The following is a 144,179-nucleotide window of genomic DNA, read 5'->3' on the forward strand; positions in this document are numbered from 1 at the left end:
AGGACTCAGAGATCAGTAACTCAAACTTTTTGCATGATGAACCCAAGATCCTTTCACGAACAAATTACGGCCCAGATCATGCCTCTAGGCACAGCCCTGAGACAGCAGCAGGTGATGAAGGCAAGCCACCCCGGAAGCAGCCCCCAGAGGCAGAGTCACTCAGGGACAGCCCCCAGGCACACAATCCCCCTCCTGTCCCTTGCTTGCGTGGAGGCACTGAGCCCTGTCTCCTGTCGGCCTCGTCCGGCAGCAGCTCACAGTCGGACCTGTGGCAGCTTGGCCAAGTCCTCCTGCCCCACCTGTGGGAGCAGGGAGCTGAGGAGGAGCTCCACCCTGAGCGCTGCACACCTGGGCACTGGCAGTTGCAGAATTACTCCTCTTACTCCTCTGCACGGACACATAAATCTGCCCCAACAGGTTTCTCTCCCCAGCTGCAGAATGACTGAAATATTCTGCAGATGATAGGTCTCTGAGCAAGATGAATGAACAAGCAGGGCCACATCCTCAGCTGGTGAGATTTAGTGCTGCACTGATTTGATCCTTTTTTCTTTTTCTGTATTGCCTTGCAAAGCAAAGCTGTTGCCCAGCATATTCTTCTTGCAGAAAACTTAGAGTAGAGATGGTGCTATTACTTTGGTCATCCATCATTTCCATTCCCCTCTTTTTGTGCATTTTAACCTGATTTAAAAAAAAAAAAAAAGAGCAGTGCTTACATAACTTCCAGTGTGCCATCTCAACTGGTGAAAAAGCCAGGGAATTCAGAGTAATACCCATCTAAATAACGGTGCCACAAATGAAGAAATAGTAGCACTTTTGCAAAAGGCTGCCAAGAGAGGCTGAGAGAGAGATGCTAGATAAAGAACAGGGTTGTATGTGAGGAAGGAAGAAAACTGCAAGAGATAAAAAGGAAGATGTAGAGATTTAAACTCAAGAAATGAGGCAGATTTTTGTAAATCAGGACAAGGCTATAAAAACAAAGATGAGAGAGGAGACTAGAAAAAACAATATTGAATTTATCAAGACAATACTGAACAAACAAAACAAAACTTGAAAGTACAGTAGTAGGAAAAGAAAGCACAAGAGAGGAAAATATCATTTTACTGCACTGCCAGGCAAAAGACAGAACTCAGTAAGTGACAGGGCAAAAATCATTAAAAGGCCTGGAGTATTCTACAGAGAGTTAGAGCCCTGCGTTTAGAGCAACTAGCCAAGAAAAGAGTCTTTGCCTTCAAAAAGCACCTCTGAAATCACAAATGAATAAAATGCATGGCCTGACCAAAGCATACAGTGGGTCAAGGCAGTGGCAGACGGTTGCCTTTGATAATCTATGAAACAGCCTGTCAGATAGCAGTGCGCCCTTTCTGATGTCTGTTTGGCGTCCTGTATGAAAAGAGCTGTTGGTTCTCATTGCAGGAGGTGTTTGTCTCCCCCTACCCTCTCCCCTCCCCCCCCAAAAAAAAGGCAGTTGGTACAATTGATTCTCTAAGCAGAGATGCTGCAAACTGACTAGATATAGAGAAATTTTTTTTTTGCATAACATGGGCCATATAGACAGAGATATTCTGCATGAACAAACACAGCATTACAGTTGGGGCCATAAAAGGAGATGGCTTCAATTCCTAGGGCCTTCAAAGAAGGCTTCAGAAAATTTTAGGAAGGTGCCGCAGAGGGAATACAGCGGCCTAGAATACAAGCCATACCAACTTAAGTGTCAGGCCCCATGCATGACCATGAGAGTATTGTTTGGGGTCAGAAGAAAGGTCTGCCTCTTCTTTCTCCAGCAGTCAGGCCAAAATCAGGTGTATATGAAAGAGTTTAAGATCAAAGCAACATGTACAATATTTCTCTGAATGGTCTTCCAATCTCCAGCCATTTGTGGCTCAGGGACTTCCTAGGCCAGAGATGGTTTCTGTGCACTCAGGAATCCTCAGGGATTTCTCTTCTGCAAGCTTACAAAGCCTCCCCTTTAAGACATGTAAACTTTTAGACACATGCAGCAAGGAGTTGCACAGTTTACCTGCATGCTGAGTGAAGAACAACTTCTGACCTTCCTTTGCTAGCACTATTTAATTTGTTTGCATGCATCCACAAGATTTTACAAACTTCGGTTGATCTCTTTTCCAGCCTGAAGAGACTTAGTTTTCTAAAGAGGATACTCTTTTCAGTCCTCGGATCTTCCCCGGGGTCCTTCTCTAAATAGGAACCATGCTGAACTATTTGAAAAAGCAAGTACTGCCAGCGGTCATTGATAGTAGATCTATGAATTGATAGAAGGTAGTTTCATATCAGACTTAATGTTTGTTTTCTAGGACAGAAGGTAGAAGAATGGAAAGTATTGTTTCTGAAAGAAGAAGAGGTCAGGGGAGAGTAATAATACACATATTTCTTTTTTGAGCTATATTTTACCTGATGCATGCAAAGAAGTGCAAGGTAGGCCTAACAGCGCTTGAGGAACAGAGGTGGCCTATACAGCCAGAAGGGCCAAAAAAAAACCCAACACCCTCCCAAAACCCTTTTAAGGCATCACATAGCTCCAAAGTAGCACAAAAGAACGAGTAGAAGTGCCAGTCCACCAATTAGTCCTTTCTCCCTATTATCTTACTGAACTGGGCCAGGCCACCACAAGCTGAAGCCCCTTAAGGACTGCAGCAAAATACGCTTCCCTCTTAATGAGCAGTAGGGGCATTTCTGAGCTACCCTGGGCAGCTTCAGTCTGCCCCTTACTCTAATCTAACCCTAAATTATTCTCAAAGGAGCTGATTTTGCACTGCCCTTCTCTTAACCTCCATTAAATCATTTTTATCTCTACAATGCCCCTTAATTTCAGTGAGATCAACCACAGAGTAAGACACTATTCAGTGCAGGAGTGACCCTACCCTCCAATTTTCCTCTAAGCATCAAAGCCCAGGGAAAATATTTCACAGCTAATACCTGTTACCTTCCCCTCCCAGATATTTAAGAGACCAATCTATTTATTTATAGTACTCATTTGTCCTAGCCTAAGCAACCAAGTGCTATCCTTCTGCCTGGGGAGCACAGCAACGTTGGCAGAGCACTAACGGACAAACACTTACAGAGAAAACCAAGAGAAAAACAAAACAAACTGCTTGTAAATTCTTAAACCTTCTTTCAACATCACCTACCACCCTCTCCTGCAAACATCATGGTAATTGCTAACACTGTGGATATGGGCTCCAGTTAGGCAATCTGCAAAGGGTAAACACTTGGGCCAAATCTTGGAGCTTCTGCTGATTTTTAGCAGCTGCAGATCTGGCCTGCGATCTGCTGTTTACCATAGACAAAGGCAAGAAAGTATGTATTTCTTACACTTCCTGTTAGCATTTGAGCAAACATCGTGTTTAATATTAGAAAGCAGTATGCATGTGGTTGCTTAGGAATGAATAACATTCCTTCGATATGCCCTCTGATACGCACCAGGTTGCTGTGGGATGTTTTTGTGCATTCTACTTGAGCAGTTACTAGGGTCTGGAGTCCACGGGAACATGACATTGTAATCTTGGTCATGTTTTATTTATAGGGAGTAGTGCAGCAGATAGGGTGTGTTAACAAACAAAGATGATTGCTTCAGGGGCACTCTCTCGTCCTGAGGTAATTAAGACAAAGTAGTTTCACTGGTCGGGGGATTCATGCTGCAGACAACCTTTCCCTTGCTAAAATGATCTGCAGCAACCAGGCCAAAAAGGCTAAATCAGAAGCAACATGGGTAGTGTTTTATCTTTGGTTAAAGGTGTATCCTTAAATGGCGCTGGCATAAATTATACTTCTTAAAAATCCATATAACATTAAAAACTACTGAGAAGAAAATGTCAGGCTTAGAGATGTGCAGATTTTCAGCTGGAGAAATATCCAAAGAACTGCTGCTGCTGCTGCCTAGCTTCTCTTTCGTGGCCTGAACTGGAAACATTGACTGTCACCAAGGCCACCTTAACCACAAACCCTGAGAGATGCTGGCCTGACAAAACATGTAAACTCGGAGTCAAGCTCAGCTGTCACAGAATCTCAACATCACAGGGGAAATCTATTCCACCATCAAAGGTCACAACTCAGACTTATGGCTGCTCACATTTGTTGGTTATTTGCAAACTATACGGCTGTGATCACAGCCATGTGGTACTCGTTCTGGTGGAATTTACAGAAATACACACAAAGCACGGTACAGGTTTCACCAGAAAATATACTAAGATGATCTTCCTTGTCCATCATTCTGTCCACATCTCTTCTCCCTTCTTTAGTCTCCCCTCCAAATCCATCCCTTCCGCTGCTGCAAGTTCCAGTACAAAAGCTCCCCCAAGACCCTACAGCTCCTTCTCACTCTCTTTTGCAGTGATGGCAGGAGTGCTGGCTGAAGGAGGTCAGGTTGACCTCTTGAACTCGAACACCCTTGTGTTGTGCTGTGCTTCACCTGAAGGTGGAGGAAAGCCCTGCTCCTTCCTCAGGCCCTGCCCCTTCCCTGGGCAAGGGCAGCCGGTACAGCACAGACAGGCAGGTTTCTCCTCCCGCTTCCTCCTCATCGCTGTTGTGTGACACCTGAATGCCAGCACAGGCAGCCAGCAGAGGGTATTGCACTTAGGGTGCAATCAGGCTGAAATACGTATACAATATTTCTTTCCAACCCTGCTGAAGTTGGGGCGGTTATCCAGCTCAAGGAAAAATCTAGCAATATTTGCCAGTCACTCTCCCTGGAGATTCAGTGTTCATTTCTGTCGAGAGTCATACTACATCACTTACATTTCATCATGTTCATTCAAGATGGGCCAGTACCTTTACTACCCTACACAGCATGGAGAACATTGCAGAAATCTAGAATTTGCACACTCTTCTCTTCTTTCAACCAAACAGGGTCCCAATGACCTTGGCCAAAATTAGTGTAAAATCTGTGTGAGTACATGTGCATCTGCATGTGTGTGCCTGCAGGTATCTGAGAGTCTGCTGGAGACTAAGAAAGAACAAATGTGATTGCAAGCATTATGAAGATCTATTAGACTACACCAGTTTGTCAGTCAATGCAGAATATAGTTTTCCCATAGAGGTTGTTTTAGGTATGAGCAGAGGATTGGCCAGCAGGTAAAATAATAAATTTAGAAAGAAGGACCTTCTATACAGAACCTGTATGTGTAGAACCCATGGGACTGTACTTGCTGATATTGGAGTTTTCCCTGCCTTTTACTGCCAGGAAACGGCAGGTTCTCCAGCCCTTCTTTTTCTTCGTCATCAACACAGTCACTGCCATCTCGCTTACTAATATTTTTATTCCACCTTTCTCCAATTAAACAGCTGGGTTATATACTACACAGAAGCTACCTATTCATTGTTTGAGCATTCATAGTTGCAACCATATCACTAATGGATTTCAAAGCATCTTGGGCTTGTCACCCTTTGTGACAGAAAAATCTCTGCTTGTACTCTTTTTATTCTGATTGACTGGTTAGCAAACATTGACCTATTTGGAGTTCTTTTATTTTTTAGTTTAGTGATTTATTCTCCTCAGGTGGAAGGGTTTTAGAGGGGGGATGTTTGACTGGATAGAGATAGTCATTCTTAGTTACAAGGAAATGGTATTCTTTCTACAGGGAAAGAAGCCATTTGGAAGAGGGAGGTTTGTGGTCTTTCTTCTAAAGGGTTAGCATCTGGATTTCACCTGTCTCCCCTGGAAAGAGGCCAAAATTTCATCCTTAATCAATGTTTTTGTCCCCAGCTCTCATGAACCTTGCCCTGAGCCCTATGATGTGAGGGAGCACAGCCAACACAGTGGTTTACAGCACAAGTTTTGGTCTTGGATGTCACTAGAGGTTGCTTCATTTGACACTTTGAAGATCAGGCCCCGCTCCTTAAATTGGCGTATGAATCTATCTGGGATCCAGGAGAAGGACTTGAGCGTGGGCTTGAAAGGCGCACTGTAGCCTAGACCCTACAGGCAGCTTCATTTGGTAGCAGCTAGAGTAAATGCCCTGCCTTCACATTCAGCTCCACATTACAGTAATCCAGCCTGGAGGTGACACGTTCATCCAAATGGGCCAAGGCCAGGGGGAAGGGATGAGGTTTCCTATTGAAATTGTCTATAATCTGTCCTTATGCAATGGAATTTTCCTTCTTTTCTTTATTCAGGGAATCTCCGCTCTTGGGAAGGAGTCACACTCCAAAGTGTAGTCCCTTCTCTGAACTGTTGGCCAGACGTGCTATATGTTAGTACCAACACATTATTTTCCCTTACAATATTTTCTGCTCTTTGGCTCAAACTGTGTGGATCTGTACGGATCAGGAGGGCTCTCGAGCTGCACTCCTGGCCCAATAAAGGTGAGCACTCATGAACCTGAAAGCACAAACTGCCATGCAAGGTCACATTCAGGCTAGTGGACAACAGGTCAGACAATCTAATAGCAGCCCCTTTCATTAGTTAATGTGATAGTCATTTTGTTACTGCTCTCTGGCTACAGATGGGCCATGAGGTGAAAAGACAGCATTTCAGCTCAGTTATGAGACGTCTGTGCAGCTTTTAGCAGGGCCATAGAAACCAACAGGAGATTTTCCACCAACTCTGACAGGCTCTGACCCAGACCTATATGGAAAAACATCTTTTCTTACACCTTCAGATGTCATTTGCCATAACAACTCATCCACCAAAGGACAGATGTTCTTTTAGTATTAATGGAACAGGATCAAAAATTACAGGATTTGGATTCAGGAGATCTATATGAAGCTGTACGAAATGTGTCTACTTCACACATTTTTTGTACGATCTTTAGCAAGTCACTTAAGCTTCAGATCCCAGTTCATAAAGCTGCAATATTAATGCTTTTTCTTTTCTACCCTTCATTTCTGCTGCCTAAAAATGTTAAATTTTGGGGACAGACACTGTCTTTAAGAAGAAATCCTCACAAAGCCAGAGGCAGTAAACTCCAGTGTTGCTTTTCCAAGAGAGTTTCAGATATACAGGATACTTCCAAAACATCAACAATAACATTTATTTATCAAGATTTCCCATCTTTAGCTAATAGGCTACATTTGCTGTGTAGGATGCTTACAGCAGTGCTGCTGCCTTCTGTCACCATTAACGCAGAAGAGTGGTCTGCTCAAATGAGAGACAATTTGAAAGGAAAGAATAAATACATTTAATGAAACCTGACAGATACCTTTCACACCTTTCCAGGGAAAGACATTAATTGCCCCCTTTGCTTTTAACTGTCCTACGTTGATATTTTAAGATAGATCAATATAGTATAAAACCAGTATCTTGATTGCTTGAACTATATGTTCTAATTAGGCTAATTTGCATTTTTCTCTGAGTTAAATTAAGGGCTAAATTCAGGTCTAGTGGAAGAATTCTTTCAAAGGTTATGTTGCACTAACTTACACCAGATCTGAATTTGGTCCATAGGTCTCTACTTATTCCTGATAAATCCTGGATTCTTCACTTCATGTGAAGGCAAGTGTTGCCATTGAACTCCCTGCTTTAGTACATATTTAAATTAAATCTTTAAACTTTTAAGATGCCAATCAAGGGAATTATGATGGCGGGTTTGCAAGAAAAGCCTGACCTCCAGCTGCAAAAAGACTAATTTAGAGCTGCATAAGCTGAAGCTCCCTATGAAGGTATGGAAGCACGTATGCTTCCTTTTCTGTGTACCAAGGAGCAGTACGTAGAAGCCATAGAGGGGGAAAATATCTTTATAACAAGTTTCTGCTTACTTGGCAACAGTTATTTTGTCGTCATCTGTGCCTCCCTGACCTTCACTTTGTTTCCTTCTTCCCTTTATTTGGATAAGCAATCTAAATGCTTTCAATTTAGATTCCTCTCTAGACTTCTGATAATTTTCTTTACTTTCTTCAAGACTACCCTCCAACTGGCCTCCGTTTGTCTTGATTTATAAGAACTGAACCCACGACTGGAGGCGGAAGGGTTTTACCAATGTTGAGTAGAGTGGATAGAGTACATTACACCATTTGCTGGCTACTCTCGTTTATACAGCCCACCATGGTATTTATCTTTTTTGCAACAGCAAAAGTTGTTCTCTCCATGTCACTTGTGATCCATCCTTCAGACTGACCAATGGCACTTTAGTGAATTTAGAGAGATATTAAAATCACTTTGAAATCGATCACCAGTCTTCAGCATGCTTTCAATCTCTCTCAACTTGGTTTGGTGTGCAAATATAATAAGTATTCTCTCTTGGGTCCAAAACCTGAAGTTTTAAGGAAAACGTTGCACAGAACTGCTCCTAGTATCCATCCCCTGAAAACCTGCTTGATCACTGCTCCACTTTGGAGTGGCTCTTCTGAGTGACTTGATTCCCCTCAGGGAGCCTCTCTCTCTTTCTCTCCGTCCCCTAAATTAGATACTAAGCTATCATTAATTCAGGACTTTGAAGAGAACTGAATATGCAGGCCACAATTGAGTTACACCAGATTTACACCTAGTGGTGATAACAACCTATGCTAGAGGTGTGCTTTTTGCCTCCCCAGATATGGAAAGTGTGCTTGGAGACAGACAGTTACTCGAATATTAGAGAATAACGATGACTGTACGGGGCAGAGTTCTACTGTCTACCTGTCGTTGATCCAAAGTGATCCTGTCACTTTTACTGGTGGGTGATATATACTGTGCCATTGCGCACATCACCTTACTTGAAGGAAATGGGGTACCTTTTTTCTCCTTGTCTGAAATCCATATTCAGATATGCACAATCCAAACCACCAGCTCCACTCTGTCTGAGGTATTTGGAAAGTCATGGAGCTGGGAAGCTACGCAGGACAGAAAATCAGGAGCATGTAGGAAGTTAAACAAACTGAAATGCAACGTGTTGCTGGTAGACATGGAGGCAAGCAAAAGACTTTACTTGTAGGGTATGCAAGTCTCTTTTTTCATTCAGAGGATCTGATTTCATTTTTGCCTACCCTCCTTAGGCAGCTAGTGTGTGGGAGAACTGTAGGGCAGCACACCAGTCCTTTGGAGCAGGAGTGTTTCATAGGAATAAAGAAACTTCCCTTGAGGCAAAGTACAGATTAGTTTGCACTGCAATTTAGGGAGAAGGAAAAGTCCAGTCTTGTCTGGCCAGAGGAAAAATGACCAAAATCTCATCTCTGGGAAAACAACATGGAGAAGAAAAATATTCTGACTTTATATTCAGGAATCACTCATCATCAGGATTAAAGTGGTAACACGAAATGAAATCACATCTGGGGACACGGTTAACAAAAGAAACAGTCTCTGAGTGGGGCTAATCATGTGAACTCTGTGGCCAGAGTCCCTGCATATCAAGACAAGTACGTACTTATGGGGAAAATTGCTCGATAGATTACGTCAGACTGTAATGACAAAAAAAGCTACTTAATTTTGCAGGATGATCATTCACATACATCACAGAAGTTCCTACTGACATGCACAGTCTACTTAATTCACCAAGAGCTACTGCTTTCCACTCCTCTGTTTGAGGATTAACCTGCTGGAGAAGCTATCCTTAGCATCAGAAAGCAATCAAGATAATTTGATTTTAAAAAACTTTTGCTTTAAAAAATTTGAAGAATGTCTCAGTCTTTCTGAAAAGTATGTTAGATATTAAAACCATTTACCAAGCTGATGTGGACAGTAAAAAGTTTAAACTCTCAGGTGATTAGTTTAGATCATCGGCCACTTTAAATAAGCATAGCTGCCTTAGCAGATGCTGATTTACACTGGGTAAGAACCTGTTCCAAGATGGTTTGCTCCCATATAAAGTAGAATTAGAAAACCCATTTCCCTAACTTGCTAAAAATTTTTTTTTTATCTTCTTCTTACAAATCTATTTCTGGGAAAAGACTCCATCTTCCTGGACATATCCCCATCTCTTTTGGGGATTATACCTGTTTTATGTACCTCTGCTGCAGGGTGTTGTAGAGTCACAGATGGGCAAGACATTTTACAGCCATGGTCAGCCATCTATTGCAGAAGAAGTTTTGTGCTAACTGAAATTGTACTGCTGAGGTCCTCTCCTCAGATCAACTTAGTCTGCCAGCGGGGACTGTTTAAACTATCCAACTCTACACCAGAGTGGATGAAGAGCACCCACAGGAGCTATATTGCAACGATTTTATAGAGATGATAAACTATAGCAGAGAAGTAAGTGGCAAATTATTTAGATCAAATTCAAAACCAGCAAATACGCATGAAACATTTTCACCAGCTGCCCTTTTCCAGACAGAGACTTGCTTTTTGACCGAAAATATGTTTTCCTCAGCAAGAAGGTTCATATCGCTAGTCATTGGCAGTTTGGGTATTTTAAAAGGCTACAATTCCATACTGTTGCTTCAAGAGTCTTTGCAATGAGCCGGATTATGGGTCTAAATTTAAACTTCCTACAGGTAGGGAGGTTTCCATCAGGGTCTCATTTAGAGAGTTTCTCTGCAGCACAGCTGGAACACTAATGAGTTATATTGATCTAGAAATGACTTTGTAGTCTTTCATATCCAGTGAAATAGATGACTGTCCTGGCCTTTCTTTGTTTACCCCCAATGTTTACTACCTGTTGGATATTATAATAGTTTTCTAGACCTAATATATGGGGAGTTAGGCCTATGCCTCTCTGCAATAAAGATAAGGCTAAGCCACAAATTGAGGCAGGATGAGTCTGACTTTCCAATTTCTCTATGTTCAACAGTGTGTAGAAAATAAAAATAATAACCTGAGCCATTGGAATATGAGAATAATAACTGTGATAGGAGATTTTTTTCTAAAATAACTTTGATCCATAAACTTTATTTTCAAAAGTCATCTGGAAATGCAAAGCTTGTGAAAAATCAGTCAGTCTTAGAGCCTAAGTTACTTCTAAAATGGGATTTAAAATCACATTTCACTTAGGTATTTTGAAATGTCTAACAGGCTTGATTCATCAATGATCCTCCAACATATTCCTTTCATCTGAACATTATTAACATGTGAAACATGATTTTCTACCTTGTTTATATCTCTTAACATCTCCTTCTCTCTTCTAATTTTGTAAATGTATCATTTCATTCTGTCAGTCATTTTGGTGTAGTTTGTAGGAATTATGCTTTTTTGAGTGAAATTGCATTATGTTACATCATTGCTAAGAATTCAAAGTATTCTGTTGTAAGTGCCTGGTTTCTGATTAGATCGCTGCAGCCATGTCCTGAATAGAAACTACCATTGCTATCAATAGCACTTTTCCCTGGTTTTCCTGATGGTTCACACTGGCAATATATCATGTGAAGACATTACTCCTTTGACCTCCTTCTTCACTCCAAAAATTCTTCACACCCCAACACCATGGAAAGTTAAACGATTAGAGTTTGTTCTGCAGTGTTTCCATGTCTGTCTTGGCTTTTGAGCTTCATTGTAGTTTCACTCGTTTCTCCACATCTCACAGCAGTGAAGATCCATGCCCCGTGAAGAGTGAAGCCCCACCTCCCCCAAACACACAGGTAGTTATATTCATATTTTGATGTAAATAAGAAAAACCAGTATGAAGAAGAATTACAAACATACCTCCTGCTGGTACTTTGGTACTGTGGAGACTTCATATGACCTAGATTAGTCAGGCTAGCCACTGAGCTTTGCTTTCTGGTCTACTGGTTTCCAGTAAAAAATCAGCAACTTAAGAGATTTTAAGTTACTACAAGAATGCTATATGGACTTTACAGAAATGCAATGGCTACTCCAACTGAGATTTCTGCTCGGAGCGGGGGTGTCTTCACTTACATTTTAAGTAACTTCACTAAACTCACTGGCAATCTTGAGGACACAGTGCAGTAGACTAAAATCATGCCTCAGTTACACAAATTGTTAATTTTGGGAGAAATTCAAATGAAATAAATATTGTATTCTAGCTTTCCACAAGTGCACCTGAAATTTGAATCCAAAGTTATGTACACAGAAATGTACACATAGAAGCTTTTACACACTCACACATATATATCTTGTTAGTTTTTGGATAGACTTAAAAACATTTCTTTTGTTGCTCAAAAATATTTCTGAAGAGCACCATCTATTTTTGTAAATATTGTAAGTGCTTGCTAGTTTATGGGTGAATATAGGAATCATTAAAACACGATTGTTTTCCTTCTCATTTTCATTGAATTTGATTTTCTCTCCTGATACCTATGACTTTTGCCATAATCGGCAATGGTGTCTGTCAACCCTGCAAGAAAATATGTAAATGGTCTTCACTTGCACAGGAGGTATTTTACAGGTAGCCTGATAGATTAAGAAATAAATAAAAAGATATACATGAAAGCAAACCTATGTCCAGCTTTTGTGCAGAAAAAACAATCTGTTAATCAGTACATTGTCTGTATAATGCAATAGATTTCTCCTGATCAGTATGAGAAGTAGAATACTTAGAACCATATTTTTTGGAACTACATTCACCCTCAAACTATATAGTCCAACTAAACCCTGAAGCATGTGTCCACTTTCAATAAATGTAGTACCATATTGTTATAGTCCATGATTAAACCCATGGGGAAGTGGATAGTGATAAAAATACATTAAGAATCTTTTTTACAGGCCTTTTTTTTTTTAATGGGTAGGTTTAAAATTATATTCGATTCTGTTCTGTGTAATATAGTGTTTAGGAAATGTACTGAAAGAAATAATCTTGCATTGGTAGTGGCTGGGCAAATGGAGTGAATAGGTCTTTTCCATTTCTAACATTTGCGATCCCTTCCTGGAGAGAAGAGTCCGTCATCTGTCAGATAGTGAAATACATGTTGTCATCGAGTAGCTAAAGGTCAGTGTTTAGCTGAGCTAGGAGAATAATTCAGAGCAAATCAACTATTAGGCAAATGTTGCCTTTTTTTTGCTTACAAGTTGTCTGCAAATAGATCACAATTTTCTCAAATGTATTCATTATTCAGAATTATTTCCTGAATGATTTTGGTGTATAATTGTTGGTCTGTTCACAAGCCTTTCATTTTGAGTACTCAGTTTTCAAGCTGTTTTAATTGGACATACAGATCACATGGTATGTTCCTGTCCTTTGATAGGGTAAATGTAACTCTGATTCTACTTTCTGAGGGAAATGGCTCAATTAGGAAGTTCAGTGTCCACTACTACTCCATTATATGTTCTTAACCTTTATGTGAAGTTTTTTTTTTTTTTATGTAAATCCACCGAGCCAGATTAAATCTCAGGTATACTTATGTAAATCTGGAGTAAATCTATTGAATCCAAAAAAATAACATGGTATAGAATTAGGATAAGTGAGCAAAAGGCCCTAGGGAAATAAAATCACCTTTATAAAATGTTCCTTCATTATAAAAAGGCTGACTTAGAGTGTAAAGTACCATTGCATACCAAAGTTTGAACTCCATTGGTTTGATTCAGGTTTCCCAAAGATATTTTTAAACCTTTTCCCTTTACTGATTTCAACAGAATCCTTAAGTTATGCTAGCATGCAGGAAATAAGAGTATCCAGCTTGATGATGCTACGAAAAGACTCGTTTGGATTTAGTGTTTGTTGCCTTGTTTGTGCAACTTCTCACATCTCTTCTGTCAAAAGGGCATAATCCTGCTTTTTCCCTCATATCAGTGCATATGAGGAATGAGGGCTTACAAGTTCCAGCACATCTAACAGTGATGATTTAAGGCATCACCACTTGCAGGCTGTTTATGCTTCTCCTTGCCCAGCAGACATCACCTTCCTTAGCAGAGGCTGTGGATGGACCAATAGTTCCCTTGCACTGCCAAACCCGCCCAACCACAGGCCAAAATGCACAGCAGGAGCAGTCACATCTTAAAACGCCCTGGCAATATCTGCAAGGGCTGTAACTCCATCAAAGCTGACAAGATGGCATAATGGTATAAAGCTCCAGTAGATTAAGTCATGTCTATGGGGTGTCAAAAACACTCTATTCAAATGCAAACCGTTAAGAAATTTAGAAGTAAAATGTAACAGGCTTTACAGAACACTGCAGAACGCATTAAAAATGAACATGGCATTTTAGAATTACAGTGTGAACCATAAACCAATTTAATTGGTCAGAACTGGATTCTGATTTCATTTTCACTACTTTTTCACAAGTGCAACTTTTCAAAGACTCTAACTTTTATACCATATTAAAGCCTTGATCCAGCAAAGCACTTCCTTACATACATACCTAAATTTAGATTGTAGATTCAGAGAGGCTGAGATCAGGAAAGGACCATCTGTAGGCACTCTTCTGTAGCACAAATCACTTAACTTCCCCTCCTGACTACTGAGTCGAGCCAAATACTTTAAAGTCCACGAGCAGTTCCTTTGAAATGAGTTTCAATTACCCACCTGCTTTGAATCACAAGCCAGTTACATGGATTGTTGGACCGGGGCCTCCAGGAAATCAGAATCTGGTCTCCAACATTCCAAATCTTTCCTGAGCTTTTTAATAATGGTTTGAATGCAATTCTCTCATTTAAGATTTCCATGCATTTGCTAACAGATTGACTTGATAGAGAGTATCAGGATAGCAGACTGCCTGTAGCTATCAGCTCTTATCTTCAAACTGCAAATTAAGCACAATTCTACCTTTACATGTGTATGTCTTTGTCCTTAGCCTAGGAGGAGGAGAAGACGGGTAACTGAAGTTACATTTCGGTGCTTCTCACAGCTTCACACAGTCTGTAGCCCAGATTCAGCTCCTGGTTAAATTGGTAAGTGTTTCTCCATATTTATGTTGGCATCAAAGACGCAAAACACATTAACAAACTTAGATGCATACGACTGCTAGCCTGCTTCGTGCTAAGCGTGCAGTTAACTTCATAGGAACGGAAATTTAAGAGCAAAGTTCTTCATATCTTCACAAAACTGTGCTCTAATTGCCTCAAATTTAACATAATTTCATATGGAAAATTTGACAGCTTAAAGCATTAATCTGCCTGCTACTCTCAAGACCCCAACTCAGGAAACTTACTTTACACTAAGGGACTTAAGCGGGATTTGAGCCCATGCTTAGCATTACGCAAGTATTCACATGTCCTCCCTGAACAAGAATTATCTCCCAACTGACTCCCAAGAGATCTGACAGAGAATATTGCATGAACACCAACATCCATAATGAAATTTCAGCTTCTCACTCTCTTCCACTCTTTTCCCCTTCCCACCCTGCAATTTCAAATAATCAGGAAAGACAAGATTTGGAGATCAAGTCAAATGTCCAATTTATTTTTATAACTTGAAACTGGAACAAACGTTGTTTTGAACGAGCGTACAAATGAAATGGTAGACACATGCTGAACTCAACATTGTGACAATAAGGGAAAAAAAAGAGGCCAAAAATCTTGTACAGAGAATAAAAGGAACAATAAATATTTCACTAAGCCATATTGAAATGACCTCCAGCCATCTCAACATTTTATCCATAATAAAAAAAAAAAGTGCTCTCGTTTTTTTAAACAGAGCACAAATACCAAGCAATAATAAATAGTTCCAAACTTGTAGTAAAAGACAAAACCTCCAAGTAAACAACAAAAGCTCATACAATAAGTAATAGAAAAAGGTAATAAAAATATTTTGCCTTGCCGGTACAAATGCAAACAACTTAAATCAACGTTACTTTGCTTTGCAGTTCTAAAATACAAAGAGCACCATAAAAATGAGTTTGCCTGTGATAAACAAAACCTTGGACTGTCTTTTACATAGGACTGGGATGAAATGCTGATTTTTGGACCCTTTCCTTAAAATCAGTATTTTTCTTTCTCGCACAGGTTCTCGGGCCGATCCTGTTGCCATGGGAGTCAATTGGAGTTTTGCTCTGGACTTCAAAGGCAGCAGGACTAGACACAATAAAAGTAATAAATTCCACCTTAATAATAATGATAATAATAAACTATCTAAATTGTGAAGAGAACTATGGCAGCATTCTAGCTATTGTATGTCTGTTACATTGTGCTTATGGCCTAGTAAACTACGGTTCTCCTAAGACAGAAGAGGAAAGGAGGGCTCTATTCCACTATCACTACAGTTTGCAGAAACACAACCCTTGTGCTTTGGGGGTGACTTACTGTTAGTTTCAGTGATTTAAGTCACAAAATTAGACAAGTGCTGGTGTTAGCTATCCTAGATAATTAAAAAAAACCAATAATAATGGGGAGACAGGAGCTCCCAAGCAATTTACGCTAAAATGAAAGGTGAATTCTTTCTTAAATCTATCAACTGCAGACTGAAAACCTGTGGTTAACTTCTGATCTTCATTACGCTGGCATACAACCGAGGCATTCTGCTGAATTCTGTGACCATTACTCAGGATTTATACAAACATCAGAGAGCAAAATTTTCACCAAAAAGTAAAAATGTGCCTTTAAGGGATCACATTCCACCCTCAGCTATGCTGGAGTAATCCAGGCCTAAGAGTGATGAATAATTCCTGATTTATATCAGTTTAATTGAGATCCAGAATTTGTCCAGAAGTCTTAAGGGCACAATGTTCAAGCCAGGAAGACATATCTATCTGTTAGGTAGCTGGACCAAATTCTCCTTGTTGTCACACCCATGCCTCTCCAAATGCTCCAGCAGTTTCGCACCGATGAAAGCAGAGGAAGAATTTGGCACGTTTTTTTTTTTTTTTTGGCTAGGTTTACCGTCATTTCCTGAAACAGTGTTGAGCGTTTTTTTCTCCTTCTCCCCTTCACTAGAGTATCAGCGCCTCTTCTGTCACCTGTCTTCCCCTCAACCCAAAAGGGAGAGAGAGAGAGAGAGAAAGAACAGCAAAGAAGAGAGAAATCAAAAGGCACAGAATTTCATCCCAGTCCCAAACATTCAGAAATTTATGGAATGTACAATTAGGAGTGAAGAGCAGCAAAGCAGATAATAACATGGACTGGCAAGACCTGCACATGGACTAGGTCCTGTTCTGACAGGGAAGAGGAGGGCTGTGCCTGGACCAATTTTACTTCAATCGGTTACAACTGTACCAACAGCAGATCATTCTACCGGTGTCAGAGCGGATGCAACAGCTCTCACTTTTTTTTTTAAAGACTAAAATGACTTTCTTCCAGAGGGCGGTGGTAGGGTGTGGGGGAGAGGGAGCGGGAGGCGGCAGTGAGAGAGGTAAGACGTGTTTGACATCTTGTTTGAAAGGGGGGAAAAAAGCTCCTCTCCCCCTCTCGAATCTGCAGGGAAGCTGTGGGACGTCACCTCAGACACCGTTAAGGAAACTGAATTTCATCTAACACGAACAGGCAATAACCATCCAGCCTGGTTCAACCATACCTGGTAAAACCTTGATGCAAGGGGTCCAGGCAACTTTGAAGTTATTTAGAGCCCTGTGGGAACAGCACTTTTTTGTAGGCCATTTCTGACAAAAAAAATATATATATACAACTAAAATTATTTGTGAACATCAACAACAAAAAATTAAAAATAAAAAAGCACTTAATTATTTTGTTTTGTTTCTTTTACTCAAAGGTCGTCTAACAACCCCCTTTTTTCCTGTACAATAAGGACTTCACATACAAATTTTTTTTTATTTTTGCAATATTTTATCCTGCCAAATTAAAAAAATATATTATGGCAGCCTGTTTGTTTGTTTTTATTTTTATTTCCAAATTCACTAACAAAAAGGTACATTAAATCCCTTTAAAAGGACAAGCGTACAGTTAAAAAATTACAAGCTTCAGTAAAAATACAGCAAGTGCCTACATCATATGAATCAACCAATATCAATATCCATTCCAGAAGGGGAAGGGGTGGGGGAAAGGGAAGAAAAAAAGAGAAAAATAGGTACAGGTCAGAAACGTGATTTTTTTTTCTGCAAAGCAATAACAATATTAAGCACTTTTTTCTACATACTTTTTCTACATGGTGTAGCAATCACCTTTTAATCCCCAAATACAAGTTTCTATACATTTTTTGAAATAAAAATTCAACACCCAAGGCAGAAAAAAATTTACTAAAACTCAAGACTTTACAGTTACAGTGACAAGAACAAATTTATAGACCCACCATTTAAATTTTACTGCAACATTTTCAAGGAAAAAAGAAAAGTTTTTTTTTTTTCTTTCTGGTTTTGTAAAATGCCCAGGCATTCTCCATTATTACAAATACTGGTCCACTTTTACAGTAATCAAGAAATTTTAATATATATAATATATACTAAAACCCCGTCACCAAAAGAAAACAATATACACATGGCCATTATGGCATTTTTTTAATAACCTATTAAGCAAACTTTGAAAAAAAAAAGATTGCTCAAACACACATACACACAATTTTTTTTTACCCTTGTATGTATTCAATACTGTAAACGTATTTTAAGACAGAGTGCACTAAATTTAACTTTTAAAAAAAATTAGCCGTTGTTCCTGAATTGTTTTTTCTCATTCAATGATAACAACTTGTAATTTGTGTCATTTGAGTTTTAATTCAGCAGTAAATCATTTCCATTCCATTTCCTAAGCAGCGTTGTCCTGAAAAAAAAAAAAAGGCTGAGAATAATTCAGCTAATGGATGTCCGAAGTTGTGCTGGGTATACATCTTCATTTGATTGGGTCTTATGGCATTTTCATGTCCACTATCTTCAACCAGTAATTTTTTTAAGTAAATGTGGCTCTTTTTTTTCTAAAGAATGTACTTTTCTTGTTTTACTTTTTTTTTTTTAAAAGTCTTTTCATTTCACAAAAACGTTTTGCATTTGTCTCAAGAGACTCAAATAGGAAGATCAGTTTTCAAGGCACTCACGTCAAATTGAATGGCAGTAGAAAAACTGTCCAATAAATTATTTTTATTTATTTTTCTTTATAGTGCCAGTATTGTGAATGCCATGCTTAGCAACACTGACACTTAATCTCAGCTGTTCCCTTACAGTTTAACCCACCTTTGGGCCAAGTAGAAGAATATGATGTAATTTCTTGTTGAGAAGCCATTTTTCTCTTAACCACAAACAAAAGCTTTAAAGTGCGGGTCAACATAATTAAAATGTCTAACCATAATTGTCCACTGTTTGTTAATATTAGCCTTAACAGGCTTTACAGAATTTAAAATTTGAAAGTAGAGCAGGTGCATTTTTCATTACTTTTTTTGTTGCAACGCTTTTCACATAACATAATTCTGTTCCTAATTCAGTCAATTCAGACTTCAGCAGGAACAGAAACTTGCCAATACAGGTAACTCAACTCATATTTATTTTTTCCCTTCCTTGTAATAACATCATTGTACATCACATAAGATAGCTCTAATATTTCCATTCATAAACCCCATGAGTAAAAGTCGTTCTTTTTTTTTTTTTTTTTTAATCGAGAAATCCCCACTTTCCCATTCTGTTGTAATTATTTTACCTACAGCAAATCTGGACCAAGGAAGAGGCATGTACAGATGTCCTGAACTCAATTAGATTTGTGTTTGTGCGGTTCAGAGAGAGAAAAAGACGACATTTGGTTTCTCCAAGGTTTGAAGAGAATATTGCAGTACCTTAGATGTACTTTTATTGTCAGTGGGAGGAGGGAGGGAAAGACACCCCAATAAGTGACAGAATGGCACCACTATGTCGCCTGAGCTTTAACAACAAGAAGAAACTATCTCAGAATAATGCACAATTAAGAATGTTATGTTTTTTCCGACTGTAGCTGCCTTCTGAAAACACCTGCACCCATGTCTTTTTAGTTGACAAAACTTTAATGATGAAATCTATCTCGGAAAGGCCTCTATCATTAGCGACATTGTCAGTGCTACATATTAGATCCAATTCCAAAAGAAAGTGCTAATTTTAAAGATTGTTATCCGCTGTACAATTTTGTTTTACCTAACGTTCAAGGTTATTTAAAAAGAGGAAAGGGAAAAAAGGAAAAGAAGAAAGATCTGTGTTAAAATGCTGGCTTCTTCACAAGAAATTACACACGCTTAGCTCAAATTTCAACAAAGCAGCGGCCCAAAAATTATAATTTAAAAAGATATGTTTCTCCCCTACAATGCAAGTAATCTCAGGCTATGACTGGGTAAAATTAAAAAGGGATACCCAACAAAATTTTAAAAGAAATTTAAACAGAAAGAATAAAAAAAAAGTACCTGCACATGCCAAAAAATTACAAAAACCCAATAAATACAGAAATTATTGCACAGTTAAAAGGCTCCACAATTTTTACTGCCTTAATCAACCCTCGGGTTTAATAGAACTTTGTAGACACAGGTTATATTTAAGCGCCAAAGTCTGGCACCTACCATAGTTATGCTAAGTTATGTTTACGGAGGCAAGTTAGGTCATCTTTTCTCAGTTGGCAATAGTTAAACTGTACAAATAAAATGTTACCTAGACCCCTGAAATTTAACCTAGTGGGGGGCCTTAGCTTCTTTCTGCCTGCTCAATTTTGACGTCATTTGTCAGCAAATGTTCTCCATGCCACTTTTTCATGTGTTTCTCCAGGGTGCTGTAAACACTGAAGGGCATCTGGCAAATGTCGCAGCGGTAGACCTCCTTCCCTATCTGGCCATGCGTTTTCATATGACGCGTCAGCTTACTGCTCTGGGCACATGCATAGTTGCAGAGCTCGCATTTGTAAGGCCGCTCTCCAGTGTGGCTCCGACGGTGCACCGTTAAATTGCTGCAGTTCTTAAAGACTTTGCCACAGTACTCACATGTATCACTCCTCCGCCCTTCCTTCGAACTGGGTCGCCCGGGGCCAGGACCACTGATGTGGGGAGTGCTGCCTCCGCTCGCCGTACCGCTGCGCCCTGAGAGCCCCCCGTCTAGCATGTCCCCTGGTGGGGTGGAGAAACGCAGGCTCCCGTTCTCCGAAGAGTGCTCGGAAGAAGTTGCGAAGGGGGATTGTCGGGAGTCTGTGAATCCTAGAAACGGATCCTTCATGAAGTGCCTTGATGCTGCGTACCCTACCAGCCACTGGGAGTAAACATTTTCAGAAGGTATTATTGTTGCTGGTGGCAAGTCCAAATCTTTCTCTACCTTTATTCTTTTAGAAGAATTGTTTAAACTGGGGCTTGTGATAGGTGTCGGCTTGCGAGGGAACAAGTTTGGGAAGGGTTCACCTGGGCCAAAGTTTCTTCCATTGACTGTCCCTTCCTCAGTGCGGTCCAGCTCTCCCACCACTGAGTCTTCGTCACCTGTATCTCTCTGACAGAGATCTCGAGGACACAAGTCTCGCTGGTCAGAAGACCTTTTCATGAAGCTACTCCTTTTCTGTTTTTCAGCTAGCATGTCATTATATTGCTGAATGGCACCTAGACTTACATTCTCTATAACTTTTCCCAGGACAAGGGATTTTTCATCTGGTAACGATTTGGAACCATTTTCTCGGTTACGACTCAGCTCTGAGTCCATACTGAAACTTGACTCTGGCCTGCTCTCGTTTTCAAGCTCCTCTTCCTCCTCCTCCTCTTCTTCCTCTTCTTCATTGTCATGGCCCAAGGAAGGATCGCTCTCATTCCTGAAATCTGTCTCACTGGATTTCAGTCCCTCTCCAGTGAGCTCGCTTGTGCCTGGCTCAGGGGAACTAGTGGTGGACAGTCCATCATCTGACCTACCTGTCATGGAGCCAGCTTTATGCATGTGTGTTTTCATATGACGCTTTAGCTTGCTGGCCTGGGAGCAAGCATGGTCACAGAGTTGACACTTGTAGGGCTTTTCTCCTGTGTGACTGCGTCGGTGCACAATAAGATTACTCTGGAACTTGAATGTTTTCCCACAGAATTCACAGGACTTACTCTTGGCCTGAGGCTGGGGAGGCGTAGTGCTGCTGGGGGGCATTGGTGGCAGTGGCGGGGTGCTCAAAAAAGGTGATTTAGGACTTGGCTGGAAAGGATTCAACAGGCGATGCATAGGGTTGGTGCGACTGGGTGAGACTGGAGGAGGGGTGGAACTGTTTCCTGCCAGTTCTCGAAGCCTTCTGGAGAAATCCATCGCTGGGGACTCAATTGCCATGGGGTTTAAACGCATAACTCTGTCAAAGGCACTGGGATGCTGGGCAACTAACCCCATTTCTTCGGCACTAAGGCGATGCGGATCCAGATGATGACGAGGCGGCGGGCTGAAGAGTGGAGGTGTGTTTGGGAGCCGACCCTCACCAAAGCCAGGGTGTTCACGCAAGATGGGTCCTGTCATCCGTAGGAGATTGAAAGGGTTGTTGTCTCCAAGGAAATTCATCAGCGGGGACTGTGCAACAGTCTCTGGTCCCAGAGGAGGAGGGATGGTGATGCGTGGAGTAAGGGAACTGTTTGAAGGGCTTGTTTCCAGGTAGATGCGGAATCCATGTGTGTTCTGGGCATGCTGAAGCAAGAACCAAGCGCTATTAAAAGGCTGCTTGCATGTTGTGCAAATATAGCTTGAAGGCTCATCTTTACCTATAAAAGAAAAACAGAAAGAACACTCAAAAAATAATGCAGTGGAGAACATTTAAATATAGTTGGCATGCACTTTATTTTGCTAACACATTCTCTCCTTAGCATTTCTGAAAGAAGGATTTAATTGCAATGTATTGACTGATATAAATTGTTGAACAGCACATTTACTCACCGTGCTTTTACATTTAACATGTATGACAAATATCACACATACGCACTGGTGCAATATACGTTTATATCCTCTAACTTACATATAAAACCTTCCTTTATGACGCATGAGGATCCAAATCCTTTCACATGTTTATTCACAGAAAGGAATTTGTTTCAAGGGATTTATGACTACATATGGAAATCAATCAAAATGTGGTGTTGTAGGTTTTATGGGGCACCTGGAAGGAGCTTCAGTATCATTTTCACTCTTTCATTTTATATTTTTATATACTTCATGCAGCAGTCCCCCGAGATCTTGCTGTATTTAATTTATACATGCTCCAGTCATACTGGCCTTGCCACTTTTAAAATACTATGTAGGTACTTATCTGCACAAGTCCTATTAAAGCCAACAGCAGCTTGGAAAACGTACCCTTGCATAAACCACTTTGAGATTCTTTTTGCCAAAACACCAAGAAGCCACTCAAACGAAACATCCGGTAATCAAAGCCGACAGCACAGTTGCAATTAACAGTAACAAATGTCGGGCCGTGCTTGAACTGGGTCCCAAGAATTTCTGAGCCTGAGCCTGCCCTCCAAGGCAGAAACGCTCGCCAGAGCCAAAAACATTGTTCTGTTTGCCTTTCTAGCCTCTGTGAACAACTGCACAGAGGTGGAAAGCATTCCTTTAACCTTGATTCAGCTTTACATAAAAGACAGGTGTGGACAAGTCTGCACTACAGTCATAATTTTGCTAGCAAGAAAGTTCCAGTCCTGGGCACAATATAAACTATGTGCTATCTTCAGAAAGCATTTTTCCCCCCTTCTTCAATTCCTCTACAAGGCTCTAACTCTTGACAAATTCACAAGTACGTGTGCAGCTGAAAACCACAGTCGAGGATTTGTTCTTTTTCAAAATGAGGAGGAGGACTCCTGCAAAACAGGAGTTTTTCCTCTCCGTTTTGAGAAACCTAAAATTAACTTCTTGTTTGCTTATTCATTGGTTTGTTTGTTTATGAAAGCATGCATTTTGGCTAGCGATGGTCCCACTGCACCCAAAGGCACTAAACTTCCTCAGCGTTCAAACCCGGAACCAGACTTCCTGCCTGAGCGGTACCTGCCCAGGGCGCCGAGGCCAGCCCCTGCCCCCAGCCCCTCCGCAGGCGGTCGCCTCTGCCGTTGAACTGCACAGCCCGCCGCCAGACGGGCCTATTGCGATGCACAGCACCCTGCTGCTTGAGCTTGAAACTGAACCAGTTTATAAGGTGAATGAAACTGGATTATCAAAACTACCCTTTTTAAAGACTCACGGCAACCAAACGAATTTTTAAATACAGACATATCATGGGAAGAAGGACTGCTGCCGACCGATGAACTCCCCTCTTCTGGCTGCTGCAGGAACGGCTCCTTCTACAAAACCTCAGGCAAGGAGGATAAAGATTATCTACCTCCCTATCAGCCTGTGTCGATCTGATCTTATCACCCAGCGAACACCTATACAAGCATACGGCAAGGAACGTCTACCAGCATGAGGCTTACTTACAAACGTGTGTGACAAACGGGGTGCGGTTCCTTACCCCGCTCCTGATTTAGCAGGACTGTTGCTGTGGATGGCAGCCTCAGACCCCGATTTCAGGGAATCCGGCCCCCCGCAGCCAGCAAAAGCTGTACGCAACACCGCCTGCGTCTCCGTTCGACTGACGGCCTCTACGCCCAGGCCCGTCAGGCGGTGTCGTACGGGGAGCTACTGAGGACTACCGCGCTCACTTGCTTGGATTAATCTCTTAACAACTGTTACTGGAAAAGGAAACACGTTTGGGAACTGCATTCTGCTTGGAAAAAGTGACCATAACTGCCACTGACATTAATGAAAACCGCATAAAAACACTGAAAGGAACTGCTACGTTATCCCTGAAAATCTGCTCAGCGCTGAGGCAGTTAGGGAGTTTTATGTCAGCTCCGCAGCCAAAGCAACAGAAAACTCTCGCATTATTACTTCAAATATTTAAATTTCTGTTTCTTACAGAAATATGATGAAAATGTCTAGACCTTTAACTTTTCTTGCACAGCAACATGTGTAGTATAAAAAGTGACAGAAATCACTGAGGCAGACTAAAGTATATAACATACTCTGTCAAAAGCTTTTTTTAACAATATGTTTTACCTCAGCTCACCCTAGAATAGATTTTAATAAAGCCCCTTCTGAAGTGTGATCTAATAGCAAATGAAGTGCAGCATCATACAAGGTCATATATCTTCAAATTAAAGAGTACTCTGCACCCTTCACCTTCATTTTATCCACTCTAATTAATCAATTTATCACCCACAGCTGTTTCATTCTTTCGATTTTAAAGTCACAGTATGCATTCTTTTCTTTTTTTTTTAATTTTAAAAATAAAGTAGGTGAGAGTGTGTGTGTGTGTGTGTGTGTGTGTGTGTGTGTGTGTGTGTGTGTGTGTGCACGTGTGTGCGTGCGTGTATTCTCCTTACTTAGCTCAAGAGCTGACAGAAGGAAGAAAACAGCTGTGTATTAGATGACAACAACAACAGCAACACGTTTACTTCAGAAAAGGCACATACACGAAAAGAAGAATTCCTGAGCAGGCTGAGGATCAAGGCCAATCTAAAACTGAAATGGCTGATTAAAAAAATTACCCTCAAAATGGCAGCTGGCTGGATGCTTGCTACTACATGTTAAATGGAACTGAGATGTTTTGTTTTGTTCTCCAAAACTTCACCTCTGTGAAATTCAAGCGAGGAAAGTAAACCCCTTCCTTTGCAGTCTTCTTGCAAACAGAGCAAATTAGTGCCATTACTGATACAAGATTTACAGGCTATCAGTCATAAAACAGCCGCCTCTTCCTTTTTGTTTTGTTTAGCTTTTATGCCCCTAAACGCTCCTTTTGAGAAGACCCCACATGACGGCAAAATTGGCTGTAGGCTACCTGACTGCCGAGCTCTGACTGCTTCCTGAGTGTTAGTGTGTGTGTGTGTGCCTCTGTGTGTGTGTGTGTGTATGTATTTTTATATTTTTTTTAAACTTTCACAACCCTCACAGATTCTCCCCAGACTCCCCTTATAAAAAATAAAATAAAATAAAATAAAATAAAATGTTCATTTCCATATTATCACTTCATGGTTATCTTGCCTAGAAGTTGCCCTGAGCAGTGTAGATGCTCACTTTTAAGAACAGAACAATGTCAAAAAGTCTTTGAAGACCCACTCTGAACATTTTTGTATTCAAAAACTTGCTAAATATTTTAAACATGCCCAGAAACAGCCACGTATTGCTCAAGAATGAGCCTTTATATTTAATAATGCAGTGCACCTAGACTATAAAACTCTTTGTTAGAAGGCTACTTTTGATATATGGTTATCTTAATCCCTCGCCACCTGCACTGAAGTCTGTCTAAATACTCACTTTATGACAACTAGCTATATAGGCTTTGCCATATGCAATCTTTATCACTTTAGCATGTGCTTGACTTTGAGCATGTGAGTAATCAACATCAGTGAAACTTAAGCGTACGCTAAAGTGCTTTGTTGGATAGTGATGAAATTATTCATGTGCTTAGAGTTAAGCGTGAGCCAAGACTTCATTAATACAGTTCAATGAATTGCACGTGGATTCAACTTTATAGTCTGTAAATAGGCACGATTTTACGGACTGATGGATCAAGTATATCTTTTTATCTTTACACTGTTTGGTAGGTACCTATGCATATACTGAGATGAGACATCCAGGCCACAAGCTCTGAGCAATGGATGGTGGCTTCAGTGTTGCACTAAATCTAAACAAGTACAGCCACAGGAGTTCAGACTTAAGACAGATTTGTAGGGTTGGATCCTATTGAGATACAGGTTTATATTTAGAAACACTTGATTTTAAGGCTAGAAAGGGCCATAAAATTAAAGAATGAGACGACTGGGATAAACCTCAAGGGTTCCTCTTGTCCAATTCCTGACCCAAGGCAGGTCCATATCTGTGTATCTATGGTCATACCTATGAGAGACGCTCAATTATCCTGCTTGAAAGGCCACTCTAATTAATGGAGATTCCACAGCCTTCCTAAAGTCCATGTCATTGCTGTTCATCTTCACCATCACGAAGTCTGTCCAAATGCCTAATCTAGATTTTTCTTGCCACAGGACGATAACATTTTGTCCTACGTACACAGACATGAATAACATAAGAAGAAATCTAATCTGCACCTTACAGGCCATACAGCTTTCATCTAGTCCAAAGATTTACAGTGGGACCAGTTTATATGTTTTAGAGCCCCCTTCCCCCAACTTGATTTTGAAACTCCAAGTGAGAGGGAGTCTGTGGAAATGGCTGACTACCCTTAGTATTAAAAAACTCTTATTTCCAGTTCAAATTGCTGAGTTCAACTGTCAGCCATTAGATCTTGTTATGTTTTTATCTGGTAGATTAAAAATCTCTCTAGTATCTTCTCCCAAAGTAGGCAATTATAAACTATGAATTTATTGAACACTCTTGCCTTTTCTGCATATAATGACAAAAGACTGTCTTTTCCAGAAATATTAAAATGTGTTCCCTCCATTACTGCATGACAGATTATGTTCCGTTCAAAATGTCAAAGCAATAATGAGCTTTCTTCTGTTTCATGAACGGTACAAAACAAAGCTAAATTCAGATTCTGCCTGCCAAATTCTGCTCTTATGGAGGCCATCGAACAAAGATAGGTAGGTTTGCCCAAGCCTGAACAAGAGTAGCATGAGCCCGTGCACCAGACTGGTGCAGTCTGGTGCAGTCCACTGCACCAGATAGCCTGAATTCCCTGACTTATCTGTCCTCTGCAGTCTGACTTGTATCATTCAATGATGCACAGATTTCCCCTGCCCAGTTGGTATATGACTTTCTATATACCCTGAATGCTGAGCACCATTGCCCTGAAGATAAATTTCCCCTCCAAATATTCTGAGTTTTTCTGGATACTATCAAACAATAATCAGTGTGAGATAAGAACTGTTGAGAATTCATTATTTTCTGCTAGGCTATAGTGACATCCTGTACCTTACGAATCCTCCCCTTAGCATGCCTGAATAATTCCATTAACTGTAACAGAGAATGAACTCCCCCTTTTTTAATCAGCTGCCCATACCCTACCTGCCAGGACTGCAGTGGATACCAAGCCAGGTCCACATAACTATGGCCATTTACCTCTAGCAGTACTTCCCAGCTAATGTTTCTGGTTCCCTTTACAAAGTTACAACAGCAGCAGTAAAAGTGTTAAGGAATTTTAATGCTGCTTTACTGCACCTTTAGAAGTTCAGGAAAAGTAGAAACTTGCAAGCTTTAAAGAAAGGACACCTTTTATTGTAGCACTCAGGAACAGACATGTATCAGGTTCCTACATCTTTCCACCAACATTATTCTCTTCTCCACCACTTGATTTTTAATGAGCATTTAAATAATTACTCCTTCTTATTATGATGGTTACTCTAATAATATCAATAAAGGTAGCGTAGATGTTCCATAAAAAAACACCTTTAATTGAATTATTATTAAATTAAAATGCCATAATTGAAAACAGTAGTTTAACAAGTCTCCTTATAAGACCAGCTGACATTAAAGAGAAGGGCATTAAATACTGAAAAGATTTAGTGTTTCATGGTGAAGAAAATGTATGGTTGTATGGGGTTTGACAGGTCACCTACACAAGGGCCAAATACTTCTCATGTGTCCGACGAGTGAACTATACACCAGCTCGATCTGGTATGCAAAAAATTCTGTAACATAGGTCCAAAATGAAGTCATTACATTTCTGCTGGAAGAAGTTTCATAAGCCATATTACTGCTCAAACTATGCAAAGTAGGCAAGAACATTTACTTACATATTTTTCTGATTGAATGCTACCTTAACTAAACACTCACAATATCAGACGCTTTACCCTCACTGCATTCCCCAGGATGTTTAAAATGCTGCTCTCTCCACTTAGGACTCTACAGAGGAGTCCACAGAGGGACTGAGAGTCCTAATAAAAGAGAGACAGAAGTGTAAAGTAGGGTCCAAGCCTGAGTCGGGATTATCACTGCCAGTCCAACATTCACCACCAGCGTTAAACGTCAGAGGCAATGGGACCATTTCTCTTCATACTTCTCTTCATTTTAATTTTGTGTTGATGGCAACACAAGTTGAAGATGCAAAACCAGCTGAACTCTTCTGTCCATCCACAGAACTAACACAATGCATCCATCCCTACAGTGCTGCCTTGTCTGAAGAAATGGTTCTAGAGAGTCTTGCAGCATTTTCTGCTAAGAGTGATGGGGACTATCACCAACAATTCATAAAGTAAGCAACAAATGGCTACAAAAATTGGCGTTTCATGACTTAGCAAGATGCCTGCAGTGTCATAACCTAAGTGCCTCCAATTTTCCACCCAGACAAGAAGTCACTCTCTCTTGTGAAGCTCAGCCAACCTAAAGGGCATCCTCAGTCCAGGTGAGGAGTTCAAGGTTTCGGTGCCAGAGAACAGGCATGAGGGGCCACAGAGCCTGTCATAATCTGGACAAGGGGAATCTTAGCATGATTTCAGTGAAAGGAAAGAATGTGACAGGGAAACAAAGATGAAATGCTTTTAAAAAGTGGATGGGAAAATAACGGTGGTGTCTCAAGAAAGCAGAAGTAACTGGAAAGCACGCTAAACCCTGTGTTTCAGTCCATATATGGCACTATTCTCTTTTCCTATCTTGTCCCTTGAATAGCCCCTCTCCTCCAGTGCAATCTTCAAAAAGAACAAAAATCACAACTTCAGTCAATATTCTCCTCTCATACACTGCCTGCATGTTTTGCAGCTTTCCCCATCCTGTTTCTACCTTGATTACTGAGACTGCAAGTTCTCCGCAGAGATTACGCAAAAAGCTTTATGCCAAGAGAACCTACAAACCTCACAAGACCCTCTCATTCCCGATAGTGATTTTAATTAGCAGTGAAAAATATTCTTGAGAGCATTTTCTACCTGTTGAAAAAAAAAAAAAAAACTACAATAGCACTGGCTGGGGCCCATATTAAAATATACTAATATTTTTAATAGAGATCCAAATTCTATCTGTGCTAAAGCCAGGTGACAAACTCTGTCCTTGGTGGATTAAAATGTGCCCCACTTTCGAGAGCCTGTTTTGTTTACTAACACAGTTGTGCTATCCATTGGTGTCAGTGGTCAGGGCTGTGTTGATCATAGTTAGGGATTCTTGTAATAATAAATATTATCTTTTTGTTGAATAAACTATTTTATCATATGAGTTGAAAACCAAAAAGATTAATTGCCGATCACACAGCTGAGCAGCCAGACTGTCATGCTATGTATCTATAGCCACCCCTCTCCGAATTCCAAGAACAAAGAACATGAAGCCTTGAAAGTATCAGAGATATCAACCTTACAGTCATACTCTTAGCCAAACTCTGATTTGAATTACCCTGCAATGAATCTGAAGTCACTCCACTGATCACCAGTGTAGACTCTGAGATCTTCCAGATTAAGTTATACCAGGATACAAAAATAAGGATATAACTACGTTTATATGAATATAACAAGTTGTGATTTTTTTCCAGTAAATTTTCCCCAAAAGCATTTTATATGTCATCCATGGCATTTAAACTTGCAAAAAAGGAGACGGCTGCAGGCAGGCCACAGCCATGCATAATGCAAATAAATGCTTCTTAATGGACATAGACAAACTGTGGCTGAAGGTCCAGCTTCTGTTCAATAGCCTCACTTTCTGTTAGGCTTAATCATACCGCAGAATTGTACTGCCAGAATCACATAAATGGGCCAAATGCACAGTTCGGCTTAATTTAGAGTGCATCACAAAATGGCAACATTATATTTTTAAGTATAAAATGTCAACAGTCATTTTGGGCAACTTCCTTCTGGATGTCGAATTTTTCATTCCTAAAAAGAGCTTGTGGCTTACTGGAAGTTAATGTTCAGCCTATAGAAGTATAGGAAGTGCTTTTACTTAGTGCAAAAAAGGAAAAAAAAGGCATAGCAAAAATTGGAACTAACAATGTAGGGATTCTGACCCAGAAGAACTACTAAGATGGAAGATAAAAACATGTTTGTCATCTCTGCACACCTTCTTCTAATTGGTGTTAAACTCTAAAATACAAAGGCAATTTATAAAGCAGAGAAAGGGAGAAGTGTGAAAAGTAAGGAGCAAACAGGAAAATCAATATTAAAAGATCAATAGTGAATGAGTTAACTTTTAAATTAGCCCTTTATGATACAACAGTTTCAACCGACTCCACCTTTAGCATCCAAACAGCTTTGTGTCTTTTAGCTAGTCCCTGTGAATCTAAGGTATCAGTTAGCAGATTGCAAAGATGCTTTACAAATCCACTATACGAAACAGTGAAAAGCATCAGTAAAAATAGGGAAATTAAGGGGTGGGGGGAGGGGGGAATATACCCATTAGTAAGATGAAAAGGCCATATGAATACCCATGGCTCTTAGTTTTATATATAGTATCCCAGTTACAGCATTCATGAAAAACCCTTGTACTGCTCAAGGACACTTTTAGGCCTTTTCTTTGCATAAGGTATTCAGATGCATTTGAAATAATGTCAGTCTTTTTTATAACATATGAAATATGCCAGCAGCTTCCCCTTAAATTGGTTTCCTATAAGTAGTTTTGTTTGAAAACTGGCAAGTGCTGGGGTTTTTTTTCTTCCCCACAGACTTTTCTAAGGTGCCATTTTCTCATCTTACAAGCGGAATTCTGAGTAATCTGAATAGGAACTTAGAGGAGGATACAAAAAGGAAATTGTCCATGCCGTATAATGGAAAAATAGAGTAAATTAGGGAACAATAAGAAAAGCCAAAGGGTGAAAACAAATTTTCCTTTTTTTTTTCTTTTCCCCCGGAGTTCTTCTGTCTGTGTTACTATAACTATTTCTTGAGGGCATTAGGTGCATATTCGTAGTTAGTAAACGAAATAGCATTTTTGTTTTAATTCATTATTTCTTTAACAAATGCTAACTCCCATCTCTGCTTCTTTAAATCCACAAAATCTCCACGTTCACTCCTAAGAAGTATTATAAAGGCTGTAAATCTTGTTTTAATGGAATGTACATTTAGCTATGAGGAGATAATTGACGTTATGGAGGGCCTAGATGCTGAATTATATAGGTTATCTAATACAAAGGGGACTCATTACTGAAGCACTACAAACAAGTAGTAATATATGTATATTGTTCTGAGTGGCGTTATAGCAAAAGTGTTCAGGTCTGCAGGGATTTATAAAACACAGGAAAACAGCAGACATGCACTTGTAAATTTGTCTCATTTGTCTCTGAAGTTAAAGGTTATTCCCTTGATCTGAATTTGTAATAAAAACATGCTAGACTAAGGTTTGTAGAGAATGTTTGAATATGTAAATTGTGTATAATGATAGGCAATTATAGGGTAAAAACTGGACCTTATGAATGTTACAGAATTGCATGGAGCATCAAAGTATTTTCCTTCAGATGAAATATTTATCTTTTATGCATGTTATAAGCACTTTTTCAAAGGTATTCAGCAACCTATTTGAGTGGAGAGTTGACAAAATTCAAACCATTACAACAGACTAAGACTGTGGGCTTATGCACAGGAGAAGCCACAGCTTTTTACAAAATATACATAATAAATCTCTTGAACTAATGGTTCCGGAGATGGATCCTCAAGGACAAGTTCCAGTGATTTTCACTCCCTTAGATGAAAGCTGGTCAGATGTTTCTGGATATTTTAAAGAAGATGTGGGGGTGGAAGTGTAGGGAGGGGGACTGTGGAGAATAACTAGGTAAGAATGTGAATCTCCTTGGACTGATTCAACGAAGCCCCATTCCCCCTCCAGTTAGCTGCCTGCTGTATTCAGGGAGAAAAAAACGGATATCGCATCAAGATAGAAAGGAGTAAAGCCGGGCGACGATACTGTAGTTTATGCTGCTGAAGATAAGGTTTTCTCCTTCTCTGAGCACGACAGTCTGTTCAGGTTAACCAACTGCAGTGTTAGAATAACTCCAGCCGACTTGTCACAGAGTACAAAAGTCATCAGCAACTGAATGTTCTTTTCTGCACCGCAATTAAGACGAATCAATACGACGTGCCACAAATGGTATTTTACTCTCAATAAGAACTCGGGCTGAGTTTATTCAGAATATTTTAGCGCTTCCCCAGGGGATTTTGGTCCGACGCAGATGGCAAATAAAGTACTCAGCCTAGGGCTAGAGCACATTATGCTAATTCTAATGTCAGATGTACTTTAATATACAGCTCTATTTAATCACCCCATTATTTCACATTTCCATATGAAAAACCTGCGGCACTTCTGCAGAGCTTTCACTCTGCGACAATGCCAGCTTCCTTCAACGAGCTCGCTGTGAAACAGAAAAGAAGACTGGTCATTCTCGCCAGTCAAAATGTTACAGTTTCAAAGTTTCAGTATTCCTGAATTTAAAGTGGGTCTTCCAGTGCAATTAGCAAACGGCTCTGCTACAATGCTGATATGCACAAAATGCTAAGGAGGTGTGATTCAAAAAAATAAAAATAACAGCCCTCCCTCTGCACCTTCACTGCTTGCGCACGCAGACTTATACAGACATGCATCTCAAATCCACTTGCAAAACAGCAATAATAAAAATAATAAAAGCATTGTCACAGTGCAATTCAACCAATATTCTTAACACTCGTCACCTAAGCACGACCATTGCCGGCTGCATGCCTTCCGTTACTTAGAACAGACATGGCAGGCACAGCTGCCAACCTACAGATGTCTCTGACTAAAACCTTCCTTGTGTATCAGTAATTTTTGCCTGTAACAAACTACACCTCAAATTAGATTTACAAGCCGCACCCTTTCAGCATGAGCCACTCTCCAAACTCTCTGCAAATTTACCCTGATGCAACATCTCTGGTGACCACAGAACTTGAACCGATGGACTGAAAGGCAAAATGATCCAACTTGGATTTATATCGAAAAGAATGAAGGAAAAACCTACACCAAGGAGCTTTTTTTTTTTTTCCAAAGCCATGTAGCTTCTATATGTGCAGACAGGGAAAGTAGACAGGGGCACCTCTCCTCAGCATCCAAGCTTTACCTTTGAGAGTAATTCTGTGAGAGACTCTTAATTCAGCTTTTGTGCAAGGTCACAAGTGAAATGAGTTTCATGGTCTCAGCAAAATCTTCCTCCAGTTTGGCAGAACTGGGGCTCCGTGACAACTAGTACTGCACATCAGGGGAGCCAGGTCAGGACTGGATTATATTGAGATGCTGTTAGAGGAATGCATGAAGCTTAAATCAGTCGGTTTTCTAATCATTGCATTAAACCTACACTGTATTTCACAAAAAAGACCTATTTAGAAAAAGACCTATTTTTTTTCTCCTTCAACCACCCCAGTCTGCATCCTTTAAAAATTGTTCAGTAATGCATGCAGAAGCCAGCACCTGGGGCCAGACCTCACCTGGTTTCACTGTTATGCGTCAACATTTAAATACACAGAACTCTACTGCAGTGCCTTGACATGGCATATGTCACAAATTCCATGTCCTAATTTGAACACAGCAGATAATATGCCTCACATTCAAGGCAGAAATGCTTACCTTTTCAATCTTTATTTTAGATATGTGCATGTGTGTGTGTGTGTGTGTGTGTGTGTGTGTGTGTGTGTGCGCGCGCGCGTGTGTGTGCGCGCACGTGTGTATGTATACGTATGTGTATACACACACACACACACACACACACACACACATATATATGTTTATATACATACCATATGTAAAGTGGTTTGCTCTGTAAAGATGATTATGAAAGTAGCAATGTCCCCAAACAAGAAAGGGGGCTGAGAAGTATGGATGGATTCTCCTTCCTCAATTATTCCTACTAGTTCTTCAAATACAGGGCTTGATCTCGGAGGAATCTGATCCTACAGTTTCACCCTATTGGAAGTCTTGCCTGAATGGGAAATAAGGCACAAGCTAATTTAGTAAATTAGGGCAATTTTAAGGTTTGTTAAGTATAGAATATCTCATCCTGAATATGAATAGTTAAATTCAAAAGAGTAATGGAAAATGAATGTTTAATATCCTAATACAAAGCCCAAAGTCAGTGTGAATCTTTCCACCAGCTTCAATGGACTCTTGATCAGGGTCTTATTCCACATTGGGATTTGTTAGTCTCCAGACACTGTCTTCAACATAGGTATAAATCTGGTTTGTGGTAGTGTAGTTAAAAGAACAGAACTGAGTTCATAGCAGCCTAAAGAAGTCAGTTGTAAATATATTAGAGGAATAAACAGAGACATACCTACTAAAGTATCTTTTGTATCTTTAGTTTAATGAACTACAGCAGTTGAAGTACGAGAAATGCAGAGACTGATATTAATCCTTGACAATGCTGTTGCTTTTTCTTATGTTGATATTATGTTGGTTTTAGGAAGTAAAAAAGAATAATAATACTCTATAGATCTTTTTATTTTGCTCAGTTTGGATAAATTGACTGCATTCTTAAGCTCTGTTATTAAGACTCCTTTGCAAAAATTGTAGCTGAAACTAGCAGAATATTTTTTTAATAACATATTTGTTCTTGGCAATAAACAAATTTGTGGAATCTCAGTCAATTTCCATCATTATGGAAATTTTTTGAATGCCAGAATGTGTCTGCAGTCACATCTTACACTACAGGGCTGCTACAGGACTTGAAGTCCTGTAAAGGAAAATCCCAGACTGAGTGAACAAAGAGGAGAATGAGCAGAAACATTAAGAATCTAAATATTAAGGGGGGAAGAGAAATCTGTAAAACACTTCAGATGACAAAAGAAAACATCAGTTACAGTAGTAGGGATCTTGGGGGTTGCTCTAGATTAAATAGCTAAAATGCAATCTATGAGTATGAAGTTGCAAAAGATGAATATACTTAATCGTACTTCCTTAAGTACAAAGAGAAAAATACAATTTTTGCTCCTTGAATAGGCGATGTTTTACGCCACTATTACACTGCAAAAAATAATGCCAATGTGGATTAAAAGAAGAACCTAAAAACTTCATATTTTATTTCTATGCAATCCAGATTGATCACCTAAGAGCAGCATAATTAAACAATGCTAAGCATCCCAACTCCTTTGAGAATGTGCTGCCTAAAAATATTTTTAGAACAATCACTGTAGTAATTCTTCTTAGTTGTAGAAACACTCCAAATCAGAAAGTCAATTTTTCCTCTATTTGCAGAAGTGTGCTGGTTTTCACTGGAAAGGCGCCTGTGTTTTGTTTGGCTGCTGTTCATATACTGCCTTGGCAGGATTTCCTTGGATTGCTTACAGTGAACATTGCTCTTGCATACAGTAGCACTCCCATTTTAACCGTCCCAGCCACACGTTTTCTAATAACACACCGAGAGCTGCACAATCCCTATAAGCACAGCTCTTTAAAGCAGCAACAGAAGGGGGTGGGGGCGGAGGGCGGGAGGGGGAGAGGCTCTGCCCGCTCAAAATTGAGCGCTGCAAACGCAGGATAGTCCTTTGAAAAACAACCAATGTGAATTGTGTTTAAGGAGCAGCTTTCCAGGAAAAGAAAAAAAAAAAAAAAAACAGCTCGGAGAAGAGGGCCTGATTCAGCTGATTCACTGAATCTAATCTGCACTGAGGAGGCTCCGAACGTCACTGAATTGGGTCCTAAGTACCAGTTTTTTTCTTTTCTTTTTTTTTCTCTCCTCCTGAAAGTGCAGATAACTTGATAACTCCTGGTGTCACGTCACGTGTTCGAGACCCAGCGCCTGATCCTGTGTTCCCTGTGCATCCACATTTTCCACCCCGTCAGGTGAAGACAGAGGCATCAGAAACACAGAACTCAACTGTTGGAATGAGACGGGCAGACGACGTAAAAGACGAGGACATCTATCTCGCTGAAATAGTCACAGGAAACAAACACAGCATTTCTACCTACGGCTAAGAGAGAAAAAGCCAGTAACAAAACCGTTATTCAGCTCCGTGCCCTTTGCAAATAGCACTGACTTGTTAGTGGACAGCTGCGGCTCAGCCCCCCTCCAAGCCAATCCAACTTGCTGCGTTTGCCACCCTGCTTTTGGAGATCGACAGCAATTTGCATCTCCATGCATCTCATTTCTCGTTAAGTAAGTTGATTAATTTGGGCAAGGGAAGACGTTTCCACAAGCATTATTTCTGCCTTTCAAAATTCCACTACCTCCCCCCTCAGCGGTACAGCCCCCACTTCGCACCTCTCTTTCTCCCTGGCCCTTTCTCTCCCCCCCACTCTCTCGCTCCGCTCTCCCTCTCCCTCTTTCTCGCTGTTGTTTACAAAGGTTTCATTATGTTTTCAACTAATCAGAAAGGCCTACTAATACACAATTAACATGTGACTAAAAAAAAAAAAAAATAGCTTCCAGAAGAAGGAAAAGTAATTAAGCAGAGAATGCTTTTCAGTAAGTGCTCGCTTTAACCCATCGTCAGAGAACAGAGCCTAGGTTAGTCCACAATGGATGGAACAGATGCCAAGGGCGAAATGTTAAAAGCAAATAAAAAAGGACATTATTTTCTTTGGGAATAATAACTATCAACGGCACAAAAACGAACATCAGACTGCAGTTGTTTTTATCTGACCTCCTCCTCTTTCCTCCACTTTTCTAAAGTGCCTTTTCTGTGTGTTTCGTTAAATTAAATATAAAAACATAAAGGTATCATTTATTGCATCTTTGCTTCCAAGGTGACAGGAAACCAAATACTCAGCATCACCATCAAAATGGCACAATTTGGGCTACGAAAATGATTTTACTTTAAAAGATGTTAGGCCTAAACTTACACTTACACTAAGCTCCTAGAAACGTCAGCAGGAATTTTACCCGAGCAATGACAAGGGGGGTTAAACCCTCTGCAACTTGGGCTGTGTTATCTCAACAAAGAGGAACTATAGGAGACAGTTTAAAAGGTTGCAGTGTTTGTAGTGTTTCAGTTGCTAACTTTTATCCAGTTGTTAACTTTGTATCTGCTGTGCCTTGCCTGAGAGTTGCCACACAGATTGGCAGCCTAAGGCCACATATATAAATGGACAGACAGAGAGATAGATTGATTCACAGATAGATAGACAGATATAGTATGTGTATATATGGTTAACTAAAATGGTATCTGAATAGATTCCGCCTTTTTTCTATCCAAGGATTGTCAAAATACATTCAAATGTGCCCCATGTTCTTGATGCATTCAGCCGACCTCCACAGCAAAAATGGTTCCCTTTGGAAAAATATAAATTCCTCTAGATGTTTGTCCTTGGAGTGGAGCATTTGGGATATTTTTATTTCTGTTCCCCCCCCCCCCCCAACCCATTCTAAATCAGACACTTGCTTAGTGGTGTGTTTTGAAAACCAAATTCTGCAAGGAGCTCGGTGTTTTCAGCAAAACACTAAGCACCACTTTGGTCTCACCGAAAGCAAAGTGGAGCTGAGGGGCAATTGTAAAACAGGCCCTCCAAAGACACAAAGGAACACATGCAGTAACAGCTCCTTTTTCTTAAATTACACCCCCTCCATGAATTTATATTCCAAACTATGTATCACATACGGAGTATTTTTTACTACCCAAAATCCCATTAGTTTCATTGGCACTTTAGGTAATAAGATTTCCATGGTAAAAATTCCATTTCTATTAGACTGGGTCCATAGGACTCACCAGCCTGATATGATTGTCAGAGGAAAGGGAGGATCTGTGGGTTTGTTACAATATGAGGATTTGTCCACACAGAAGTTGGCACCAGTTTAATCAAAAGGACTCACTTTAACCAGCACAAACCCCAGTGTAGCCTCTCTTTCTGTCAGCTTAAAACTGGCTATATCAGGAAATTTCTTACTGTAAATTTATATAGGTATACTAAAACAGGTCAGCTAAACTGAAGTCAAATCTATACCCAGAAGCATTCTGGATTATCAATCTGAAAGATCCCTTTAGTTAAACTGGTGTAAAATGGCATTCAGCCCAGACCTAAATGTTGCACTCACTTCCACACGTGAAGTCTGTAAGAGACAGGATGGTACTTCAGATTGAATCCTCAAGTTCTCTGCAAGGACACAGTGAAATCAGTGAGACTTGTACGAGCCAGATCCTGCCGCTCTTGCTCATAAGAACATAAAAACAGTGGGTCAGGCCCATACGATCCAGGACCCTGTTTTCAACCATGGCCACAAGCAGAAGCTTAGGGAAAGAGCTTCTTTCAGCCTTCCCTATCTAGACCTCCCAGCTTCTAGCAGTCAATGGTTTAGGGTCTTTCAAGGCCTTTCTTTGATCTAGACTGGATTAGCATTTCTGTTGACCATACACCTACCTATTTCCCTGCATTTGCCTAATCCTTTCCTGTACCCATGTTTCGTTTAGCCTCTGCAACATCCTGCAGCAGCTTTAAATCCACTGCCTGACTCACAAGGCATCTTGTGAGAACACTTGGGAACACAATGGGAACACTTGCCCTGCTAAGTGCAACCTGAGTGAGTCAGGGCAGCAGAGCATCACAGAATGCTACCTTAATGATACAGGCAACAAAATCAGACTCTCTGCTTTTACCCAATTCTTACTTCAGCCAAATCCTTACAGATTCCATAGGAGACTATATTCTAAGTAGAAGCTCCCAGAAAACTTCAGGATCGAGCACAGGCACTAGGAATGGAAGCTCCTTCCCAAACTACCCTTCCTTTAGGATGTTTGGTCTCTTGATTTTTGATCTACAGCATAGCTTCTTGTTCTGTTCCTATCCTAGGTTTAAATGCCTCCAGCCAAGGAGATTTATGGATCAAATGCTGGGAGATGGGTTTATGAGAGCTTTGCAGAAATAATGCCGAAGCTTGACACTTTTTTCCACCAGTACCTCTTAAGAATACTCCACAACCTGAAAATCACTCATGATCTGGAAGCTTTTCCTAATGCTCATTTCACACTTAGCTCAGTTTACCTATGATTCGTGACTGTAGCTCTCATTCTAGACATGCACAAGCATTGTACTTAGCATCGAGCAAATACTGAAGTCGTATCGACTCCACACACTTCCTAATATAACTCCAAACTTTCCTGAAATGCAGAATTGGGGGTGCTCATGCTACTGAATCACCCCCAGCATTCCTGAAATACTTAAATCATATCCCCAGCCACTTTCTCCTTATTTACTTGCTCATATATTTTTAGTTCTTTTCATCATTCCCTATGAAATGAACCCTCTAGCATTTTAATCACTTTTGCTGTTCTTCTCTGAGTTACCTCCAATTGACAACATCGTCCAATTAGCAAGGTGCACAGGAATATACATAGCATTGGGTTATTATTCTGTGTAAATATAGTTTTCTATTTAAAGTCTTGCTATGGATCAGATTCTGACTTCAAGAACACTCCAGAATGGTATAACTGAGGACTGAATTTGGCCCATAACTAAGGCTGACTGAAGCACGTAAATTCGGAAATAAGAGTATTTTCCACAACTCAGTGTCATTGTCTCTGGATCAAGTAGCGCTCCCTTCCCCAAGACCCCTGAAACAGGCAGGCAGAGCTGAGTGACGGAGGGATTAGTTGACAACCTTCAGTCTGGACTGTCTTGCCTTTATCAATCTCAGGCAGATGCTTAACTCTATAGAGAGGTTATTTTCTAACCAAGACATCATGGCACACCAGATTTACAAAAAATACAATTCAGGGATATGGGATGCAAAACATCAAGAAGGGCCCAGAACATGCATAGAGCACACAGAAATCGGGCTGACACATAGCCAGAGTTTGGAGGGAGAATGAGAATAAGCATCCAGGAGTGTCTGACAGGGGACAGATAGCAAGGATGCCAAGGAATTGTTTCGGGGATTCCACTGAGGTTTAACAAGAAGTAGTGGGATTTAATTAGGTCAGTGACAGTGTAGGCCGGTTATCAGGAAAATGTTTCCTAACTGTGAAGCCCACAAATCCTTAAGAGAAGTCCCAACCCAGTGTTGCCACACAATGAAGAGAAGCACTTCAGAGTACCTGACGGAACACAGCATTGTACTGCCAGAGACTGGGCAGCATTATGTAATAGGCATTTGCTACTTTTTAAATACAGGGGCATGATTCACAAAAATGATTCTGAGTGCTCAGAGTATCCCATTTAGAAACACTGGGCTCAGTGGAGGTACTTACGTACTTCAACAGAGTCGGTGCAGCAAGGCAGCTTCAGTGTATTCTATAAATGAGTGCTATCAATATCGGTCATTAAGAGCTCAGGTCAAAACTGTTAATATCTCATCAGTCTTGCGAGCTGCACATCTCTTTCCCAAAACACACCTTTGGATTTATTATTAGGATGTTTCAGCTCTTGGATTTTTAAATCAAGCTGATTCACATACTTTAATGTTCAGCAGAAAATTAAAAATATATGCCAATAAAGTATTTTTCCCAACTTATTAGGAAATACATATGATATATATTTATATATTATATATTATCATCTTTTTAGACCCAATGATGTGTGCTTTCTCAGATGAGATGACCAGTTACTCAGATGAATAGATTTAATTTCATATCTACAAGCATAAGGTTTTTTTACTTAAGCTTGGTCAAATGTGTCTATTCATAAAAGATGCTTATTGGGTTTTGCTGGGAAGGGAAGGAAGGCTGAACAGTTGAGTCACTATTTATCCCTCTGTCGAGATGGATGAGCAGTGGATAAATCTGGTGTATACTCTTTGTCTACTGGCCTTGGCAATAGCAACTCTGCTGTGCCGACCCATCAAAGTCAACAAATGCACTCCCAACTAACTAACTATACATGCTAGGTACAGGATATACAGAGAAGTCATGCCTGTTTTAGTGGACAATGTGAACTTTCATGATGACAAAAGGAGCAGCACTATCCATTACCCAAGAGGTGAGAGAACTAAAGTTTATTTAAGGGTTGGGAGAAGTAATAAACTAATTTGAGTTAGAGATTCCAAAATGCTAGTTTCTAAAGTCACCTCCTCCACCTTGGAAGATCCCCTACATTTAGCGGCCTTCAATTCTTCCAAATCTAAATGTACACACAATGTTTCTGACTGCACTCTTATATTTGAAAAAAGAAATTGGAGTAATGCATAAACTTTCCCTTCCTGAATAAAATGGGACAGAGGCATGAAAGTTCCCCTAATTCTCTAGCCCTCAAAGCATGAAAGGGACTTGCATCTTTTTATTGTTCAAATCAAAGAGGACTTAAATCAAAGCGGTCACTCCTGCTTCAGTCTATGGGCCTGACCTTCCTTAGAAATTCGGAGCGTTTTGTCACATCTCCTTCACAGTTTCAGGTGCTCTGAAACCACAAAGAATCAGCCAGTGAAGGCGAAGCCTGGAGCCCTATTTCACACGGCTCCACACTGTCAGCTCCCCCCTCCACAGTTCTACCTACTTGTTTGTGTCAGGGTTTGGAGACAGAGGTTGACGGAAAGCAAACAAGAGCTTTTCTGTGACAATCCCTGCTTCCCTTGCAGCCTTGGCCAATTTGTTCAAGGAAAAGCTGTGGCTGTAGGATACAGAACTGCAGCAGAATAGAGGAGAGCCAGGAAGTGGCATGGAGACCACGACAGGTTATCAGAGGTGCTGTCTGCGACACAGCAATCGTACAGTGATTACGGAATCCAAACAGCATTCAGGATGAGATCTGAAAGCTGCCCACAGAAAAGGACAGTGAATCTCCACTGAAGGTTAAGGGAATTAGAAACCCAAATTCCTCCCAGAATCACCAGTTTTAGAGCTGTTTAAATGCACACAGTAGTATCATCTCAATCTACAATAAACAAATTCTTTTTGGGTTTCCTATCTTTTCCTAGCAAATTATAAAGTAAAATGTCCTTCCTTCCTTTGCCAACTACCCCTTTGTTTTACCCATTATCAAGCTCTCCTCTGCTGGCTTCTGTTTAATTTTCCAGTGCTGAAGTCAGAAGCTAAGCAGAGCAAATTTTTCGCCCTACTGTAAACCTACTAAAGGCTTTTACCAAAGATAAATGTAGCCCTGCAGACACAATAGGGTGCAATGGAGTGGCATAAGGAGAAATCTGATTTTCATTACTATAAGGATACAGACAATGCAGTTATGTGGTGATTATTATATAACCCACACTTCTATAACAGACGAACAGGAGTCAAACCTGTGCACTTAAGTAATAAAAGGTTTACAAATGGGCCTCTTCTATTAATGTAAATAGTCTTCTCTATTTTATTAAGATCCATCTATTGTACGGTGCACTGAGCTAACAAGCAATCTTCAGTTGCCACCTCGCGTGTCTGCATTGCATAGTACAATTTCTCCTAGATAAATATCTCCAGAGAAGCAGGAAAACAATTAAAACTAGAAGGTAATAAATGATGAAGAAGCCTATGAACAGCATGCTGGCCCGCTTCCCAGTCTTCATTCATGCATCAAAAAATCCCATAGCTCTGAGTCTTTGAGAGGGCAGCTGGGCAGTAGGGATGTCCACAGTAATAGACATGGGAATTAGATCTGATCGAATGTCCTCATTGCATTTTCAACAGCACATGTAGTCTTTTCCCCCCTTCCCTCCGGTTCCCCCATCTCTCACCCTACTACCAGAACACATGACAAATGATCCCGTAACCAAGCAACCGGACAATTGAAGAGTTTCAAAGTTCTAGTATATGACAAAACTAGCTATGATCATTTCAGTGATCAGGCTCTGGTTGAAAGGCCATACCTGTTTTTTGAGTTAAATACACTTGCTCTTTCGGTCAGTTCATTTTGCCCCGGCAAGGGTTTGCAAGGCTAGGTGGAGGCAGAACTTTGTCCTCTGAGCTTAAAAGCTCTGTCCACTATGTCTGCCGTTCCCTGACCTTCTGCTGTTCCATGACACATACACGAGGATGGCAAACACAAAGGAAACAAAGATGTATCTGCTTGACGGTGACTTGCATGGCATCAGTGGAGTCATTTCAATTGATGCAACCTTGGTGATACTCCACCAACGATACCCCAATGAGGTTTCATCCTCAACTGGTGAATGCTCATAGAGTGTCCACTGGTAGGTACAGAACACTTAGCACAGTTTAATCCACTGCCACTATTCTATTTCTTTGCATAATGCAGTAACATTATTTATATGAATTAAGTCACTGAAAATATTTTAAAATATCTAAATCTTTTTCAAGGGCCTATTCTAACTGCAATAGCCCATTCCACTGGGGAACAGATTGTGAGATAACTGATTTTGATGCCACCATGTATGCCCTTGCTTTAGACTCAGGACACATAACTCACATAGAGGTCAATTATATCATGGTACAGTCCCCAGTGGCAGGGTCTATGGCTTAAAGAGATCCTGTGCTAGAAAAAGTGTACGATTATCACAGGCTGGCATTGGTTTCCAAACAAAAATTTAATGTTAAGATTATGTTTATTGCCTATACACACACATGCATACACACACACAAACATGTTTATGTATGTGTGTGTATAATGTGTATAAAATCTATATTGAATATATAAGGGGTATGTTGACTCCTATTAGTACAGATATGTATGTAACTCTCACTAGTACAATATCTTTGATATATATGTAGAAAAACGTACAGCAAGAATTTTTAACTCTTGTATCACAGACAGTAGAGATGGGCTGACAAACAGATCCTTACTATAGACATTCAGTTCTACCCATTTGAATCAACAAGGGAAGTAAATGTCTTGAAAAGGAATGCAGACTAGAATCTGTTAATTTTTTAAAAGCCTGAGCTATTTTAAGCCTTCTCAAATCCTTGAGTATCCTGGCAATACTGAGTCAGCATTCACATATTATCCATAATGGTTAACTTGCCTCCACAGATGAAAACTGTTAGTAATAAAACTTGACCCTATTAGGTTTGCCCAAGATTAAGTTTTCTGGCTGATCACTGAATGTGGGTGGTCAGACATGCACTTCTACATCTCCATTTAACAATAAGGACCCATAAGAATGTGGTATTACTCTAAAGAGAACTAGTCATAGGTAACTAAACCCCCCACAAAAGACTTGGCAAGGCACCCTGAGATTACGCTGCCAAATTCGAAAGAAGGGTGAATGCTTTCCAATCCCCAGAAAGCATTCAGGTTATACTCTTTGGTGAGGCAGTGGTTAAATCTAGCATCAGGCAGAGAAAATTTGTTGTAAACAGTGGAGTTCTTAACAGGCTGGCATTCTAGACTGTGCAACAAGAGGTAGCTTACAGGCGAAGGGAGAGAGCAGGAAAAGCAGTCAACTGGAAAATATCACATTCCCTTTATCAACCCAGCTCCTTGGTGCCTCTCCACAGGAACATTCCTTCAATCTCAGTTTTTAAGTTACATCCAATTTCTGACCCCAAGTGAATGTTGAAAGTATTCACGCTGTGTGACCTTACCGCTTACACCTCCATCAGTTTTTGACCACCTTAAACCCACAGAATATAACCTCAGCATGAGATCCACCATTCGGATGCCAAGCTTCAAGACAATGTGAGCCACAGTGAGAGATTTGCTTGTGGGACCAGGATGTGCCTCAAAGTGAAGACAGTGAAAGAAATGAGGGAAACTATGCTGGGAATGTGCATCACTGGAATTCTTTAAAGCTAAATGAAGCCTATATTCCATTTCAATGTCAGACAAAATCAGAGAGCTTCAAATAAGAAAACACACTTTGGGAAATTAACAGGTTAGTACAGCTGGAATTTTTCATCACTGCTGCCTAGTACAGGTTTTTGGTCACTTTTAAGTATAGAAAAGAATGTCTAGCAAAGATCATTTAGAGCATGCAGAGCTTCAGATTAGGAACATTAACATCCTGATCAGGGTGTACGATTATAAGTAATAAAATCACCTTCTTCATCCATGTTAGTATTGTGGCCATGGATAGTGCAGATATGCTGGAGGGACTTCAGATGCATATCAACTCTTCCAAGAGCAACCCTCCTCACTGCACTGCACTCATTCAATTTACATCTCATTGCATCAGGCAATAATTAACAAAAACAAAAAGACAAAAAACAAAACAAAACAAAAAAAATCCTCAAAAACAAAAAAGCCCTCAGGATCTTGTGAACTATGGGATTGCAGGAAGCCAGGTCCCTGTAGATTCTGGCTGGTTTAATAACACTGGTGAGAAAACAAGAGTGATAAAAAGAGCGACCGGCGTGTTCAAGAACAATGGATAGAGTATCAATCACAGCACAACTGGCAAAGCTATGCCCATTCTCCTCCTTGCAGAGACGCTAACCCTGACCTATTTGCTGCAGCAAAGGGGCAAGTTTAATGAAACAAAATGGCTGGAAGGGTTGCCATGGTAAGATACCCAGGAGATTATGCTATGTAGCATGCAGGCAACAGTAAAGGGCAATGTGTAGGCTCCCGCCTCTTCATGGGGTGCAGAATCCCGCCCATCTTCTCCAGCTCCCCAGTGAGATGGCAGTCCCCAGCTTAGCATTTCCAAGAGGTGGAGCCACCCATTCCTGTTCCCTCTACCCGTTCTCTTCTGGAGAAACCTTTGTGATGCAGTTTGTGCTCTGCAAAGCTGCGTTTGTACTGGAAATGCTAATGTGAGCTGAAGGAGGAGAGAAACGGAGGACAGCCTACTGCCCTGCACAGCGCTCTTGGGAGAGGCCTCCCTCTAGCCTTACAGAAACAATTTGAAGGCCTCCACAGACACTCACTTTGCTCCACAAAAACAGCTCGCCAATAATGAAGACCTGTTCACAAAACACACTGCCACTTGACAGGAGCCAGGGTGACTGGATTCAGGCTGAGAGGAAATGCTTAGCAGGAGTCACTTGAAACTTCCACTACCTCAGATTTTGTCCCAGACTGTGCCCTCCTAATTTTCCATATAAGCAACTGGCTTGTCCTATGTTTACTGTTACAATTCCTGCTTGATTTACAAAGTGCTCCATCTCCCTAAGCGTGCCACGCAGCCCTGCATGCTGCATACTGAACACCACGGGCCCATCAATTTAGCATGGCACAAATTCTCACAGTGGAATGATGTTTTGCACTGGGCTATTGTCCACAAACCATTATTTGTCAAAAAACAAACAAAAGGAGAATGTTGGATATACTTTTACATGATACTTTCCTGGTTCCTGAAAATGTGAGATAATGAATAAAAATGTTCATTACAGAATTATTCACTTTTCTCCATGATTCACGTCCCGGTAATTACCGTGACCAGCCTAATAAAAACTGCTACAAAACGAAGGTCAACTAGCAGTTAGAAGTGTTCATTTTCATTTCAATGTATTCATCTCTGGCTCCTAATGGCCTCATTTTCTCCTATGCTCTTTAATAAATACCACTGAATTACAGGTTAAATAGCTAAATTAAATTATTGCAATTACAGCGTGCAGAGCACTGAAACTGGTTTACCTTTCCCAGTTCAATTAGAGGGGAAGTTTCAACAGCCTGAGACTCCTGATTGCTGTCAATATTCTGAATCACTAGGAATCTACACTAAAGGCCAGGTTATTTGGTTACAGACTGGGTCATTTCTACACCCCTCTTCCCTCCTGTATCAAGAAGAACGACTCGAGCGCTCTCAGCTGAAACAGAATCAGATAATCAAAGTGTTTTGGGGGGAAGCAACCACAACACATAATTCTTCTCGACTGAAAAGAAGGAAGCCTTGAAGTGACTCAGGCTGAGGGTGAGCATAGGAAATGACAACCTTATTCCTCCAAAGGAGAAGTACATACATTTTAATAAATATGAATGCTTAACCTGCCATCGGCCCACAATTATTTTACATGTACAAATTAAAGATGTTCTTCATTATTTAAATATATTCCAGCATTTGTTGACGTTGCCCCTTCCACAGGCTTAATTATTTAACATCCCTTTATAAGAATGAATATCTTAATAATAAGGACTGCTGGAATAGAAATTTGAAAAAGAAGGTTTTGATTCCAAAAGATCCCAGAGCATGCTATAAAGCTATATTTGTTGTGGAAGAGCTCCCCCTTACTTCTTCACTCTCATGTTTGCAAAAAGCACCAAAAAAAAAAGTCTATCACGAATAGGGGATTCTTTCCTGCAATGACAACAGGACATGAAACACATGCACACTCAAATACAATTAGAACAGCACTGAAACATTTTAACTTCTCAGCGCTATTGCTATTTCTAGCATCAAGGGGAGAGTAAGTCTGTTTGTCTTCCACTGAAATCCAACTCAAAGCCATGTGTTCAGCACTGCACTTAAACGGAGAAATGATATTGTCACAGTGGGAAAAGCGAGAAGGAGCACGCCGCTAACTCACTCCCAGGCTTTGATCATTCCTTCTCAGGACACCTAAGGGGAGCAGGGAGGAAGGGAGTTACTTTGTGCCAAGTTGAAGAGCCACATTAAAATGTCTCCAACACCAAACTAAAAATATATGTACTCATTAAGGTAATTGGGAGTGCATACAAAATGCTGTTCTTTTATTATCTCATCTTTAATAAGGTTTGCCACTACAAGTATATAATTCCTGCTAATGTCAACTGTGCATATGCCAAAACAGAATACGGCCAACACACTGAAACTGAGTAAGAGATCACTATGATTGTTCAAGGAGACACTGATACGGACACGACTATGACTTCAAAATGCCTCCAAAATCCTTGCACATGCCACATCAAGGCAGAGGAACACAAATAAGGTTTTGTCTGCTAGGTTTTGGGTTGCGGGTTTTTGGATGTGGATCCTGCTGCAAAGAGCATACACAAATCAGTATATTGTTTTGGTGTTTGCTCTCAATAGCTTGAGCTGTACTGTATCCCTATCAGATTTTCTACAAGTTATGAACCACACTTCTCATGGACTTGGGTGGAGAGATAGATTCCAAATGTGAATTATCAAGAGAAGATCAAATCTTCAATGATGTAACTTACAGTGTGGGGCAGATCCTGAAGCTACTCTATAATAATGCCAGAGATAATTCATGACAGCACCTAGAGCACAAGAGGACAGGAAAGCACTCTGCAGTGCTTTCTGTAACTCTATCCAAGTTCCACATCAGCAGAGAAATCCAGAAACAAAAGGAGGAAGAGCATTACCAGGATCACTGTGAAGTCCTTAGTAAAAGAACTGAGGAGCTCCATGCACATGTGAGCTGAGGAAGAGGATGAGGAGTTCTGAAGTCTAAATTTATCACTCAGCCCTCTAAGCAAACCTGAAAGGTTTGAATCACCACCCACCCTTCCTCAAACTGAGAGCAGGGTTCAGTTCACACACACCGTCATGAACTGAGCCCTGCAGGGCTTAAACAGTTCTAGCCAAAACTGCGGCAATGGCAATGAAATGAGTGTGTTTTGTGATAACTGACAAATTAGGTTACATCTCTCCGACCGTGAAGTGTGTGCACGCTACAAGGTATGTCCACTGTTTTCCTCCCAGGTCTAAGAGGGCATCCCTAACACCTCAGGGCTGAGTGACCCATGTTCTGGACTTTCAGATCCTATTTGGAATCTAGCTGGAATATGGAAGAGAGAACTGCAAGGCTTTTCTTATGTCCATGACATTAAAAAAAAAGGCTCTTGAAGGATAATTGCACCAGCCAAGCAATATAATCAATGTACAAACCCTATTCCTTCTCATAGGACACGAAAGAGCCTATCTTATAGATTCAACATGGTTAAAGTTAAAAGGAGTTTGAAGACTTTCAACGGTAGCTGTTCAGAACGCTTTAACCAAAGTTTCTTGACAGCTAAGATGAGCTGTATTAAGAGCTGAGTTCCAGCAAAGTCTTCATTAGAAAGACTGTGCAAGAGAAAGACAGTTGTCTAGTGATCAGAGACTTGCCTGGTACTTATAAGAGCTGTACTCAACTCCATCTTCTGTCTGAGAGAGAATGATATGGGAGGAAGATGCTGAAACAACACTGATAATGACCCAGAAGCCAAGAGGTTTGAGCCAAAATGTCATGGTTTTTCCTAAAAAAGCTGAACACAGAATTCCATTTCACAGGAACACCTGAAAATTTAGGTTTCTCTCAAGTATGAAGAAAAACACAATTTGCAATTTTAATAACTGAACATGTGCTATTTATTCTTAAATCTCAGGACTCAAATATATTAAGTGAAACCCAACAGAAGTCACCCTAAAGTTTCTAGTGGGTTGTACAAGTCCCAATTTCATGCCCAGATCATGTATTTTTTCTCAGAAAACCAGTGCTAGCACCCAAAAAAGTGAAGGAAGCTGATTTTTTCTGGGCAATTTCAAAATTTTCTTACACCATAAAGTTTAAGTTCCCTCAGAGGAAAGCCAAGCAGGAAAGAATACTAGTGCATTAGTAGTAAAAAGCAATAAAGGGAAACAAGGTAAAATGTACTTCTAGAAGTCTTTGAACTACAAAAACCAAACAAAGTGCAGACAACCTGGAAACACCAGCCAACACTAACCTCTTTTGGACTGTTTTTGTTCTACTCTGTTAAGCATAGTTTGTCCTTTCTTAGAGTAAAGCATTTATTATCCTCCTTAGGGAAGCTTGCTGAAGTCACTCCTTTCTCTTATGGCTGAATTGCCACTCCCTTTCTCGAGGTGAAGAGAAAGGGTAATATCAGCATACTGCATTATTGAGATCTCAACAATTTCAAGAGACTACAAACTAACCTTTCAGGGCTGGTGGTGAACTGCATTGCCTGAGGGAGAAGTAGCGATGAAGCCTAGAGACCTCTTCAGGGCCGAAAACTGCATCACAGCAGTCAGATGCAATTATGGACTGGAGCAGCTAGCAGGAAAGGGGATTGACAGTGACCAAGACAGTGGAAAGGCCTGGGAGAAGGCAGACCAAACATTAGTAATGCTAAGTCAATACCTAGATTGCTAAATCTATGCGTTACACAAAGGATCTCCTTTGGCAACCGTTATTCAAGATGAGTAACGTTTGCTCACGCTGACTTCAATGAAAATTCAGTGCCTGAGAAACTGCTACCTATGGTGAGGAAGGGTATGTCTACATGGTATCTGGCAGGCTGACAAAGGCTTACCCTGCCTGCGCTCCAACCTCGCCAGACACAAGCCAGCATCAATGCAGAAGACACGTAGCTGTGGTTAGTACAACACCAAACCCAAGCTAACAAGCCCTGCAGAGAAACAGGGCTCAAGCTCAACATCCTCACTCACACAGCTGTATGGCTTCCGGTGCAGGGCTGGCTTATATCCAGTTGGCTTGAAGCATGGGCAGAACAAGCTCATGTCTGCTTGCAAAATACCGTGCACACCTACCTTAACACAGCTCTGACTTTCGCCAAGAGGTTGAAGAAATTAAGAAATCCCACATAAAGCAGCCATTCTGGATTCCTGGCTTCTTCAAAACCTGAAGATTCACATTGTAGAGCCAACCCCGGTTTGCTTTCCTAGCGGGTTCAAGGTATCAAGTACTTAATCTCAAGATAAAATTAGTAGTATTTAAATCTTTTAGATTTCCTCTTTTTAAAAATTTATTTTTCGTGTTCTCAATCACAATAAAATCTAGAAGCTGTTTTCCATGGTTTGATCAGAAATGCTCCAGTATCTCTATGCATATGTTTTAGTCCTCCTAAGTAGGAAATTCATACATACTTTTCTCACATATTTCAACTCCGAATACCTTGGGCCAAAATAGTCTGATCTTCTGCAAGATAATTTGATAAGTGCTAACCTCGTTTACAGGCCTAATCCAAAACCAAATCAAATCGCTTTCAACCGTATATTTATCTTATGCCTGTTGTTCATGTAGCGACGTGACCAGAGCAGATGTCTAGAGGCTGGGAACATACTAACCAAGTCTTTACCCAAACTCTTTTTTCTTCTTGCCTGTAAAATGGTCATACTTATCTGTGAGGGTTGATTAGGAGAAACCACAAAGATGAACTATGCTACAGAATCTCAGGCAAGTAGTAGCATTTTTAAGGATCATCATTCCATTTCTAAGCCACCAAAAAACTACACTTCAGAGAGCAAAAGAAACAGTGCACTCTCCGACCCCTGCGCAGCTTAACTTCTGAGGAATCAACATGTCAACATGATGGACACTACTCATAAATAACAAAGCTGGCCAACGTATCCTGGTGCTTTCCTATCAAATCCAATCGCTACACCCATTGCCAAAAAAAAAATGACTCACAAAATGACTAAGAGGGATGGGTAACTGAAAAGCAGAGGCTACAAAAGGAGTGACACAATACTGTGAAGTATTAATTCTATCAGGGAACCTGGCATCCTTTTGTGTATTTTATGTCCTTCCCTCTTTGGGAACACAATGTCAACCCAGCTTGGTCATTTTATTATTTAGGAGAGGGGAATTCCTCCTTGCATCAGGAACCTCATCACTGCAAAGGAAAAAGTAAAGGCATCCAGAGTAAAAACAAAATGTTAAAACAGGTTTGTGTCTTAGAGCTCAAAGTGGCATTTGGAAAGGCAGCAAATGACAACTGAACCAGAACGCATCCGTTGCTGCTCATGGTACACAGACATAAGAAGAGGAGGAGAAGTGAGCCGGGAGCAGGGGAATGGCAGAAATGGCTGGACTGTGCCAAATTTTCTCTCACTATCCTTGCCAAAACACCCTGTTGTCTCCTGAAGTACAACTTAATGGTAGCCCATGAACAGAAGCCCAGTTTAATGCCCACTGAATCAATAGCAGTTGATTTTTCTGATAACTGCCATGGACTCTGTCTAGATCCTGCCCTGAAAGTGTTCATTCGTTCCCTGGCTGTCACTCAATTATATTTCTTCCTAAAGTAGATCTCAAAGGGTTGAATTCCTCTGAATATATAAGTCTGTTCACAATAATCCTGTTTAAGTTCTTGCACTGCTTTCTTTATCGGCATACCTGTTTGCCTGAGATTAAGCCTCACGTATTATTAGCCTTTACACATCCCCACTACAGAGACACACAGGGGGAAAAGGAGTTGGCCAGGTTCACAGAGGGATTGCGTGATGGTGGCAGCAGCAAGAAACCCCAATTCCACTTGATTCCCAGTTCTGCACCTGAGCTGAAAAACTATCTTGACTGTAAAGACTTCTACTTTATTGCTTACTATTTGCACACTTTTCAAATTAGAAGTGCTCTGGGCTCCTCGCGATGAAAGGTTCTAGCTAAATACGTATTGTTCTCGTTGTTGTTGTTTATCATTAAGATTATTCACAAACAGAAGTGGCAGTGTAGATTCAGAACAAGTTCTGTTGAGGCTCATATATCTTCCAGGCATCTATCTATGCTGTTATATAGCATTAAGGTGTGAACAGGGAAAGCCATGTACCTAGTCAGTGCTGTTTAAGTGGCCTGCCAATTCCAGCTAATCACCAAGTTATTTACTTCCAGTTTATTAGGCCGAAACTGCCACTAGCTGTTGGCAGCCTCTAATATTTACACCTTACTTTCCTGGGGTCTCTTCAAGCACTGCCGTAATAAAAAAGCCATTTCTTCCAGGTTTAGATGCAAGAATTAACACACAGAGCACCAGGCAAGGCCAAGCCAAATCCTGATCTCAGTTACAAATGTGCAACCCCATTGATTTCCAATGGCTTAATTTGCAATGGTCTTGAGCTGCTGTACCTGAAAGCACAATTTGATCCACTGTTTTCACAGAGAGGAGTAACAGTAGTACCTCTTACACACTTGTGAGTATTTTAAAACATTCACAATAACAGTTCAACAAATATCAATCACAATCAATGGCTCTCAGTCTCACTTCCATCATATTCAATAAAGCCCAGGAAGAGTAATTCCTCAAAAATTAACCTAAATTATTCTCAGTCACTTTATACACTTCTATAGCTTTTTATTTTTTAGTATTATTTAGTATTTTCACATATTTATTCTCATAATACTTACATGAGAGAATGAAAAGCTGTAATTCCTTACTGAATTAGTGGGAAATTTCAATGGAGAAATTAAGGGACTTTCCCAAGATCACAAGGGAAATTCTATGCAGAAACAGGGTGGATTTAGATTTCCCAGACTGTAGGGAATAGGACATATGATACGAGAATCCCCTTCTGTGGTTAATACTTTTCACTCGATACTCATAAAAGCATAGAGCAATTTCTCAAATCCACTCATAATACTTCTCAACCTGGATTTTCCTTTTTTAGACAGATACATGGTCCTTTCACCGATACCCCTGACATTCCTGGACAGGAGTGATTTCTTTCTCCCCGCTGTAAAGAAAATCTGTTGTTCATCTAATACTACTGCTTTTCCTAAAGAATGTTCGCTGTGTGTAGTGTTTTCCTTTGACTTTAGTTGCATGATTAAAGCTTACTGCCATGCTCACAGCTGTGTAAGACCAAGAGAGTATCAGCCTGTGCACACAGGACATGAGATTTCTGACGCTGAGCCTCCGATCTGAGTTGCGCTTTGTGCTCTATGCGACGTTCCCAACCCCTGCACACCTTTCCGACTGCCAACACTAGGGAGTTCCACAATTTGCTTAGGGCCAGACACACCTCTACTCCTAGGAAAACCTGCTAAGAAAGAACCAGAGCAAAGCAATACTTACTCATACCACATGTGCACTTACTCAAGTGACCACTTCCAGAAACAATAAAAAAACTATGGAGAAGCTCTGCCCTGCAAAATTTACATATTCACAGCTCAGTACAGGAGGCTGGGTACACTGCAATGGGGAGAAGCCACCATGTTACACAGGATAGTTTTCCTTATACGTTCTCTCAAGGATGTTTTCTTCAACCTCCAAATAAGCACGCAGAAACAACTAGTTGTTCACACTACATCAGGAGACACTGCAACATGTTTGGCCGAATGCATTGTAAGCTGTACCTCATTTCTTGAGGGTGAACTCCTGGCTCCACTGCAGTCCACGGAAATTAAGTTTACCATGCAGTACAGACTGACCAGGGAAACCACTAAGCACATAGCTCAGTATGACTATTTCACCAGCTAATTTAGGATTGTCGTGTTTGCACCAAGTACATTGCAATGTTTTTCCTCTACAAGAAGACAAAGCTTTGAAGAGAGTGGAGAAAGGAAGAGAGAGAAGAAAAACAAAAAGTAGGTTTTGTTTTGCTATAACCTGATAATATGATCTGGTAGGGAGACAACTAAGCATTTAATTTATTTCGGTCCACTTACAGATTTCCAGGCACCTTCTGAGGTGTATCACTTGGGGACTCTTGAGATTATAGCACAATATACCTCAGAGAAAATGATCAGGAATAACTAAAAGGCTTTACCCCAATAGCGCAGAAAATATAGCTGCTCAGTTCACTATTATCTGTGAAACAAAAACTAAGCATTTAAAAAAAAAAAATCAGATTTGAAATTGATGTCACTATTGTCACATCACAAACAGAAAAGCCAGCTGAAAGTAAAACAAGTTTCTCCCCTGTTCTCATCTGCCTGCTGTGTGCAGTGCCATTCAGGTACCAGGGAAAGGGAAAGCCACACTGGAAGTACTGTTCTTTGCTGTGATTTTTACATCACTACAGTACAGAAGCCGATGTAACCTGCGCTCTGGGATGCCAGTATCCACTCTATCCTTTTGTACAACTCCAAATCCTCTCTCTGTCCCATTCATCCTCGGCCTGCCCATGTCTCTCTTCTTCCCTCTCTCTCCTCCCATATACACACATCCTAAGCCAGCCTGAATAACAGACAACAAGGAAGATTTGTGTTGGACTCTACATCTGCTTTTGTCGATCTCTAAAATAGTTTTTTAGGCAGTATTTGAATGATGACTTAACAAAACAAGCAAACGAAAAGGCCCATTTCACAAAAAAATTCAGAGACTAAAAAAACTAACTGTTTTTTCTCTTTCACTCCCGGTAATATTGGATAACAGTTTAACAGTCCAGCAAAGGTATTTTACAAGGGGCTTTAAAAACCAAGCTCTCTGCTTTTTGGAAACACTGACAATCCTACTGCAGCTATTAGAAATGCCTGCCTTTGGCCAAAATTTTTCCTCCTCCACACTGACATGCACTGGCTGCTAACCTACTGTTACACACTGGCTGGGGAGATGTATTTGAAGGGCCAAGATGACTCTGCTTGTGAAAAGACTGTAAAGCATCACGCTTCACTAAACTGGAGACCCCAGATGAAAAGATACTGTTTGTACCTGCTTTTATCTAAAAAGCCCTTTCTCTTATTGTGGGCAGGAGGATGTCTCAGTTATCTGCAGGCTACAAAAACTGATCCTGGGCCTAGGCAATTCAATCTTTTGCTCCTTTTGCTGTCTGCTTTCCACAAATGTGCATGAACTCAAACTAGCAAACTTTGAGAAGCATTTGACCTTGCTTGCCAGAAATGCTAGAGCACTTTGTCAGGCCACAAGTAGGAAAGAGAACAATATCAGCCTAACTTTTTTAACAGATTGAATTAACTTCAGAATCAGGGCAGCACATGCAATACTACCGGAAATTGGACTTACCTGCCCTTGGACAACCGACCGGTACAATTTTGTGAGTAAAAACTGAGACTCAAGTCCTGTTTGCAATCATTTCATACAACATTTTCCTGGAGTTTGTCAACCTGAGGATAACGCTGTCTTGTGTATAGATATTTCACAACCAGAGGAAAGAAATACCTGGGATATATTATTATTTGTTAACTGTTCATTCAGTTCATGATAGGTGTGTGACTCTGAACTGTATCTGGCATCTAACATCTCTCTTTTGATAGATAGCGGTATCTCAGCAGCCTGCTCTCCGAGCCAGCGCAGACAAGGAACGGGCAGCACACGTTCATCAAACTAACATCTGCTTTCAATTCTCATTTATAGATGTGGAATCTTTTCAACTGGACGTTAATCATTCTCTGCAGCAGCAATTAGATACTTGAGACAGATCAGAACAAATCAAATTAGCCTTATTTATTAAACAAAAAATCCTAAAGAGTAAATAAAAAAGACACCAGACCATCCTGTGTGTAGCAGGATAAAAAGAAAATTAAAATCTTGAAACTCAGGACTCTAAAAGCTTTCAGGTGCTATTTTCAAAGCCTCAACTGTAACCAAATAGCAGAGGGCTCTACTGCAGAATGCCTCGTGGATTATTTTAGCAATAAGGTATAATTGAAAGGATTAATGCGAATGTAATGTTTCCCTTCCAAAAATTCCAGGAATGCTGAAATGACTCTCATCTGCACTGTATGACTCATGTTTTTAATGCTAGAACTCCATTTTCACTTCTGAGGAATTCAAGCTCAGGGAAATGTTACCACAGAAATACTCATTCAATTGACAAAGGAAAATCTCTCTCTCTTTTGCTGAGGTTTAGCCCAAAGAATCACATCTTTGGAGAATCTGGTTTGGTTCAAATTAAGGTAATGGACATCTTGCACACCAAGAAGAGAAACCATGCTCTCTGAGAGACAAGAGATCAAGGAGATCACTCTGAGCTCAAATTCTCAAACCAGCTTGAACGAGGCGCAGCAGCTTCCTGTTGCTGGGCTTCTCTTGCTTAACATGGCAGACAGCTTGCAGCAAGCAAGATGGGGGACACACTATGTGGGACATTCACGTGAGAATTAGCAGCAAAACATTCATAGCCTTCACGACCAATCTGGGCTAGCCTAGTGGAAGCTCCACCAAACATGCAATGCTTTCTTCCTCTTTCTTTTCTTTCAGTCAGGAAAAAAATGCTGCTGTTTTTTAACGGGGAAATAATGTAGTGTGTTTGTTACAGACAACTGGCAGTGCCTAAGTGGAGCTCTCATCATCTAGATACATACAGCAGCAGTGTTTGTTTGTTTGTTTGTTTAAATAATGGAGGCTATATGTTAAGCAGATGAGAAGTTTCATGATAGAAAATGTCTGAGTATGGCATTACAGTTTGGCCTTCCACACGTAAAATGATCCTCAACTTTCCGGTAGCCTGGTAGCCTCTGCACTTGGAAAGCTCCACGCAGAGGAGAGCAATTCCAGAGGAAATCCCAGGCACCATGAAGGGAGGGAACATAATTCTGCTGTGCACCATGAAAAAATGGGCTGACTGTTTTATCATCTCTCCTCTTAGTACCTATTCAGGGTTCCCATCAGCAGGAATAGGGTTTGCATAGGAAGGAAGAATATGCTTTTTTCCAGTGAATCAGTCCGACCTCTCCTCCTCCTTCGATATCCGCAGTCAAGCCTCCTCCCAAGCTAATTCTTCCCTCTCCCTTCCCCAGCTCCGCATACACCTGACCGTAATAACAGACAAGATAACATCTGGGGTTAGCTCATTACATGTTTATTACTCCTTTGTTTATATCTTCATAAATATAAACCGTTGTTACCTGTGCAAACCTGTGCCTCCAGCCCAGTTCTGGTGAGCCCTGAAAGCCCCAAATTGAAAATAGCCTAAAGATGTGAAGAATCACAGCATTACAGTCCAAAGGGCAGCCACTTAGCTGAGGTATTTAGAGAGAACCATTGCAACATATAGCATGTACGTATGGTTTTATATTCAAGATTTCCTGGCTCGGAGGTACTGTGTTAGCTAGTTAGATGTGGTTATAAATAGAAGCGCCTGCTAACATTAATCACAATAATCTGGTGATGTGGCTACCAATGTGAAATCATGAAAGGCGCAGGTACCTTGCAAAGCCAAGCCCAGTGTATCGCTGGTCAGATCATTTATCAGCCAGGGAAAAAACCCTTTCCTCCATGTTCTGTGATCTCATGCAAACTGGAATCTGAGAGAAAGAGGGAGGAAGGGGCCTTGTTTTTTGATGTGATTTGATTTTTCATTTGGTTCAATGTAACTTTAAGAAATATTAATCTGCTCCTTCATTTAATTTCATCTGTACCACTGGCCAAGAGAAATGCACTAATTTATAAGTTGAAGCAAGCCTTGAGATAATGTCACCCACCATTCATCCAAATTTGTCACTAGCATCCCATTAAAGCCGTAATTATTTTTTAATTAAAACTAAGGAAGCTGGCATGCGTGTGCCTACTTTATACATCTGTTATGGGTTAAAATAGCTTTTAAAAAATGTTTTTTTAGACCGCAGTCTTTTGTGGCCATGGCCTATGCCAAAGAAAACGCAAACTTGCTTATTTTCTCCATGGGGCGCAACACTGCCTATGTGTGCCTGAACAGATTCGACTGGCCGTGAAAAGAATTCTAAATAAAACACAAACATGGAATTTGGCAACGCCACAGAAGCGAGCTTAAGACTAATTCCAGCATGCGGACGGCTCTCACACAGCAAGTCTGGCTCCACTATAAATGAAACCAGGCTCTGTAAAATCGCCAGTAAAGTTTGAGTTAGGATTTAAAGAGACAGAGCTCTTATTCCAAGATTTAAGGAAAAAACACACGCGCACACACACACACACACACACATATCCCAACTTATTAAGGAAATTCATGCTGGCCCAATAAGTCTGCACATCACAAGCTGTGTTTACTTTCAGCAGTCATTACTATTTAAAAAAATGTAAAAAAAAAAAAAGAAAAGAAGAAGAAAAAGAAGAAGAAAAAGAAGAAGAAGAAGAAAAAGAAGAAGAAAAAGAAGAAGAAAAAGAAAAAGAAAAAGAAAAAGAAAAAGAAAAAGAAAAAGAAAAAGAAAAAGAAAAAGAAAAAGAAAAAGAAAAAGAAAAAGAAAAAGAAAAAGAAAGACAAAGAAAGCAAACACACTTTGGACTTGATTTTTGAAAGGGAAATCTAAAAAAATGCTGTTAATTATTACTGCAGGGACCAGTGGCACAGACAGCAATGAATAGAGGATCTACCTGCAGGGAAGCAGAAACAATATATTAAAAAAGAAAGCAGTATGAAAGCTTGGGGCAGAGCAGGCGAAGGGAAAGGTGTGGATGGGGAGAACCACCATGGCCAGGGTGGCCACGGACAGAGCAGCCTGTTTTCATCAGATAGCTCAGCAACCAGGATGTTGACTCACCGTGACTTGCTAGGAGGGAGGTATATGCAATATAGCCCTGCACTGCCAAGAAGAGGGTGCGCAGAATCAACCCCAGGGCAACGCAATCCCACGGGTAACCCTCCCCTGGCAATCGCAACCGGCCAGAAGAGCCGGCCCGAGAGAACAAAGACATCTGTGAAGAAAGAGTGAGAGTGAGGAAAGAGAACACCAGCATTCACTCATCTTTGCCTATTAAGGACAAATCAAGTTTGAGAAATCCTAGTTTATAATCTCAAGGCATGGCCTGGCAAATCTAATGGGAAGGGGCAGGGAGCAAATTAGGTAAGGCCATGATGGTACTGTCTCCCGCACTTCTTTACTCTCCCTTACAAATCTGGATGATATCAGGCCACAGAATTAAAATTAAACCTCAAGTGCCCACCTCAAACCCTGATCATCAGTCTTTTCCTCAAAACAGGGAGAGAGGAATAGCAGATTTGCTGGCTAGAGGCCTCTAAATATTAGAAGAGTTCAGACATTTACAAGTGTGCTCAACTGCTCTAATGGACCTTGACAGTGGTGGTGGAGGGACGGGCGAACATCACTGTAGCTTTCACAGTGCTCCTTGTGGAAAATGTGCAGAGAAAGTACGGAGGATATTGGGGGAGGAGGGCTTCAAGAAACTTAACAGATTTAATATTTCACAGCTATTCCACATATCTGTTGATCATGACAATATAGGGTTTGGCTTCAATAGGCTATAGAGTTTTCAAGCATTCTACATCGACTTTTACAGAAGAAGCATTAGTTCAGTTTAAGGGGGAGACAAAAATACAGAAAGAATTTCATTTTTTTTAGTAAATTACATAAGGCTCTGCACAAAGGTAAAGACAGTCACTAATCTTGTCCTCACTGTAAGAAAAAACCACAATGATTCTGTTCCCAGTTTAATCAATAGTTCACAGATTTTTAAAAAGAATTTAGGTTAATCAATCCGTAAACACTCAGACCTAATTTTTGGACAGACTTTGCATTTTAAGCCTGTCTGTGCCATAGTAAATGAACTTACGCTCTTCCTATTCAACCAGAGGAGAGGAGAAAATAACCCAAACCTTTTTTAGAAGATGCATACTGAAATAATAACAGCTTCACTTACAAGCGAAAAGATCTGCTGTCATGCTGAGGTCTTACTAAGTTCCAATAATTTTTATTTTTTACCTTCCTCACTGTGGACACTTTTAAATGGTATGTCTTTCTCAACAATGCTCTGATTCTTACTTAAGTCACTACACTTCCATGGCGTACACAAACCAGATTCTCAGCTGACATTATGGCACAATGCCACTGAAATAAAAAAAACACCTCTTAGATGCTCGCTAAGCACCCCGTGTGCTCCTGCAGTCAATAACCAATCCTTCAGTGGACTGATGGTACCGTGCACCCTGAAAGCACCGCACTTGTCAAACAGCCATGGAAGAGATGTAAGGATCAGTTTTAGATCAGGACCTCACGTGAAATAATCTAGGTCGATACGGGACATATAAGGAGACAGCCTGACACACACAAACAGGACGGAGGCTCTCCTCACATTTCCAGGGGATGGAATGAAGATAATACATTTACAATTGGCTCCAAATGGCCAAGCGACATTTAAAGAAGCACAAAAGCTGCAGGTATGTCATGTAAACTGGCCTCTCTCTAACCAGAAATTCCTTATGTTATTAGCAAAGATAGTAATTTAAAAAGCACTGTTTTATGGCGTGATTCCAAATGCCTGTGTCTCCCCACCGCATTGCTTAGTGCCTGCATTAACCTCATTCCATAAGTCCCAGGACCTCTGACTCTTACAGCTGAATTCATAAAAAATGTAAGCCCTTGCTATGTGGGATTTTTGCCTGCTTCCTTCCAAGTGCACATTTCACTGACTCATTGAACCTGGCTTTCTCAATTTCTGCTACAGTGGATCGTGTTGTCTGGAAGAGGCACCCATGGAAATGGATTGCTTAAGAAATAACAGGAGGGAAAAAAGAATGATAGCAAAGGCACATGCCACACTCTAGCCTACCAGATTCCTGTATGCGTCGCTTGTAAAAGCCTGTCCAGAAGAAAGTAAGCATCAAAAAAGTATGTTCCCAACAGTTGTTTACTGCTCTGCGAAAAGAAGGGCCAATGTGCAGCATTGTGCAACACAGGAGCACAATGGGGCATGTGCAAGGTGCACCAGCATGGCTGCTTTGACTCAAATCCTTTTCTGAACATAAAGCATCCCATCTGAGCACAGAATTCCTCCTTTCATCTATTTTTATGAAGCACTAAGAAAAGAAAAAAGAACCCAGGTCCCCTGAATCAGGCAGCTCTGAATGGACATGGGGTAATTTTTTGCAGAACCATTCTCTGGCCTAAACCTGAGCTGCCCCAAGAATATGTGATCCAATTCCACTAAAAAAATAAAATAAAATAAAGCCATTTCACTATGAAATGTACAATTCCTCACTATTGCCTCTGTCTTTTCCACATTGGCTTGTGAACTAAAGAACAGTCCTCATCGCAGATACCGACACCATATGCCATGGTTCGCCCTACCTCCCTTTGACATTAAGAGTTATATTTGTGCACACAAGATTTATCTCTGCTCATCCAAACTGGACAGCCAAGTTCACTTCCTGGCACACGCACACACACATATGAACACATCCTCACATATCTGATGGAAAGTGAGAAGAAAAGTTATGACAAAAATCTATTGCTGAAGGAGTAGAAGAAACGTCGTTCTAAACATGTCAGGTGAGGTTGTACAAGCTGCTAACTGTTTGACGTATACTATGTACAAGGGAACAATTTACTAAGAGGAAGAATAAGTGCAAACATCTATGCCTAGTATATGTGTATAAAAAAATCAGCTCTTAAAAAACATGATGTGCTGCCCAACCAAATGGCAAGGTACCTGAAAAACAACGCTACCCCTAATTTTGCTGCTTCATAAGTGATTGCTTCCTTCCTTCCTTCTCTTTCTGCATTTGATCTGTTATCTTTTTAGCAAGAGTTCACCAAGAGGCATTCAGACAACTCCTCTGAAAGGGTGGGAAAGAGGTAGTAGCGGGGAGAGCCTGCTCCTATACTGCAGGTCATCCCTGATGATTACCCCATTGCTCCTGTTGCAAAAATACAGAAGGGATTCCTGGCCTTTTGCTGAATATGATCATGTACCATATTTCAACTTTAAAAATATATCTGCTCCTCCTTCATACAACTGAGAAAAAGTGTTTCTGGGTGTGATGGCTGTCTGCATTTATGGAGGTGCCTAAACCTCCACTACTGCACCCCATTAATGCAGTCTTTATTGATGTTGATTTTTTTTTTTTGAAAGTATGGCAAAAAAGCCAGAAAAAGAGAAGATTCTGATTTGCTCAGGTCTTGTCAGAGTAGCAGGCAACTTGCCATGGGTCGTGCCTCTTCATGACCGATCTACTCGCTCCCTTCCAAACTAATGATATTTCCAAATATTTAATGAATCAAGAGGAAAACTTGGGGGTTTATTACTAATGCGAACAATGAGGCACAAGAAAGGCCCCCTGTAAAAACAAAACAAAACAAAAAACCAAAACAAATTAACAAAAAAGGACAACACTTTCCAATGAGAAAGAATAGAAATGTCCTTCCTTTAGTTTCTCGTAACCTCTCCTTTTGCCTCATCTCCCACATGACACCACAAAGCGTCTTCATGCTTTAACAAAGATGGGTTGCTTGCCATGTAGTCCTGTGGTCCTTACCTATACTCTGAAGTTACCTACCCCTAACCCAACCATCATTCAGCAAACTCTAATAGGAAATAAATTCATCTATTCCAATAAGTAAATTTTAAAATCACCCTCACCCATCTTGTTCCTATATTTTTAAATTTGACTGTGGCCAGAGAATTGCTGGCTATGAATTACCCTTCCCCCACTCGCACATACACCCTTTAAAAATGCAAAATCTAGCCCTCTATTTCAATATTTCTGATGTCAGTGACCGGTGTCGGCTCTCCCCATACAGTAACTGCTTTAAAGCGCTGCATACAGCACTGCATTAAAAATTAATTACACATGCTATTTTATTGATAGTGCATAATGTAATGAGCACCAGCTGTGCTAAACATCCAAACTCCTTTTTAAGACAGCTATAAAAAAAGAAAGAAACTGCACTTCCAAATGCTTCTCCTGTCAGAGGAGAAAAACAGCAACATCTTGGATGGATTTGAAACAGGATTCTTTGATTTAGCTCTCCATTTGGAACGTTTGAAGAGTTCAGACTTTCGGGCTCAGCATAGTGGTATGCGCGATCGAGTTAACTCTCTAAATGTTGGAGCCATTGTCTTTACTGCAGGCAATGTTTCCATGAACCCTTTCGTCTTGAGACTACTAGATTCAGTTCCACCCGTTAATATTGCAGTTAGGAGCCTTTCTTTTTCCTTGGATGTCTGGGAGTCGCAGGCATCCACTTTTAAGCACCTTTAAATATCTCTATTGCCCCTGCTGGCTCTTAACTTTACATAATTAGGGCTTACAAAGTTATACTGATAGGGTGTCTTTTGAGAACAAAGCCTAAGTCACATTTAAATTGCCAGCACTGCTGCCCCATGCAGCACCCTCATTTTAGCTGCCTCTTTGCTGTCTTAAAGTCCTTTCGTCATCTCTTGATAAACACACCGTATAGTCAAAAAATCAGTCTGCGATTAGATAAATCTATTTTGAGTTTAGATCCGATTTTAATATCTGGTGAGACAGAGGAGCTGCATAGACGGACAGGTCACATATGATTTTAATACTTGGATAGATGGATGAACACACAGATTGATAGATAGCCGAAAAGATACATACATACAGACTGATACATTACTGTTTTCAGTATATACATCTCTCACACATCCCTGCAGTCCATAAGTGTCAATTCTACTACAGCATGCATTAAATATTTCAATAAAATAAATAAATACATGTAACCATGACTAATAGGGACATCTCTCCTGAATGTTAGCCAGTACTTTATGTACATTTTTTTTTTATGCAGCAGCATTAAAAGATACATTTACAAATGGTCTCAGGGAAACTATAGGTCTTTGTCTGCTCTCACATACATATGCCCAATTCCTCTTTCTCTTCTCAAAAAAATAGCCTCAATCAGAAATCGAGTTTTGGAGGACTTTTTTTTTTTTTTCCAGATTCCACTCAGCAAAAAATGAGGAGTAACGTATCAGCCATCGTCCTGGGACTTGATGAGTTAGGAGGTTTTTGCCGGATGAGTTTGCGTTCTCTGCTCTGATTACTGTTTTGTTTTCCATTGATCCTCCTGTGTTAATAAAACCCAGTCTGGAGTGAACAAAAGCTTGCTTCTTGCTCTAGTATGAAATGTGCCGAGCGCATACTATATCATTAACATAAAAGTTTTTTGAAATAATACTGCTTTCTAGACAGACTGTATTAATTGCATCAAGCTTTTTACAGCAGGGTGGTCTAATCTAGCTCTTCTCATTGGCTGACTCCAGTTATACAACTAACACAAATTGAATACTATGATATAATTGAAGGAGGGGAAAATATTCTTTTAAAATCTATTATTTACTTACAGGTACTTCTTTTACCTTTATTGTCACCTTAACCTTTGCCAAGAAAACACCAGACTAAAAGATGCAGTAAGTAGAATTTCAGTAGCCAAGTACATTGATACTAACTTTACAAGATGACTATGTGATTTTCAGAAGGTCCTAATGACTAATACAGCTGATTCCTTGAATTAATAGGAGCTGGTTCCATTTCTCTGAGCTACGAACCTATGCCTTCCTCTATTTTTAGGCCTTTGACTTCACAGCCCCATCCATTAAATGACTGCTGCCCATGCCCACTTGCTGTTTTTATATATGCAACTAAGTATCATAATTGCTTTTGACCTCCTTCTATCAGCCTACATGCGGGAAGGAAGCAATTTCACTGGTTAGCTGAATATATATGTATTAGACAGGTTTAATTATCTTTACAGAGGTATATAAAATCCTCACTCATGGGCCCAGGTCCAAAGATTCTGGACCAGGTACATATCTAAAAGCATGCATAAGGGATAAATTATTATCTGTATCATTGCACACCACTTTGTCTTATACCAATTAGAATTCCATTTCTAGGGCTTTTGCACTGTAGGATCTTCAGGGCAGGGACTTCTTCCTTTGGAGAGCACATTGTAAAGTGCCATGCACTTCTGTGCTGAGATTTTCAAAGCTCGTTTCTCGTTAACTTTAATGGGAAATGGGCATCCAAATCTCTTAGGCAGCTTTGACAATTTAAGCCTTAATGTACAATATTAATAAATCAGCATCATAAAAAGAGCCTTATGAAGATGTATTGTGAAAAAACAGCCCCACAAAAAGCATTGCAGTGTATGTGTGCATGCACAGAGGCATATACTTTTCCTTACATAATTATGTCTCTCAACAATCATTTGCATGTCTCTGTTATGCAAAAAAAAACCTGTGTGCATTTTACAGCTACGCTAAGCAGTTGCAATTCATTGAAATGAAATAAAAAGCAGGCTCAAAAAAAGCACCCTAATCTGGCAAGGGGTAAAGCAAAATGAATGCTTTGCCCATTTATATTTTAGATCCAAGCTACACAACCCTGTGAATTTCATGACTCTATTCCAACTTCTAATTAAATAGGCACTAAAAACATTTAAACAGGAGAACCCAATTCAACAGACAGAAGCCTCTCAGGCAAAAAAAATAAATAAATAAAGAGACAGAGAGATTGTTCCAGCGATATTTGCAGACATTTAAAAGAAATCATATTGAAAAACATAGACCTTTACTCGCAAATTTCTCATCCTGTGGTGCCCTGGACACAAGGAAAAGAACAAAGACAGAAGGGACCACAACCAACAACTAGAATGAGACACAGTGGACACCCAAACGGACTTCCCAGCACCATTTACTGCAACTACTATCAGCAGCACGTTTTGCAAAGATCACTAACAGCTCTGAATGAAGCAGGATGACTCTCCTTTTGCATAACTGAACGCTACTTAGCAGTATACTAGGCAATTGCCCTTATCTACCTCTGAGATTTCCAAATGCAGCATTTACATGTGAGTATCCCAAATTCCACAGGCAGCGGGAAGGTTAGATTCTCTAGCACAAAATTGCTGAGGTTCTTAAGGACCTGATTTGTGAGCACCAACAGAGATTTGGGAGTACCTGCAACTTCAAGTCTTCAGATTTGCAGCCTGCTTGAAAACTATATTGGAAAACTCCAGGTCCTGAATTAAATGAACGCTGAAAAACAGGAAAGGTAAGAAATGATGAAGGAGGGGGAGAGGCGGGAACTGTTGATGGCTTTTGTTCAAAGAAGGAAACAATTCCTCAGAAGCAAGAACAGGGCTGGCAGAATAAAAAGCTAATCAAGTCAGAGAGACAAGCAAATCTCTAAAGCTGTAGCAAGTGACTATTGTAAATGGCTGTATGAAAAAAAGGAGGGCACATCACAGGGACCATCACTAGATTATTAGTCAACACACAGAAATCACTTTTCTTTCATTTCCACAAAACATTTTGGGAGCCAGAAAGATCCTGTTCCCGTGCCTCAGGGCTTTAATCACACCCAGGCTCATCTACAGTGAATGCTAAGGGAGCTAAGAAGGGGTTAAGTAGATATAAGTCTTCTTTTCAAGGGGAGAAAATGTTTCTTTTAAGCAGAACTTGACCAACTACTGTTATAAACACGTAGCACGCACTTTGATATAATCTATTCTCTAAGCGCCATAGACCACCGCAGTAATTATAGGAAGCCATGATAACAGGTCTGTCCCTCCACAGAGCTGGCATCGTTCTTTTAGCAAATGGACAATTCCAAAAACTAACAGTGCACAACTATAAAGTGAGAACTGAAAGTAGGTAAAGCACAAAAGCCTTGTGTTCCCATGTTCTTTAACGAGCTATTCCTTCCTTCCTTTTCTATTTTCAGTTTTACTTTCTTCCCTCTCCACTAGCTGTTGGTATCAGAAGCAATTGGGAACCAGGGGTATCCAGTTCACTGTTACAACTACGTACCTATCAGAGATACATGTGTGAATACCGTATCAGTGAAGACAGAGAAAAAGGAAAATATGAGATAAATTCCAGTTTGCTTTACTAGTTACGGGGAGGAGGGAAGAGGGGGGGCGGCTATCTGACTTTCTGACACAGAGCTCACCATTCAGAAGAGCCCATTTCTACACTCGTTTCCAGCCAGTGTCAATCTACTGAGGTCAACGAAGCAGAGCCATATTAAAACAGTTATCTGCCCCCCACGGTGAGTACAGTAACTTGGGTAGGAAATCAGACGAAATCCCCTGGATGCTCTGACTGCACTGCACCGTGTAACCTGTTGCTCCGAGCCGGAGCGCGTGCCCTGGCCGAAGAGGCGGTGTGCAGGCTGAGCCTCACCCAGAGGGCCACGGCAGCCTTCCACAGACTGCCTGTGCTTCGCATATGGGTCTAGAAAAGGGCTCTGCAGAGTGTGCTCAGCCTTCTCCTGAGAATATTTTGTCTTTCAAGACAAGCTTTCCAAGATACAAATTTAAAATCCTTGCAAAACTTTTTCTCTTGCTTTATTACATCAAAAGGGATGCACGGGGATGCTCTCATGAGATAAAGCGTGTTGTAGCCAGGTGGTAGAAAGAAGGTGCTTGCGGAAGAAAAAAGCTGTGTGGAGCAAAGTTATGCTAGCTTCAGGAGGATGTGAAGAGCCATTTTCTGAAGGCTTGCTATCTGTCTTGCTAGCAGTTCTTGCTATCTGTCTACATCCTTTGGTCCTCACGCATTATTTATCCAGTATCACTTTGCGGACTTCCTATTAAATCCCCACGCATGTGAGCATGAATGAGGGCCGCAGGGTTTGGCCCACCACAGTGAGTCACAAGTAAATGCTTGAGGATTTTGCCACAGCTGTATTTTCTTTCAAGCCCTCGCCATTTTCACCTCTGCAGCACTCAGTTCACCACAGACCCAATCTTGCAACTGAGCCATGCTCAAAAACACCCACTGATTTCAAAGGCATTGCTGGGTCTGAAATGGTGCGGTTTGGCAACAATATGTCAGTGTCCTCTTTAGCTAGCTCGGTGTACCCTCATTTCCACATCACTTTCCCCTCCTCGTGGTGACAAAAGTCAAGCATCCAGAGGGAATAAAGGAAAAGAAAAACTGATGGGGGAGAGGGGAGGGATGTGTGGCAAATTACCAAGGAGCGTTTTCTGGAAGCGAGGGAGAAAACTGCATGGAGCACATACATCCTGCGTGCACGTGGACTCTGAGGAAAGCTTTTAATACGAATGATTAGGGAGAAAAAAAAAAGACCTCAGATGTTAAATGTTATCCAATTAAGCTTAAAATAAACAGCCCAGAGAGATGAAATCTTGATACCAGGGTATCACATTATGTGAGGATTCTCAGACATTTGTTCACAATGTGGCATAAACAGACCAGCCGCGGACGCTGGTGACATCTGAAAGTGGGCAGACAGGAGGGACGGGAAGGGGAAAAAAAGGAATGGCGTCACACACCCTTTCCCGCTCCCCGTCCTCCATGATGGTGGAGGGGAAAAAAGGAAGGGGGGGGGGGGGTTGTTCAGGGCATTTTCACTGCCTTCCCCACACAACCCAGGGAAGGCAGCTCTCACACAGTAAAGATGACATCACTTGGCAGCACTACTGACCTTCAGATAGCAACAAAAAAAAAAAAAAAACGTTTCTATTACCTGACAACTGACAATGACATCCAAATGTGCCTGACGTCTCAGTCTGAATCTCAGTCTGAGTCCCGCCAACTGAGACTGCACGTGCACCACAGCAGGGCAGGCTAAGGCAGGGCGGGAGAGAGGCCAGTGCGCGGAGAGGTGACGTGATCACTGATGTGTGAGGGTGGGAGGAGGCAGCTATGGGAGCCCCCGGCAGGTTTGCAGGCCTGGACGGCCCTGGAGAAAAAACAATAGAAAAAACTGTCAGTCGGATCTAAGTTTGAAGGGACAGAGGAGGCATCATCAGGGAAAACAGGCGAGGTGGAGGCTGACTGCCTAAGTCACTACACACTGTGTCTGAACTGATTTCTGGGTCAGGCTGAGACTGGCACAACTCACTCGAAGGCCAGGGAGGAGAAATGGGCTGAGGAGAAGAGCAAGAAGAGACCTCAGGGACCGGCGAAACCCCCGCGCGCTAGAGTAGCGCTCTGAATGTGCGCCCGGGCCCAGGGGCCCGCGGGAGGGGGCACAGAAAGGGGACGAAGCAGGCGATGAGGGTGCGGGAGAGAGGGTGGACACGGTGCGGAGGAAAGCTGGAGGCGCTTAACGTCGCCACCAGCGCTTGCTTAGGGACCAAAGCAAAAAGGGGATTACTGTTTTATGGCTGTGTTAATGCATTTAACTGACATAAGACTGGGTAGGCTTTATGCCGAGCTACTGCTGAAACAGGCTTGACACACCAGCGCAGACAAAGTGCAGTGACTTAGAGCTCAAATGGCTTCACAGAGGTGCCAGGAATCAAGCTCCCAGAATAAAGCATTCATGGGCCACTGTGTTGCCTTCCCATTTGAGCTGCAGCCAGTTATGCATTTTGCACGCCCCGATTATGCAGACTGCTTCCCTACCAAGCCTGTAAAGAAGGGAGCAAGCTTTTACCTACTGGCTAAAAATGATACTGTATCCTCCAACTATCTTATTTATTTTTAACCCATCTAGGAATCACCTGCCACTTAAAAACTGTATTTAGAATTTTCTCCTGCTCCACTAGAAACACTCACTCCTCCTGGCACCAGTCCAAAGAAGAGCTCCGTGGCTCAAAAAAACTAAAACACAAGTCGTAAATATCTGTACACACCTGCACAAATACAAACAGGCAGATACGCACAAACACACACACACGCACACACGCTGGTCGGCGCAAAGGAACAGAGTTTTGAAGAGAAGTCGAGAGAACAGCACAGCTTTGCATCCACTGAGCATCCAACCCTGTTTATTTAAATCTATGCCTTCTATTTAATTACTAGATAAAGGGTAGCTACTAATCAAGGACAGTTTCTAAACGAAGATATGAGGTGGAGTGGCCGCTGTTAAAAAGCTGGCATTTGCCAACAGTTACCGCACAGTGGTAGATCAGAAACCACAGTTTCCCCCTGCATTTAGATCAGGAAATATGTGTGCTAGTGTGGGGTATCTTTTGGCAAATGCTCTTTTTGGTTTAACGGCGGCAGTTCTGTCTACGCCGCCATGCGCACCTTGCATAAACATGCAAACACCGTGGCAGCAGGAAGAAATATTTATCCATGCTCCCTCCAACAGGAGAAAAGCAGCATTTGATAAGGGAGCCCCTCCACCTCGCGAGTCCCAATTTGGAAACTAGGCCTACATGTTGATCTGACAGCTACACATGTGAGGCAAACGGGGATACTTCATCCTTGGCACAGCATCCAGCGCTCTAGTCTGCAAGGACTGCATTTGATTTTGCCGTTTATCTTAAATGGCTAAGAGACCACCAGTGCAAAACATTTGTGTGAAGCTTTTGCCAAAACCACAAGTGAAGAGTCTAAATTCCCTGTGTAAATACTTGAGCTTCAAGCATCAAGGATAAAATTTGTGCTCTTTTGTGAGGACTGTATTTAAATAGAAGTCATCTCTGTGGCTCATGGGACAAGGAGGGATTTTTTTATTTTGGGGGCTCAGTAGCTTGGCTTTAGCAACTGTTTGATCTCTCTGGAAATATTACACAAGCAGGTAATGATAACCACTATCTAAACTCCACTATCTAAACTGTACCTGTGTTACATGCTGGGCAGGACTGTGAGCTAGGCATGTGGAAACAGATGTCAGACACGGGATTTTTTTCGGTATGCAGAGGAGCCACTCCATTGCTCTGGTAACATACATGAGTAACAAGCTTTTCTGTAGAACAAGGAAAACCTAAAAAGATTCCCTCCAATTAATTAACAATTGGATTTTATATTTTAATAGTATAAAAATAAGTAGGCTACCACAGACGAGGTTCAAGGTGTGAGCTTGGAATCCGGTTTTAGAGGAGGACCACAGGGCAGCTATGATTCAGCTTACACCGAAACGTACCTGTGGCCCCACCATAACTAAGAGCACATGTCCTGCTGTCACTCAGCCCTCTGCACATCATGATGCTGTACTACAGCTCACAACAAGGTTTTGAAGCAGTCAGTCACACAGAGGAACCGTATGAGGCCCACTAAGTGCACCATTAAGCACAGCTGCATTTATTTTAATACAGAGGTGCACGGGTCCTAGCATGCAACATTACCATGAAAGCAACTATCTCTCCTCTTGTCTCAGTGGGCCCCACCTTTCTGCTAGCAATGAAGTTGATAAAATCTGCACAGCCCTGCGGCATCTGAGGAGACACTAAAAGCTCATCACATGGGTACAGTGAGGCCCTGCCTGCTCTAATCCAACATGTTTCCTCCAGTGTGGAGAGGAAATTAAGGTTTCAAGTAAGAGGTGTCTAATCATCTAGAGGAAAGAGATCCTGTAACAGTCTTCCAACAGAGTTAGTAGGGGAAAGCCAACTATCTGCTTTAACAAGGTGCCTAACAAATTTATGGAAAGGACTATAGGATACGGCTGCCAGTGAAGAGAAGGAACTGAATTTGTGACCCTCAAGGTCCCGTTCAGCCCTTTGACTTATACATCAGGAAATTGTAAAAGTGCTAATCCAGACTCAGAAAGAAAAGGTGAGGTAAGGAAGAAGGGGAGGAAAAAAAGAGGGTTCTGGAAGATCTTCAGAGAGTCCCACCACTACTACAGTGTCCAGTGCCAAGAAACAAAGATCCCAGGGCTTACAGACCAGAAGGCCAAGTCTGCCCCTATAAGCAACTTTAAACTAGGTGATACCTTTTCTTCTTTGCTACCACTTTAGGATTTTTTTAAATTTGTTTTTAGTAAGTCACAAACAACAGGACAGCCCTATAAAATCAGACAAAGTGGTAAACCATGAAGAGGGAAATTGTATCCACTGGCATCAAGGAAAGGGATGGAAAAAAGGAGGGCACCACTGTTAGATATGCTGCACCTCTGTATGGTTATAGAAAGGTTAACAGTGGTACTCAGAAATACTCAACATATGTTTGCTGAGAATATGCCTGGGTTTTACCCCTCCACCTCCTTTTCTGTGGGATTCTTCTGCATAAAGATTCCATCTAATGCTGAAAATGAACATGGGGGTTCTACCCTTTTTCAACTTAATGGGAACAGGTAATAGACATGCATAAAAATTAACAAATGGATAAAAAGATAAACAGATACAAATAGATAGAAAGATAGACGCTTGTCCTAAAGTGATGCTGAGAGTTTTCCGCTCAGCTCATGCAGCACCAGGTGAGAGATGGGAGTGAGTCTCTGCAATACTACGGCCAATTGACCACATCATGTTGCACACCGGTTTTAAAAGGAAAACAGTCTTGTGAGCCCCTGACTGTCACAAAGGGCACAACCACAACCTTCACTAAGGCAAAGCAGAATGTAAAAAGAACTGTGCTGCAATTTTGGAGGTTGGTTTGGAAAATCTGATCTAGTCGGGTGTCAGTGGGCACACACGTGCAGTTCTGTATCTCTACACACACACTGGCAGGATGTCTGAGGCTTAATTCTCCTCCTGGATCAGCATTGGGAAATCACTCACCTGCACTGCAGATCTCAATTACATATTCTGCATTTATTCTGCATGGATGTGAGGGGAGTTTTGCACGTAGCATGAGTGTGAAACATGCAAAGGGATTGTCACAGTGTAGATAAAAGATCTGCATTGCTGATAGCAGAGGAGGATTTTGTTCTTACGCTTTAAAAAGGCTTAGCATATACTCACTGCATATACATGGCAGTAGCTCACAGGTTATGTTGACTCCCAGGCACCACTAAGAGTAATTTTTTTGCTCTCTGCTATTTTTAAACTTGCAAAGAAGAAAATAAGGTAAATTGGACATGACCCCAGAAGATGGAAATGAGCATAAGAGCCTAGATGAACATGACAAAAGCCACAATCAAGGCAGAAATTGCATCCTTTTGTTGTCCCTCTCCCTGAGCCTAGGCATGACTGGCCATATGATATGGTATATGTAAAACATCACGCTCCCCAGGCACATCTGCAGAAAAGTCCCTGAGCTAAGCACAAAGATGGAGCTGCAAGTAGCATTCACAATGTCCCATCTCAGTTGTTCAGACTGGGGGACCTGATTTTAATTTAAGATATTTTGTTTTACATCTTATATTGTATGTAAATGTGACCATATGTAGCTATGTAGCTGGCGTGTCTCACAAGGTGTTGTGTGCTTGCCTGGCTGCGTGGCTATGCATGTATCTGCAAGGCAGACAGGCAGGTGTACATGCAAACAAGTAAGCCACCTAACAGTACATGAACGAAGTTTTTCTATGTGTCTGTCTGGTGATGGAAAAAATCAATCAGTAGCTCGTTAAAGAGATTAAAGTTCACTTTCATTGCTAAAAATAACTCTATTTTAATATAGAGAAAAACATCAGTATAAAGAGTGCAGTTGCAGCCTCATCCCTGCCCTGTGCTCATGATAGGTTCAGGGACAGTACTGCAGATGTTCTGAGATAGAGTTTATAAGTACCATTGCAGCAGCCCTGAACAGATACATCCAAAAGTGCAAGACAGATCTATTCCCTAATCTCTCCAACAGATTTTTCCAAGTTTTTCCCGAAATAAGTTGTTTCATCTGTAATATATCCTCTCATATGCACCATTCCCACCTGATATTTCTATCTGATCTTTCTACCGTGTCTTTTCACACAGCCGCCAACAGAATTGCCAGAAGGAAGAGCGTGCACACACGTGCACACGCACATACACACGCGTGCACACAGATAAGGTGCTGAAATACAGAGGCACAAACATTTCCAATAGCAACTAGCAGAGCAATGCATGCACATCCTCCGAGTGGCAGATCCACAGAGTGTTCCCCAGTAAAGGCAGAAAGACGCAACAGCATACACAGCTACACTAGTATACACACTCGGGCACACACCATTCGGCTCACACCCAGACCCACCCTTACCTCTTCCCCCCAAGACACACAGCAGTTTTGGAATAGTTCTCCTGCACTGACTTATGATGCTCTGTCAAGATTACAACTTTGCTTGAGCTGGAAATTCAAAGACTGAGTTGGGAAGAGAAGAGGGAGGGCAGGGAAGGGATTTCTTGTTATATTTTGTTCAAGGATTTTTTTTTTTTTTGGCAGACAAGGATTCCCTTTGAATTGATACATTTCTTTCTCCCAAGAATTTTGAATGATAATGCATAAATGAGTCATAGATCAAGAACAGCGACATGGTGAGCAAGAAGGAGAAGGAGTGAGTGAGGGGCACTGGCACAGAAATTTGACAGTACCCCAACTCCCCCCCCTTCCTCCCCCCATGCCAAGACATTAATTCTCACAAGTCGGAGAAAATTACTATGCATGAATGCAAAAAGCATGATCAGGAGTAATTAACATGGCTTCATATGCAAATTTTATTAATGCAGAAGTACAAAGTCATTATGCAAATGAAACTTACGTCAACTCTCTTGACAAATATTCATCTCTAAAGCTCAAGTTTCTCCCTTCTAATTTTTTTTTAATTTTTGGTGTAAAACAAAACATTAAAAAAAAAAGTGACGAGGACTGTTTGACAAGTTTGCAAAGTTGTTTTTCATCCGGAGAAATTTATTCTTGCATTGTTGATATTTTTTTGTTGTTGTTGGCAGGTACACGACAGCTCATGGAGAAGAGAAAGGGAGGGATGGGGGAGCGAGAAAGCTACCAGCAGCAGGCAGCCAATCAAAACGCCAGCGGCTGTAATGAGCGCGATTGATGACTGTTTGGCTTTACTGCAGGGTAATGAACTAGAATCCAGTCTGAGGAGGAAAAAAATATGAATATTCATGAAGCTGTGCTCCTGCCTTTGATGATTAAAGAAATTTTTAATATTCAAATAAGCGCTTGCCAAGTGATTAACAAAGAACAAGCACGCAGGAATATGGAAATGGAGCTGTGGAAGATTTGGGAGTCACAGTCTGTGCAGTAAAGACAGCACAAAATTTCATAAACAAGATAGGCAGATAACCCAATTCAAATCTGAGCAAATAAAGGGGAAAAAATCCAGTTCTTTTTCATCAGTTTGGATATTGTATCAGTCACTTTGTTTTAAAGTGCAAAGGAGAATAAAAGCAACCTATGCAGTAAGATTGGGGGAAAAATCCGTACCCTGAGAAACCCAACCCAGCAATTACAAAGTAAGCATCCTGGGTGAGAAACTGATAGGAAAATGACAGCTAAGTCTGCTGTGGGCTAGTGTTTTCCAAAAAGCATGAGTCTGCCTGATGCCGAGAGCCTACCAGCTATTGAGAATCTCCAACTTGTTGTATATGACAGGCAGGAGTCAAAAGTATCCTGAAATAACTGAAGCCGATCCCTGCAGCTAAATCCCTTTCACCAGCTAGAGAGCACATAGCTAGGCTTGACCACCGTCTTGGAGATGGGAGGGAGGGAGTGCAATAGAAAAAAGAAATATTATTGCCAGGGGAAAAAAAAAAAAGTAGAAAAGGAGGGTGCAAGAAGGTCTCAACTATCCATCCTTGTAATCAGTTGGTTAAAAAGTGCTTTCCATGTCTGAGTAAGAAAGGCTCTCCCCTCCCAACAGGTTTCTGAACAAGGATGCAGAAATCCAGGCACATTACAAAATGTCTGATAAGTTCAGGCTCTCACAGTTTAATAGCTTCACTAAGGGTTCACACTGAAGCACATAATAACAATATGAGCTGCTAAAATGACTTTCCAGTTAAAATATATCTAATTAGCAGCCAATGACATCCTTTTTTTTTCTTTTTTTCTTCTTTTTTTTGGAAAAACAGTTAACTTCATGTCTATCTTACACAAAAAGGGAATATGGTCGAGCTCTTTCTGTCTCTCAAATAACAGAGTAAGGATGTCTTCAGACTCTTAGGGCATTGGAAAACCGACTCACCTTCTTTGTTATTAGATCCTGGGGTTTCACAGGCCTGTTTGGCTTTTCTGCAGATCTTTAAAACCTCTGGTTAATTATTTCCTATTTAAAAATCTAAAGAAAGCATAGTCTAGGTACCATTTAATAATTAGCTGATGTCTTCAGAATGCAACATTTCAACTCTATTGTAAAAAAAAAAGATTATAACAACATGAGGACAACGCTACAAAATGCACAAGATAGCCATGACTGTAACCTTCGGAGTCGCAGTGAAAATACACCAGGGAGCTAACGGGATTTCCCCCTCCCCAACCCTCCCCCAATACCTGCTCCATTTTTTGGCGACACAAAAACATCCACTATTGATGCACCACAGGAAAGAAAAGGAGGGGGGGGGGGGAGAAGGAAAAAAATGCCTAAATGTAAGTAAAGATAAGGTTAAACACCATGCAGAGGTATTGCTGAGCGTTCTTCCTCTGCATAATGCCAAGACCTTTCGAACATGCCTGTTGTCTCTAGGTGTGTGTGGGAGGGTGAAGTGCTGTATTACATAACATATATGCTGCAGTGGCTACGCACAACGACACTGATTAAAAAGCTCAACAGTGAAACTCAGCTTTCCGTTTCCTGGCTTCGGGTAGTTTGCACCAGACCCTTAAACACCGTAAATGTTATCTTTTGTCTATGAGGTTCTTTGGCTTTATTTTAATCAATGCGTTTTCTCTTTTAATGACACAGAAGCAACGAACAGCTCACACAGTTGGTTGCTTTGAAGCCCTTCCTAAATGGCAGTTAAGTTCTATCGTATAAATGTGAATACTTAATATTTATGTCACACATTTTCTTTTCTTTCTTTAAAAGCACCCCATTTACATATTTCTGGAGAATAATGATACTTCAGCAGGGCAGGTGAAGATACATTTCAGCATACAGAGTCAATGCGGAAAAGTATTAAGAGTCAATATTGTAAAAATCAGCCTTTAGATTTCAGTGGCTTGAATTGAGCACGCAGCTGTGGTTGCCTGTCAGTAGTTAGATGCTGTAATAATAACAACAACAATAATAACAATAATAATAATAATACGCCTTTCATTTCTCTAGTGCCTTCCACGCAAAGATCTGGAAGCACTTTACAAAGATAAATAAACTGAGCTTGGAACACCCCGTGTGGCTAATAAATATCTTAATACATCTAAATATCCTGTTTTGAGCACGCAGCTCTTCTCGCTGCATAAAAGTCCGCGTTTTGGAAGGTCCAGATATGGGCGCATTGCATTGCCGAGGCTCCCAGAGCGAGGGCAGGCCCCCGGTTTTGTTCCTTGTTTTTCAACTCACCTAGCAGAGCACGTGGACTTGCGGAAGCAGCCCCCCGACACGCCTGTCAGAGCCCCTATCGAGTACCCAAACCTGCCTCTCCAGAAGGGAGGAGGGTGCTGCTTTTCGGCGGCCCCCAGGGCGCGGGGCGGCCGCTCTCCCTCCCCGAGCAGCCGGGCCCGGAGGCCTCTCACTGCCCACCCAGACCTGCTCCCTTCCCCTCCCTGACCGTTGCGAGCGAGAAGCGAAGCCGGTAACTGAACATCCTCGCTTATCCCCGTTACGGCTACGAGGAAGACGAGGCCCCGGCGGCCCGAGGCTGAGCCAGGCCCTCGCTCCCCCTGCCACCCCGCCCCGCCGCCGTGCCCTCTCCCCCCACGGCGACGCTCTGCCCACTGGCACCCGCTCCACGAGCAGACGCAGGGGAAATAAAGGCAGCATCGGGCCCAAAGCGACCCGGGCAGAGGCACAAATTCAGCACAGGCAACACACGTAACCCAAACGCAGCGCAGAAAACCGCGGCTCTCCCCGGCTGCCGCCCGGGCCGGGGGCGCGCGGCCCGTGGCATGAACCGCCCGGGCTGCGGCGCTTCGCCTCCCGGAGCTGGGCTTCCCCTTCCCTCCCTCCCTCCCTCCGTCCATCCGACGGACGGACGGACGCACGCACGGACGCAGCCCGCCAAGGCTCGCGCGCAGCACCGGGCTGGGGCCGCGGGGCGCCGCGCACAATGGGGCCCTGATCCGAGCTGGCGTGGCTCGCAGCTACCGCAGTAAACCAACAAATAACAATAATCACCCGGGTCTGTGGAGTTTGTTTTCCGACGGGCATAAAGGGCTGGCAATAAACAGTTCATCAATTTGCCCAACTTTGTTCCCCAACTCTTGTAATTAAGTCCTGGGGAGTTTCAATGGTTATAAAAATCCTTGTGGGGATTAAAATTTTTAGTCCTGATTATACCGTGAATATTTCTATACGCCAGCAAATATTCTTGATATAATTAAAATATATAGCCAACCCAACAGACGATCACAGCAATTTAACAGGCCCTGGAATTAATAAAGGAACTCAGTGGACGGAAGGAGTCGTTTCAAAGGACTGTCATAAAGGCAAGAGCACATATACAAGCAGCTAGAGGGAAGTACCACCATCAGTCATCTGAGAGCTTGACCACAAGAGTACAGTCAAGATGCTGAAAGGCAGGAACCGAACTGGCCAGGGAAGAGCCACAGGTAACCAGGAGTCAGTAACACTGATGGGCTTCACCTCTGGCTGGGCTTCACCTCCGGTTGGGACTGAGCCCAGATACATCTGCACACCCTGCACCCCACGCAAGTATCCTCAGGCAGCCCGCGGCCTCTGGAAGAGTCCACAGCAGGAACTTGCTGCTCAGCCGAGCACGTGTTCCTTGCCCCAAACTTTGCCCTCTACTAGTATTTTCAAATTTTTTTCCCTGTCTGACACTAAAAAAAAAATTCAGTGGTGGCATCAGGCAGAAGTGAGACTTCAGCAGCACTTCAGCTATTTGGTAGCAAAGTGAACTCCTAGAAGCTGAGGGAACTTGAGGAAAGAGACAGAGGAAGTCACTCTACCCCTCTGTGCCTCAGTCTCCCTATCTGTGAAAACCAGCTAATTATATCAACCTGATTTTGTTAAATGTCCTGGAAACTAAAAAGACTCTGTAAGAGCAATATATGAAACAGCAGCACTGTTAACTCTGTCACTGCTGGCAATGGAAGAAGGACTATGAAGCGATGTCAAGGTTCCTACAAAGCACAGACCAATATACAGGCACAATTAACTCTGGGAAGGAATCACAGCTCCTGTTTTGCCTGGCTCACCTCTTGCCAAAAGTAATATAAAAGTAGACACCTTGGAAGTGCTGAATTTCAATGTGAAAAACGGTTTACCTGCCTAGTGTCGATGAATGCTCTACACTACAAGTAATTTAACAGTGTATGTGTGTGGATGGCGGGGGGGGGGGTCTCATTAATTTGCACATTTGTAATTTACCGATTTGCCCTTGTGCACAGAGCACCGTTCACGTTCAGCAGAGCATTTCACTAACACCAAGCAAACTTAAACAAGCAAAGCAGGGCAAGAAAATCTTAAGAAACAAAGAGGCAACAAATTTTTAAAATCAGGATTCCCTTTGAGTTTTGAATCTCTCAGGGGAAAAGCATTGCAGCCATGTGTGCACAAGTGAGCCCAAGTTTGATAACTAAAACTGTCAAATTAAATGAGCAGAGCAATCAGCTGGAGATTGTAAAACAATTCACCAAACAAGGGCAACCCTGACGATCTTCAGCTTCAGTCCTCAATTTACTGGACAACACTACAACTGAGTAAATAGAGAATGCACTCTGAATAGAAAAAGATGCTAGGAAATTAACCAAACAAGTTGGTTTTGATTAAGGGAAGAAAGCAGACAAATAAACCAGCAACCAAAGAATCTAGCTCAGGCTATTATGTAAGTTAAAAAGGGGAAATAATCTAGAATGAACCGACATTTCATTTGCATAAGGAAGCATGTTGCAAACCTGCAGCGCAATCCTGCTGCTAAATAGCACAATGAAAAGTTTTATCTGAAGACTTCGATCCAAACGGAATTTGGCCTATTGCAAGTGTTAATTATACGGGATGACAGAACCCCACCTGGAGAGGTAAATCTCGAGTACAGTAAAAATAGCCCCTTGTTCAATAAGACACGAAACTACTAAGAGCAAAATCAACTACAAGAAAGTAAGAACTATTTTGAGTACAGGACATGCTTTCATGGGTATATTTTCTCTGGATCAATTTCTCCCGTAACTCCTAATTCACCCATGTATTTGTACAGAATAGCATCCTTCTCCATAAGATAAAAGCGTAAGACGAAAAGGCTTTTTACCATCAGGTCTGCCTGAAATGGAAGCCAAAGTTCATTACTTAGGAAAGCATATTTATAAAAATAAATGAGAACAAAATAGAGGTACAGTACAAACCAAGGTGAAGCAAAAGACATTCCTTAAAGCCATGTTCAGGATGAGAAGTTGTATTAAATTCATACGTATCACCCCAGCAAAAGGCTAGTGGGTTTTTGTTTTGTTTTTTGATGAAAATGTCAATATACTCAAACGGGAGCTTAGCGCTCTAACCAAATCTTTCTATAACCTCTTGCATTACAAGCAAAATCCCTAAAATGTCACCAGCTAAAAATATTGACCTGGGCTGTAATTAGTTTCAATAAAGCAGTCCTTTTAGCCCTAATTTTCTACATGTGGATGGCATTTCTGAAGCAAGTATTACGAACCTTCTTTCAAGTACAAGTGGAATCAGATTGTAAAATCACAAGCAGTGATCTAATAGTTTTTCCTCTAAGCATCTCTTTTATTTCCCTGTAACAAATTTAAATCCATTCTTCAATCCCTTAACAGGTGATCAGTGAAAATATGCACGCACACCTAAACCACTACAACAAACTTTATTTTTTAAATAACACTCCAATCACTAATATAATAAAGAACTGTTATAACATGTTAGCACTGGTATCATTATTCCTTATGATTCAATAGTCTAATGACTGGCTGTAACAGAGGTTTATGTTCTGCCGAGGTTTATACCACTATTTAATGTAATTAAACAAACTGGCAGCCAAAGCCTCCATGGAAATATCACTTCTGTCGCAGAGTATTCCCACCAGAAATTCAGAGGAATCATAACACGCAAACTTTGATTCTGTTTTATTTCCCCCCCTGTTCTGAAACTGCTCTGGCATTTCTTAGACTTAGTAAAGTGAAAGAAGGAATTAATGTGGCTTCTGAAGACTCGATGTTATTGACAGCACTAATAATCTATGGCAAACACCCAGCTCCGTAAAGGCGCAAGGACGCGTCGCTGAGCAAAGGAGCCGCGCCTGGGCTCCCGAGCCCTGCAGCAGCCCGGTCCTTCGGCAGCACGGGGAGCAGCAGGACCCCCGCCGTCCCCGGCCCTCCACACGCCCGGCCTGGGGCCGCGACTGCAACAGCAATGGGGTTTTAGGTAAACCACAGAAACGCCAATATTCATCACAGGCCAGATCCCTGTCCCCACTGAAAGCCGAACTAGAGCTCCTCTGCAGACAGGATAAGGCCCTTCCATTGTGATTAAAAAGTAATAACACATGCAAAGCTCTGACAAGGAAAAGGATCTTTTTTGCAAATTTTAAAATCAAACAGAGAGCGTCCGCAAGTTTTCCGATCCATGTTACAGTTGCATCTGGGATCACAGACATCTGGGGTAACAGCATAAAGGAGAATGGGACCATGTCCATATGACTAAAAAACTTGCTATCTGAAGTCAGAGAAGAGCGCTTAATACCCAGGAAAGCGTCTGTCCCTCGGAAACGGAGTTACCTTTTGGGCCACATTCGCCTCCACTCGCTGCAGCTCCACAGCGGACAACAGATGTGCCCCAAAGGTAAATATAGCTGTGCATGGCTTGGCAGGTCTCCCCGAAAAGGGCGCTCAGCCCTTGCTGCGGCCCTCCCTTGAGAGAAACACTTTCCAGGAGCAGCAAGAACAGCAGGCATGAGGAGCAGCATTCGGCCCGCTGACAGACACCGCTCCGGCCCCACTAACCAGGGTAACGAGCCAGCATCACCCACAACCCGCAGGAGCCGAGCGCACAAGCCGACTTGGTTAAAATAGAGGCTCAGTTGCCTTCCACTCCCAGCTGTAGAGCTATCTGTAGGAAAAAAAAACCCACGGAAACAGAATCCACACCCAAGGAGGGGGGGCACAAGGAACGATAACGAGAAAGGAAAAATGTCTGGTTCCCATTATTGCTCTCCCCAGCGCTCTCAGCGCCACAAGCAGTCTTTTTAAAAAAAGGGGGCTTCTGTAACAGAAGTTCAGGTTCCCTTAATCTGGGCTCCTGAACTGCCAGGATCTAGTTATGTTTTCTCATTCTGAAGATTTTAATACTTTTATTTTATAGTCAAATCTTGGGGGGGGGGGGGCAAAAGGGGAGAATTTCAGTGTCACTGAAAAAAAGAAGTCACCAGGTTTTGCGATCCAGCAGCTTCCTTGGCAGAGAGGACTGCTGGTTGGCATAATCCACTCATTTGACAAAACTACTATTTCTGGGCACACACTCAAAAACAGGTAGGAAGCAAATGCTGAGAAATAAGGAAGTAAAAACAGCCAACAGATTTTTCACTACCAAGAACGCCAAGAGTAAACATGATTTATTTAGCTGTGTTTAACATGTCTCTTCTGCACTAGACTGCAGAAATCTGCTTGCATTTAGGGAAGGAGGAGGAGGCGGGGGGGAGGGGATAAAAAGGGAATCCATTACGGCGCTCCGCTGGTACTTTCTGAATTGTTCAGTCACACAGTTTTATTGAGTACAAGTATTTTCTAGCCTCAAATATATTCATGTGTCAGAAGAAAGCAGCACTAATCTGCTGTTAATTAACAAGCTGCTGCTAACAAAAGATGAAGGACCCAATTCATACAAACAATATTTACGTGGGTGTCGCATGATTTTGCCACAGATCTTTTCTTTTCTTCCTCCCCCCACCCGCACCCCCCCTTCCTCCTCCTCCTCCTCAGCGCAGGAGTTGGGGGGACGCAGCGCGAGGGAGTCCTGGCTCCTGCTCGAGGCTGGCACCCACGGCCGAGGCGAGGACGCCCGCTCTGATCCCGACCCCGCTGACGCCAACAGCCAAACTCCTCGTTTCCTCCGAGGGGATCCCGCCCGCGGCCGCCCGAGGAACCCAGCGCCGGGGCTCGGGCGACCGCGCGGGGAAGGGCCCTATCGCCGGCTCGCAAGTGAAATTTCCTTAGATCCTTCTTCAATTAAGAGGCAGAAGCCATCTTCTGGCGCCGTGCCCGCGGCAGCGAGGCTGCTGAGGCGCTGGGAAGCGGCACGAGGAGAAGCTCCCATCCTCCACCCATCCCTGCCGGTGGTGCGCCGGCTGCGGGAGGGGAAGGGCGAGATCTCAGCCCACCCCGGTGCCCTGCCTGTGATTTCGCGTTCGTTTAATCCAACCGTCGTGCTCAGGACTGTGGGGAGGGCGGCGGCGGGGAGAAGCTTGCCAGCCGCACCGAAACCTGCAGGGATTCGAGCTTGTTCAAAAATATCAATGCACACACAAAAGGGTAGGGTTGTGAGCGCTGGACCGGAGGGCAGGCTAGGCGCTCTCGGTGATAGCCCCGTTGTGTCACCCGCTCCCTGCCATGACCGTGGAGTGCAGCACTTGCGGCCTCATCCGGAGCGGTACTGAGCACCGCGGGCTCCCCCAGCGCCCCGCCGGACACAGCCAGGCACTTCGGAAAATCAAGCCATTCGCATCTTTCTGCCTCATCTGAGAAATGAGAGCACCTATCTGCATATCTCCTGTGGGTGGTTTAAAGCTGGTGTTGGCAAAGAAATGGGAGGGCTAAAACCGACACCGACTAGCCAGATGAGCACTAAAAATTCCTGGCCTTGCTCCGCTCAGGAAACAAAGGTGGGACTGCGGGTTTACAGAAAGGGCTGGTGGTCTCCTCTGGTTTAGGTATCCAGCCACCCAGACCAGCCCTCAAAAAGGGCTAGATGACGCCGTTCAGGGTCTCCTCAAGCACTGCCGTCACACAGCTGCTACTGGGAGAAATGCAGGGACAGGAGCGTGCTGCGGGTGGAAACTAGAAGTATTTGAGCATGGTTTCAGAAGTGCAAAGGTCATTCTGTAATTAATGGGGGTGGTATTTCTGCTAGCAGAGCGCTCTGCTTATCCAAGGTGTTGTTTCACCCAGAAGGGTCACGCAGTTTCCTCTGATAAGAACCAAGCTCTGCAGGGAAATACACACATCATGCCCTCCAGGTCTTCCCTCTACACCCTAAACCTGTCCCTTAAAACAGGAAATTTTAACTCTAAAAGTCCACCAACCCTCAGTTAGCACACACCCTCCAGGCACCCTCGCTGCCCCCAACCCTGTGCGGTTCCTCCCGCTTGCCGGCCGCAGCTCTCCCCCCCTTGCTTTTGGCACGCTGCCTTGCCCCCACCAGGACCCCAGTGTGGGGTCTGCACCAGCACAAGCCTCTGAGAGGGAGCAGCCCTGAATGCAAATTAGCACAAACTCTTCCCCGTATCTTCTCCTCTATGGTGCACATCCGGAGTCATCTTCACCACTTCTAGACCATCATTTTAACGAAGTCCTTGCCTGGGCTTTTTCAAAGAGCAATATTGTTTTTTTTTTTAACAGCGATATTTGAAACAGTGACATTTACCGCTTGAAAAGCTAAGTGAACACATTTAAACAAGCATCTTAAAAGAGCTAATGAAAGAAAGAAACAGATCCATCTGTACTGCATTCTCCACCCACTACCGCTCAAAAAAATAAACCTTTCCAGACAGCAGGGAAGCCTCCCAACAGCGAAGACAATAGGAGTTCCCAAGCTTCCTGTGAGCAGAGTGAGGACAGACTACACGCCAGTGCAACACCCCACCTATCTGACTTCTGCTGCAAGCTGCCCATCGCCCTCAGCAAAGCCTGTGATGAGCACTAGCAAGGTGAAGGCTCCAGCACTAAAAGAGGGCTCATCAGTCCTTCCAACACAAGCAGGTGCCTTTGCCAGGGATCTCTCACAGACACCACTGCATCCATAACCTCCCCCCCACTTAACTATCTCTAATGATGGCTAGTTGTCAGACAAGGAGTGCTGCAGACCGAGGGCTTCCGTCCTCATCCACAGAGGAGATAGAGAAAGGATGAGGCCGTTCCAAAATAATAATGCACTGTTAAAAAACCCTGCCCTGGAGAATCACAGGTGGACATTTCCAGTGGCCAGCTAAGACGTCTTTTGCTCCGGTGTACCAACACTGGTAACAGAAAAGTGCATAATGCATCTCTTTCAAGAAACAGCGCCGATCAGGTTTCCTCAATCAACTTCAGAATCAAAAATAAAGTGCATCACCTTAAATGATGAACTTTGCAAAATTGGGAATAGCATTCTTTAGTGAAGTGTGAGGGGGCTGGACTGGGGGCTTGGGTTTTTTAGGCGTTTTGGGGGGTTACTCTTTTATCTTCTTTCCGCAAAGAAACCCTGTACCATAAACATTAATCAAACACTATAGTCTGCCTTTTAGTCTTGAACAATTATGAGTGCAGTTTTGTGATCTTTAGCCATATTTACTGATACTCAAAGGCAGATTCTATCTTGTTAGATAGTTATAAATGGGACCCCAGGGAATCAGCACACAGGCTGAGGCAGATGTGAAAGCTTTCTTAGCGCCTATGCGTGTTTCAGGCTTCCAGTGCTGAAATTATGAATGTTTTGGAAAAAAAAAAAAAAAACTTTAGATTCCTCTGCCAGATCATTACAAAGAGCTGTCCATAGACTGAAAAAAAAAAAAAAGTTCCATTTTGCTGAACTTAGTATTTTTTAAGGTTAACTGTTAAATTTCAAAGTGTGGTTTACATGTGCTTGCCATTTGTACGCACAAAAGTTTCTCAGGCAGACATAGAAAAGGTCTCTGGTTATAAACTATTAAAGAGAAAGCAAGCCACAAATTCTATCTCATTCTCTCTTAGTTAAATATATTGTTTCTGGTCCAGACCTGTTTCATAATACTATAAAATAGACACATGTTTCCGACACCAGATTTGAGAAGCTGTCACATTAAAGGTAAACTTTTAATCTGCTATAGACAAACAGCACACATTTTTATTTCCTGAGTAACAGCTTTGGAGAAATGTTTAAACAAGAATTTAAGAGCTTTGTGGTAAAGCCACATATAGGGGTCTCAGACAGCTACTGGGTCTGAGCTTCTTTTTTGTTGTTGTTGTTGTTGTTGTTCTTTTTTAATTCTTTAAATAACCTGCTTTAAAGTAGACTTAGGAGCAGAATGCACAGTTAAGTGAACCTCTAGGCTTGCTTTCATTTCTAGTTAATAAAAAAGAAATGTTTGAACTGAAACACAGGCCTGAATTTCTGGCTGTTCATCCTCGTCTTTTCATTTTCTTGGGACTCGCAATCGAATACTTTTAAGAACTTAATTGTGTCACAATTAGTAACACATTAGTCCTTCGGTAGTTTTAATAGCAACCCAGGTTTTTCCCCAAGGCACTTAAAAATGGCAGGCTCGGCTATACTCTCCTTTTTCAAAACTCCCATGCACTTTCTTCTTTAAAAACCTCCCACATGCATTTCACTTGGTCTGAAAATACCAGCACAGATCTTAATCCTGCCAACGCTTACAGACATGCTTAACTTTCTGCACATCAGTAATCCCGCTGAATGCAGGAGGACCGTTTGTGTACCTACAGCTCGGTATAGGCTAAGGATGAAATCCTGGCTCCAGTAAAGCCAATGGCAAAACTCCCATTGACGTCAATAAGGTTATGATTTGACATCGAGTTGTTGCAGGACCATCCTCATTTTAAGGTACTTTCCCAAACTCTTCTTTTCCTGTTTTCTTCCTGCTGCTGCTCCCCCTCACCTCCCACACTCACTCTTGTGGGGCCCCATATTGAGACCACTTGAAAACTTCTGCCTTTCAAAGCCCTCTACGAGGGAAACCCCCTCGCTGAGACAGGAAACATCCTTTGCAGGTAAAGCTGAAAGAAACTATTTTGCCCCGCTGTATGCGTTTGAGTAAACTAATTAAAACCTGGGAACTTTGGTTCCAAACGATGCCAAGAAGCAATCGTTAATATGAGCTGAAGTGAAACGGGAAGCTCCAGACATTTAAAATTAGCTGTAGGGGGAAAAGGGGGGAAAAAATGCAGAGGCAAAGGATTTTTTTAATTTTACTGTAAAGCTGCCGTGGTGCACTCTGGAGTGCATGGGGTTAAAATGAATGGGGGGTAGTCTTAACTGAGGGAGGAGAGCGCTGCTGAAAGCAGCGGCAGCCGCCTCGGAAGCGATGCGGTGCTGTGAAGAGGAGGCAGAAGTGAGCAAACCAGCTGAACTGCTTGCAGAATTAATCAGTAACAAAGAGGCTGGAGCTGTTGGCGGGCTCCAGCCCTTGAACCTGGACTCTGCTCTATAAATTTCAACTTGGAAAGGCTCGCTACTTGTTGAAAGACAGGTTGGCTCCAGGCCAAGCCATGGGGGGGGAAGCCCCCCCCCCCAAATTCCTTCTTGCTCAGGAAACTTCCCTTCAATTTCTAACTCTTTTTATGAGCTAGTAATAGGGCACTCTAGCAAACGGGAAACGAAAGGGGGTATTGAAAGGAAAAAAATAAGGCGGGAGTTGTTTTAATAAAGAAAATAAAACAAGTAGGTGCTAAATTCAAATCTGGATTTCGCTGCACGCAAGAACATCAGCTATAACAGAAGACTTCAGAGCGCCTTGCCAATAACTCAAAGGAGATTTTACAGTTATATTAGCTGGCTACAGGTTTAACTCTGAAAATAATAAACGTCTTAAAAGGAACAAGGCTGTTTAATCCCTGTCTGCAGTCTTGTCTTGTTCTCTCCTCCTCCACCACTCTACCTTTTTAAATGACCATTACGAAAGCAGTGTGGTATAAAAAAAATGTAGAAATTCAGAAGCATCTCTTTCCTTTTTATTTTTTCTCCCTTCCAACAGGGAAGTGCAGGAGAACAGACGCTCTCCTTAGCCCCTGTTCATTGCAAAGGCACTTTTATTCACAAATACCTCTCCCGTGCGGTGCTTTCACAACTTGAACAGACAAGGAGTGGGCTGGGGCAGAGCAAGGGGATGGCGAGCCGGGGGGGGGGGGGGGGGGGGGGGGAGCTGTCAAAGTGGAAAGAAAGAAGGCAAACATCTACTCAGAGGCCAGACACACGGACCAAGGTCAGCTGCAGAGACGCAGCCCCTTGCAGCAGCTATGCAATTATGCCCAAATTATGCATAGCACTCTGATTCCCAGAGCCTGCATGCAGGGACTGGACCAGAGGATCTAGGACACCAGGAAGGTGTATAATGATGTTAATTGCTCTTCCGAGTTGCTAAAGGGTAGATTAGCTACTCCTCAGCTAGAGCAGGGGCTGATGCTCTAGGCTGCTTGCAAGAATACGTGTAGATAAAAGACCCTAATGAGAGAGTGGAGAGAGAAATATGGTAAGTGCCAGCCGTGATCAAAAGGTGAAATAAAATATCAAAATAAAGTGCAGTCTAATCAGAGCTGGGAGGACAGGGGTAGACAACCTCTTCACTGAAAGTGGCTGTTAAGTTAAATTAATCACTCCCACCTCCCTTCCTCCCCAAAACCCCTCATTTTTAATGAAGGGGCTTACTCCTGCAATGCTGAAACCCGTCCAAGTCGTTGGACGTTTAAAGATATATACGTAGCATGCCTGCGACACACACACATCCTGTACTTCCACTTTCCAAGAAAACTGGAATCTGCTACTTGGTAGGTCTTTTCCATCTGTAGTTTTTATGACTCTGCTGAGGGACCAACGAGCAGTGTCCCCCTTTTCTCACTCAAGAAATACGCTACCAAATGCCAGAACAGAGGAGCGAGGGAGAGCGAGTTTAAGAGCTGTTGGGCTCAACAGTGGTTTGTGCTGATCGTGCTTGAATCTTCGTGCAAAGGCACACATGCAAAGAGGAAAAAAACAACAACCACTAAGTAACCACTTCACATCTGCCATTAAGATTATTAAACTTCTTATAAGCGGTATCTACCCCACCTTTCCCGCTACACACAAACATACACACACCCCCAAGCTCTCCAACATGGTACGGAGAGCCAAGAACGCTCTGCTCTCCCTGCTGCAGCAACCGCATTTATTCCTGTTAAGGGGTTAACGATTCGTTTCCACTACTTCTCTCGAGAAAACCTACAATGAAAACATTGGCTCACGAAAGCGTTCTCACTGCCAGAATGCCACAGCGCGAGTGAAAAGTCCGTTTTGTTTTCATTACATCTCTGGGATTTCCGGCTTAACTCCTGAGCTTAGACACCAAATCCCTAGATACCCCACCCACCCACTTTTTTTTTTTTTTAACATTTATACTGCACAGCCCACCAATTACCATTTGGAGGGTGGGAGGGAGTGGGGAGAAGGCACCACGCTGAAAACGATGCTCTCACAGAAGCGAACGCGTTCGTCTCCCAAGCAGAGAGCTACCCAGTTTCTCTGGGCTTCCAGGACCGTCCGTTAAGAAACGGTTTCATCTCTATACCTTGCCTCTCTCCTCTATTTCTCATCCTCTGCTCTCCCACCTTCCCGCTCGGCCACCAAAGCCAGAGCTGAAACTCAGCCCCAGATCTCTATGCCCTTTGAAGTTATGTGACATGACATAGAAATCCAAGCCTTTCTTGTACAAAAAGTATGATTACTTCAGTTATTTTTTTCTCCAGCTATGATAGAAAAATGTTCCAATCTCAAAAAAAAAAAAAACTAGAAAGGTTCAACCTTTATGTCACAGCCTATTTGGTCACTGTGTGTATAGGCAGCGCAGTTCAAACATGGGCTGAGAAAGCAAAACAGCACATTGAAAAGGCATGAAGGGAGACTACCTCACGCTAGAGCAGCACTTCTGTCCTGCTGAAGCAAAGCAACGAATTTTTGTGCCTTTAAATACTCATTCACCTTAGGAGAGCAACAGCAACTTTTTGTATGTATAGGCCAGCTTTTCCACATTGTAATACTTCCAAACAACTACCTTTCCTTCTGCTAGATTCTAGTGCAAAATTTCCCTGCAAACTTACGCGAACTCCCTTCTTGCAGTCAATACTCCACTAAGCATTCAAGTCTACTCTTATTAGTCACATCAGAACAAATGCCAAAGCCAGTCTATATGATAATTGGGCACTGCTTTTATTTTGTTTCTGACAGTTGCTTGCAAAATTATCAGGAAAAATGACTAATTACCAGCTGACCAGTGCCTTTTCATCATTTAGCATCATATGTTCACTAAAAATCTACCTATCTTTCCATACCAACAGTTATCAGAGAAATACACATTGCTCTCTGGTCTCCCACATGGCCCAAGTAATTTCACAGGAGGTCCCCAAAAAGGCAAAGAAACACTTTGTTGGGTGGCGTTTTGATTTGGCTCTGCTGCTGAAAACGTCCAGAGTCGTTTCGTTGCATTAAAAAAAGGTACACAAATGTATACATTTTGGTCTTACAGAGTTAGTCAAGATGCACATCCATCTCAGAGCGAAAAGAATCTGGCCATGTGCACTGAACGACCTTCTTAAATCTTCTCTCATCAGCCTGAAAAATGGCACTTCTGTCGAAAAGGCTTTACCTAGTATTGTCACAAGTAAAACCCAAGATGACTATAACTAAGTGAGATTAGAGAGAGAGGAAAAAAATAACAATAGCGAGCTCTCTTCTTCCAGTTCGGCACCCCGTGCACTCGAGAGCATGCTGGGGGGCAAGTGCCTGCTCGCGTGACCCAATCCATTTGGCACCCCACCACCAACTGCAGGGGAGCTGCACCAAGGTGAACGTGGCGCAGAGCGGGGCGAGCTGGACCCCTTGCGGGCAGCCGTTTGCCACCTCTCCTCCTGCACCGTTACTCGGCTGCCCCTGTTTTGCGGCAGTTCAGCTAACTGCAGCAGAGCGCAAAAAAATAACTTTGAAAAACAAGATGGTGAGAGGAGCAAAGCAAAACAAAAACTGCCAGGGAGAATTGAGGGCATAACATTCCTGAACGTTTTTTAGTCTGTTTTTAAAATCCGGTATGATTGATTTCACACTTGACTATCGCAGATGTCTCCGCGCCTGGAGCGGCTGGGCTGGGAGCAGGGCAGGGGCTGTGGACACGCTGGGAGCGGTGTCAAAGCGAAACCGCAGCAGGGAGGGCGGCCGGCTGCCCCGGGGTAGCTGGAAACCGAGGGCTGAACGGACGACGTTGGAGCCGTGCCACATGGGTGCGGTGCAGTTCAAGCAAGGGGAAAAAAAGGGTTTCATAATAAGCAGGTTTCTCACCTTTAACTCTTCCTGGGATTACTACTGGCCTTACCGGTGTCTTTGCAGGACACCCTGCACCGTGCCAAATGGAGGAGGCCCCTCTGCAACAGGGGCTGCTATGGGGCTGCCTGCAGTTTCCTTGTGCAACTACCTGCTCACAGCAAGGTGCCGACATCAGAGCCGTAGAGACACATGTGCACGCCTGGAATTGGGGACAGTGTGACACTGCGACAGTGCCTGCATGTTCCCGCACAGGGGGAAAGGATGCAGGGCTGCTACATTCTTTCCGGCCGTGTTTCCCCCTCTCCCCTTCGTTTCTCCCACCGTCCCCACCCAGGGGCATCGCCAGCGGTCAGGCGCAAAAACATGTCCCTGAGGAGCGCTGTCATTCCTCCCCCAGCCAGACACACTGCAACGCGAGGCGAGAGGCTTTGGCGTCCTGCAGAGCAGCTGGCCTGACCAGCGGCAGCCAACTTCCAGGAACGCCGCCCGCCGCGGAGCATCGCGCTCGCCCTGCCTTTCACGCCGTCTCCTGGCTCAGCAGCGGCTGGCACCGGGCACCACGGCAGCACGGGGAGCACCTCCCAGCGTGCAGACCCCGCACGTGTCTCCGTCTGGTCTCACTGGCAGGCTGAGAACTTCAATTTGCCACTCTTGCTGCAGTTCCCGCTGCCCCTCGCTCTGGAAACGTCCCCTCGAAGCAGCAGCAGCGAGGGGACTGCAGTGCGAGGGCAGGGCAGCGAACTCGGCAGTGCCCCGTGCATCGTGGGCTGGGGCTGGAGCCCCCCCACCTGCTCAGGGCAACCCCACGCACGCCCGCTCTGCCTTTCGGACGGGAGCCAGGCGCCGCCGATATGCTTTATCTGGCACCCGCGCAGCGATGTGCACAAACAGGGCTGTGGATGAGATCACCCGACTTGTTTTTCTCCTTGCGACCGAAGTCAGGACCTCAACCGAGGTCTCCAGAGGCAAACGACTCGGTTCATTAAACCACTGCAAACCCTTGCTCTCAAAGGAGCCGAGGCTGAAACCTTCCCCCCCACACACACATCCCTGCCCAGTCCCCCCCCATGTTGTGCAGACGCACCAATTAGCAAAACACATTGCTAAATACCCGATAAAGCTGCAGATTCTCATCTCCCACATGGTGGAGGAGGCCAGGTAACTCTGCTGATATCAGGGAAAACCTGGCAGAGGCGAGAGAATAAGCAAGCCTGGAAAAGTCTCACAAAAAGGATTTTGACTGTAACCCAAGTTTCTCAGGCTCTATTACCACATATTTCTGGAAGCCTCTTCTTTCCTACGTAGCATTTTTTCTAGCCTCACTTTGACAAGTTAGTCCTGCTAGAACTACCGTGTTGAAGAGCTACTGGTGGCAGGATCAGGTGCCACAGCAGGCCTGGGAAAGGGAAGCGCGGCCAACGCTGACTGGTTTCCAGTGCCTCGTGCCAGCTCGGCGCTGCCCAGGCCACCTGTTCCCAACCTGCCTGACATCTCCGGCGATCAAGCTCGGGGTTTTTCTGCTAGCATTCTCCTTCCCTTGCACGTGAAGGCATCATGATGGCTGAGTCCTATAGTTAATATGAGCACACGGGTCCATAATGGTACATTGTAAGTGAATGTCTCAGAGTAGACAGCAATAATAATTAGCTGTCATGATTTGAAAAAAGGATAATCCATGCCATTGAGTTAACAATCACTCACACAACACACATGGATTTAACTAATCTTAATTTGGAGAAAAATAACAATTCTAAATATATCAAATAGCCTATTTCATGGCAACCTGCGGCGGTGTTTATCTCTGGCTTCCAGCACATGCGAGTTATTTAGTTTCTCTCACTGGCAGTTTTACCATTCAAAAGCCTTAAATGAACATTCATGGAGCAGGGGTTGCAGTTAAATCCCACATCTGACAGGGAACCTTTTTTCACGATGCACATCTAGTTCAAGTATGTATGGAAGCCCAGCATTGGCGGCCCAGACTGGACGAATGAGGAATTCAAATCAACTCCCTTCCCCTTCCTAGCACTGTCTTTGCAGAAATTAACTGTGCTGTCTTAATGAATCTCTGCTGCTGTTCTGGTTATCTGTTTGGGAGGGTAAACTGCCCAGAGCACAGAAAAAGATAACAATCAGATGAACCGGTGAAGCTGGAGAAGATCTGATCTAAGTGGTCCCTGTCCCCAACGGAGGCTCCCTTCTCTTCAGTTTAAGGTCCCCTGCCCCTCTACTCTGACGGTTTAGCTGCTCCTCTGCTCGTTGCCTGGCCTCTGTCAATTAATCCAGTGTTAAAAACAAGCAGATCAGTATTTTTTTCTTTAATCTGGATTATTTCACAGAAGCCTGCTAGTGAAAAGACTGGTGGCCAGCTAACTCAGCAGAGCCTAGAGGAGGACAGTAGATACCCACCATCAAAGCACCACAGGAGCCACCCCTCTGGGGCCTTCTTCCACCAGAACTAGTCAACTGGTCATGCCCAAGATCTCATAAATATGAAAGTTAAAAAGTAACTAAAGTAATAAAATGTAATGGTAGTCAAACTTTCCAAAACATCTGTCACTGATAAAGCAAAAGAAGCAGTGACAGGCAACTCCTAGCTAATTCATTGGCCTTACTTTATTTTGCTGTGCGACAACCTGGTACATTTGCTTGATATGTATGAATGTATGAGAGGCAGAACTGATTTCCAGACAGGTCAGCCAATTTCTAGTTTGAAACTGGAAAGCTTTACAAGACAAACTGCTCCTAAGAAAGCCACATTCTCATAGCACCAGCTAACGTACTACCACATACCTTATGGACAGTGGTAGCTAAATTAAAGTGACTTGAAAAGCTTGAATTTGCAAGTTAGGAGTCAAGGAAAGATTACAGACTTCATTAATAGAAGGTCTATAAAAGCCGACTGCAGAGATAAAGTTGTCTTTGTCTCAGCCAAAATCTAAAAATGTCAGTTGGAGATTTGCACTACACGTGCAAATTCTTTCAGATGCCCGAGATCTACCTGACTCCCTCTCAGCGGCACAAGTTCTGCCACCTGGCCAAGGTGACCAGAGTAAGCGGCATTATCAAGAAATAAGAAAGAAGGAAAGAAGGAAAGAAGGAAAGAAGGAAAGAAGGAAAGAAGGAAAGAAGGAAAGATCTCACAATGCCATAGCACCCTGTGTCAGCATTAACATTCTGCGAGGTGCTTGCGTCCCAGCACGCCGGGTGAAGCACCCTCACACCCAGAGGGAAGAAAGGTCCTATGGCAAAGCCAGGCTCAGCGCTTGTCTTTCTTACCCTCGCTACACTCAGCTATGGGAAGCTGTAACGTTTTGCGGCTTAGTCACACAGCAGAAGGCCGCACAAATCATTTCAACTGAGTTAGGAGGTCTACAAAAATAACACAAGATCAAGGAGAGTAGCTGAAACCTATTCGAGGGCAGCAGCAGTGGCAGCATATTTCAGGGAGCCAGAGTGGCGAGTGGGTGATTTCTAGTTTCCCTCTTCAAATATAAAGACTCAATTATCTTTGAACAGCTTGCTTTACACATGAATTGACACATTTATTTTACAATAAATAACTGAAAGTTATCTATGTTTCCTTTACTGTTAATCTACACAAAGAAATAATAAACAGAGCTTGTCTACAAAAATGCAACTACTGCAGTCCTCAGAATTCAATTAAGCTAAAATAATTAATGCTTCCACCATATTAAATTACTTTATACATTTGAGCCACTGAAGTTTTTTTATTCTTTAATCTTTTTCTCCTTTTTATTTAATAAAAAAAAGTTAGTTTCAAAGTGGGGGGGGCTGGCTAGGAGGGAGAAAAAGAGCATGATTTGCTGTTAAAATGTAATGGTCTCCTTTAGCTGACACAGCATGTAGAGTGTTTTGTGCCTTTGATTAAAATAACATTTTAAATGCTTTGAACAAACATATCTCCCCATACTTCTAAGGGATTATTTTACATATTTCTTGGTGGAATAAAGAAATTCATTCTTCCTGTTGCAGTACAGAAAGGCTAAGAATATCTTTCGTCACATATAAAGTAAAAATACTGTAGGCTGTTGCATTATTACCAAAAAAATAAAAAAATAAAGGGAGGGGGTGGCGGGGTGGGAGAAAGCTGCCTTAGAGATTAAGTTTCCCTTTTATGAAATCGTATTTAGTCTCTTTTTTTAACAAATCTAACAACAATGCTCTACAGCCGCTCACTGGGAAATACCTTTAATGTTAAATGCAGATTCTGATTTTCTTGGCTAATGCAGAAAGCCTTTCTATTGAAATATAAATAAGGGGTTTGGTATATCCCACTAAAGCCTTTCCAGTGAATGACTTCTGTGGGTTTTTCATGGCTACCCTCCATGACTGTAATGTGAAGCTTTTATCCTACTATTGAAAACTATCCGCTGCTATTAAAAAAAATATGGCAGGACACTGCACCTTTTTATCTCGGAGCTGGGCTCCTAATTGAGAAAGCATTATTACTGCACTATTTAGTGGATGTCCCTATCTCTGTGCACTGCTGAGAAAATGCCAATCAAATGATAAACCCTTTAATTTTTGTCAATTCAAAATCTTTCATACATATTTTCATTTGATATTCAGTTTAGTCTGAAAGAGATTAGGTGCTCTGGATTAGCTTTTTAATTTTTTTATGCCTTTTCCACATGTGAATGTCCCCCGGCCACAGTGGATTTTCTGCACGGCAAAGGCACTAGTTACACTGGTGTTGACCTACAGACCCTGAACGGCAGACTCTGAGCTGGGTATAGCCGTTGAAGTACTGCATTATCAACTGAACTTGGGCACAGATTAATAAGAGATGAGCTGGACTATAGCTAGAGCCTAAGTCTTTAGGACCAGGCTGAGCACTGGGCACCTCCAGCAAGGGCTCAGCACTATCAGCTTGCGCAGAGACCGACAACTGAGAGTGCTGAGCACCATGCAGGATGTCTTCAGCAGACTGAAGAAGAAGGTCCTCAACACTTTTGCTCCCATCCATCGGGAAGAAAATCTAGCCTCAGAAAGATGCTATACCATGAAGGAGTCATCTCTGCCAGGAAATGCATTCACAACAGCCAAAGGATGAGGAAAGGATGGGGTCAGGCCTTGCAGCAGGGCTGCTTATAATGCTACAATGGATGCTGCCACTTCTAATGCCCCCAAAGCCACCAGCCTTCCCATGCCAAGATGGTGACTGCATCCATGAAAGACTTATAGAAGACAACAGCCTAGTCAGTGGGTTGCATATGCCCTCTCCAGAGAGAGGAGACCTGGAGGATCTGAAGACTGCAGCAGTTCAAATCCCAGATCTTCGTTTACATGATGGCCGAGCCCATGATAGATGAGAGGGATTGAATCAGAGACCTCCAATGGCAAAAGCAGGAAAACGCTTAAGTTTCTATTGTAAAGAGAAATTCTGCCATCATGCATGTAACTAACGCAGGTCTTCTGTGGATCCCCTTGCAGGAACACCTCTGCTACAGGCAGGACCCTGGACCATCAGCTCTAATCCCCTATGACAATTTTTAGAGAAACTGGGAGAGTGACAGCAGTGACGATTTGCCACTGGTCTTTTCTACGGGAAGCATATAGCCAGCTTGAACAAATAGGCCAGTCTGAGGGGATATCCTGCTGTGTAATATAAAAAGCCCACTCTCTAGCAGGGAGCACAGTGTCCCTTACACCCAGCATGAGCAGTGCATACCATGCTGCAGAGGAGTACAAGGCTGCAGAGAGAAGAAATGCACTGCACGCCGGAAGCTGCCCCACACTGTGCGCTCTGCAAGAGCCATTTCAGAACAGCTCACCCAGGAAGATAGCATCGCCTGCCTGCCCATCAGTCAGACCAGTGGGGATCTGCTGAGTAAATGTTAACTACACCACTTTGCAGTTGCCTTGGAGCAACTTCAACCTACACACCCAACTTCTCTCAGATGTCCCAGAGTTTTAGAAAAAGAAATGCCTGTAATCTGCTCACCCGGGCCAGCTCGTGCTCTCATCTCCCCTTTCAAAAGCCTCATTTGGTGTGGGCATTTAAATGGAAGAGTCCCCCACCCCATTCCAGCAATCTGCAGGGATCCAGGATAGGTGGCACAGTCAGTAACTCAGATAGGGAAGCTGAAACCTACCCCCAGCAAAAGGAACAAGCAAGGACTCAGTGAAGCCCCTTGGAACCAAATCTTCTTCCCACTGGGGCCAAAGAGATTTTTCCACTGACTTCAGTGAGGCTGGGATTTGGCCCTTCCCCCGGGTCTGAGTGTTACACAGAGTTTCCACATTGGATTGAACTGAGTGTATCACCAAATTCTCCTATCCCTCCACCGCAGCTACCTGCTTAAGGACACTCCTGAAATGGCCTCTCTGATCCCAACCTTGTACTTTTTCCTGTGTGTACAGGCTGGCTCTTTGCTACTGCAGAAGATGAAGAGTCCTCTCTCTCAGGCAGCGGTCCTGCACAGATAGACAGCTACCCTGAATTAAACGTGGGGTGAGCCACCTCGCTGACCTGTGTGGCTGTGAGGTCCTCCAGACTGATGGTTCCTATAAAGACCTGCGACTGAAGCCTCCGTTTCATGGCACTTTCTAGAGGGCTCTCGTTAAAAGATTACCTAGGCAGTTGATTGAGTGTAAAACATGCTGTACCTGCAATGTTCTCCTGCTTGGGGCAAATTCCTTTTGTAGGCGTGAGAAGACGGTCTTCTTCATCGGGTGTGACTTGGATCCCGATTTCCACTGGCTCTGACACTTTCCTGAGCTCGGCGCGTGAGGAGGGGGGAGGGCTGCTCTTATCCATGCTCTTTTCATAGCAGACACCACCAGTGCCATTGCACTGTTTTCTCTTGTGCTCTATAAAAACCAAGATGTCTCCCAGCGGGAAGTTCATCTGACACTGTCCACAGGTTAACAAGTCGGGGTCTGTCCCGCCTGCGGCGATGCTGATGCTGCCCGGCTCTGCTATTGCCAGGCTCTCATCCTCGTCGGCGATTGCCGGTTCCACATGGTCAGCCTCTGCTTTACATGGACAAGGAGAAAGGGAGGAAAGGGACGAGGGGAGAAGAGAGAGAGATTGCTTTGAATGTTCACAGACTCTGAAGGATGCATCACAAGAGGCCCAGCCTCCCCCCAAAAGAAGCCCAGTCTGATTAGATCTTTTATTTTTCAGCTTTTCCACTATCCCATAGTGATTTCAATATATTTTGCAACCAAGCCTGCCTGAAACAAAATGGAAAGGCTGACCTGGCATAGCTCTCCTGACAGCTCCTTCACATTGCTGCCAGCACTGCAAGAATATCAGCAAAGAGCCATTTTGCAAACGTTCGAGCCCCGAGTCACTTTCTGAAAAGGTTCCTCTTCTTGTATCCCACCTTCTCATTCCCACAGCATCTCCCAACCACCTGGCAAAAGCCCCTTTCAGCAAATCTTACGCACCCAAACCTCTCCTTTGATTTCAGTGAGGGGGGAAAGCAGGGGGAGAAGAAGCTGAGCGCTCTGAAGAAGCAGGATCAGGCTTGTTGCAGCACACAAAAATAGTACCACCTTGTCCTTTGCAAAGATAGCAGCAAGGTTAAATGGCCACCCGTTACCACGAGCTATGGCAAATCATTTGCAAGAGTAAGGTAAGCAGGATATGCTCTAATGAGAAGTTAAGGGGTTTCCAAAGCATGTACAGTGGGAGAAAGAATGAGATACTTATTTAATATCCTGGGATATCGGCTGAACCTTAAATCTTCCACTCATTTGTCTGATGTCAAATACCTGTACAGTTGCTATATAGGTTATTTAAAAGTTTTGTAGAAATCTTGCCCATGAACCTAACGGATTTCATACCACTACCCCCAAAGGACCCAGAAAGCATTTCTGAGTGACCGGACTGAGTTTCTAAGAAATAAGCAACTTCTCATTTCACAATCAATCACGCGTAGTGCTTCTTTTTTTAATGGGTATTTTGTAGATAATTCTTACATTATAAAATAATTATGGATCACAATTCATTTCTGGGGCAAAATGCATTTTTTGGTTTGCTTTCTCTTGTTCTACTGTGTAACTGCCAACTCATACAAACCTTGGTCTTTACTCAGGCAAAATTTCCACTGACTTTTGCCTAAGGCTGTTTTGCCTCAGAAAGGACTATAGCATTTGGGCTGAACAAAACAGAGGAACTAACAGTATGTAAATCAGTGAGCGAGACCTATAATCGAATCAGGATTAAAAGAATACTAGGAAAAATGTTGTCTATCAGCACCAACAGTTTGCTTATGAATTTCTTGGAGAACGCAGTATCTCAAAGAAGAGAGACTGGGCTAAACAGATGTCATAACCCAGACCTGGGTCCTCTTCCTGGCCGAAAACAAAAGGAGTCTTGTGCCGGTCTTTAGCAAATTGCAAAAAAGCGCATAGAAAAGGGACAAGAGGTAGAAGATGAAATATATTAAGTGGCATAAAAAAATATTTGAAGCTTGCAAAAGACAGTTTAGAAGAAGAATCGCCCTGTTTTCCCCTTCCAGCATAAATAATTGATTCGTGTATCTACCAGCTGTGCTACAAGTTGCATCAGAGCTCACTAACAGCAGAATACCGAGCAGCAGCAGCAGCAGCAGCAGCAGCGGCAAAAGGACTGGGAGCCCAAAGAGGTGCCTGAGTGGGAACCATCCTGCTGGAACGAAAGAGGGGCACGGGAAGGCTCGAGTTCCTTAAACCAACTCGCGACAAGGTTACCAAACACAAAGCATAATACCCATTCTGAAAACCATTAATTACCTTTTTTCCCCTTAATCTAAGTTTAAAGGGAGTTTGAAGACAATACTACATAATTAATTCAGCAATTTATTTTATGAAAAGATGCCCTGCCTTAGTGAAAATGTAACCATAACCCTGTGCTGAACAGGGACTGCTGGGAAGAGAGCGGAAGTCTGTGAACACTGTGTGTCACAATGCAAAAGGTAATTATTTAGTGCTTCGGTTCCCTTTAATGATCTAACATTGAGCAATATTGTTTATATTGAAGAGAGCTTGCACCTTTAATTACCAATTACATATACATCATTTTAGAGCCAAAAGAAAAGGACTGTGAAAAGGGTCCTTTAGAAATGTGCGTGCTATTTCTAGGAAGAATTCCTATTAAGGGGGAGCAGAGTGTCAAAATATTAAAAAAAAAAAAACCCCACACACGGAGACACACATACGTGCATACACACACAGGAGATGGGACAAAGAGCTAGAAAAGACAACACGAAAATGGGAACTGAACCAAGGGTCATAAGAAATGAAAGTGGCAGAGGGGGGAAATGCTTGTTACTAGTTTCACGTAGCATTCCTGTAAAGCTTTCAGATTAAAGTATGTCTCTCAACTTACAAAGGCTGAATTTTGGCATATATGTAACAAATAAAAAGAAAAGCACAGATCTCAACTTTATTATCTTTTTGATGTGAGGAGGGTTTTTTTTTAATCCTGTGATTTAAATTGTGCCTTTCAGAAAACATAGCAAAACTGCTGCATTTGATAAGGGTCCTGACCATGCGTCTGTGGAAACGTGAAGGAGGCTTTAACAGCTAAACTGTTGAGAATTCTTCCTTTTCAGTTCTGCAGTGCATCTGAATATTAGTTAAATCCACATATGCCTATTCACTTACTCTCTCTCACTCTCTCTTTCCAAGGACTCTGCAATGGCACTTTTTTAAAATAACATCTGGTATTCCTTCATATTTTGGCAGTGTTCACATTACCGAAAATCAGCTTTTCATTTTCTTGGTACACTGAGCCCTCGTGATCGGTAGTAATTGGGTTCCAAAGTATCAAAGGTTTTTTTTATTCGGCTCTATTTCTGATTTTAGCTTAATAAATCATCAAGCATGAGACCAGTCACATACCCAACAATGCAAAAGCTATATTACATTCTCTCATTCAGGAGGTGGAAAACAGACATAAAAGAATGAAAAACAAAATACTGAATAGATCTTCAAATGCATTTTATCCATGTCAATTTGCATGTTTTTACTCAGAATAAAAAAAGAAAAGGCTTCCTATTGACAACTCAATTAAGCCATTAAAAACCTACATTCAAATAACATTACAGGAGAGATTTAAAACCCACAAAGGAAAAGAGAAAAAAGCCTGAAAGTCCAGCCCATAACGCATCGGGTCATGCCTGGCTAATACAGCAGCCAAGATCTTATGCTGTTTAAGGAGTCCTTTAATACCAATGGGGCAATTTAGGCCAGTCTCAGTCTAAAGTTCTGACTCCACTTGTGTCTGTGGGTTTAAAATAAGTCGCTTTACATTATTTGAATTTAACTCTGTGGTTTTTTTTCTGTTTGTTGGTAGCTGGGTTTAGGGGGAGGAGGGTGTTTCCTCACGAGTATTTATTTATTTAATTTAAGAAGAAAAAAGCAAGCCTGACAAAAAAAGGAGACTGGAAAACATCTCATCTCCCTTACGTGGGAAAAGGAAAAAAAATGCAAACGAGCTATTTCCAGCCCGGACCCGTGCCATGGCTCCTCCAGGTGTGCGAAGGTGTGCCCAGCATTTTCCCTACGCCCAGGGAAGCCTCCGCACCGCCCTGCATTGCCTTCCTACGGAGCACACCGAGGGCCAGCTCCGGGGATGGGCTGAGCAGGGGGACATCAGTGACACCCGTGTCACTCAACAGCTGCATGCAATTACTGCAGCTGGACCAGCGAAATTTTTTGCCTTACCCTGGAAAGCATTATTACACTTGCTGGCTGGACTCTAAGCTGTATCTCAGAGCGCTCTGCCTGCCATGACAAAACAGGGTGCACAATTTTCTTAACTCCATGAGGGCACTGCCACAAAACCATCAGCGCTCCTGTCTCAGCAAGGTGACACGACTACAGCGGATGTGCCCCATGCGTACAGCACTCTTATGCCCAGGGTTAGAAGAAACGTGCACGCTAAGTACTTTCTGCCTGTCAAATGTCTCAAAATCATACTCATTAATAGTGAAAAAGATGATGTTATTAAAAAATGTTTCGAAGGCCTCAAAAGACAAACCCGTAGACGCTTGCTCACAGGCTTTGGCTGAGGCCAGGTCCAGGTAGCGGTAATTTCTTTTCTTGCATTTTTATTGTACTGCAGAACGAAAGGCACCAAGGAAACGAAAAGCCATCAACCTAGTCTCTTGCTTGTTTTTCTCCTTTGCCTGGCACCGAAGGGAGGCAGAGAAGGGAGCAAGAGGCAACGGTCTGGCCCTGGCCCAAAGCCCTGCATGTCAAACTTCCTCTCCGTGTTCAGTTTCTGCAGCTCGGTCCCAGATCGATAACACGCGGGCTAAGGGGAACCTCGCCAGTGCCACAGAGAGAAGGCGCCAGCGGGTGCCCTGCCTGCCCCGCGCCCTCCACCCCCCCCACCAAGTCCTGCGCCGACCCCGACGGGTGAAGCACGGCCTGACCCCTCCGGCTGCGTTTCTCTGGGGCGAGCTGGGGCTCTCGCGGCAGCCCAGAGCCTGCGGTCGGGGCTCCCGCGCCCCTGCTCGCACCCAGCGAGTCACCGGCGCACGTGCTGCGGTGTAACGAATGCGACGTTCTCTGCGCGCAGTCACCGCTAGCTTGAAAGCAAATCCAGATCTATGTGCGCCTCAGCCTAGTTCAAAAGTGAGCACAAATAAGTGGCTTGTTCTTCAGGGTGTTGCCCAAAGCAGGCTTGAAAATGATGTCCTTTCAATCAACACCCACATGTCACATTTACTGTAACATCAACATGCTGAACAGAAATAGCTCCGATCACACACTCTCTAGCTGGGTTATCAAAGAGATCGGTGTCAGGATCCGAGCTGCACAAAGACTAACACTTCTGAAAGCAGGCGATTCAGCTCCTCGCCATCTAAGTTTATCAATAACCTGTTTCCAGATCCTTTTCTGCAGCTCGCCACAGCTGCAAGGTGCAGAGTTTAGTTCATGTCGACACATTTGCATCGGCATCGCGTTCAGCTCCAACAGACACTGCTTATCTGCCATCGATTTTTAATTTTTCCGAACCGGAGGGCTGAAAAACAAGCTCTCATAGTATTTAAAAACAACGACCAAAAAAAGTGTGAGGCTGCGCTGGCCGAAAGAGGAAAGGCCGGCGACTTGATCAGAAAGCCGCAGGAACAGAAGGGGCCTGCAGCTCCGCGTCACTTTTAAAGTGACTCCGGTGCACAAAGCCGGCTGCCGAAAGGGCAAATCCCCGTCGGCCCCGCGAGCAGGGCCGGCAGCCGCACGCCGCTGCCCCGGCACGCCGCCGCAGCCCCTCCGGCCCCGCGGCCTGTCCAGGCGGCTGGGCAAGGGGCCGAGGCCGCGGCCCCCGTGCGGTGCCGGGCGGCCGGGGCCGGGGCCGGGGCCGGGGCTGGGGGGGCTCTGCCGCAGGCGGCCGAGGGGCTCCGACGTGAGCGCGCCGCCGGAGCCTGGAGGGAAACGGCCCGTTTGGCCCCGGTGCGTTAGCAAACGTCGCCGCCGCGCCGCTGCGAGCCAGGGGGTCTCCGGCCAAGGCCGCTTCGCAGAAGTATCCCGAACGGCTCAGGAAGCAGTTTAACCCCCAGCACGCACCTGAGACGCAGCAAACCCAACCGCCACCGTTGGAAAAAAAAAAAAAGAAAGAAAGAAAAGGAAAAAAAAAAAGGGAGACACGCCACTGTTTAAGGGGAAATAAGAAGGGAAACGGCACAATAACAACGCAGAACCCCAACTGAACAAAAGCCAAGAATATCCAAGAATCCCCTTGAACCTCAAACATTTGTCAGAGGCTATTTCCTCAGAAACGACGCGCAGCGCTTCCGAAGGGAGTGGCGTGTCTCCTCTTAAGTAAACTATACGTTCATAAAAAAATATTTACTGCTTTTGAGAGCGTAAAATGCATAGGCTCTTCTATAGACTGCAGAAGCTGTAAATCTTCCCAGATAAAATGCAATGTGATGATGTGATATAAAAGCATTCTTTGTTCCCAAGTGAATAGATTTGTTTTATTTAAAACTAAATGACAAGCAAGGAGAGGAAAAAGCGCTCGGTACCACAAAAGGCGCAGGAGCGGTATTTTGGTACAATTTTTTAACCGGCTTAGAAAAGAGTATTTGAATCACAGATTCTTACCCGAAGATTTAAAAGGTATGATCAAAATTGAGCAATTAGTTTCGAACGCATATTAAACACACCACAACTCTGTTCTTTTTTTAAATATCAGTCTCAGAAGAGACTGTTTCTCAATTGTGTTTAAAGCACTGTTGCTCATATACAATTTTCTTAAGCCATTTTTTTTGCTTTCATTGAAGCCTATTCATTGTAACATTCAGTGAATTTATGGCTTATTCCAGTGGCTTAGTAAAAGGGGTCATAAAAAAGTTAAGTAAACCAGTGTTTTTTTTTTTTCCCTCTTCCTTAACTTTGGATTCCTTTTTTATACTGTGCTGCCTAGTGCTTAGTCTTTGGAAAGTACCTTGGGCATATTCAGCACAGACACAAATTATCAGCTGCTTCAGGGAAAAAAAACGGAATTTCTTGCACTGAGGCAACTACACAAAAGACTTGCATATGTCAAAAATACGGAACTAAGTCGCTGTGAATGCTGCACCATTAATCAAATCCTCGATCTGGTGTCACTTTTGCCAGTAAAATGATGATATTCTTCTAACCCCCTTCTGCTGGCGCGTGCCTGCAACGCATGAAGCGTGTCCCTCTGCTTTAATTTGTTTTCGAATAGCCTGCTTTAGGCATTTTTTATATATTCCTTGGGAGGGAGGGGGGGAAAAAAAGATGCTACTTAAAGCTCCAGCAAGGGTCTACAGTACCGAGCAGGGAAACAGCTTTCGGAGGGGGAGAGCAGCAAGTACATCGAACTGATGTTCAGATGCTGAGCGCACAACTGCTCTGAGGCTTGCAGCCGTGGGTGCAGAGGAACGGTGTGCAGCCGGCACAGATACATTTTAAGAAAGTAAATAAACATAAAAGAGGAAGGTGCTGTAGTAGGAGCAGCTGAATGAATCACACATTTATCAGCACATGCTGTTACTGATGCCTTTTTCCTCCCTCATTAAAAAGATACATATATATAAAGCTAGCTACATTCAATGCTGACATTTTACCAGGTGCTTTTACAGTATCACTAACTTTAAAGCACGCAGAAACCCTGCAACCACCGTTTATTTTTCCACGCGCTTTCTCTTGAGGCTACCTAGGCAAGACCAAATTCGGCTGACAACTGAACCGAGCGCGGGGCGCAGAGCAACCTGGAAGAAACTGCTGCATGGCGGAAGAGCAATCGAAAGAAGAAAAAGCCCAGGCAGGGGAAGCGGAGAGCCATTTTGGTGCAGCACATCTCCTCAGGGAGACTTTTCTAGCGGGTCTCAGTCTTGGCGAGTGGGCCAGGTGGGAGGCAGAGGAGGGCGCGGGAGGAAGGGAAGCGTGTGCACACGCAGGGTGGGCAGGGGGGACGGGGAGGAGGAGACGGGCACTGCTGCTCCTCTTAGCAAAAGTTAGCAGTCGGGGAATGGAAGCAAAGCCACAATCGGCAAAGTTTGAGGTTTCGGGAGGGGAGAAGGGGAGGTTTTCCCCGCAGCTGGAGAAGGTGAGCTTCGCCGGCAGAGGAGACGCCGTGCTCTTCATCTCACAGGTCTGCCAAAGGAGCTGGCTGCTGTCTATGCGCTCCCAACTAGCTCAATTCAAACATTAAATGAAGTAGAGAAATCATCACATAAATTGCTGGCCCTCTCTACTCAAGAGTGAAGGGTTTCTGTACAGTTGATGACAGCCCTGATCTTTTGTCTGACCTAATTTATTTCCCTTTCAGGCTAGAATAAAACGCACTTTCCTGTCACAGGATAACCTTCATCCACATATTGTGCCCTAAAAATAAGAATATGCTTTTACTATGTTAACAATACCATAACTTGATGAATTTCTCAGACTGCGTGAAATAAACATTCTCCCCTGACATCCAGTGATCAAAGGGTGCTAGCTATGCGTATGCCACGAAATTATATGTTTGGGCAAGAAAGCGTCCCATGAAAGTCCATCCACGGCACACAAGCAAACCGAAACACAGAACAGCGCAAGCCCTGGGGAGCAGCTTTTCAGCAGCAACTTCTACATGACATGTGTGATTTTATGTTTATTTCTTTAGAAAAAAATACTTCTTTTCATTTACAACAACTGCAGGGTTTTGTTTTAAGGACCTGAGGATCAAAGTGCGGCAAACTATGCAATATCGGATCCCCTTGGCAGGGGTACGTGTGGCTTTCTGACATGTAAGCACGGCAAATTGTGTACGTGTGTGTCCGCCCTGTTGCTGCACACACCTTCTTCGAGAAGTCCAGCTTCCTTGCTCTGGGTTTTTATGTCCACTGGAAACGAACAAATGGATGTATGTGGGCTTTTCCCCCCACGCACAGAGACACCCCTATGTACAAGTATTGTTGCCTCGATCCCTATCTGACAACAACAAATTGAGAACTTAAACATTATATGCTGACAATAAAAGGCACGGTTAAAAACTAATTTTAATTAAAAACTCCTGTCTGCCAGAGTCAATTAATCAGCCATGATTTAGCTAAAAATAGACATGTCTCGCTTGCAGCCCCTCTCTCAGCTAGCACTATATAGATCTTCGCATGAAAATCAATACTACAACTTTACACTGAAAACATTTTACAGCAGCGTGAACTGTCTCAGATATAGCTATTATTTCCTAGGGTAGAGCATCGCAGGCAGCCGCGCTAGCAGGGCTCAGCCATCCCCTGCATGAGACAGGCTATGAGCTCCCCCTAGTCGCCGATATCCGCCACTTGCAGCCCCCGCACAACGCAGGCTTGCGATTCACCTAAAAGCCAGCAAAGTTTATTTTGGAAAGTATTTTATATCAACAAACAATACCGAGTGCAAAGCAATCTAGATAGGAAACGTGCAAGAGAAATAAATGTCTTGTGCGAGGCATTTTGTACCGAAAAGATAGGCTAGCAGCGAGCTCAGCTCAGGGAAGAGAAGCAGAAGAGGTGTCAACTTTAAGTCGGTAACTGATATCAATAATTTGCACTACTTCTACGAGAGCGCACTCCTCTAAGTCATAATTATTGTCAAATATGCCACAAGACAACCCTTTGTTCTACAGAGAAACATACATTTTGCGCAAGACAAGGGCTCCAACCGTTCCTATTAAACACAGCCAGGTTGTAAAATCTTTAAGACTTTTATTTCTCAATATTTAAATAAGCCTGACAAAATATGCTCTGCATCTGCCGACCAGCAAAAAAATGCAAAATGATTTCTCACCCGCTGTACATCTATTTAAGACATCGAGCAAATCAGCCAAGAAGGACTAAACAATCTAGATCCGCAATCTAGTTACTCGGCATCATTTAAAAATATATTTTTAAAAGACCAGAAAACCATGAAAATATGACAGCATTTTTTTTTATCCTTTGAGTCCAATACAAATACATTCACATGAAAGGCAACCTGCAAATCACCAGAACATAACCCTTTTTTTCCTGACCTATTTAAAGCCGACACATATAATGTCTTTTAAAAACATATGAGGCTTTTCTATGCACAACTATGTGGGTATGATGGAAAAAGAAGCCATCTCCAAAATAATTTCCTAATTCTTTAGTAACACCTTACATTCCCTTTTGTATGAAAGTTGATTACTTTTTCTTTTCTGTAGGAAAAAGTGCATTAATTGCACTAAATCTAAATGCCTTTTAAGTGAAGTTCCTTGAAGCAATTTGCAAAACTTTGACATACAAAAAATGCTACTGTTTCTTTTTAATGCGCAGATAAAAATCGATAAAGGAAATTATTACTCTTCCTAGGGAACCTGCTGAGCAGGTACTGAAGAGTCTCCTTTGGGAAACCTGCCTTGCTGTCTGGAATTGTAGGATTTTACTGAGCCTTTCCCTCCGAATCTTTGCTGCTGCTCTGCAGAATGGTCTTGCTTTGCCGCCTCCTGCAAAACTGCTATCAGCAAGCTTTTCTCATGCTCTCACCTTTCACATTTCCCTCAAATGTAAAATGCAGGACTAGTTTGAAAACAGATTTCTCAAGTTAAGAAAAAAAGGAAAAAGAAAAAGAAATCTTAAGCTGAAAAATCAGCAGTTTGAATTAAAACAAAATGCTTCTTTGCACAGAGCAGCTCTCCAGCACAGCCTCCTCTTTTCTACCTATTCACACTTTTAAGCTTTGTCCACCCTTTTAAGTGAGCACAGCGACCAAGTTTGTTCTGTCCACCAGCACTGAAGAAAGGTCCAGAGCTGCTCTTTTCTCTCCATGTCTTTCCCTCCCTTTTTGTACTGCATATGCATCCATTCCAGGTCTGCCTGGGTGAGCCTAGCAAGGACAAACAGGCCACTCAGTTTTGCAGTCTTAAAAGACCACTGTGCTAATGAGACCCTGGAACTCTGGAGCACAACTACATTGCAGTTTCTCTGCTTTTTTGTGTTTGCTTCTCTTACACTCAGGATTTAAACATTTCTCTGAACACCAAGAGCATGAAACCTAATAAACTCCAGCTAAGCAGTGCCAGAAAACCCTTCTCTTTCTCTCTCTCCACATCTCCCTCTCTCTATTTTCTTGCCTGGCATAGACCTCCAATCCATCCTGAAATGCAACTCTCCTGACAGATGCCAAAAAGGGAGAGAGGGGGGGAAAAAAAAGTCAAAGCTAAGCATGATATAAATGCAAGATTTCACAAAACAGCATCAATTCATCCCAGCTTTGGGGGCTTGGCTTGGCTTAGGGTTGGGTTTATTTTGTTGCAAGTGTTTTGGCTTCCTATTCCGTTGCACTGCTACTTTGCAAACTCCCCCTTGAAGAGGACAGCAACCTCCCTGGGCTGCTTTTTTTCCCCACGAATTACACCTTCCCGCGGATTGCGAAACCCCCTCCTGGCCGCCTGCAGCTGGGGCCCGGCGTCCGTGTGAACATGCCTGCGCTTCCTGCGCCCCCAGCCCCAACCTCGGCACCAGCCGCGGCACCCCCCCACGCAGCTCCCACCCTCCTCCCAGGGATACCTTCATTTTTTGCTGCCACCGCTCAGCGTGCAGCCTCATTTCTCCGCCAAGCTTCCTCAGAATGGAGAGACAGAGAACCACAAGCGGGGAGGGAGGGAAGCTGCGCGCCGCGCCGCGCTGCTCTCCATTCCTCCCCAGCCTCCCCGCTAAACCCATTGTACACGCGGCTCCTCGGCACCTTTTAATGCTCTCCTGCCTCGTTATTTACTTTCAAGTAAAAGCGATCAGAAAGCGAGATCAAATTGGAAAAACAAACCTACCTGGCTCTCTTCTCCACCCCACCTCCCCCCCCACCCCAACAGCAACAGCAGCAAGAAAAGAAATGTTTCACCCCTTTAAACAAATTCAGACGTGCGCAACAAAACAGATTTTCCGCACACCCCCTTTCAACACCCCACATCTCGCAACTGAGACAGAAAAGAAGTGGGAGAAATTGCACGGGCCGATTCGGAGGGTTTGGGTTGTTGAGGCTTTTCTTATTAAAAAAGGAAAAAAAAATAAGGAAAAAATAAACCACCACCAAAAAGGGAAACGCATTTTCCAAACCGGATGGTTTAAACAAAATGCAATTAACGAAGGGGGGGTGGAGAGATCCACCTTTTATGGTGATGCAAATCTGGCCCCAAAATAGCAATGAATTAAAAACACCCCCCTCTCCGAAAGAGCTGAATACCAGATGCATCTTCATTTGTGTTCCACCAGCTGATGGGCGGGGGGGGGGGAGGAGGAGGAACGGGTTAAAAAATAAAGGAGCACACCAAAAAAAAAAAAAAAAGGAAAGACAGAGAGAAAGAAATTGAAATTGCGGGAGCCAAAACGTCCCCCCCCCCACACACCCTCCCCTACGAAAAGAAAAAAAAAACTCACAGGCGGTGCAAATATATATATATATATATATATATATATATATATAGATTCCCAAGGAAATCTTACAAACAGAAATTTATCACCGGTAACAAAGAAAGAGAGGAGCTCGCAAGCACCAAATGCTCCTAGCAGATGGCTCCTATTCTTGGCTTTCAGGGGAGGGGAGAGAAGCCGGGGGAATATTTTATTTATTTATTTAAATTCTTTAAAATCTGAACATAAATATTCGGATCCGCCGCGGCTGAGGCTCAGCCCCGGGCCGGCTCCGTGCATGCCGCCGCCGCCGCCGCCCCCCCCCCCCCCCCCCGCAGCACAGCAACTTGCGGACTCCGCCGGGGGGGCCCGGCCGGCTTCCCGGCGAGGAGCGGGGCCATCCCGGCCCCCGCCCACCCCCGACCTCTCCGTGGCGGGCTGCGCCCCCCCCCACGCCCCGGTCCGAGGCGAAGGATTTTTTGGAGGGTAACGCGCCCCCCGCCCCGTGCCCCGGTGGCGGCGGGGCGCGCTGGGGCCCCGCGCCCGGAGGCGGCTCCCCGCGGGCGCAGCCGGGAGCGGCGGAGCGGGGTGCCCGGCGCGGGGACCTGCCTCCGGCTCCGCGGCAGGCGCTCGCCCCTCTCCCGAGGTTTTGGGGGTGGGGAGCGGGGAGGAGGGTGGGATGCTGGAGCTGAAGGGGGGGGTCCTCCTTCCCTCCCTCCGCTTTTCTTTTTCTTTTTTTTTTTTGGGGGGGGGTGTTGTTTTCATTTGACAATGGGAGCGTCGGCAAAGTGCAGCCTCCGCTCCTGCCCCAGCACCGGAGCTGGCGCCGCTGCCCGGCCCGCGTTTCGTGCCCTGCAGCCCCGTCCGCCGCCTCGGCTCTCCCCGCGCCCTCCCTCCGCCGACAGACACCCCCCCCCAGCCCCTCCGCAGCCCCTGGCCCCGTCCGACCTCATCTTCCCCCCACGCCGCCTTGGAGGAGAGTCACCCCCCGGCGATGCACCTGGGTCGGGCAGGGCTGCAGCCTGCCTGCCCCGCGCCCCGCGCCGGGGGCTCGGCCCCGCCGCGGCCACCCCGGCCCGCTCTGCCCCGGCCGACCCACAGCCTCCATGTGCTTCCCACCGACTTCGCCCGGCCGCTGTGCTGCCCACCTCCACCCGCCCCCCCCACCCCGCCCCGGCGCCTGTCACGCCGCGGCAACGCGCTCGGCCAACTTTTCCCACCGCTGCGCGCTGCCCCCGGAGCGGGGAGCGGGGCCGAGGGCGAGCAGCGGGGCAGCGCGGCCGGTTCGGCACGGCACGGCACGGCCCGGCCTGGCCCGGCCCGGCCCGGCCCGGCCCGGCGCGCCCCGCTCCGCCGCCCCGCGCACGCCCCGCTCCCCCGGGGCAGCCCCGCTCTCGCTCCGCCGGCCGCGGCCCGCCGCCCGCCTGCCCGCCTCACCTCCGCGCCGCTGCAAATTCACGGCAAACTTCGGGCTTCTCCCCCCCATCCACCCCCAGCCCATCCCCCCGAGCCGCACACCCCCCTCCCCTCTTTAATTCCCTGCTCCTCTCCCTCTCTCTGAAGTCATTTACCAGCTTTGGTTTCTCCTGGACTCCCCCCCCCCCGCTTCCTCCCCTTCTCTAATTTTGCTCCTTGATTTCGGCTCGGTTTGGTTCCAAGTTCAAACTTACGTGTGATAATCTCTCTTTGTGACAAGTGCTGCGGGTTTCCCTGCTTGCGACGGGACATTGCCCTGGCATTTACACTGGCATCGCCTGGAGAGCTGCACTGGTTTGGGGAGATGTGTTGGGGGTGCCGATCGTCCTCTTTTTTTTTCTTTCTTCTTTTTCTTCTTTATCGACTTCTTCTTCTTTCAAAAATAAAAGAAAAGGGAAAAAAAACCTCCTTTTTGTTGCTGCTGTGGTGCACTAGCTGGGATCCCCTCTCAATTAAAAATCATCATCATCATCATCATCATCAGGAAAAAGCTTTGTCGCTCTGCTTTTTCTCTTTCAAACACTCTGTCTTTTCTCCACTGCTGCTGCCACTTGGACTTCCAAATCTCTTCTTGAACTTAGGAGGATATGCACCGCCAGTGACACTTTTCTGTTTCCCTCTTTCCAGAGTGCTTGGCAAATTGGCAAGTGCGCTTTTCCACCAGGAGGGTAAAAATAAAAATAAAAAATATCAAAAAGAAGCAGGAATATCAAAAAAAGTACTAGAACTGGGATTGCCCACACACACAAAAATTGCCAAAAAATTGTTTTTCAGAGATTGACCCTTTCTGGGTAGAGATATATATATATATTTTTTTTTTTTTTTGAAAAGGGGTAGCCAAAACTGTGTCTCCTCTTTCCCAGTTCAAGTGGCACTGCTTTGCCCTGGTGCTTTTGGATTGCCAGTGCTCCTGCACCACTTTGCACTCTTCCCCCCTCGCCTGGCACTGGGACTGGAAGGAAGGAAGCCCCCAGTGCAGCTGGGCTGGTGCTGGCTATTACTATTATATATTGCAATGTGAAGATGGCGGAGTCCTGGTTCTCTGGGAGCGCTCTGTCTCTCTATGGCTGGGGCTGCCTCTGTACAATGGGATAAAATTCAAGTTCAAGTGCGGACGTGACGTTTAATCTGCACTAGAGACAAAAAGACCCAGAGAGTAGGAGCACTGGGGGCGACTAGCGGTGGCTTTTTAACATTGTACCCTGCAAGAGAACAAGAAACACCACTCGCACTCACACACACACGCACACACACATGCACACGCGCGCGCGCGCACACACACACACACACACACAGACACAGACACACACACACACACACAAACTAAGGCATATGCATGGATCGGGAGCAGCTCCGGGCTTTGTGCAGTGCTGTTTCTCGGGTACGCTGAATGCTAAAAGAAAAGAGGAGGGGGGACAAATCCGTATCCTCCCGCACAGCAAAACTTCCCCCGAGCCCAGCCTCAGCCCCGGCGCCGGCCGCGGCGGCAGCGGCTCCCGGGCCGGCGGCGCTGCGCGGCCGCGCTCCGAGCCGCGCTGCTGCCCCGGCCGGGCGCCGCGGCCGGCAGCCCAGGAGGGCGCCGGCGGGAGGCTGCGGAGGGCTGCTCGCCGCTGCTGCTCTCTCCCCGCTGCTCATGCCGCCTCCCGCTCTCCGCCGTCCTAGCTCGGCTCTGGCTCTTGCTCCTCCGCGGTCCGTGTCCGGCATGAGATCCCGAGAGGTCTCGGGCCGCTCTTTCCTTTCGACTCCGCCGCAGCTCCTCGGTTGCGAGCACCTTCCCCGTGCGTTTCTTTCAAACAGTTTTACAACAACACAAATATCTGTGTGGGCTGGGGAGAGATTTTTTTTTTTCCTCCTCTCTCCCTAATGTAAGTGTGATCGTTCTGGGACACGCACGCACACACGCTCCCGAGCCGCACACGCACACACACTCCTCTTCGACCTTCTTCTGCCGCCCCCCCCACCTTAAAATGCCTGGCTGTGAGGATTTTTCGTGGAGGAATTAGTCTCAGACACGAATCGAGAGACACTGAGTTCCCAGGGACCGCATCTCAACGCACTTTTCCTCCAATTTCACACGCAGGTAAATGCCCACAAGTGCGTGCGCTTCTAACTTGGGAGCTTCTTGGAAACCAACTTTTTCCTCCTCTACCTCCGCTGTCCTAGCCCCATCTCCTTTGATTTTTTTCCCTCTCTCTCCAGGCAAGCAAATAGTTTCGTGCAAAGTGCTTTTCAGCACCAGCTCTGGACAGGTCGAGGGAAATGGGGAGGGGGAGTGTTGGGGGTTTGAAGGCGGATGGGAGAGAAACCCAGGAAACCCAGCCTCCACCCGGAGCACGCTCGGAGAGTCGCTCTGCATTCGTGTCATTTACTTTCTACGTTAAATGAATATTTTTTGTATTAAATCGCATGTGAGCCTTAGGGGACCAGAATTCATCTCGGTGCCCTTAATCAGCTTTGAGTAGAATTTGGCTAAACAGCAACACTCTCGCCTCCTCCAGCAAATCTGCCTTTGCCTATACACACGCACACACACATACACTGCTCACATCTCGCATTTCGGCTCTGGCAGCCCCCAGATCCCTGGAGCCGGCTCCGACCCGCACTCCCCGGGCGGGCCAGACCCCCATCTCCCGAGGCCTGGCGGTGGGGCTCGCCGGCGGGCGCAGGGCCAGCTTTGCGATGCCCTCCCCTGCCCCGGCTCAGCCATCAGCCTCCATTAACACACAAGCAAACATGTAAAAGACATTTAACGGCGCTTAAGCTTGTTTAGATTCTTCGCCGCGTTTGTTTGTTTTGTTTTACAGGGTCCTACAAAGAAAAACTAGCGTGGTGACAGCAGCGGCTTTCCGCCGCCGGGAAGGCACCTGGGGCTGTCGCCGGCCCCGTTCAGCCCCGGGCAGGGCCATCCCGGCCCCTGGCCGCCGACAGCGGGCTGGGACCCGGCCCGTCCCCTCGGGGCGCCTCGGCCCAGGCCGCCGCCGCGGGGGGGCCCGCAGCTGGCGGGGGGCGGGGGGCAGCGGCTGCCCCTGGGGTGAGCTGGGGTGCGGGGGGGGAGGGGCGGGGGGGTCATTTTCTGTCCTTGGGGGTGCAAAGTCCGGCTCGCAGCGGCTCCGGCCGTTTCTCAGGGAGTTGCAGGAAGCTGCGCCCCTTCGGAGCGAGGCTTATCGGGAAGTTACTGGGCATCATCTGTTGATTAACCAGTGTCTTCCAGCGGGCACTGGGAGCCGGAGATAAGGGCGATCAATGATTGACCCGGCGGGCAGCGCGGAGCGGCGCGGAGCCCTCTCCCTCCCGCCCGCGTCGGCAGGCTGCGGGCAGGGCTGCTGGGGGTGAGCTCCCAGCCTGCCTCCTCTTCCTCCTCCTCCGAAAATACATCCCAATAGGGAAGGGGAAAAAAAAAATTCCAAAGTGATTTCTCAGTCTCCTCTTTCCTCCCCTGTCTGGCACTTGTGATCATTAGCACTGAAAGCTGTTAATGTCTTGTCTCACAGCTCCCCCTTTAGTCTCTCTGCTCTCCCTGTCTCGCGTTCAAAGCCAGATCAATAGCAGGCTCTTTCTAACCTTGACCTATCCCTCGACCCGCCTCCATCTGCAGCTGGCCCCACCGTTTCGTTGTCCCCCTCCCCCGCCGTTGTTTGCCCCATCAGCCAAACAAGAGGGGCCGGGGGCTGCGGCCGGGCGGCGGGTGCTGCCCCCCGGCATCGCTCCGCTTTGTCGGGGGGCCCCTCGCCTCGGCGGCGCCGGCGGTGCCGAGCCCCCTCCTGCCCCGCGCCCCTCACCGCAGCCCGGCGCGGGCCTGGTGCCGCCGCGTCCCCGCCGCCGCCGTGGGCTGAGCGCGCCGCCAAGCCCCACGCAGCGCCCTTCACACCGCGGCGGCTGCTCCCCGCTGCAAAAGAGGCGAAACCCGCAAGAAGAGGGCAAGCTTTTCACCCGCTGTAAAGGTGCTTTAGTGCCTCGTTTTAAATTAGGCAAAAATGCGCTTGCACGCACAAAATGTCTTGTACTAAGGTAGTCATCTTTCCTGTCTTCATAATATGCCCGGGATTTGAAGAGTTCTCATCTAGAAACACCATCCTTATCATAGGGGAAAACAAGCTAATATGATGTTAAATCTTCCATTTTATCCTGTATACAACAAGGCATGCAGAGTCGAGAACTCTCAGCACACCCATGTTTAGCTTCTGGGTTTCTTTCTTTTCTTTTTTGAAATCATGCGATGTCTTTTGCTGAGATTTGGCACAGATATAGATACGTAAATAAGCATGGCTCCAGTGTGAAGAGGAAGTCCCGATATCCTCACAGAGGACAAGCCTGAGGTGTCACTTGGACTTATTTTGAGTGCATTTCCACTTTCTCCCCATTTGCTCAAATAACTTTTCAGTCGAAGAGAAATTGAAGCTGCATATTCTGTGTGATGTGATTTTAGTTTCTTCCCAGTCTTCACTTGAGAAAGCTCATACTAACTTAGAAGTAAATTGTTTCTGATACAGATCTAGGACTTGTAGGGAGGAAAAGAGAGAGAAGGAAGGAAGGAAGCAAGCAAGCAAGCAAGCAAGGTTTGAGACAATCTTGATATAAATGAGGCTGCGATTCTCATTCTCTTTGAATCTTTAAATGTTGTTGTTTCGGAAAAATAAGGATAAACAGAGGGCATTGATCTGATCGGCTTAGTTAGCCGCTCCACCTTGTGAAAAGATACAGAAACACAGAATCTAACCAGATCATATTTACATACATATTAATAAAGCTCCCGAGGTGGCAGTTCAGCCTTCACATACAGTGCAAGGATCTCTGTGAGTTCTCATTTTAGACCCATAAAAAAAAAGATAAAAAAAGGTCTTTTGGGTTTCCCTGAATATTTTTGTGCAATGGTTTTATATCATTTCTGAAAATTACATAGTTAAGTGGCATCAAATTTCTGGGTGATATAATAACTCAAAATGTGTAGTTTTTTTGTATCAAATCACTTTGCAGCCATAAACAGAGCTGCAGAACCTCAATCAGAGGAATGATTTGGTGAGGATTTTTTTTTTCATTTATGGCAAACAGTAAAATTGTTCTTGTTATCTATTCAAATATATATAAATTGCAACATTTATTGACTTGATTTTCTTTTCCACGACACTGGTGTATTGCAGGGTGCAGTGAAAGGAAGGTTTAAGAGGGTAATGTATTATCCCCTGCCCATTTCCCAAAACTTTTGGGAAAGAGGCAAAAAGGATGCAGGTTTCATTATGTTTTCAAGACATTTGCTGTCCCCTCATTTTTGGTCGCTGTCACTTGCTGATGTTTCCAGCATTGCATTTTGAAAATAAGATTCCCTCAACATTTGCATTCAAAACCTTCCCCAGAGCGCACTGCTTAGTCTGTGCTCTGTTGTTTTGTTTTGTTTTGTTTTGTTTTGTTTTGTTTTCCTGCAGACTCTCTCATTTTTCCAACCCTTTTAAGTTCTAATCCTACTAGGTAACAGCCTAAATGTTGGGGCCTTATTTTGTTCCCCAACCTTTTTTTTCGATTGAAACAAACAAAACCAATTAAAATAAGCAAAACCAAAACAATACGTCCTCCTCCCCACCCTAAATACCACAGAGCCAGCAAGCAAGAGCAGAAGAAAATCACCTATTTTTTTCCTCAGAGAAAATGCAGGATTGGGCCCTATTTGGCTATTATCCTCAGTTTAAAAGGCACGTTCCTAAAGTCACATTTTGGTCTGTTTGTGCTTCAGACTTTCAGCCAGTAGAGGTTCAGCTGTGTCTCCGCTGAAATCGCTTGCAGGACTCTCGTGGACTGTGATGAGAGCAAGATCCGTGCTTGTATTTCTAATTTGCGCGTCTCTGAAAGTCGTATGACAAATCACTTCAGCACCCTGTTGCACCCAGTGCGAGGGAAGGGATCAGCCCGCACCCTGCATGGGCTGCCGCGCTGGGGCAGGGGGAGCACCCGAACACGAGCCACGAGGCCCCTCCGCTACAGCTCAGTCCCACCGAGGTGCCACCTGTGAATCCTCATAGCACCCACGTTACGGTTGTTATTTAAAACAATAGCAATAATAATAAATAAATCGAAGGAAACGGGCAAAATCCACTGTTGCTGGGGAGGCTTTTTAAACAACAACAAAAAAAGCTGGCACATGTTCACTAACAAATTTAGTCCAAGGATTGTTTGTGTCTTTGGAAAACAAGTGCCATCGCTGCTTGGTGCAGTAAGCTGAGTTTTGTGAACCAGCACTAGTTTCACTGTACAAAAAACCCTGAAACACTCTTGGAAATTGAGGGATATCTTCCTCTTAAGAGGTAATTTTAAAACTTGTTCCGTTATGTAAATATGTAACATTGTCTCTGTCTAGAGGTTCGCTTGCAACTTGGTTTGCACAGGGAAGGGACAAAGAATCCCTTCTCCATCCTCTTCCATACATACTCCTCGGTGCTTGTAAGTCCTGGAATTTGGGAGCTGTAGAGCTCTCCTCAGCTTTCAAGTGCAAGTTTCAACCAATTTATTCTCTTTACCTCCTCAGATGATTTTAAGAGGATTTGAAATCTTTGGATTGTTTAAAATAACAAAGGCCTCTACACTCTGAGCGTGGCAATGAAATCTTCAGTTTGAACTCATGACAGAGATGTCTCAGCCTGTCTCTTGTGAATCATGAAAATCTGAACATCAGCAAAGAGAGACACCTCATTTATTCTTCTTTATTCTTACTCCTCTATGTCCTTCCTCCTTTATTTTATTTGAATAGGGTATAATGATAATAATGTATTATTATTATTATTATTATTATTATTATTATTATTATTATTATTATTATTAATTTAACTTGGGCAGGTGAACTCAAACAGGGAAGTTCATCAGTTTCTAGATGCAGCACCAGCCTCTGCAGTTTCATTATTCCTGTTGACAATTAGGGAACAGAGAAGCGCGGATGTCTGGCCTGGGAGTGCTTGTGTATTGCACCCAAATTACACATTCTTGTTCATAAAGAGTGGAACAAAGTATGAATGCGAACGTCATTGCTGGTGTCTCAGGCAACTACTCACATCTTAATTGAAAATGATCAAATAACAGCCTTCCCTTAGACACACAAACGACATGTATTGCCATGCTCATTGAAGAGGGTTGAGATGAAAAGCAAGAAGCAGCAGCTGATATTGGCCATAAGATCCCCCCAGGCTGCACGCACCGGATGGGGCTGTGTTTCCCTTCACCTCGGCTCTCCGCAAGGTGACCCCAGCGACTCCGACAGGGAGGTGCTCCTGTTTTCCCGATTGCGCTTGCCACTTCTCCAGTTTTGATTTCGCCAAGTCCCCAGATACATTGCTCTTGCTTCTGCTGGTGATCTACAGGTCAATGCCACAGTGATAGATCAGTTGTTCCTCTCACCTCAGCTGACATTTGGAAATGTAATTTAGGAGCATCAGGCCGCCTCAGTGCTGGATGGACCAAAGGTTTGATAGCACCATAGTCAAAGGCCACAGAGATGCAAAGCTTTTACAGAGCAGCAAATGAAGTCTTTTCTGAGCCAACTGTTCCACCTGGACCCCACTACAAATTATTGTTTTCAATTACCACCTGTGTACTCCTTCCCATGCAACTTATTGATGTAAAATTACAACAACACTGGTATAAATAAGTTATGCTGCGGTTGTAAAATGGAAGAAATTTTGTTGTAGCAATTATGTTCAGCAAGATGACAAAATAAATTTCCAGTGCTGTGCTTGCAGTAACCTGGGGAATTTAAACCTCATAATTTCCATTCATTTCAGATAATTTGGAGTAATTTCTATATGTAATAACTTTGTAATGAAAAACACAGCGGTACTGAAGTGATTTCAACTCTTTTTTTTTTTTTCCTATGGTATACATGGCACAAAATAAATAATAAAAATAATATTTCCTTTTTGTATGTGTTCAGTAATTCTTTCAGCAAAATCATAAACTAATACCAGGACTAAATCTCTGTCCATGAAATGAAAAATAAATTGAGTTAAAGAAAGTGAAAAAGTATGAAAGGCCGTGGATGTTTTATTGTGACTTTATTAAATTGTATCATCTCATGCTCTATGGTATCCCCAGGGGTTACAGTTCTGGGGAAGGGCAGAGAGCTAGGATAGGTACAAGTCCCTAGATCAAAAGCAGAGATGGCTGGAGCAAATTCATGCAAGAGTGTTTAATTCAACCCTTTAATTTTTAAAACAGAAACTGGAAATAATAATAATAGAACATGAGAGAGGTGTGGGAAAGTACAGGACAAAAGCAATAAGTCGCTTTGGGGCACAGATTTTCATTAGTGTATTTGATAGTAAGTTACTTAGAGACTGTAAACATGTGTAATCACAGAATATGCTCCAATACAAGGGAATAACATTTAATTAAAGATAAGAAGAAGTACTGTACATCACTGAAGAGCTGTATCTGTGTCCTACTTACTGTCACAACACAGGGCTATTACTACACAATAAATGTGAAATCACGTGCTCTGCTTTGTGGAAAACAGTGATTTCCTTGGGAAAAATAATAATACAAAACCAATAATACTGTTTTTACATTCACATCTTACTGACATCTCCAGGGGATTCATAAAGGTGAGTAGGGAATGAAATACTTCTTGCAGTGATGAGCAAAAGGAGGCATAAAAGGTGTCACTATAACCTTTGAAAGGTTATCCAACCAAACTGGGGCACAGATGTGAAAATGTAAAATTATAAAAGCTAAAAGCCAGTTATCTGAATTGCTAAAAACCCATCTGCAAATGGCATCATGATCAGTTATAGTTAAACATCATTTTTATAAACAATAGCAATATTAAAATACGTACGGTCACGTTACTACTTGGTAGTGTGGTACTGAGCTGTACAAGAAGAGGGTCAGCTTGAGTAAGTTCCCCCGGTGCCATTCAGGGATAGTACTCGAAGCTCATTCCTGCCCCTGCACACCCTTAAATTTGCAGATGCCATCTCACTCCCTTGCCGTCTTCACCGCAGCCAGTGCCGTAACCCAGCCTGCCTTTTACCTAAAGAAAAACATGAAATACAAAAGAGCCGAAGACTTCTGACAACCCACTGGAAACTTTATCTGAGGATCATGCAGCTGCAGCAAGGGGATATCAGAAAGCTGAGGTCTGCCCAGAATTCAGAGGAGAGGAAAGAAAAGGCAGTTAAGGAAAAAGTGAGACTGCAGGTTTTGGTGAACGAAAATGGGGGTTGTGAGTCTAAGCTAGTCAGGTCAGACTACTACTACACACTACTTTTAATTGGGCAAGGGGAAGAGAACATAACCAGGCTAGGCTTCAGGGCTGCAGGCTGTTACAGGAAAGCCCAAAAGAAATGAGGAATAGCTCACGTGATGGCATTAAGAAACTGGCTGGTGAGAAAAGAGAGTATTGTGAAGCGTTTGAGTAAAGGTGCGAATTGCCGGTGGCTTGCCAGAGATACTAGGAAACAGAAACATCAAATTCTACCTATTTAAAGTCTTTACACGGCCTCACAGCGTCACACATCTCTCTCAGGGAAAGAAACACTCAGAGCCTGATTTTGAAGGGGGCCCATCAACCCGCAGATAAACTAGTGCACAGATTCTCATTTTGGGGCTTAGCTCCTACTGAAATCAGTAGTCATTAGGTACCTAAATAATTTTTCAGGATCTGTTGGTGATTTATCAAATCTGTGGCACAGGGTTTACCCTAGAACAGTTTACGCCCCAGGTACCCAAGATGCATGAGTCCAGAAGCCTTACTCTTTAGCAAACACAATTCAGATCTAGAAACACAACAGGAGATATAAAGGAGGTAAAAGTCAGTCACAGTACAACAGCACACAGCAGCAGCTGGCTCCAAAGTTTTAAAAATGGAGATTCCCATCCCCAACCTTCATGCTAAAGAAATGGAAGTAGAAACAAAGTTCTAAAAACTAGAAGCAGGTGAAGGTCAACAGCAACATGTAATGGAAGGGAGCGGAAAAACTCTGATCCCTTCATCAAAAGCATCCTTAAAAGCAAATACCAAAATAAAACCCACTTGTGGTCACAAAGCTGAGGGGCTACATTTGCATAGTGGCCCCTGTGTCTCTGCATTTTTATGCAATGATGTTGCATTTACTGAGAAGAGGGAAATATCTGCTATCTCTGCAAGCCTCCACACCAAAACCCAAGAACTTTTTTTTTTTTTTGTAATCTATTTTTAAGCTTGTATATATGTATTTTTCATTCTAACTTCTCCTAGATTTCTGAATCCACTTCCAAATTACAGGTAGGGATGCATCATCTTCCATCAAGTCACCCACGAATTCACCACGTTTCCCCAAATACAGCTTTTAGGAGAATTAGTTAATAGCCTTATGCGAAGCAAACAAACATCTAAAATCAAAGCTCTATTTCCTCTGAGTCAGGTTAGACAATCTTCTCAAGTGACAATGCCCTTGCATATCAGCTGTCACGTGAAGCCCGACCCGTCCAACATTAGGCCTTTCCTGCTAAAGAAAGTGATTTACATGGAATTTTAGTTGGGACTGGGCACAAGTGGATGTATTTATTTGCTTTACTGGATATAGGTAGATGAGGTCAACCTCTAAACTGAGGGTTAAAACAATCACTGTCTTTTCTGTATTCAAATTTTAATTGAAATTGTGACCTCAAATTTAGCTATCCAGAAGCAAAAGTGTATTGGGAGGGGGAAGATAAGCAGAAATGAAGACAAAAGCAGGTGTCGTTTTACACACATAAGTAAGTCTCCTTGCATGTTAGATTATTGACTTGTTTGCAGAATCAGGGCTTTAGACTGAAGTACACCCAAGACCCCGTTTGCCTCTCCGTACAGTGATGAACACACTACCAGCGTTCGCCATGTAGTGGAGCACATAAAATAAGAGTTAAACAATGCCAACAAAATCCCCCTCACCCCATGCACAAATTAAATTCATGATGAGCAGGCCTGAGGGAGGGAAGCAGCAGTGGAGGCCTGGCATGCCATGTTAAACTGAATCTCCCTTCTGCCTACTCCTCCACCTTTCTTCTCCTCCTCCTCGCCATGTGGCATCCTACTCTCCTGCTGCTTGCCTGCTACGCCTCTGCACCCACGCCGTGAAGCACCGTACGGTCGCAGTAGCAGTGGCAGCAGCACGCTGCCAGTCCCTGCCTAATCATCCCCCATCGCGCAGCCCGTGAAGACCTGCTCTTCCCCCTTGGGCTCCCATCCCACCGACCACCGCACAACTAATTGGGGGAATTGGCCAGGCTGCTTGGGCACCTCCTGGGCGTGCTATGGTTGAGGATGCGAGGTCTAGGCAGCAGGTGGATACTCCTGACCGTGCTCTGCCCCAGAGACCCGACCGAGGCAAGTCGATGCTGCCGTTGCGGCTGTGCCTGCAGTTAGTGGGGCAGTGCAGGAGGAAACACTCAAACAATCTCCAGGAGGCGCTTGCAAGAATTATCCCCTGTTGTCTGTCGCAGCTCACTGGCATGTCTGACTGTTCTATGTCCTTTTATCAGGATTAAGCCTCATGTTCTTCATGGTGGATTTTTATCATGGTTAAGCCAGTGTGGGTCATCCATGGCGATATGGGGATGATAGCTGTTGCTTTACCAGCCTCTGCCAGGGCTGTACCCCTCTGCCACCTCCTGACTATGGTACCTGAACTTTGCTGAACTTCTCTGCGCTACCTTTCATCCTACAGGGAAAGTCACCGCAGAGGAACTGTAGGACTAGCTTGATGAAAGGTGCTGTTTTCTGGACCTCAGAGAAGGGCCAGTAACACCAGTGACAGCACTCATGGCTCTAACTAACCAAGAGACATCTTATGTCTGAACCTGAGTACAGAGGATCTCTGTTGATTCCTGCCGCACTGGGCATTGTTCTGCGATGACCAACCCAGGCGAATCAATTTATCTTTTCAGTGTAACATGTCCTGCTGCTACCATAAAGGGTAAAAAAACATGAACCCGATAGGTGCATCATGCAAAAGTGACTCTGTGGTGCATCAGCTTTCGCAGACAGAACCTGCAAGTACTCTCACCTCAGTGCACACCACTTTCTTTTGCTTGCAGAGTTGCACACAGGCACGAGGGCTGGGCACACCAGTGGGCTGGCTCTGCACAGATAGCTTGTCTTTCTAAGCTGTACCGTTGGGCTAGCACAGCTCTTCCCAATGAAGGGCTAAACGGTCCCATCAGAAAGGCAGGACTTACTAGCTGAGCCACAGATTCCTTCCGACCAAGCTGCAGGCACTGTGCTGAGCCATGAGAACAAACAGACTCGAGTTAGCAGTAGGTTGGAAATCTCTGTAAGCACACCCTACTGTGTGATGCAAACCTGCCCGAAAAGCCATATCCACAATCTCACTACCGTTTCATTGCTGCCACCTTCAGATTTTATTAAGATTTGGGCATTTTTTCATAAAAACTTCTCATTTTAAAAAAGAGCTTTTCCTAACCGCAGAGAAAAAAAGTTAACATGTGCCAAAAGCCCAGACTGTGCCAACCAAAAGGCTCAGCATTCCGGAGCAAAAAGGACCCTTTCCTAAAAGCAATGAAATGAACTAAAACAGCAAATGCTTCTTCAGTCAGTGTTTCAGGCTTACTTCAGGAATCCTGAGTGCCTGTGGTTACCACCCAGCTCTTCTTTACCAGCTGGCACTTCATGTGCTTGCAAGAATATTCATGCTGAAAACTGTCTTCACCATTCCCCACCTGGCCAGCAGCTGCTAAGATAGAAAGGTGTAGAGTGGGAGGGCAGTGGCTGACCAGAAACCATCTCCATCCCACCAGGGCACAACAGATAACAGCAGAGTTATCCGAGAAGCAGCTGACCTTTTCCTGCCTGTCACATGATGGGCCAAGCATAAACTGTGCTTGCTCCTCTCACACAGCAGAGTTCGGTGGGTGAGCTTCGGCGCCGCAGCAGCACGAACGCACCCGGCCGGTACAAGGCTGGCCCAGCGCCGCCTGGCATTCACCTGCCTTTGGCTTCTCCGACCGTTTGCATTGCACGGTGCTGTGGAAAGTAGCTGCTGCTCCCTGACAGAGCACTTGTAGGCTGCTGGATACCACTCAGATTTAACCTTACATCACCAAAGGCATATTCTCATATGCTTAAGATCTTAATTTTTCTGATGAATATTGTGAAACATTTGGATTCCCCAAAGAGGATAGTTCTGTGGCCATTTGGTATTCAAATTGCATGTCTCTGGGGCATGTGCAATTCAAACCTTTCAACTTTCTGAGATATGCCCATTGCTCTCAAGTACTGTGGATTAATAAATTTGAAGGCTACAGGCTACTTGCATAATAAAAGCAGTAGAAATTCACACAGACGTTCACACAACCAAGCCCATAGTTTCCATTCGAGTTCCAGAAAGCCATTCAGTTTTAACTTAAGGACAACAAGACCACACCAACCTTAAGTAAATTCTTTTAATAATTTATTGCTATCCTTATTAAAAAATTGCACCTTATTTCTAGCCTGTCCAGGTTTGGTTCCCTGCAGACTGATCTCACCAATTGGTTTGGGTTAGAGTAAAGAATTATATCCTTCTCCCCATACAGATACTTCTAGTCAGGAAGCTTCTGAACTTTCTCATCAATAAATCAGTTTTGGCCCCTCAGTAAAAGGTGTGGAATACAGAATTCAAAATGCTGCTCTTTCCTCTTTTTGCAGCATTCAAAAAATTGTACAAGCTTTCCTTGACACTGCTAAAAAGAAAGAAAACTGATGCCCTCACATTGTTAGCTGAGCCAAAGAAATCATTCAGCGAGAACCAAAGTAGATTTGTTGTACATAACAGTCCTAGACAGCTTGTTTTATTTATTTAAATGGACCAGTGAAAGAAGGATTTCCAAAATCCATTTTAGAACCACTGAGCTGTGCTATAACCAACTTGCATCAAAAGTAGATTTACTGAGGAGGTTAAAAAGGCTCAACCCTATTCCTCCCTAATTAGTTCTAATCAGTGAAAGATATTCCTGCCGCAGATTAAGAGAATTGCCACATCACTGCAGAGCCCCCATATCCATATCCATATCCATATCCATATCCATATCCATATCCATATCCATATCATCACTGTTGACTCTCCTGCCTGCACAATCAGGTGATTTCTCATGTCCTCCCTCTCCTTTGGTTACTACCTGCTTGTTGTCTCAAACCAGAGGGTGCCCAGGGGTTTTCTCTCTCAGCAACTTCTGCCCTTTGAAAATACTACGGGGGTGGGGGGAGGGGAGTGGAAATTACATTTTTTAGGGATATGCATACTTTTCAAAATCTGGCCCCAAAATGCTGCTGGCCAGCGCATGGGGTTGGGACCTATGAGAAGCAGGTGCCCTTCGTAACAACCATGGTCAGCATCGTATCACCAACCAGCTTAACAAACTTCTATTTTTTTCTTAGATTCTAGGTTAAATATTACTTAGAACAGAACAAGATACAGTTCTCAGTACACAAGAAACTGATTTATGCTGCATAAACACTTTGTGGGAGGGACCATCTTCTTGAATCTTGCTTGTATCTTGCCAGCACAAAAAATTTCCTTTGAAGAATATTGAGGAACAGAAATACTCAAAGATAATTAAATAATGTATTTTTAATTCACTGTTGTTACATAGATGTCTTTTTTCAATTCATGCTTCAAAATTGTATTTGCAACAAAATACACATTTAAATGTATGTTTTATGCTTTATTTAGTATTCATTTGAATTAAAAAAACAGATGTTCAACAAGGCCGTGTTTTAGAGTTAGGCTATCTGTGCTGCCTTATATTTATCAGCAGGACTGCACATCTTACTTTCTATCTATTTACCTCCTATGATTTCTCAAAGGAATTGTTTTATACATTCTTTAACACAGGTCAGTTGAGCTATTTTGATAGTGAGAGGCAAGTTTTACTTAGGTGAAGTTTTTTTTTTAAGATTTCATTAAAAAGGGCATAGCTGATTCCTCTGAAAGTTCAACTGTGACAAAGTGAGGATTATTGTGTTGTTATCTTTCTTTCATTGATAATTTTAGTATGTCAGTTACACTGAAATAAATCATACCTATATAGGAAGTTATAGGTATTTATATACACTGATGCTAAACGAGGAGACAGTCGGTCCCACTCTGATTTCACTCGAACTAATTCAGATGGAATTGCTTCAGGTATGAGATGGCATAACTGATTTAGAATTCAACTCGTAATCTGCAACGAGATATGTGAAAATATGTGGCCACATGCCAGGTACAGTAGGCAAACCACAAATTTAGCCATCGATTTAAAATACGAGATAAGGAAATAATGTTTGATGATTATATAAATTAACAGTATAAGATCTATTGTGAAATACACAACGCATTTTCTAGAACAGTAACATATGAGTTCTGGACCTGATTCATCTCTGTCTTATACTTTGTTGAAACAGGCAAACGTGTCCAAAAGCAAATGTAAAAAGCTACCGGGTCAGTATGGAGTGTTTTATCCCTGCTTTACCCATTATACAAGACGCACAGCAATGCACAGTCAGGAGGTCTCCGATCGCAGTGCAGAAAGCACTGCAGACGCAGAAAGAACCTGGCCTGGGCCAGGTTCTCTGGGCAATGATATCATTTCACCATCGTGACGGAGCAAAGGGAACAGAACTGTGCCCTTTTGTCCTGTTTGAGTCCTGGACATGGCCCGCAGAGACAGGATATCTCCTGTGACAGACGGAGGGTACTCAAGGTTTGTACTGTGATCAGAGCAAGGCCGTGCCCTGCCCTGGTGTTCTGCACTGGGTGGTAATCTTGAATGCCAACTATTATAAACTCAAAGCGATAACATCTCTAGTTTCATGGATTTATTGTCATTGCCAGCATTGCCCATTGGCCTCAGGATGGTTTTATTGTACATCACCGCAATGTGGCCACATTTCTGCAGGTTAGAATTGCTGCTTATCAGGTCTTTGAATGACATTGCAGATGGCTTCATAACCCAGCTGGAACTGACCTGGCCACCAGCGGAGGGGCAGGGACCGTGCTGCAGGCTGGCAGCCACGTCCTCCTGGGTGTGTGCTCGGACGGGCCCTCAAGCTGCTGAAGTCACCCTGCAGATAACAGAAAGATATTACGCTTTTTTAATTCCCCAGGCAGTTGCAGGACTTGTCAAATGGTCTCGTTCTCCACCTCTCTTGCATTTTTGCCCTTGCCAGGCATTTTTCTTTCAGCCTTTCTTATTGTTTCACTACAGAGAGCCTACAAAGGGCTCTGCTGCCTGCATTACTGTTAGGCGGTTGCCTCCTGCAATGGAATCATGTGTCCTGCAGATGATCTTGTCTCCATTTAGGGAATGTTTAACATCTCCAGAGCTACAGATTTTGCAGCTCTGTAATACAAGTGTCTATATCAGCTGCTCTTTCTTGGGGTGGGGCAAAAAACACAATATTTCTCCAGAGTCTCATTCTGTCTGCAGGGTCATGATTCTAATCAAACCCCTTTATCAGCTATTCCAGTGTTTCAGGCATTGTTCCTGGCAACAGCATCTCACTTGCTTCTTGTCCTTTAATTCCCAGTGAGACAGTAAAAATCTCTACCTTCATTTTCTCATCTTTATCTCCCATGGTCAGCTTTGCATACAGACTTGATTCTGGCTTCCATGCTCCTGCAAGGTTTTTTGTGTCCCTTTATATTACTTGTTTGCTCTGTTTCTAGCTGCTGCTCTGTAAACTCACTCTTCTTTCCTTGCTGTGGGTCTCACCACTTGGGTTCATGTACCACATGCTAGGTAACGCTGTGAGAGGGCTGTAGTACTTCTAGGCGTGGTTCTCTTTTAAGACAATTTCAGTGTTTATACTGATATGCTAAGGACACTGACTTCCTGGTGCCACTAAGGCCTTCTGCTCTGCAGGCTGTGTCCCCTTTCCATGCTCCCAGAAGGCTGCTCAAAGCATCTGATGGGGCATCGTCTGTGACAGCAGCCCAGAGCTGCTCCCAGCAGTGGTGGAGTGGGTGTGGGACATGAAGTGATGAAGAGTCCTCGTTCTTTCATTCTCCATTTGGACACAGTGAAGGGTCAGGGCCTGGGTCTTGAACCAGACTGCAGGATAAAACTGGCCAGATATGATGAGACTGGCCAGGCACAATACATATGGCCTGTCTGATCAGATGCACAGGTCTACAGAGTCTAAACTGTGTCATCACCGGGGAGAAATAGGCATTTTAAGGGTGCACTTCACTTCAGCCTAAAATGCTTTTGAAGAACTGTTCCCCCAGATGCTTGTTTCTCCACATCCTTCCGAGGACAAACTCGTTGCCTGCACGTGGCCAAATGGCTGTCCCCGGTCCGTCTGTCTGGCACTTGCTGCTTAGCGCTGCTTCGGCTTCCATGCCTCTTGCAAGTACACAATGGCAGGGAACACCTTTTTAATGCTTTTTGCTTGAAGTGAAGGAGACTCTAGTCATGCCCACAGACTGAGGTGAAAATATTGACCTTACCTATCCCTCCTGGACGATATCTGAGCTCAGGATCAGGCTCCAGAATAGAGATAGCATGAGAAAAGAGGTCTGGAAAAGAAGGAACCTTGGAGGAATGATCCAGGGAAGAAGAATCATTTTGGTGTGTTCTGCTGCGTGGAAGAAGGATAATAATCTGTTGTTCCTTAATACTCAAGAAAAAGTAGAAAACTTACTTTCTGCTGCCTGCTGCAAATATTCAGGGGCCAACTCTGCTGTGTGTTGCAACCTTTGATGTACTTTGATGGTCAGCTTTCCTGACTCAGTGCAGCTACCCCAGTATAAAATCAGCAACAGAATAAAGAAGCAGGCCATACATTTTTAAAAAAATAGATGAAAAAAATAGATGAATGAAAAGACCTGCTCCCCTGATGTTAATGGAAGGTTTCTTTGCATTTAATACTATGGAGAAAATTTGTCCAAGAGCAATTCAACCAAATGTAAATATTGCCCCCTACTAGTACTGCCAAGATCAATGAGAAGCTGGATTAGCTGTCTCATAAGTGTTACTATTTAAGTTAGATCAATGCTGGAGCTGGTTGCATGTATGCACCTGATTTTCTAATGTTTTTATTTTAATTTTTTTTCTTGTTAATTTCCTCTCTGTGAAGGTAATGCTGATGAAAGCTCTTAGGTTAAAATCTCAGGAAACTGAGGTCGTCTGGTTATCCCCAGAGCAGCTTCAGGTGTAGCATGAACATGTCCGGGGATATTTCCAGGAGACAGGCCCCCAGGTAACTCCCATTTGATGCCCCCTGGGTTATTGGTCAGCGTGATGAAGATACGTGTGCAAATTATGGGGTTTGTCCATATCCCAAGGTTTTCTCACTCAAACTGGTAGCTCAAGAAGTTAATTCATCACAGTTCATGTCAACTTAGGTCTTTATGGCTATATCAAATTGTTTAGTGAACACAATAAAGAAGTGGGAATTGACTTTGATGACATACTCGTGCATTTTGTATTCATTTTCCACAAGCACATGTAGAGGAGAAATGTTTGTTTCCTCCTTCCAAGAACACTCTCAGAAAGGGAATCCTGCAGTATCTACCAAGAATGTTGCACCCTGATCCAGCCAAGCAATTAAGCATGTGCTTAAAATTATAAATTATCCTACGGACTGATGTCCTCTTCTATAACCAGGACACCTTTTTCCTGTGCTGCTTTTTCATTCTGTGATTATAAATCATCAAAGTAGTGGAAAATAAGGCAGAGACACAGGGCACGCTTACACCACAAGCGCACAAATGTCTCACTCCACACAGCTAATTCCAGAACTGGCTATCTGGGGCTGCAAGTATATTTGTGCATGACCGCTCCTGAATCCAAACTCTTTCATCTACTTCTTAGCTCTGCGCAGTTTGGGCCTCTGGCTGGAGCCAGTGATCTTTGCCCAAGTGCCTCTGCATGGCACAGATCCCATGCATGTGCCCATAAATGCCATATAATGCAAGGACTTTCCTTGGGGTTTTCCTATACATAGGTCAAAAGGAGTTCAACACTGATTCTTTGGAAAAAGCATGCGAGACCAGGCCCCGCAGGGACCCTGGGGCAGCTGAAGCATCATTTTAGAGCATCTCAGGATGGAGGCAGCAGTGCCAAAGCTTTAGGGGAAATCTGCGCCACATGGAGCAAAAATGGTTCTGGACACCCTGAGAAGCCTTAAAAGCAATATGACATTTTGTCAAATTTAATCCAATTCCACATATTTTGCCATTGCTTTCCAAACTTCGTTGTCCTATGAATTTGGCAACTTTTTCTTGTCTACCCTTACAAAATAGGATCAGCTTTCAAAAAGAAATGTGCCCAAGCAAAATCTACGCCTTTCTTGCCAGCAATTATGGGAACATTTTCCATTTCCTTTGCCTTTCTCTAAGAGTCTTGTCCCTTACTCTTCAAACAGCACATTCAGTCCTTCACCCTGATCTCCTCCAAAAGGATTTACTACCCAGGGAATTTCCTGAACTTTCTCTTTTGGAATCTGAATTTCCTTCAAAGAAATGAATGCAGTTTTGAAAAACAGGTTTTACTTATTATTGAGATAAAATATCTTTCTTCTATACAGCAATGAAAAGGTGGTATCTCTGATGTGGGTAAAAGATCTAAATAACTCATACAATCCAGTAATGATCGAAGGAGCACTGAGATGTATAAGCAGTCTCTCACAGGTGTATTCATACCTTGTCACCTGCTGAATGGACTCTGAACTGCTAAGTTGTGTTGCATAAATTCAAAAAGAGCTGGGAATTGAATGTTGTTCTGAGAATCTGAGAACTAGGACGCTGTTGTCACAGTATAGCAGCAATTCTAAAGATTCCCTGAGCCAACACTCTTGCTATATTTTGTATTTTCATGCTTTTCTTTGTAGAGATTTCCCCCCCCCCCCCCACAAATTACATCAATGAAAGGATTAAGTGGTATGAGGGGAGAGGTAACTATCCAAGGAAGTAAGCTAATACTTCTGTGAGTCATAAGCTGTCTTACCAGACCAGTCCTGAGAGCAAAGAGAGCTACAGGAATGTCTATTTTAGTCCCCCCAAAAAAAATAAGTTTGGAGAAGGGAACATTTCTGCACAGATTGTCACTACTTCGTGAATGCTCACTGAAAAAGCCATGAATCTGGTACAGCTCAACAGCAGACAACTTTTGAGGAAAGCTTATTCTCTGGCCGTGAATTATGCACAGATAATTATACTGTTCTCTTTTGGCAGCCCACTCCGTGGTTCCCATCTTGGCACATCATCTTCTCTTCCAAGTCATACATCCATTAGCTCAAGCCTGAGAGCCCTTCCCCAGGTCACACGCATGACACCCTCTGAAGGAGTGGGACCATGATGACAATTTGTCAGATATGATAACTAACAAATTAGTGCCTCGCGTTGCCGTCAATGTTTGGGGTTTCTGATACAGTGCATGCAGAGCTGTTCATTAGGCATGTTTGACAGAGGGTGGGAGTGGAGAGGTTGTTTTGTCTTCCTTCACTTTTAATTCTGACAATTGCAAATACGCTGCAGGCTTCTCAGCTCAAACGCTCGTTGCACTATCCTGGCTAAATCCTAGAGTGGAGGAGAAATGAGCTCTCTTGGGTGACCACTCCAGCGTGTAGGAGTGAAGCATCCTTTTCATATTCTGTCAGTGCTACAGTAACAGCAAAAATCTTTCAAAACATCCTTCATGTATATATTCAAATTCCTCATACTTTTATTCCTCTTTAGGAACATAAGATCATTGGAGACATCCTAGTTCTAACAAGTATTGTGGAAATACATTGTCAAAGCCTTTTAAAATGTTCCCTTAGATACCTCATCTTTAGAGGCAGCCCAGCTTTCAGCAGCTGTGAGGGGCAGCAGTTAGCTGCAACTGTTACAATTTGTTGCAGCTCAGCCTCCTGGAATAATTCCTGTCAATGAATCATTATGGATTAGACCATACTTAAAAGGTTAATTTATATACAACTGCTGAAGCTTGTATTGACCCTTCCTGCACTGGTCTGAGGCACTGAATGTTTTATTGCCTCTCTGTATAAACAAAAGTTCCAGATAACTGCATATCCTTGACAAGATGTGCTTAACCCTTTCGGCGATGGGGAAGCTTTCGGAAATGGCTCTGCTTGTGAGGAGGTCAGGAACAGTGTGCAGAAAGACGGTTTGGTGACGTACCTATACCTCCTATTTTGGCGTTCCCTCTGCACTTGCAAAGGCCATTCATTTCCAGCACAGTAGTGCCAAACTAGATTTTGTAGTAATGTGTCTCCAATAAAAATATAAGAGAAAAAGGTGTGCAAGGAGAGGTAAAATCTTTCATTAAATGAAATGCTGTGATTTAAGGGGTATGCTTATTGTTTGTTGCTTTTGCTTTGGCCTGGAGGAAGGAGTTATGAGCCTGAAAGGTAGTCCATTTCTTTCTACCTCTGTCTTCTACCTAATAAAATATGACTCGTTCCTATAAACCTCATGTCACCAGCATGGCTTAGCTATAAGTACCTGTTAGGGTCTTAAGTGTTATTCATGAATAAAGTTAAAATATGTCACGGTCATTTCTCCACATCATAGCCATAAAATGACGTGCAGTGTTTAGGTACCAAAGATATGCTTTAATCCCCCAAACATGTATGATTCTAGTATGATTTGGGAAAATAATTGAAACAGACTTTGCAGCATAAGCTTAAGAGTGATTTAAACATCTACAGTTACTCTGTGCAACAGAGATGTGAATCACCTGTGTTTGCAATCCTTCATGGCCTTTTCAGCCATCCTTTTTTTGTGTCAGCTGCTGCAGCAGTGCAACCTGATTCTTCCTGCAGAATCACCTCTTGATACTGTGGACAGGACCTCTGCCGTCCTGAAATGACTGCTGAGGGAAAACCAGATGTGAGACTCTCTGGACTAGATCCACCGTGGGACAAAGACTCAGCATTGCACTGCTGGATTTCCAGATGCTCAGACGTCTGTGGGAAACCGTAATCCCGGTGTAGGCAGCCTAAGCTCCTAAGCAGGTGGAGTTACACATCCAGCATGGGGTTCAAAAGCTAAGGATTCACATGGCCAGGCAACGTGTGCCCCAGGGAGAGCCCTGGTCTCCAGGTCAAGGAGTGTACTCCAGCTCATGCCTGCACCTTCTCCCAGCTGGTGCATACCTTGTTCCAATGGCTATCCCACAGCTCTTTGCATCTACACAGATCAGGACTCTTTAGCATGCTTTACACACCATGCTTCCTACTCTTCCATCTGGTTTATTGGTCGGTCACACCATCTCACGCACACCCCCTGATTTCATTATATATATAGTGCCCATCCACCATGCATGCTCTCAGCCATCCGTTTCTCAGGCATCTACCACCCACTTGGGAAAACATATTCCTTGCTGCTGCTGCTCTTCCTGTGGTTTGAGAGGCAAAGATATGGGGCGCAAGACCGATGTCAAGTCCTTCCTAAATGGTGAGATTTAACCCTTCTGGAGTCATTTCAGACCCGTACAGACCGTGTTTGCCAGGAACCAGAAACATTTTTCCTCCTCTCTCCCTTCTGACACTGGTCTGGATCATAGCAATGATCTACAACTTTTTCACAACTTAGGCTGTATTTGAAGGGAAAAGGCCATCACCCTCTCTTCTGCATGCGATACCAGCCCTCACAGTGTCGGGGTATAGTGAACACTATTGTTGCATGGGTTGTGTCACTCTACGTGGATACTGAGGTCCCTGAACTCCTGTAAGACAGATGTTTCCGGAGCCGGCAGGAGTCTGTAAGTCATTCTTAATTCACCTATGTACATAGGAGCAATGCTGATACAGGCAGCACTGCTTCCTGAGATGGGAGAAAATGCGCAAGGCCATCTGCACACATGCAGCTCAGAGCTAAAACCAACAAGGTCTTAACACACAACACCTTGGTCTACCCAGCTTAAACTGAGCTACCTTATCAGTACTCATAAACCCTACCCTCACGTATCTAACAGTAGTCCTCTCTTCACCCAACACAGTAGAGCATTGTTCTCCTTTAGATACACAAGATATAAGCAAGACCGTTGTTTCCCCTTCCCATACAACCAGAAAGCACAAGCATCTTGGCCTGCTGTAAAATATAAACACCATCCCTGACACATAGAAATACAAGTGTCTATCCTCTTTTCCCCACAATAACAATTTCCTATGAAGATATAGAAACGGTTTTTATTTCCCACTTGCAAACAAGCATTTTTCCCAAGTCCCGTGCTAAGAAGTTCTTCTCCTTCATCTATGAGATTATCACAGAGCCAAAAGTGCTCCTTCACAAAGGCCAAGTATCACGTCTATATAGTGGAAGGCCTCCATTAAACCTAGCGTCAAACTTCCCTGGGCAGCTAAGCAGTACCACTTGGCTGCTGTTTGCCCCTGTATCTCTGCCCTGTATGAAGAACCTATATCTCCCCCATACTCAAGTGACCGTATAACCCACTGCTGTCCTTCCCAAGGGTATCCACTCATGTGAACAGAGAAGAAAAGGAACTAAAAGGACCTCCCCAGGTCCTTGAAGAAAAGGAGGTGGCACACCACTTTATACCAAAATATAAATTTAATTCCAACTATTCACTCAAATCAGGTAAAAGCTGCCAGGCTGCTAAAAATAAAAGCAATACCACTCTGGACAACAACAAAAACAACTCTGTGTGCCCAGGGTGCCATGCCATAGCACATCACTGTTGGCCAAGTCACTAGCTGGATTGGAAGGGCTGGTGGTTAGCACAGTCAGGCTTTCAGAGGCTTAGCTATGGGAGTGTGACTGAACAAGTAAAGAGCACCTCTTGATCCTGCTCCTGTTCCCTCATCACCTCTTCTAGGTGGTGAGGAAATCTGATGCCTGTTGGGTCAGTTTTGCTTAGGGAGGGCTCACTCACTGCTTATTGTCACATCCATGCCCAGCTCTTGGCTTCCAAGGATTGATCTCTGATGTGGTGGGTTATTCTTGCAGGAGTGTTCCTGGCAGCACCATACGGTTCAGGAGCAGAGTATGCTGCACAAATTGCTCGCACCAGCATTCATGGGTGAGTGGAGAATGGCAGGAGAAAGTAGGATGGGGTGATCTTAATTCTGTCATGGCCCATGGGTAGAGTCTGGTTCCCAGATTCTCTGGGTTTCCCGCGTACCCCCATCTCAGGCTCAGAGGGCTGTGCAGAACTGCTCCACAGCTGACCCTACAGCTGGTACAGCTCAGCATAGCACAGTAAAGGGCTGCACTGCAAATGCTTTGCAGCCTTTCCTTCATGAAGAGCTGCTCACCAGCTAGCCCTGGTAACTCCTGTGGGACCACTAGCCTCTGTCTTCAGGTTTCTTCCCAGAGGAAGTTGCTTCATTCCCAGCTGAAGCCTGGGAGTTATACAAATGTGTGGGAAGTGGATGACTGTAGGAATTAGAGTCCTGCAGTGAAATAGAGATCCAGCCAAATCCAGCACAGTACCAGTCACACCGTAGAAACCAGCACTTTGAAGGCATAAGTATTTCTGCTACACAAAGCAACAGAGCCTAAACCTTGCCTCCCAAAAGTAGTTAACGATCCATTTCTGTTTGAAACTGTGAGCCCCCTTAGGTTTTAGAAGCCTAAAGCAGGTCAGTCTTTTCTCATAAAAACCACGCACAGAGAGGAACAACTCCTCCCATACCCCAATACGCGCCATAGAAAGGGAAGTTTGCTTTCCTGTTCCCGTCCTGCCTGATCTTAAGGCCAGGCTTGCCCTAAGAAGAGGCCTAATCTTCCATAAACTGTTTTCAGCAGTGAATAAGATGTGTCTCTTGTGGAAGCCTTTCCACTTGTTGTAGATAATAAAATATTTATTTGCCCAGAGATTTGAGCCTCTCTCTTCCCTGTTTCACATTAGTGTGCTAATCCCTGGCAGTAGAGTAAGTCTCTCTCTCCCTCACGTGTGTGCAAGTGCTCTCCTCCTTCGGCTCAATGGATATTTATTTTTCATACAAAGTAGACTAACTGGAAGACCAGACTGTCTAATTACCTGGGGGCAGAGCATAATGCTGACGTGATGCATGTGAAGCAGATAAGGAGTTTAAAAGGTGGTCTCCCACTTCCCCTTACAGATGTTGCAACTGCCATTGGGTCAAGTGGGATACCTGTTGTATGTCTTGGCAGTTACCTCTGGCCCAAATACAGTGGGCACTTACACAGTTTTCAGTGTAATTCTGCTCCTCTAATAAGACTTCCTCTAATGGAAATTTACTCTTTTAATGGGACTGAAGTCACATTTGGCTAATATCCAATCTGTTCCCTTAAAAATGCCAAGGAGTTTAGGGATCATGAAAACTCAAAGCCACATCCACCTCCTTTTCTCTCGCCTTAGATGATCCCTCCCTTCCAAACAGAAGAGAAAAGTTCGAGCACATTCTTCCTTCTGACGCGGACCTCTTTCTGGGGGATTGCAGTCTTCAGCCTGAGAATTTCTGTCATCTAAATTTCTGAATGCAAGGCTGACACAAAAAGAAGTTTTCAAAGACCTTTCTGAAATTGCTGCATATTTGCTGGACTTGGAAATAAGCAGAAATCTCAACTATATCGTGAGTGCCTTGTTCTTGATACCAAACAGCGTAAGCAGTTCTCATAGGACCACTTATAAGAGTGGATAATTATACACATAAGCAAGAAGACCACAATTTTTCCCCAGAAGATCTTTCAAATTTCAAGGCAGGACAAGTCCTGCTCCTGATAACCTCTCCCCAAAGGAATCTTCCATTGTAAATACCTTGAAAGTTGGCGGTACCTAGAATGCTACTGAGAGCATTTTTCCAGCACTGCAAAAAAAAATTGTCATGACAACATATTATTAATAACTAAACCTGCTGCTGTTCTTCCTCTGTGGCACCAAAATGCTTGAAACTACTTAAAGCAGCAAAGATAATAATCTGTTTAATAAACATGTTTGATTGTGTAAGACAGTGCTTCTTAAGCTTTTCCTGTTGAAGGATCACCTAATCTGTGTTAAAAACAAAAGAACAACCAGGGGAAATCTGAACACTTTTGGAAGTCAAGTTCATTTATTTTTGTCAAATTGTTCTGTTTCTTGGTTTGTGAATGAAAGAAAGTGCATATTCAAGAATTTATCATCTTTGTTTTTTGCAGTATGCCTATAGATTACCCTCTGATGTCTTCTGGACCAGTGTTGGCTCCAGGGCCCCACAGGGGCTCGGGCGACAGGATGCTTCAGCAGCTTAGTAACGAGAATTACTGATGCTTTTTGCCTTGGTTACTGGTTCAGATACAACCCTGGTTTGTAACTATCCACCTCTAATACCTACTCTCAATAAGCTGACTGATATCTCAGACATGACCCATTAGGATTAGCTTAGTTAAAGCTCCACCGACCAGTGTGGTTGTAGGGTGCTTATTTTGAATGCAGGCCAGCAAGGCCGTGAGTAGTGTTAATGACTGACCATCTATGGCAGATCTCTTCTACCCTTGGTTTCCGTAACAGGAAGTGTGCTGATGGCTGCCTACGAATAGCTGCAGTCTCTAATGTACACAGGACTTTAGGGCACTACCTGCTGCATAAGAAACCTCATCCCAAATGCTAGCAGCTGCAGCCATCAGGCTGGGGTTCGCACGAGCTCTTCCTTTCAAAGTAGGGCTGTGAAGCAGGCTGGCAGGATGTGCGACAGAAGTTTGCACAGCCGTCCTATAACCTGCGCCTATGTTGTGACTGAATATGTGCCCTCGGGTCTGCAGCAAGCAATATATAGTCTTTCTTTAAAAAAATGTGTTGTATTGGAAAGCATTTACTGTACTACAAACCAGTAAATGGGTGTGTCTGTTGAAACTCTGAGTCATTTCTCAAGTCCACTCCAAAGCCAAGTCGTTTAAGTCCTAACGGGCAAAGGAGCAGTTAAGCAATTACTGCAGCACTGCAGTCCACGCTGCTGATAAAAGAGAAGGTCTCAGGCTTGTTGTCAAAGCTCAGAGAAATGACTGTCCCTGCTTTGGTATTAATCAACAAGGTTAAGGTTTTAATTCACACCCTTGTCAATTTTGCTGCTATAGGATGTTAAATAAAATTGGATACAGACTCCTTCCAGCTAACCCAAGTTATAATTATTGGTCAAAAGTCACAATGCCAGACACATTTATTGTTAGTTATCTCAGTAATCTTTAACCTTCCATGGCAAAAGATCTCTAAAGAGAAATAGAAAACAAACAAGGGTTGGGCGTTAAAACGTAATGACTCAACTGAACCTGAGCTAGGTTAAGGCACTGTTTTCTCTTCTTTTGTTTTAAATGTCCCTCCAAGCTTGTAAAGCAAGCTTGACCTGTATCTGGACACAAGAAATGTTAGCTTAATAGGGATTTTGTTCACGGAGCGTCTTTGAAAGCGTTAGGTTCTCTGGGATTCATGGGTCTGATCCATCAAAAACAAAAACATCCCTTATCGGTGTGGGATATCTTCTGCTTAAAAGTCTGATTTGAACTGAAGATGTTCACTAAATCTGTGCATAGTTTGCAACCTGTTTGTTAGGTACTGAAAGGGTAGATACTTCAGATACCATGGGAAAAGCTCTGAAAAGGTGTATAGCACTATGCTGAATTCATATGCCACTTGATATTATGTGCACCAGAGCACATAAGGTATGTCCAGAGAGAGATCACTCACCTATTCCTTAAATATGCAAACTGAATCATGAAATGTCACTGGTACAACTGAACTAGACAGCATTTCTGCCAGCAAGGCAGATGAGCTTGAGTTTAAAGCACTGAGGAGACTTGGGCTCTAACCTTAACAATGACTTTTTATTTGACCACAAGCCAACTAATTACTCGGTTAATCTTTGCAAGGTGATGTGAGGTCTTTGAGTAAAAATACAAGAACAAAGTGTGATATAGATTTCTGTTGATCCATAATGTCTCTGAATAGTATTGAAAACAGAGCTGTGTGAAACACTATGATTTCATTTCACAGGGATTCATTTGACTGGGTCTGCAAAGGATTTGCACACGTGGGTTTTGTTTTGACTTTTGGAGTTCAAAAAATCCAGCTTTGGCCCTAACACTAGGAAAATCAGTGGGATTACTGAGATACTTGCAAGTAAGATGTTCAAAGTCTCGATGAACTGAGTTGGTGGCTAATAAAATTGCAAGAACTGAGAGAATGTTAGATTTCTGCTTTTTCTTTTTTTTTTTTTTCCTGGAATGAATCACCTACTTTCACCTCATTTTGAATTGGCATCATGAGAGAATACTTTTGTCAGGTTTTTTAATCCAAACCTGTGAGTTCTCCTAGCTCCTAAACACTGTGGAAGTAGTTTTAGAAATTCAGGCAGACTAGACAGAGAAAGAGAGAAAAGGAGAGTGCAAGGGAAAGAAAGAGAGAAATTTCTCAAAGGGCTAGCAAATCTCAGTCACCTTTTGACAAACGTGGTCTGAGTTCCAAGCTGGTGATGAAACCTGAAGCCAGGCAAGTTTCTTGTGATTTGGGGTTCTGCTATGAACATTTTGCACAGCTCTAGCTGAAAGGATCTGTCCTGCTGTGCTGCACTCTGTGCCCTGTGTGCAGTGCATTTGTCACTGTGCAGAACAGAGCAGGGGAGTACAGATCAAAGGCAGCAGAGAAAGATGGGCTCAGCAGCAGCTGAGGATCAAGGTGCCCCTTAAAGTTTTTGTGTTGTGCTGTTTGTTGTGAAATATTTTTATTCGGGGGTGCGGGGTGGGAGGGGTGCGGGGAAGATAGCAAGAAGACTCTGCGGCCCCGGAGGTCTGTTTTACACTGGTCTTTTCTGTCCTTTGCTCATTGTGCCTTCTTATCAATTAATGCCCTAGTGCCCATACAGAAGTACAGTTGCGGTCTCTGCACACAGAAAATCAGTCATCTGATTCCTTTCTGGACAATCCTTTGTCTTCCAGAGTAAGCCAGCTCTGGGAGCCTATTTCCAAAATAGTGCTTGTGTGGCTAGAAAGGAAGGAGCGGGATTAATTTCTATTGCCCTGCTTATGTGCCGAGATCTTCAGGCAATCAGAAACATCACCTGCAAATCTTCCTGACAGTACAATTTTGCCCATAGCTATAGGATTCAGTCATACACAACACATCCTTCTAGTCTTGCTGCTCTTAGAACAGTGCCAGGCACATTTGCTGTTTGCATTATGCTTAATTCATAGACTCAGCATTTGGCATTGTTTGTAAGTCTATATCATTATCTTTGTTCATATTGACATCAGAAGCTCTCCTTCGTTTGTGTGTGTGTGTGTGTGTGTGTGTGTGTCTATGAGCTCGGTGGAGCCGCTCTATCAATCAATCAAGCAAGCAGGCAATCAGTCAATGTACAAGTATCTGAAGCTGCTATATACAACAAGAGAGTATGTCAGGCAGATACCTGGGTTCTAATTAGGACGAGGTATCATTCTAATTTCTCTGACTTGGTCTGTACTTCATAGGACCTGGGGAAGTTCTTTGTCATTAACATGTCAATAAAGCAATACAAATGAGGCTGGAGGGAAATATCAGATCCCAGAACCACAGTGTCAGCCCCAGTCTCTGATGCATTCTTTTGCTGGGGGGTGAGGGGGGGGATGCACTTTCAGACGTAGTTGATCAAAGAAATATCATATACAATAGATTCTCTTTTCTTCACTCTAGCGACTGGGTGGCCCATTGAGATTGATTGAATTTTATGAATTAAGCGAAGAAGTGAACGCACAATGACAAGGAGGTTGTATTACAAAAGCTGAGATGCCAGATTCTGCATACGTTAAGCCGATGTCAGTTGGGAATAATTCCGCTGACAGCAATGGAGTTACACTAGATTTCTTCTGAGGCAGCTTGGATCTGGCCTGCTTTGTTTTTTGATGGCTGTAATTTAGTTTAATTATTTATGCTAACACTTTTTGCCATATTTTAAATGTTCTATGATATATTTTCTGAAGGTAGAAAAAATTTAGTAATATAGGTCATTACTGCAACATTAACACTATTAAATCTTTGGAGGGGAGGAAGCCCCACTGCTGATGGTGTTAAATTGATAACGTATGTAGATTAGCACAGAGCTGGATTAAAAAAATGTGCCACTCTAAAAGCAGGGGGAAAAGGCCGATTCCCCTTAATGCCTGGCAGAATTTGTAAATATCAAAATCACGCCTTCATGTTTTTCTCTTTTGTGATAACTGTAAAATAGAATTAAAAATAATGAAGAAAGTGTAGAGATCTCAAAAACACACATTTAGTCTTAAAAGTCTTAATCTAAAAATTCTTCCCGTGTTTTTTCCTTCCCCGGCCTCCTGTCAATTTCTCCACTGTAGTGACGACAAAGAAAAAAAGCAAAAGAATATTAGAAATAATAGCTTTGAAGATTGTAGAAGCTGGGTAAGCTTCTATGATTTTGCTCAGTAAATTCTAATTCTTTTTTCTTAGGTGGTTGCATAACACGAATAACTTTAGGGAAGAGCTGCTCTGTTCATGAGATTTAGGGATCGCTTAATGCATGAATGAACTGCTGCCATCTTCTGACTTTTCTGAGTTCTGCAAATTAAAAAGACAACTTCCTACTGTAATCAAGTGCCCTGGGGAAAATACTTGCAGTGTTAGAACTTGGTGGCACCAAGGGCTTTATTTTTAAATCACATTTTAAAAGATGATAAAGCTGTCCTAGTGTCCTTTACACATGTATACAAAAGTAAGCTTCAAAATGGGGTAAGGTGTATTGGAAGGATACCACTGAGAAGCAGATGAACACTTTCAGCTCTGCCTGAAAAATGTTCTTAATCATAAAGTTAGAGCCTGATTTGATCCTCTACTGCCATACGGGCAACTCCACTAAACCATTGGGCAATGCCTATGTATAACAGGGGATAAAAACATGGCTTAAGGATCTGAAGGCAACATTGAAATTATGATGTCATTTGATAGTACAAACGCTAAAGGGAAAGCTTATACTTTACCCTTTTGGAAGATGGAGTGAATGAAACCTCTGGCTCAGAATGGCTTTGCATTTAAGCAATTCAATTTCAGATTTTTCATGTGGCTTCTTAGCTTTACAGCAGGCCAAACTGAAATCCCAGTTCTGAGCATTCACAGCCTCAGGGACATTTGAAACACAGAGCTGAATTCTGCAGTTTGAGCCCTTTTGAGTATTGATGCCTTTTGTGGGTTGCAGAGCTTACACTCGGAGCCCTGATGTATAATCCTGTTCATTTAGCTATCAGCTGGTCACCCACCATCACAGTACTTCAGTGCTCTGCTAAGTTTGATAAAGACTGGCTAGAAATAAAGACATTATGGATTACTCCAAGAATTAAGTGAACATTATTTGCTTCTGGATTTCTCTGTCCTCGTGCGTGGACCCCGCTTAGGTAGGACTACCTGAAGGAAGGCTCTGGGCTGAGTCCAAGGACAGGCTATTCACATGCCTTGGGGCAGGTGTGAGGACACACGTGAAGAGAAAAATGGCTTTGAAAAGGAAACTTCAAGTGCAATGCGAGGCCTTTTCTTCCGGCTGCTCACCCTCACTTGTGCTCAGCACCAGCAGTTCCCAATATTTACAGCTGATTTTTGAGAGGTATCCACACTCAGCAGGCTGAGCAGTTCTGGGTCTGTGGACACTGATTTTGGAACCTGAATGGGGCTGAGCTCATCAGCTAAAGCGGACTGTGGAGCCCAGAATGGATACCCCTACTCACACATCTGACCGGTACAGTCGCCTAATCACGCGGTGAGCACAGCCTGCAAGAGGTGGTCCTCCTCTTGGCAGGCAGCACCTTGGGAAACAGTGATTTAAAGCAAATCCCCTGGAGCTCCTTCTGCAGTGTGCATGCAAGAGGGAGCTGGTTTGAGTAATTTAATAACTCCAGAAATTCAGTGGGTCTGTCCACATAGTCGTAAGGAGCAAATTAGATCCCAAATTCACAGATTAAAAATATTTCTTAGTCAGAAAGCCTTCCTGTACTTCCTTAGGAGACAAACCTCTTCCTTCTTGAATGTCTTTAGCTCTGAGGAAGAACAAGTTGACAAACAGCCTGATCTACAAACCATACGAAAGAGTTGAGGGACCTAAGATAGCTCTTTGCTCTTTTCCCCTTTATCACGTGCTCCTTTTATCTGCAGCAACCAGCCAAATTGCACAAAGCAGCTTTCAGTGGGTACTCTGGTACCCTGATTCATATTCCTCAGCGTGGTGGGGTGGAAAGGGAAAATTTCCTTCTCAATGTCAGGTAGGTCAGGGCACACGAGTGGTGAAGGATGGAGGTGGCCAAGGGTCCTTCCCTCAGGGACCAGGGAGAAGATCTGAGGTAGGCTGTGCCTCTGGGTGCTGATGTCTGGTATCAAAGCCTCCCGAGAGGGATCACTGCTCCCTGCAGCGTCTGTCCCTGTCAGGCCAGACCTGACTCAACACCTTACTTACCCGTGCTACCCTTTGCCCTTCACTTCTGTTAAAAATAAGAGAAATACTCTTCATCGTGCCTTCGTGCGGGTGGCTAGGAGCCCCTGGAGGCATGGTGACCCGCTCTCACCCTGGCAGCCTGCACCATCATGCCTACACAGTATTTACAGCTCTCCTGTGCCAGCCTCATTGCCAGCTGTGAGCGTGCCAACATACTTCCCTTCTAGTGCCTGTG

At 43.4% G+C, this 144,179-nt stretch overlaps 1 protein-coding gene across 5 annotated transcripts; it reads right to left on the reverse strand.

Annotated features, from left to right (window-relative positions):
• Positions 1-15,131: 15,131 nt before the first annotated feature.
• BCL11B (BCL11 transcription factor B) lies at positions 15,132-112,962 on the reverse strand. Of its 5 annotated transcripts, none has more exons than XM_009675465.2 (4): positions 111,855-112,962; positions 97,997-98,365; positions 68,951-69,166; positions 15,132-22,274 (listed from the first exon to the last, which is right to left on the reverse strand). In XM_009675465.2, exons 1-4 carry the CDS (start codon positions 111,910-111,912, stop codon positions 20,263-20,265), a joined length of 2,655 nt encoding a protein of 884 aa, XP_009673760.1. In that variant the 5' UTR covers positions 111,913-112,962; the 3' UTR covers positions 15,132-20,262. The 5 variants fall into 5 exon arrangements, with proteins under 5 accessions (XP_009673760.1, XP_009673761.1, XP_068803096.1 ...); XM_009675466.2 differs by having other exon boundaries at positions 97,997-98,362; positions 111,855-112,960; XM_068946995.1 differs by lacking the exon at positions 111,855-112,962 and adding an exon at positions 109,345-109,363.
• Between the last annotated feature and the right edge of the window lie 31,217 nt (positions 112,963-144,179).

This window comes from Struthio camelus, chromosome 5, assembly GCF_040807025.1.
Source record: "Struthio camelus isolate bStrCam1 chromosome 5, bStrCam1.hap1, whole genome shotgun sequence".
Classification (NCBI taxonomy): Eukaryota; Metazoa; Chordata; class Aves; order Struthioniformes; family Struthionidae; genus Struthio; species Struthio camelus.

What these genes read in the sequence shown, in the direction of transcription:
- BCL11B (XM_009675465.2), bottom strand. Translation starts at nt 111,912, where the DNA reads ATGTCCCGTCGCAAGCAGGGAAACCCGCAGCACTTGTCACAAAGAGAG. An exon ending in ACAAAGAGAGATTATCACAC is followed by an intron (nt 98,366 to 111,854) that starts GTAAGTTTGAAC and finishes GTCCATGTAAAG; the next exon opens with CAGAGGCTGACCATGTGGAA. An exon ending in ATGTCATTGTCAGTTGTCAG is followed by an intron (nt 22,275 to 68,950) that starts GTAATAGAAACG and finishes TTTCTTTTATAG; the next exon opens with GTAAAGATGAGCCTTCAAGC.